A 136776-nucleotide genomic window follows, 5' to 3' on the forward strand; every position below is an offset into this window, starting at 1 on the left:
AGGTCACAGCAGACTCAGTGCCTCAGTTTAGTGTCCAGCGTCCCCTGCTGCCTCTGCTTGTGAGATCACAGCAGACTCAGTGCCTCAATAGTTAGTGTCCAGCGCCCCCTGCTGGCTGTGCTTGTGAGGTCACAGCAGCCTCAGTGCCTCATACCCCAGCATCAGGCTCATGGCTGCTGGCTGTGCTTGTGACGTCACAGCAGCCTCAGTGCCTGCTCTGCCAGTGCCATGCTCATGGCTGCTGGCTGTGCTTCTGAGATCACAGCAGACTCAGTGGCTCCTAGGTTAGTGTCCATCGCCCCCTACTGGCTGTGCTTGTGAGGTCACAGCAGACTCAGTGCCTCATAGTTTAGTGTCCAGCGACCCCTGCTGGCTCTGCTTGTGAGGTCACAGCAGCCTCAGTGCCTCTCAGGCCAGTATCAGGCTCATGGCTGCTGGCTGTGCTTGTGAGGTCACAGCAGCCTGAATGCCTCCAAGACCAGTATCAGGCTCATGGCTGCTGGCTGTGATTGTGAGGTCACAGCAGCCTCAGTGCCTCCTAGGTTAGTGTCCATCACCCCCTACTGGCTGTGCTTGTGAGGTCACAGCAGACTCAGTGCCTCATACTTTAGTGTCCAGCTCCCCCTGCTGGCTCTGCTTGTGAGGTCACAGCAGACTCAGTGCCTCTCAGGCCAGTATCAGGGTCATGGCTGCTGGCTGTGCTTGTGACGTCACAGCAGCCTCAGTGCCTCCTCTGCCAGTGGCAGTCTCATGGCTGCTGGCTGTGCTTGTGAGGTCACAGCAGCCTCAGTGCCTCCTCTGCCAGTGCCATGCTCATGGCTGCTGGCTGTGCTTGTGAGGTCACAGCAGCCTGAATGCCTCCTAGGCCTGTGGCAGGCTCATGGCTGCTGGCTATGATTGTGAGCTCACAGAAGCCTCAGTGCCTCATAATTTAGGCTCCAGCGTCCCCTGCTGGCTGTGCTTGTGAGGTCACACCAGCCTCAGTGCCTCCTCTGCCAGTGGCAGGCTCATGGCTGCTGGCTGTGCTTGTGAGGTCACAGCAGCCTCAGTGCCTCATAGTTCAGTGTCCAGCGTCCCCTGCTGGCTCTGCTTGTGAGGTCACCGCAGACTCAGTGCCTCAAAAGTTAGTGTGCAGCGCCCCCTGCTGGCTGTGCTTGTGAACTCACAGCAGCCTGAATGCCTCCTATACCAGTGGCAGGCTCATGGCTGCTGGCTGGGATTGTGAGGTCACAGCAGACTCAGTGCCTCCTAGGTTAGTGTCCAGCGTCCCCTGCTGGCTCTGCTTGTGAGGTCACAGCAGACTCAGTGCCTCCCAGGCCAATATCAGGCTCCTGGCTGCTGGCTGTGCTTGTGACGTCACAGCAGCCTGAGTGCCTCCTAGGCCCGTGGCAGGCTCATGGCTGCTGGCTGTGCTTGTGAGGTCACAGCAGCCTCAGTGCCTCCTCTGCCAGTGGCAGTCTCATGGCTGCTGGCTGTGCTTGTGAGGTCACAGAAGCCTCAGTGCCTCTGAGGCCAGTGGCAGTCTCATGGCTGCTGGCTGTGCTTGTGAGGTCACAGCAGACTCAGTGCCTCCTAGGTTAGTGTCCATCGCCCCCTAGTGGCTGTGCTTGTGAGGTCACAGCAGACTCCGTGCCTGCTAGGTTATCTCCAGTGCCCCCTGCTGGCTGTGTTGTGAGGTCACAGCAGCCTCAGTGTCTCTGTGGATAGTGCCATGCTCATGGCTGCTGGCTGTGCTTTTGAGGTCACAGCAGCCTGATTGCCTCTTAGGCCAGTGGCAGGCTCATGGCTGCTGGTTGTGCTTGTGACGTCACAGCAGCCTCAGTGCCTCTGAGGCCAGTGGCAGTCTCATGGCTGCTGGCTGTGCTTGTGAGGTCACAGAAGCCTCAGTGCCTCCTCTGCCAGTGGCAGGCTCATGGCTGCTGGCTGTGATTGTGAGGTCACAGCAGCCTCAGTGCCTCCTAGGTTAGTGTCCATCACCCCCTACTGGCTGTGCTTGTGAGGTCACAGCAGACTCAGTGCCTCATACTTTAGTGTCCAGCTCCCCCTGCTGGCTCTGCTTGTGAGGTCACAGCAGACTCAGCGCCTTCCAGGCCAGTATCAGGCTCATGGCTGCTGGCTGTGCTTGTGACGTCACAGCAGACTCAGTGCCTCTGAGGCCAGTGGCAGTCTCATGGCTGCTGGCTGTGCTTGTGAGGTCACAGCAGCCTCAGTGGCTCCTCTGTGAGTGGCAGTCTCATGGCTGCTGGCTGTGCTTGTGAGGTCACAGCAGACTCAGTGGCTCAATAGTTAGTGTCCATCGCCCCCTGCTGGCTGTGCTTGTGAGGTCACAGCAGCCTCAGTGCCTCCTACGTTAGTGTCCATCGCCCCCTACTGGCTGTGCTTGTGAGGTCACAGCAGACTCAGTGCCTCATGGTTTAGTGTCCAGCGCCCCCTGCTGGCTCTGCTTGTGCGGTCACAGCAGACTCAGTGCCCCATAGTTTAGTGTCCAGCGCCCCCTGCTGGCTCTGCTTGTGAGGTCACAGCAGACTCAGTGCCTCTCAAGCCAGTATCATGCTCATGGCTGCTGGCTGTGCTTGTGAGGTCACAGCAGCCTGAATGCCTCCTAGGTTAGTATCAGGGTCATGGCTGCTGGCTGTGCTTGTGAGGTCACAGCAGACTCAGTGCCTCCTAGGTTAGTGTCCATCGCCCCCTACTGGATGTGCTTGTGAGGTCACAGCAGACTCAGTGCCTCAGTTTAGTGTCCAGCGTCCCCTGCTGCCTCTGCTTGTGAGATCACAGCAGACTCAGTGCCTCAATAGTTAGTGTCCAGCGCCCCCTGCTGGCTGTGCTTGTGAGGTCACAGCAGCCTCAGTGCCTCATAGGTTAGTGTCCAGCTCCCCCTGCTGGCTCTGCTTGTGAGGTCACAGCAGACTCATCGCCTTCCAGGCCAGTATCAGGCTCATGGCTGCTGGCTGTGCTTGTGACGTCACAGCAGACTCAGTGCCTCCTCTGCCAGTGCCATGCTCATGGCTGCTGGCTGTGCTTGTGACGTCACAGCAGACTCAGTGCCTCTGAGGCCAGTGGCAGTCTCATGGCTGCTGGCTGTGCTTGTGAGGTCACAGCAGCGTCAGTGGCTCCTCTGCCAGTGGCAGTCTCATGGCTGCTGGCTGTGCTTGTGAGGTCACAGCAGACTCAGTGGCTCAATAGTTAGTGTCCAGCGCCCCCTGCTGGCTGTGCTTGTGAGGTCACAGCAGACTCAGTGCCTCATGGTTTAGTGTCCAGCGCCCCCTGCTGGCTCTGCTTGTGCGGTCACAGCAGACTCAGTGCCCCATAGTTTAGTGTCCAGCGCCCCCTGCTGGCTCTGCTTGTGAGGTCACAGCAGACTCAGCGCCTTCCAGGCCAGTATCAGGCTCATGGCTGCTGGCTGTGCTTGTGACGTCACAGCAGCCTCAGTGCCTCTGAGGCCAGTGGCAGTCTCATGGCTGCTGGCTGTGCTTGTGAGGTCACAGCAGCCTCAGTGCCTCTCAGGCCAATATCAGGCTCATGGCTGCTGGCTGTGCTTCTGAGGTCACAGCAGCCTGAATGCCTCCTAGGCCTGTGGCAGGCTCATGGCTGCTGGCTATGATTGTGAGCTCACAGAAGCCTCAGTGCCTCATAATTTAGGCTCCAGCGTCCCCTGCTGGCTCTGCTTGTGAGGTCACAGCAGCCTCAGTGCCTCAAAAGTTAGTGTGCAGCGCCCCCTGCTGGCTGTGCTTGTGAGGTCACACCAGCCTCAGTGCCTCCTCTGCCAGTGGCAGGCTCATGGCTGCTGGCTGTGCTTGTGAGGTCACAGCAGCCTCAGTGCCTCATAGTTCAGTGTCCAGCGTCCCCTGCTGGCTCTGCTTGTGAGGTCACCGCAGACTCAGTGCCTCAAAAGTTAGTGTGCAGCGCCCCCTGCTGGCTGTGCTTGTGAACTCACAGGAGCCTGAATGCCTCCTAGACCAGTGGCAGGCTCATGGCTGCTGGCTTGGATTGTGAGGTCACAGCAGACTCAGTGCCTCCTAGGTTAGTGTCCAGCGTCCCCTGCTGGCTCTGCTTGTGAGGTCACAGCAGACTCAGTGCCTCCCAGGCCAATATCAGGCTCCTGGCTGCTGGCTGTGCTTGTGACGTCACAGCAGCCTGAGTGCCTCCTAGGCCCGTGGCAGGCTCATGGCTGCTGGCTGTGCTTGTGACGTCACAGCAGCCTCAGTGCCTCTGAGGCCAGTGTCAGGCTCATGGCTGCTGGCTGTGCTTGTGAGGTCACAGAAGCCTCAGTGCCTCCTCTGCCAGTGGCAGGCTCATGGCTGCTGGTTGTGCTTCTGAGGTCACAGCAGCCTCAGTGCCTCCTCTGCCAGTGGCAGTCTCATGGCTGCTGGCTCTGCTTGTGAGGTCACAGCAGACTCAGTGGCTCCTAGGTTAGTGTCCATCGCCCCCTGCTGGCTGTGCTTGTGAGATCACAGCAGACTCAGTGCCTCAATAGTTAGTGTCCAGCGCCCCCTGCTGGCTCTGCTTGTGAGGTCACAGCAGACTCAGTGCCTCATAGTTTAGTGTTCAGCGCCCCCTGCTGGCTCTGCTTGTGAGGTCACAGCAGACTCAGTGCCTCAGTTTAGTGTCCAGCGCCCCCTGCTGGCTCTGCTTGTGAGGTCACAGCAGCCTCAGTGCCTCATACCCCAGCATTAGGCTCATGGCTGCTGGCTGTGCTTGTGAGGTCACAGCAGCCTGAATGCCTCCTAGACCAGTGTCAGGGTCATGGCTGCTGGCTGTGCTTGTGAGGTCACAGCAGCCTGAATGCCTCCTATGCCAGTGGCAGGCTCATGGCTGCTGGCTGTGATTGTGAGGTCACAGCAGCCTCAGTGCCTCCTCTGCCAGTGGCAGTCTCATGGCTGCTGGCTGTGCTTGTGAGGTCACAGAAGCCTCAGTGCCTCCTCTGCCAGTGGCAGTCTCATGGCTGCTGGCTGTGCTTGTGAGGTCACAGCAGACTCAGTGCCTCCTAGGTTAGTGTCCATCGCCCCCTAGTGGCTGTGCTTGTGAGGTCACAGCAGACTCCGTGCCTGCTAGGTTATCTCCAGTGCCCCCTGCTGGCTGTGTTGTGAGGTCACAGCAGCCTCAGTGTCTCTGTGGATAGTGCCATGCTCATGGCTGCTGGCTGTGCTTTTGAGGTCACAGCAGACTCAGTGCCTCTCAGGCCAGTATCAGGCTCATGGCTGCTGGCTGTGCTTGTGACGTCACAGCAGCCTGATTGCCTCCTAGGCCAGTGGCAGGCTCATGGCTGCTGGTTGTGCTTGTGACGTGGCAGCAGCCTCAGTGCCTCTGAGGCCAGTGGCAGTCTCATGGCTGCTGGCTGTGCTTGTGAGGTCACAGAAGCCTCAGTGCCTCCTCTGCCAGTGGCAGGCTCATGGCTGCTGGCTGTGATTGTGAGGTCACAGCAGCCTCAGTGCCTCCTAGGTTAGTGTCCATCACCCCCTACTGGCTGTGCTTGTGAGGTCACAGCAGACTCAGTGCCTCATACTTTAGTGTCCAGCTCCCCCTGCTGGCTCTGCTTGTGAGGTCACAGCAGACTCAGCGCCTTCCAGGCCAGTATCAGGCTCATGGCTGCTGGCTGTGCTTGTGACGTCACAGCAGCCTCAGTGCCTCTGAGGCCAGTGGCAGTCTCATGGCTGCTGGCTGTGCTTGTGAGGTCACAGCAGCGTCAGTGGCTCCTCTGCCAGTGGCAGTCTCATGGCTGCTGGCTGTGCTTGTGAGGTCACAGCAGACTCAGTGGCTCAATAGTTAGTGTCCATCGCCCCCTGCTGGCTGTGCTTGTGAGGTCACAGCAGATTCAGTGCCTCAATAGTTAGTGTCCAGCGCCCCCTGCTGGCTGTGCTTGTGAGGTCACAGCAGACTCAGTGCCTCATGGTTTAGTGTCCAGCGCCCCCTGCTGGCTCTGCTTGTGCGGTCACAGCAGACTCAGTGCCCCATAGTTTAGTGTCCAGCGCCCCCTGCTGGCTCTGCTTGTGCGGTCACAGCAGACTCAGTGCCCCATAGTTTAGTGTCCAGCGTCCCCTGCTGCCTCTGCCTGTGAGGTCACAGCAGACTCAGCGCCTTCCAGGCCAGTATCAGGCTCATGGCTGCTGGCTGTGCTTGTGACGTCACAGCAGCCTCAGTGCCTCTCAGGCCAATATCAGGCTCATGGCTGCTGGCTGTGCTTCTGAGGTCACAGCAGCCTGAATGCCTCCTAGGCCTGTGGCAGGCTCATGGCTGCTGGCTATGATTGTGAGCTCACAGAAGCCTCAGTGCCTCATAAGTTAGGCTCCAGCGTCCCCTGCTGGCTCTGCTTGTGAGGTCACAGCAGCCTCAGTGCCTCAAAAGTTAGTGTGCAGCGCCCCCTGCTGGCTGTGCTTGTGAGGTCACACCAGCCTCAGTGCCTCCTCTGCCAGTGGCAGGCTCATGGCTGCTGGCTGTGCTTGTGAGGTCACAGCAGCCTCAGTGCCTCATAGTTCAGTGTCCAGCGTCCCCTGCTGGCTCTGCTTGTGAGGTCACCGCAGACTCAGTGCCTCAAAAGTTAGTGTGCAGCGCCCCCTGCTGGCTGTGCTTGTGAACTCACAGGAGCCTGAATGCCTCCTAGACCAGTGGCAGGCTCATGGCTGCTGGCTTGGATTGTGAGGTCACAGCAGACTCAGTGCCTCCTAGGTTAGTGTCCAGCGTCCCCTGCTGGCTCTGCTTGTGAGGTCACAGCAGACTCAGTGCCTCCCAGGCCAATATCAGGCTCCTGGCTGCTGGCTGTGCTTGTGACGTCACAGCAGCCTGAGTGCCTCCTAGGCCCGTGGCAGGCTCATGGCTGCTGGCTGTGCTTGTGACGTCACAGCAGCCTCAGTGCCTCTGAGGCCAGTGTCAGGCTCCTGGCTGCTGGCTGTGCTTGTGAGGTCACAGAAGCCTCAGTGCCTCCTCTGCCAGTGGCAGGCTCATGGCTGCTGGCTGTGCTTGTGAGGTCACAGCAGCCTCAGTGCCTCCTCTGCCAGTGGCAGTCTCATGGCTGCTGGCTCTGCTTGTGAGGTCACAGCAGACTCAGTGGCTCCTAGGTTAGTGTCCATCGCCCCCTGCTGGCTGTGCTTGTGAGATCACAGCAGACTCAGTGCCTCAATAGTTAGTGTCCAGCGCCCCCTGCTGGCTGTGCTTGTGACGTCACAGCAGACTCAGTGCCTCATAGTTTAGTGTTCAGCGCCCCCTGCTGGCTCTGCTTGTGAGGTCACAGCAGCCTCAGTGCCTCATACCCCAGCATTAGGCTCATGGCTGCTGGCTGTGCTTGTGAGGTCACAGCAGCCTGAATGCCTCCTAGACCAGTGTCAGGGTCATGGCTGCTGGCTGTGCTTCTGAGGTCACAGCAGCCTGAATGCCTCCTATGCCAGTGGCAGGCTCATGGCTGCTGGCTGTGCTTGTGAGGTCACAGCAGCCTCAGTGCCTCATAGTTTAGTGTCCAGCGTTTCCTGGTGTCTGTGCTTGTGAGGTCACAGCAGCCTCAGTGATTCCCAGGCCAAAATCAGGCTCCTGGCTGCTGGCTATGCTTGTGACGTCACAGCAGACTCAGTGCCTCTGAGGCCAGTGGCAGGCTCATGGCTGCTGGCTGTGCTTGTGAGGTCACAGCAGACTCAGTGCCTCAGTTTAGTGTCCAGCGTCCCCTGCTGCCTCTGCTTGTGAGGTCACAGCAGACTCAGTGCCTCAATAGCTAGTGTCCAGCGCCCCCTGCTGGCTGTGCTTGTGAGGTCACAGCAGCCTCAGTGCCTCATACCCCAGCATCAGGCTCATGGCTGCTGGCTGTGCTTGTGACGTCACAGCAGCCTCAGTGCCTCCTCTGCCAGTGCCATGCTCATGGCTGCTGGCTGTGCTTCTGAGATCACAGCAGCCTGAATGCCTCCTAGGCCAGTGGCAGGCTTATGGCTGCTGGCTGTGCTTGTGAGGTCACAGAAGCCTCAGTGCCTCCTCTGCCAGTGGCAGTCTCATGGCTGCTGGCTGTGCTTGTGAGGTCACAGCAGCCTCAGTGCCTCTCAAGCCAGTATCATGCTCATGGCTGCTGGCTGTGCTTGTGAGGTCACAGCAGCCTGAATGCCTGCTAGGTTAGTATCAGGGTCATAGCTGCTGGCTGTGCTTGTGAGGTCACAGCAGCCTCAGTGGCTCCTAGGTTAGTGTCCATCGCCCCCTACTGGCTGTGCTTGTGAGGTCACAGCAGACTCAGTGCCTCAGTTTAGTGTCCAGCGCCCCCTGCTGGCTCTGCTTGTGAGGTCACAGCAGCCTCAGTGCCTCATACCCCAGCATCAGGCTCATGGCTGCTGGCTGTGCTTGTGACGTCACAGCAGCCTCAGTGCCTCCTCTGCCAGTGCCATGCTCATGGCTGCTGGCTGTGCTTCTGAGATCACAGCAGCCTGAATGCCTCCTAGGCCAGTGGCAGGCTTATGGCTGCTGGCTGTGATTGTGAGGTCACAGAAGCCTCAGTGCCTCCTCTGCCAGTGGCAGTCTCATGGCTGCTGGCTGTGCTTGTGAGGTCACAGCAGCCTCAGTGCCTCTCAAGCCAGTATCATGCTCATGGCTGCTGGCTGTGCTTGTGAGGTCACAGCAGCCTGAATGCCTCCAAGACCAGTATCAGGGTCATGGCTGCTGGCTGTGCTTGTGAGGTCACAGCAGACTCAGTGGCTCCTAGGTTAGTGTCCATCGCCCCCTGCTGGCTCTGCTTGTGAGGTCACAGCAGACTCAGTGCCTCATAGTTTAGTGTCCAGCGTCCCCTGCTGCCTCTGCTTGTGAGGTCACAGCAGACTCAGTGCCTCAATAGTTAGTGTCCAGCGCCCCCTGCTGGCTGTGCTTGTGAGGTCACAGCAGCCTCAGTGCCTCATACCCCAGCATCAGGCTCATGGCTGCTGGCTGTGCTTGTGACGTCACAGCAGCCTCAGTGCCTCCTAGGCCAGTGGCAGGCTCATGGCTGCTGGCTGTGCTTCTGAGATCACAGTAGCCTGATTGCCTCCAAGGCCAGTGGCAGGCTCATGGCTGCTGGTTGTGCTTGTGACGTCACAGCAGCCTCAGTGCCTCAAAAGTTAGGCTCCAGCGTCCCCTGCTGGCTCTGCTTGTGAGGTCACAGCAGACTCAGTGCCTCAAAAGTTAGTGTGCAGCGCCCCCTGCTGGCTGTGTTGTGAGGTCACACCAGCCTCAGTGCCTCCTCTGCCAGTGGCAGGCTCATGGCTGCTGGCTGTGCTTGTGAGGTCACAGCAGCCTCAGTGCCTCATAGTTCAGTGTCCAGCGTCCCCTGCTGGCTCTGCTTGTGAGGTCACAGCAGACTCAGTGCCTCAAAAGTTAGTGTGCAGCGCCCCCTGCTGGCTGTGCTTGTGAACTCACAGCAGCCTGAATGCCTCCTATACCAGTGGCAGGCTCATGGCTGCTGGCTGGGATTGTGAGGTCACAGCAGACTCAGTGCCTCCTAGGTTAGTGTCCAGCGTCCCCTGCTGGCTCTGCTTGTGAGGTCACAGCAGACTCAGTGCCTCCCAGGCCAATATCAGGCTCCTGGCTGCTGGCTGTGCTTGTGACGTCACAGCAGCCTGAGTGCCTCCTAGGCCCGTGGCAGGCTCATGGCTGCTGGCTGTGCTTGTGAGGTCACAGCAGCCTCAGTGCCTCACAGGCCAGCATCAGGCTCATGGCTGCTGGCTGTGCTTGTGAGGTCACAGAAGCCTCAGTGCCTCCTCTGCCAGTGGCAGTCTCATGGCTGCTGGCTGTGCTTGTGAGGTCACAGCAGACTCAGTGCCTCCTAGGTTAGTGTCCATCGCCCCCTAGTGGCTGTGCTTGTGAGGTCACAGCAGACTCCGTGCCTGCTAGGTTATCTCCAGTGCCCCCTGCTGGCTGTGTTGTGAGGTCACAGCAGCCTCAGTGTCTCTGTGGATAGTGCCATGCTCATGGCTGCTGGCTGTGCTTTTGAGGTCACAGCAGACTCAGTGCCTCTCAGGCCAGTATCAGGCTCATGGCTGCTGGCTGTGCTTGTGACGTCACAGCAGCCTGATTGCCTCCTAGGCCAGTGGCAGGCTCATGGCTGCTGGCTGTGCTTGTGAGGTCACAGCAGACTCAGTGGCTCAATAGTTAGTGTCCATCGCCCCCTGCTGGCTGTGCTTGTGAGGTCACAGAAGCCTCAGTGCCTCCTCTGCCAGTGGCAGGCTCATGGCTGCTGGCTGTGATTGTGAGGTCACAGCAGCCTCAGTGCCTCCTAGGTTAGTGTCCATCACCCCCTACTGGCTGTGCTTGTGAGGTCACAGCAGACTCAGTGCCTCATACTTTAGTGTCCAGCTCCCCCTGCTGGCTCTGCTTGTGAGGTCACAGCAGACTCAGCGCCTTCCAGGCCAGTATCAGGCTCATGGCTGCTGGCTGTGCTTGTGACGTCACAGCAGCCTCAGTGCCTCTGAGGCCAGTGGCAGTCTCATGGCTGCTGGCTGTGCTTGTGAGGTCACAGCAGCGTCAGTGGCTCCTCTGCCAGTGGCAGTCTCATGGCTGCTGGCTGTGCTTGTGAGGTCACAGCAGACTCAGTGGCTCAATAGTTAGTGTCCATCGCCCCCTGCTGGCTGTGCTTGTGAGGTCACAGCAGACTCAGTGCCTCAATAGTTAGTGTCCAGCGCCCCCTGCTGGCTGTGCTTGTGAGGTCACAGCAGACTCAGTGCCTCATGGTTTAGTGTCCAGCGCCCCCTGCTGGCTCTGCTTGTGCGGTCACAGCAGACTCAGTGCCCCATAGTTTAGTGTCCAGCGTCCCCTGCTGCCTCTGCTTGTGAGGTCACAGCAGACTCAGCGCCTTCCAGGCCAGTATCAGGCTCATGGCTGCTGGCTGTGCTTGTGACGTCACAGCAGCCTCAGTGCCTCTGAGGCCAGTGGCAGTCTCATGGCTGCTGGCTGTGCTTGTGAGGTCACAGCAGCCTCAGTGCCTCCTCTGCCAGTGGCAGGCTCATGGATGCTGGCTGTGCTTGTGAGGTCACAGCAGACTCAGTGGCTCAATAGTTAGTGTCCATCGCCCCCTGCTGGCTGTGCTTGTGAGATCACAGCAGACTCAGTGCCTCAATAGTTAGTGTCCAGCGCCCCTTGCTGGCTCTGCTTGTGAGGTCACAGCAGACTCAGTGCCTCATAGTTTAGTGTCCAGCGCCCCCTGCTGGCTCTGCTTGTGAGGTCACAGCAGACTCAGTGCCCCATAGTTTAGTGTCCAGCGCCCCCTGCTGGCTCTGCTTGTGAGGTCACAGCAGACTCAGCGCCTTCCAGGCCAGTATCAGGCTCATGGCTGCTGGCTGTGCTTGTGACGTCACAGCAGCCTCAGTGCCTCTGAGGCCAGTGGCAGTCTCATGGCTGCTGGCTGTGCTTGTGAGGTCACAGCAGCCTCAGTGCCTCCTCTCCCAGTGGCAGTCTCACGGCTGCTGGCTGTGCTTGTGAGGTCACAGCAGCCTCAGTGCCTCAATAGTTAGTGTCCACCATCCCCTGCTGGCTGTGCTTGTGAGGTCACAGCAGACTCAGTGCCTCATAGTTTAGTGTCCAGCGGCCCCTGCTGCCTCTGCTTGTGAGGTCACAGCAGACTCAGTGCCTCATAGTTTAGTGTCCAGCGCCCCCTGCTGCCTCTGCTTGTGAGATCACAGCAGACTCAGTGCCTCAATAGTTAGTGTCCAGCCCCCCCTACTGGCTGTGCTTGTGAGGTCACAGCAGCCTCAGTGCCTCATACCCCAGCATCAGGCTCCTGGCTGCTGGCTATGCTTGTGACGTCACAGCAGCCTCAGTGCCTCCTCTGCCAGTGCCATGCTCATGGTTGCTGGCTGTGCTTCTGAGGTCACAGCAGCCTGAATGCCTCCTAGGCCAGTGGCCGGCTTATGGCTGCTGGCTGTGCTTGTGAGGTCACAGAAGCCTCAGTGCCTCCTCTGCCAGTGGCAGTCTCATGGCTGCTGGCTGTGCTTGTGATGTCACAGCAGCCTCAGGGCCTCTCAAGCCAGTATCATGCTCATGGCTGCTGGCTGTGCTTGTGAGGTCACAGCAGCCTGAATGACTCCAAGACCAGTATCAGGGTCATGGCTGCTGGCTGTGCTTGTGAGGTCACAGCAGACTCAGTGCCTGCTAGGTTATCTCCAGTGCCCCCTGCTGGCTGTGTTGTGAGGTCACAGCAGCCTCAGTGGCTCCTCTGCCAGTGTCAGGCTCATGGCTGCTGGCTGTGCTTGTGAGGTCACAGCAGACTCAGTGTCTCTGTGGATAGTGCCATGCTCATGGCTGCTGGCTGTGCTTTTGAGGTCACAGCAGACTCAGTGCCTCTCAGGCCAGTATCAGGCTCATGGCTGCTGGCTGTGCTTGTGACGTCACAGCAGCCTGAGTGCCTCCTAGGCCAGTGGCAGGCTCATGGCTGCTGGTTGTGCTTGTGACGTCACAGCAGCCTCAGTGCCTCTGAGGCCAGTGGCAGTCTCATGGCTGCTGGCTGTGCTTGTGAGGTCACAGAAGCCTGAATGCCTCCTCTGCCAGTGGCAGGCTCATGGCTGCTGGCTGTGATTGTGAGGTCACAGCAGCCTCAGTGCCTCCTAGGTTAGTGTCCATCACCCCCTACTGGCTGTGCTTGTGAGGTCACAGCAGACTCAGTGCCTCATACTTTAGTGTCCAGCTCCCCCTGCTGGCTCTGCTTGTGAGGTCACAGCAGACTCAGCGCCTTCCAGGCCAGTATCAGGCTCATGGCTGCTGGCTGTGCTTGTGACGTCACAGCAGCGTCAGTGCCTCCTCTGCCAGTGCCATGCTCATGGCTGCTGGCTGTGCTTGTGAGGTCACAGCAGCCTCAGTGCCTCTCAGGCCATTATCAGGCTCATGGCTGCTGGCTGTGCTTGTGAGGTCACAGCAGCCTGAATGCCTCCTAGGCCAGTGTCAGGCTCATGGCTACTGGCTGTGCTTCTGAGGTCACAGAAGCCTGAATGCCTCCTATTCCAGTGGCAGGTTCATGGCTGCTGGCTATGCTTGTGACGTCACAGCAGCCTCAGTGCCTCTGAGTTCAGTGGCAGTCTCATGGCTGCTGGCTGTGCTTGTGAGGTCACAGCAGCCTCAGTGCCTCCTAGGTTAGTGTCCATCGCCCCCTACTGGCTGTGTTAGTGAGGTCACAGCAGACTCAGTGCCTCATACCCCAGCATCAGGCTCATGGCTGCTGGCTGTGCTTGTGACGTCACAGCAGCCTCAGTGCCTCCTCTGCCAGTGCCATGCTCATGGCTGCTGGCTGTGCTTCTGAGATCACAGCAGCCTGAATGCCTCCTCTGCCAGTGGCAGGCTTATGGCTGCTGGCTGTGCTTGTGAGGTCACAGCAGCCTCAGTGCCTCTCAAGCCAGTTTCATGCTCATGGCTGCTGGCTGTGCTTGTGAGGTCACAGCAGCCTGAATGCCTCCAAGACCAGTATCAGGGTGATGGCTGCTGGCTGTGCTTGTGAGGTCACAGCAGACTCAGTGGCTCCTAGGTTAGTGTCCATCGCCCCCTACTGGCTGTGCTTGTGAGGTCACAGCAGACTCAGTGCCTCATAGTTTAGTGTCCAGCGTCCCCTGCTGCCTCTGCTTGTGAGATCACAGCAGACTCAGTGCCTCAATAGTTAGTGTCCAGCGCCCCCTGCTGGCTGTGCTTGTGAGGTCACAGCAGCCTCAGTGCCTCATACCCCAGCATCAGGCTCATGGCTGCTGGCTGTGCTTGTGACGTCACAGCAGACTCAGTGCCTCTGAGGCCAGTGGCAGTCTCATGGCTGCTGGCTGTGCTTGTGAGGTCACAGCAGCGTCAGTGGCTCCTCTGCCAGTGGCAGTCTCATGGCTGCTGGCTGTGCTTGTGAGGTCACAGCAGACTCAGTGGCTCAATAGTTAGTGTCCATCGCCCCCTGCTGGCTGTGCTTGTGAGGTCACAGCAGACTCAGTGCCTCAATAGTTAGTGTCCAGCGCCCCCTGCTGGCTGTGCTTGTGAGGTCACAGCAGACTCAGTGCCTCATGGTTTAGTGTCCAGCGCCCCCTGCTGGCTCTGCTTGTGCGGTCACAGCAGACTCAGTGCCCCATAGTTTAGTGTCCAGCGTCCCCTGCTGCCTCTGCTTGTGAGGTCACAGCAGACTCAGCGCCTTCCAGGCCAGTATCAGGCTCATGGCTGCTGGCTGTGCTTGTGACGTCACAGCAGCCTCAGTGCCTCTGAGGCCAGTGGCAGTCTCATGGCTGCTGGCTGTGCTTGTGAGGTCACAGCAGCCTCAGTGCCTCCTCTGCCAGTGGCAGGCTCATGGCTGCTGGCTGTGCTTGTGAGGTCACAGCAGACTCAGTGGCTCAATAGTTAGTGTCCATCGCCCCCTGCTGGCTGTGCTTGTGAGATCACAGCAGACTCAGTGCCTCAATAGTTAGTGTCCAGCGCCCCCTGCTGGCTCTGCTTGTGAGGTCACAGCAGACTCAGTGCCTCATAGTTTAGTGTCCAGCGCCCCCTGCTGGCTCTGCTTGTGAGGTCACAGCAGACTCAGTGCCCCATAGTTTAGTGTCCAGCACCCCCTGCTGGCTCTGCTTGTGAGGTCACAGCAGCCTGAATGCCTCCTAGACCAGTGTCAGGGTCATGGCTGCTGGCTGTGCTTCTGAGGTCACAGCAGCCTGAATGCCTCCTATGCCAGTGGCAGGCTCATGGCTGCTGGCTGTGATTGTGAGGTCACAGCAGCCTGAATGCCTCCTATGCCAGTGGCAGGCTCATGGCTGCTGGCTGTGATTGTGAGGTCACAGCAGGCTCATTGCCTCATAGTTTAGTGTCCAGCGCCCCCTGGTGTCTGTGCTTGTGAGGTCACAGCAGCCTCAGTGATTCCCAGGCCAAAATCAGGCTCCTGGCTGCTGGCTATGCTTGTGACGTCACAGCAGACTCAGTGCCTCTGAGGCCAGTGGCAGTCTCATGGCTGCTGGCTGTGCTTCTGAGATCACAGCAGCCTGAATGCCTCCTAGGCCAGTGGCAGGCTTATGGCTGCTGGCTGTGCTTGTGAGGTCACAGAAGCCTCAGTGCCTCTGAGGCCAGTGGCAGTCTCATGGCTGCTGGCTGTGCTTGTGAGGTCACAGCAGACTCAGTGCCTCTCAAGCCAGTATCATGCTCATGGCTGCTGGCTGTGCTTGTGAGGTCACAGCAGCCTCAGTGCCTCCTAGGTTAGTATCAGGGTCATGGCTGCTGGCTGTGAATGTGAGGTCACAGCAGACTCAGTGCCTGCTAGGTTATCACCAGTGCCCCCTGCTGGCTGTGTTGTGAGGTCACAGCAGGCTCAGTGGCTCCTCTGCCAGTGGCAGGCTCATGGCTGCTGGCTGTGCTTGTGAGGTCACAGAAGCCTGAATGCCTCCTCTGCCAGTGGCAGGCTCATGGCTGCTGGCTGTGCTTGTGACGTCACAGCAGCCTCAGTGCCTCTGAGGCCAATGGCAGTCTCATGGCTGCTGGCTGTGCTTGTGAGGTCACAGAAGCCTCAGTGCCTCCTCTGCCAGTGGCAGGCTCATGGCTGCTGGCTGTGATTGTGATGTCACAGCAGCCTCAGTGCCTCCTAGGTTAGTGTCCATCACCCCCTACTGGCTGTGCTTGTGAGGTCACAGCAGACTCAGTGCCTCATACTTTAGTGTCCAGCTCCCCCTGCTGGCTCTGCTTGTGAGGTCACAGCAGACTCAGCGCCTTCCAGGCCAGTATCAGGCTCATGGCTGCTGGCTGTGCTTGTGACGTCACAGCAGCCTCAGTGCCTCTGAGGCCAGTGGCAGTCTCATGGCTGCTGGCTGTGCTTGTGAGGTCACAGCAGCCTCAGTGCCTCCTCTGCCAGTGCCATGCTCATGGCTGCTGGCTGTGCTTGTGAGGTCACAGCAGCCTCAGTGCCTCAATAGTTAGTGTCCAGCATCCCCTGCTGGCTGTGCTTGTGAGGTCACAGCAGACTCAGTGCCTCATAGTTTAGTGTCCAGCGGCCCCTGCTGCCTCTGCTTGTGAGGTCACAGCAGACTCAGTGCCTCAATAGTTAGTGTCCAGCGCCCCCTACTGGCTGTGCTTGTGAGGTCACAGCAGCCTCAGTGCCTCATACCCCAGCATCAGGCTCCTGGCTGCTGGCTATGCTTGTGACGTCACAGCAGCCTCAGTGCCTCCTCTGCCAGTGCCATGCTCATGGTTGCTGGCTGTGCTTGTGAGGTCACAGAAGCCTCAGTGCCTCCTCTGCCAGTGGCAGTCTCATGGCTGCTGGCTGTGCTTGTGAGGTCACAGCAGCCTCAGTGCCTCTCAAGCCAGTATCATGCTCATGGCTGCTGGCTGTGCTTGTGAGGTCACAGCAGCCTGAGTGCCTCCTAGGTTAGTATCAGGGTCATGGCTGCTGGCTGTGAATGTGAGGTCACAGCAGACTCAGTGCCTGCTAGGTTATCACCAGTGCCCCCTGCTGGCTGTGTTGTGAGGTCACAGCAGCCTCAGTGGCTCCTCTGCCAGTGTCAGGCTCATGGCTGCTGGCTGTGCTTGTGACGTCACAGAAGCCTGAATGCCTCCTCCGCCAGTGGCAGGCTCATGGCTGCTGGCTGTGCTTGTGACGTCACAGCAGCCTCAGTGCCTCTGAGGCCAATGGCAGTCTCATGGCTGCTGGCTGTGCTTGTGAGGTCACAGAAGCCTCAGTGCCTCCTCTGCCAGTGGCAGGCTCATGGCTGCTGGCTGTGATTGTGATGTCACAGCAGCCTCAGTGCCTCCTAGGTTAGTGTCCATCACCCCCTACTGGCTGTGCTTGTGAGGTCACAGCAGACTCAGTGCCTCATACTTTAGTGTCCAGCTCCCCCTGCTGGCTCTGCTTGTGAGGTCACAGCAGACTCAGCGCCTTCCAGGCCAGTATCAGGCTCATGGCTGCTGGCTGTGCTTGTGACGTCACAGCAGCCTCAGTGCCTCTGAGGCCAGTGGCAGTCTCATGGCTGCTGGCTGTGCTTGTGAGGTCACAGCAGCCTCAGTGCCTCCTCTGCCAGTGGCAGTCTCATGGCTGCTGGCTGTGCTTGTGAGGTCACAGCAGCCTCAGTGCCTCAATAGTTAGTGTCCAGCATCCCCTGCTGGCTGTGCTTGTGAGGTCACAGCAGACTCAGTGCCTCATAGTTTAGTGTCCAGCGGCCCCTGCTGCCTCTGCTTGTGAGGTCACAGCAGACTCAGTGCCTCATAGTTTAGTGTCCAGCGCCCCCTGCTGCCTCTGCTTGTGAGATCACAGCAGACTCAGTGCCTCAATAGTTAGTGTCCAGCGCCCCCTACTGGCTGTGCTTGTGAGGTCACAGCAGCCTCAGTGCCTCATACCCCAGCATCAGGCTCCTGGCTGCTGGCTATGCTTGTGACGTCACAGCAGCCTCAGTGCCTCCTCTGCCAGTGCCATGCTCATGGTTGCTGGCTGTGCTTCTGAGGTCACAGCAGCCTGAATGCCTCCTAGGCCAGTGGCCGGCTTATGGCTGCTGGCTGTGCTTGTGAGGTCACAGAAGCCTCAGTGCCTCCTCTGCCAGTGGCAGTCTCATGGCTGCTGGCTGTGCTTGTGATGTCACAGCAGCCTCAGGGCCTCTCAAGCCAGTATCATGCTCATGGCTGCAGCTGTGCTTGTGAGGTCACAGCAGCCTGAATGCCTCCAAGACCAGTATCAGGGTCATGGCTGCTGGCTGTGCTTGTGAGGTCACAGCAGACTCAGTGCCTGCTAGGTTATCTCCAGTGCCCCCTGCTGGCTGTGTTGTGAGGTCACAGCAGCCTCAGTGGCTCCTCTGCCAGTGTCAGGCTCATGGCTGCTGGCTGTGCTTGTGAGGTCACAGCAGACTCAGTGTCTCTGTGGATAGTGCCATGCTCATGGCTGCTGGCTGTGCTTTTGAGGTCACAGCAGACTCAGTGCCTCTCAGGCCAGTATCAGGCTCATGGCTGCTGGCTGTGCTTGTGACGTCACAGCAGCCTGAGTGCCTCCTAGGCCAGTGGCAGGCTCATGGCTGCTGGTTGGGCTTGTGACGTCACAGCAGCCTCAGTGCCTCTGAGGCCAGTGGCAGTCTCATGGCTGCTGGCTGTGCTTGTGAGGTCACAGAAGCCTGAATGCCTCCTCTGCCAGTGGCAGGCTCATGGCTGCTGGCTGTGCTTGTGAGGTCACAGCAGCCTCAGTGCCTCCTAGGTTAGTGTCCATCACCCCCTACTGGCTGTGCTTGTGAGGTCACAGCAGACTCAGTGCCTCATACTTTAGTGTCCAGCTCCCCCTGCTGGCTCTGCTTGTGAGGTCACAGCAGACTCAGCGCCTTCCAGGCCAGTATCAGGCTCATGGCTGCTGGCTGTGCTTGTGACGTCACAGCAGCGTCAGTGCCTCCTCTGCCAGTGCCATGCTCATGGCTGCTGGCTGTGCTTGTGAGGTCACAGCAGCCTCAGTGCCTCTCAGGCCATTATCAGGCTCATGGCTGCTGGCTGTGCTTGTGAGGTCACAGCAGCCTGAATGCCTCCTAGACCAGTGTCAGGCTCATGGCTACTGGCTGTGCTTCTGAGGTCACAGAAGCCTGAATGCCTCCTATGCCAGTGGCAGGCCCATGGCTGCTGGCTATGCTTGTGACATCACAGCAGCCTCAGTGCCTCCTAGGTTAGTGTCCATCGCCCCCTACTGGCTGTGTTTGTGAGGTCACAGCAGACTCAGTGCCTCAGTTTAGTGTCCAGCGTCCCCTGCTGCCTCTGCTTGTGAGATCACAGCAGACTCAGTGCCTCAATAGTTAGTGTCCAGCGCCCCCTGCTGGCGGTGGTTGTGAGGTCACAGCAGCCTCAGTGCCTCATACCCCAGCATCAGGCTCATGGCTGCTGGCTGTGCTTGTGACGTCACAGCAGCCTCAGTGCCTCCTCTGCCAGTGCCATGCTCATGGCTGCTGGCTGTGCTTCTGAGGTCACAGCAGCCTGAATGCCTCCTAGGCCAGTGGCAGGCTTATGGCTGCTGGCTGTGCTTGTGAGGTCACAGCAGCCTCAGTGCCTCTCAAGCCAGTATCATGCTCATGGCTGCTGGCTGTGCTTGTGAGGTCACAGCAGCCTGAATGCCTCCAAGATCAGTATCAGGGTCATGGCTGCTGGCTGTGCTTGTGAGGTCACAGCAGACTCAGTGGCTCCTAGGTTAGTGTCCATCGCCCCCTACTGGCTGTGCTTGTGAGGTCACAGCAGACTCAGTGCCTCATAGTTTAGTGTCCAGCGTCCCCTGCTGCCTCTGCTTGTGAGATCACAGCAGACTCAGTGCCTCAATAGTTAGTGTCCAGCGCCCCCTGCTGGCTGTGCTTGTGAGGTCACAGCAGCCTCAGTGCCTCATACCCCAGCATCAGGCTCATGGCTGCTGGCTGTGCTTGTGAGGTCACAGCAGCCTCAGTGCATGCTCTGCCAGTGCCATGCTCATGGCTGCTGGCTGTGCTTCTGAGATCACAGCAGCCTGAATGCCTCCTAGGCCAGTGGCAGGCTTATGGCTGCTGGCTGTGCTTGTGAGGTCACAGAAGCCTCAGTGCCTCCTCTGCCAGTGGCAGTCTCATGGCTGCTGGCTGTGCTTGTGAGGTCACAGCAGCCTCAGTGCCTCTCAAGCCAGTATCATGCTCATGGCTGCAGGCTGTGCTTGTGAGGTCACAGCAGGCTGAATGCCTCCAAGACCAGTATCAGGGTCATGGCTGCTGGCTGTGCTTGTGAGGTCACAGCAGACTCAGTGCCTGCTAGGTTATCTCCAGTGCCCCCTGCTGGCTGTGTTGTGAGATCACAGCAGCCTCAGTGGCTCCTCTGCCAGTGTCAGGCTCATGGCTGCTGGCTGTGCTTGTGAGGTCACAGCAGACTCAGTGTCTCTGTGGATAGTGCCATGCTCATGGCTGCTGGCTGTGCTTTTGAGGTCACAGCAGACTCAGTGCCTCTCAGGCCAGTATCAGGCTCATGGCTGCTGGCTGTGCTTGTGACGTCACAGCAGCCTGATTGCCTCCTAGGCCAGTGGCAGGCTCATGGCTGCTGGTTGTGCTTGTGACGTCACAGCAGCCTCAGTGCCTCTGAGGCCAGTGGCAGTCTCATGGCTGCTGGCTGTGCTTGTGAGGTCACAGAAGCCTCAGTGCCTCCTCTGCCAGTGGCAGGCTCATGGCTGCTGGCTGTGATTGTGAGGTCACAGCAGCCTCAGTGCCTCCTAGGTTAGTGTCCATCACCCCCTAGTGGCTGTGCTTGTGAGGTCACAGCAGACTCAGTGCCTCATAGGTTAGTGTCCAGCTCCCCCTGCTGGCTCTGCTTCTGAGGTCACAGCAGACTCAGCGCCTTCCAGGCCAGTATCAGGCTCATGGCTGCTGGCTGTGCTTGTGACGTCACAGCAGCCTCAGTGCCTCTGAGGCCAGTGGCAGTCTCATGGCTGCTGGCTGTGCTTGTGAGGTCACAGCAGACTCAGTGCCTCAATAGTTAGTGTCCAGCGCCCCCTGCTGGCTGTGCTTGTGAGGTCACAGCAGACTCAGTGCCTCCTAGGTTAGTGTCCAGCGCCCCCTGCTGGCTCTGCTTGTGAGGTCACAGCAGACTCAGTGCCTCATAGTTTAGTGTCCAGCGTCCCCTGCTGGCTCTGCTTGTGAGGTCACAGCAGCCTCAGTGCCTCACAGGCCAGCATCAGGCTCATGGCTGCTGGCTGTGCTTGTGACGTCACAGCAGCCTGAACGCCTCCTAGGCCAGTGTCAGGCTCATGGCTGCTGGCTGTGATTGTGAGGTCACAGCAGCCTCAGTGCCTCATAGTTTAGTGTCCAGCGTCCCCTTGTGTCTGTGCTTGTGAGGTCACAGCAGCCTCAGTGATTCCCAGGCCAAAATCAGGCTCCTGGCTGCTGGCTATGCTTGTGACGTCACAGCAGACTCAGTGCCTCCTCTGCCAGTGGCAGTCTCATGGCTGCTGGCTGTGCTTGTGAGGTCACAGCAGCCTCAGTGCCTCTCAAGCCAGTATCATGCTCATGGCTGCTGGCTGTGCTTGTGAGGTCACAGCAGCCTGAATGCCTCCAAGACCAGTATCAGGGTCATGGCTGCTGGGTGTGCTTGTGAGGTCACAGCAGACTCAGTGGCTCCTAGGTAAGTGTCCATCGCCCCCTACTGGCTGTGCTTGTGAGGTCACAGCAGACTCAGTGCCTCAGTTTAGTGTCCATCGTCCCCTGCTGCCTCTGCTTGTGAGATCACAGCAGACTCAGTGCCTCAATAGTTAGTGTCCAGCGCCCCCTGCTGGCGGTGCTTGTGAGGTCACAGCAGCCTCAGTGCCTCATACCCCAGCATCAGGCTCATGGCTGCTGGCTGTGCTTGTGAGGTCACAGAAGCCTCAGTGCCTCTCAAGCCAGTATCATGCTCATGGCTGCTGGCTGTGCTTGTGAGATCACAGCTGCCTGAATGTCTCCAAGACCAGTATCAGGGTCATGGCTGCTGGCTGTGTTGTGAGGTCACAGCAGCCTCAGTGGCTCCTCTGCCAGTGTCAGGCTCATGGCTGCTGGCTGTGCTTGTGAGGCCACAGAAGCCTCAATGCCTCCTCTGCCAGTGGCAGGCTCATGGCTGCTAGCTGTGATTGTGAGGTCACAGCAGCCTCAGTGCCTCCTAGGTTAGTGTCCATCACCCCCTACTGGCTGTGCTTGTGAGGTCACAGCAGACTCAGTGCCTCATACTTTAGTGTCCAGCTCCCCCTGCTGGCTCTGCTTGTGAGGTCACAGCAGACTCAGCGCCTTCCAGGCCAGTATCAGGCTCATGGCTGCTGGCTGTGCTTGTGACGTCACAGCAGACTCAGTGCCTCCTCTGCCAGTGCCATGCTCATGGCTGCTGGCTGTGGTTGTGAGGTCACAGCAGCCTCAGTGCCTCTCAGGCCAATATCAGGCTCATGGCTGCTGGCTGTGCTTGTGAGGTCACAGCAGCCTGAATGCCTCCAAGACCAGTATCAGGGTCATGGCTGCTGGCTGTGCTTGTGAGGTCACAGCAGACTCAGTGCCTGCTAGGTTATCTCCAGTGCCCCCTGCTGGCTGTGTTGTGAGATCACAGCAGCCTCAGTGGCTCCTCTGCCAGTGTCAGGCTCATGGCTGCTGGCTGTGCTTGTGAGGTCACAGCAGACTCAGTGTCTCTGTGGATAGTGCCATGCTCATGGCTGCTGGCTGTGCTTTTGAGGTCACAGCAGACTCAGTGCCTCTCAGGCCAGTATCAGGCTCATGGCTGCTGGCTGTGCTTGTGACGTCACAGCAGCCTGATTGCCTCCTAGGCCAGTGGCAGGCTCATGGCTGCTGGTTGTGCTTGTGACGTCACAGCAGCCTCAGTGCCTCTGAGGCCAGTGGCAGTCTCATGGCTGCTGCCTGTGCTTGTGAGGTCACAGAAGCCTCAGTGCCTCCTCTGCCAGTGGCAGTCTCATGGCTGCTGGCTGTGCTTGTGAGGTCACAGCAGACTCAGTGCCTCAATAGTTAGTGTCCAGCGCCCCCTGCTGGCTGTGCTTGTGAGGTCACAGCAGACTCAGTGCCTCATAGTTTAGTGTCCAGCGCCCCCTGCTGGCTCTGCTTGTGAGGTCACAGCAGCCGCAGTGCCTCACAGGCCAGCATCAGGCTCATGGCTGCTGGCTGTGCTTGTGACGTCACAGCAGCCTGAACGCCTCCTAGGCCAGTCTCAGGCTCATGGCTGCTGGCTGTGATTGTGAGGTCACAGCAGCCTCAGTGCCTCATAGTTTAGTGTCCAGCGTCCCCTGGTGTCTCTTCTTGTGAGGTCACAGCAGCCTCAGTGATTCCCAGGCCAAAATCAGGCTCCTGGCTGCTGGCTATGCTTGTGACGTCACAGCAGACTCAATGCCTCTGAGGCCAGTGGCAGTCTCATGGCTGCTGGCTGTGCTTGTGAGGTCACAGCAGACTCAGTGCCTCAATAGTTAGTGTCCAGCGCCCCCTGCTGGCTCTGCTTGTGAGGTCACAGCAGCCTCAGTGCCTCATACCCCAGCATCAGGCTCATGGCTGCTGGCTGTGCTTGTGACGTCAGAGCAGCCTCAGTGCCTCCTCTGCCAGTGCCATGCTCATGGCTGCTGGCTGTGCTTCTGAGATCACAGCAGCCTGAATGCCTCCTAGGCCAGTGGCAGGCTTATGGCTGCTGGCTGTGCTTGTGAGGTCACAGAAGCCTCAGTGCCTCTCAAACCAGTATCATGCTCATGGCTGCTGGCTGTGCTTGTGAGGTCACAGCAGCCTGAATGTCTCCAAGACCAGTATCAGGGTCATGGCTGCTGGGTGTGCTTGTGAGGTCACAGCAGACTCAGTGCCTGCTAGGTTATCTCCAGTGCCCCCTGCTGGCTGTGTTGTGAGGTCACAGCAGCCTCAGTGGCTCCTCTGCCAGTGTCAGGCTCATGGCTGCTGGCTGTGCTTGTGAGGCCACAGAAGCCTGAATGCCTCCTCTGCCAGTGGCAGGCTCATGGCTGCTGGCTGTGATTGTGAGGTCACAGCAGCCTCAGTGCCTCCTAGGTTAGTGTCCATCACCCCCTACTGGCTGTGCTTGTGAGGTCACAGCAGACTCAGTGCCTCATAGTTTAGTGTCCATCTCCCCCTGCTGGCTCTGCTTGTGAGGTCACAGCAGACTCAGCGCCTTCCAGGCCAGTATCAGGCTCATGGCTGCTGGCTGTGCTTGTGACGTCACAGCAGACTCAGTGCCTCCTCTGCCAGTGGCAGGCTCATGGCTGCTGGCTGGGATTGTGAGGTCACAGCAGCCTCAGTGCCTCCTCTGCCAGTGGCAGGCTCATGGCTGCTGGCTGGGATTGTGAGGTCACAGCAGCCTCAGTGCCTCCTAGATTAGTGTCCATCACCCCCTACTGGCTGTGCTTGTGAGGTCACAGCAGCCTGAATGCCTCCTAGACCAGTGGCAGGCTCATGGCTGCTGGCTTGGATTGTGAGGTCACAGCAGACTCAGTGCCTCCTAGGTTAGTGTCCAGCGTCCCCTGCTGGCTATGCTTGTGAGGTCACAGCAGACTCAGTGCCTTCCAGGCCAGTATCAGGCTCATGGCTGCTGGCTGTGCTTGTGACGTCACAGCAGCCTGATTGCCTCCTAGGCCAGTGGCAGTCTCATGGCTGCTGGCTGTGCTTGTGAGGTCACAGCAGCCTCAGTGCCTCCTAGGTTAGTGTCCATCACCCACTACTGGCTGTGCTTGTGAGGTCACAGCAGACTCAGTGCCTCAATAGTTAGTGTCCATCGCCCCCTGCTGGCTGTGCTTGTGAGGTCACAGCAGACTCAGTGCCTCCTAGGTTAGTGTCCATCACCCACTACTGGCTGTGCTTGTGAGGTCACAGCAGACTCAGTGCCTCAATAGTTAGTGTCCAGCGCCCCCTGCTGGCTCTGCTTGTGAGGTCACAGCAGCCTCAGTGCCTCACAGTCCAGCATCAGGCTCATGGCTGCTGGCTGTGCTTGTGACGTCACAGAAGCCTCAGTGCCTCTGAGGTCAGTGGCAGTCTCATGGCTGCTGGCTGTGCTTGTGAGGTCACAGCAGCCTCAGTGCCTCTCAGGCCAGTATCAGGCTCATGGCTGCTGGCTGTGCTTGTGAGCTCACAGCAGCCTGAATGCCTCCAAGACCAGTATCAGGGTCATGGCTGCTGGCTGTGCTTGTGAGGTCACAGAAGCCTCAGTGCCTCCTAGGCCAGTGGCAGGCTCATGGCTGCTGGCTGTGCTTCTGAGGTCACAGCAGACTCAGTGCCTCATAACTTAGTGTCCAGCGTCCCCTGCTGCCTCTGCTTGTGAGGTCACAGCAGACTAAGTGCCTCATAGGTTAGTGTCCAGCGCCCCCTGCTGGCTGTGCTTGTGAGGCCACAGCAGCCTAAGTGCCTCCCAGGCCAATATCAGGCTCCTGGCTGCTGGCTGTGCTTCTGAGGTCACAGTAGCCTCAGTGCCTCCTCTGGCAGTGGCAGGCTCATGGCTGCTGGCTGTGATTGTGAGGTCACAGCAGCCTCAGTGCCTCAGAGTTTAGTGTCCAGCGTCCCCTGCTGGCTGTGCTTGTGAGGTCACAGCAGACTCAGTGCCTCATAAGTTAGTGTCCATCACCCCCTGCTGGCTCTGCTTGTCAGCTCACACCAGCCTCAGTGCCTCACAGGCCAGCATCAGGCTCCTGGCTGCTGGCTGTGCTTGTGAGGTCACAGCAGCCTCAGTGCCTCATAGGCCAGTTCCGGGCTCATGGCTGCTGGCTGTGCTTCTGAGGTCACAGAAGCCTTAATGCCTCCTCTGCCAGTGTCAGGCTCATGGCTGCTGGCTGTGCTTGTGAGGTCACAGCAGACTCAGTGCCTCATAGGCCAATATCAGGCTCCTGGCTGCTGGCTGTGCTTGTGAGGTCACAGCAGCCTCAGTGCCTCAGAAGATAGTGTCCAGCGCACTCTGCTGGCTGTGCTTGTGAGGTCACAGCAGGCTCAGTGCCTCCCAGGCCAATATCAGGCTCCTGGCTGTTGGCTGTGCTTGTGACCTCACAGCAGCCTCAGTGACTCCTAGGCCCGTGGCAGTCTCATGGCTGCTGGCTGTGCTTGTGAGGTCACAGCAGCCTCAGTGCCTCTGAGGCCAGTGGCAGTCTCATGGCTGCTGGCTGTGCTTGTGAGGTCACAGAAGCCTCAGTGCCTCCTCTGCCAGTGGCAGTCTCATGGCTGCTGGCTGTGCTTGTGAGGTCACAGCAGACTCAGTGCCTCAAAGGTTAGTGTCCAGCGCCCCCTGCTGGCTGTGCATGTGAGGTCACAGAAGCCTCAGTGCCTCCCAGGCCAATATCAGGCTCCTGGCTGCTGGCTGTGCTTGTGAGGTCACAGCAGCCTCAGTGCCTCACAGGACAGTATCAGGCTCATGGCTGCTGGCTGTGCTTGTGAGGTCACAGTAGACTCAGTGCCTTCTAGGCCAGTGGCAGGCTCATGGCTGCTGGCTGTGCTTGTGAGGTCACAGCAGCCTCAGTGCCTCATAGGTAAGTGTCCATCGTCCCCTGCTGGCTGTGCTTCTGATGTCACAGCAGACTCAGTGCGTCCCAGGCCAGTATCAGGCTCATGGTTGCTGGCTGTGCTTGTGACGTCACAGCAGCCTGAGTGCCTCCTCTGCCAGTGGCAGTATCATGGCTGCTGGCTGTGCTTGTGAGGTCACAGCAGACTCAGTGCCTCATAGTTTAGTGTCCAGCGTCCCCTGCTGGCTGTGCTTGTGAGCTAACAGAAGCCTGAATGCCTGCTAGGCCAGTGGCAGACTCATGGCTCTGCTTGTGAGGTCACAGCGGCCTCAGTGCCTTCCAGGCCAGTATCAAGCTCCTGGCTGCTGGCTGTGCTTGTGACGTCACAGCAGCCTCAGTGCCTCCTCTGCCAGTGCCAGGCTCATGCCTGCTGGCTGTGCTTCTGAGGTCACAGCAGCCTCAGTATCTCCGGGGATAGTGCCATGCTCATGGCTGCTGGCTGTGCTTGTGAGGTCACAGCAACCCCAGTTCCTCCTAGGCCAGTATCAGGCTCATGGCTGCTGGCTGTGCTTGTGAGCTCACAGCAGCCTGAATGCCTCTGAGGCCAGTGGCAGGCTCATGGCTGCTGGCTCTGCTTGTGACGTCACAGCAGACTCAGTGCCTCATAGTTTAGTGTCCAGCATCCCCTGCTGGCTCTGCTTGTGAGGTCACAGCAGAATCATTGCCTCAAAAGTTAGTGTACAGCGCCCCCTGCTGGCTCTGCTTGTGAGGTCACACCAGCCTCAGTGCCTCCTAGACCAGTGGCAGGCTCATGGCTGCTGGCTGGGATTGTGAGGTCACAGCAGCCTGAATGCCTCATAGTTTAGTGTCCAGCTTCCCCTGCTGGCTCTGCTTGTGAGGTCACAGCAGACTCAGTGCCTCATAGGTTAGTGTCCAGCGCCCCCTGCTGGCTCTGCTTGTGAGGTCACACCAGCCTCAGTGCCTCCTCTGCCAGTGGCAGGCTCATGGCTGCTGGCTGGGATTGTGAGGTCACAGCAGCCTCAGTGCCTCATAGTTTAGTGTCCAGCGTCCCCTGCTAGCTCTGCTTGTGAGGTCACAGCAGACTCAGTGCCTCAAAAGTTTGTGTACAGCGCCCCCTGCTGGCTGTGCTTGTGATGTCACAGCAGCCTCAGTGCCTCCTCTGCCAGTGGCAGGCTCATGGCTGCTGGCTGGGATTGTGAGGTCACAGCAGCCTCAGTGCCTCATAGTTTAGTGTCCAGCATCCCCTGCTGGCTCTGCTTGTGAGGTCACAGCAGACTCAGTGCCTCCTAGGTTAGTGTCCATCGCCCCCTACTGGCTGTGCTTGTGAGGTCACAGCAGCCTCAGTGCCTCCCAGGCCAATATCAGGCTCCTGGCTGCTGGCTGTGCTTGTGAGGTCACAGCAGCCTGAATGCCTCCTAGGCCCGTGGCAGGCTCATGGCTGCTGGCTGTGCTTGTGAGGTCACAGCAGCCTCAGTGCCTCCTAGGTTAGTGTCCATCGCCCCCTACTGGCTGTGCTTGTGAGGTCACAGCAGACTCAGTGCCTGCTAGGTTTTCTCCAGTGCCCCCTGCTGGCTTTGTTGTGAGGTCACAGCAGCCTCAGTGCCTCCTCTGCCACTGTCAGGTTCAGGGCTGCTGGCTGTGCTTCTGAGGTCACAGCAGCCTCAGTGTCTCTGTGGATAGTGCCATGCTCATTGCTGCTGGCTGTGCTTTTGAGGTCACAGCAGACTCAGTGCCTCTCAGGCCAGTATCAGGCTCATGGCTGCTGGCTGTGATTGTGACGTCACAGCAGCCTGAATGCCTCCTAGGCCAGTGGCAGTGTCATGGCTGCTGGCTGTGCTTGTGACGTCACAGCAGCCTCAGTGCCTCATAGTTTAGTGTCTAGCGTCCCCTGCTGGCTGTGCTTGTGAGGTCACAGCAGACTCAGTGCCTCACAGGCAAGTATCAGGCTCATGGCTGCTGGCTGTGCTTGTGACGTCACAGCAGCCTGAGTGCCTCCTAGGCCAGTGGCAGGCTCATGGCTGCTGGCTGTGCTTGTGACGTCACAGCAGCCTCAGTGCCTACTAGGCCAGTATCAGGTTCATGGCTGCTGGCTGTGCTTGTGAGGTCACAGAAGCCTCAGTGCCTCCTCTGCCAGTGGCAGGCTCATGGCTGCTGGCTGTGATTGTGAGGTCACAGCAGCCTCAGTGGCTCCTACGTTAGTGTCCATCACCCCCTACTGGCTGTGCTTGTGAGGTCACAGCAGACTCAGTGCCTCATAGTTTAGTGTTCAGCGTCCCCTGCTGGCTGTGCTTGTGACATCACAGCAGACTCAGTGCCTCAATAGTTAGTGTCCAGCTCCCCCTGCTGGCTCTGCTTGTGAGGTCACAGCAGACTCAGTGCCTTCCAGGCCAGTATCAGGCTCCTGGCTGCTGGCTGTGCTTGTGACGTCACAGCAGCCTCAGTGCCTCCTCTGTCAGTGCCATGCTCATGGCTGCTGGCTGTGCTTGTGACGTCACAGCAGCCTCAGTGCCTCCCAGGCCAATATCAGGCTCCTGGTTGCTGGCTGTGCTTGTGAGGTCACAGCAGCCTGAATGCCTCCTAGGCCCGTGGCAGGCTCATGGCTGCTGGCTGTGCTTGTGAGGTCACAGCAGCCTCAGTGCCTCCTAGGTTAGTGTCCATCGCTCCCTACTGGCTGTGCTTGTGAGGTCACAGCAGACTCAGTGCCTGCTAGGTTATCTCCAGTGCCCCCTGCTGGCTTTGTTGTGAGGTCACAGCAGCCTCAGTGCCTCCTCTGCCACTGTCAGGTTCAGGGCTGCTGGCTGTGCTTCTGAGGTCACAGCAGCCTCAGTGTCTCTGTGGATAGTGCCATGCTCATGGCTGCTGGCTGTGCTTTTGAGGTCACAGCAGACTCAGTGCCTCTCAGGCCAGTATCAGGCTCATGGCTGCTGGCTGTGATTGTGACGTCACAGCAGCCTGAATGCCTCCTAGGCCAGTGGCAGTGTCATGGCTGCTGGCTGTGCTTGTGACGTCACAGCAGCCTCAGTGCCTCATAGTTTAGTGTCTAGCGTCCCCTGCTGGCTGTGCTTGTGAGGTCACAGCAGACTCAGTGCCTCACAGGCAAGTATCAGGCTCATGGCTGCTGGCTGTGCTTGTGACGTCACAGCAGCCTGAGTGCCTCCTAGGCCAGTGGCAGGCTCATGGCTGCTGGCTGTGCTTGTGACGTCACAGCAGCCTCAGTGCCTACTAGGCCAGTATCAGGTTCATGGCTGCTGGCTGTGCTTGTGAGGTCACAGAAGCCTCAGTGCCTCCTCTGCCAGTGGCAGGCTCATGGCTGCTGGCTGTGATTGTGAGGTCACAGCAGCCTCAGTGGCTCCTACGTTAGTGTCCATCACCCCCTACTGGCTGTGCTTGTGAGGTCACAGCAGACTCAGTGCCTCATAGTTTAGTGTTCAGCGTCCCCTGCTGGCTGTGCTTGTGACATCACAGCAGACTCAGTGCCTCAATAGTCAGTGTCCAGCTCCCCCTGCTGGCTCTGCTTGTGAGGTCACAGCAGACTCAGTGCCTTCCAGGCCAGTATCAGGCTCCTGGCTGCTGGCTGTGCTTGTGACGTCACAGCAGCCTCAGTGCCTCCTCTGTCAGTGCCATGCTCATGGCTGCTGGCTGTGCTTGTGACGTCACAGCAGCCTGAGTGCCTCCTAGGCCAGTGGCAGTCTCATGGCTGCTGGTTGTGCTTGTGAGGTCACAGAAGCCTCAGTGCCTCTGAGGCCAGTGGCAGGCTCATGGCTGCTGGCTGTGATTGTGAGGTCACAGCAGCCTCAGTGCCTCCTAGGTTAGTGTCCATCACCCCCTACTGGCTGTGCTTGTGAGGTCACAGCAGACTCAGTGCCTCATAGTTAGTGTCCAGCTCCCCCTGCTGGCTCTGCTTGTGAGGTCACAGCAGACTCAGGGCCTTCCAGGCCAGTATCAGGCTCATGGCTGCTGGCTGTGCTTGTGAGGTCACAGCAGCCTCAGTGCCTCTCAGGCCAATATCATGCTCATGGCTGCTGGCTGTGCTTGTGAGGTCACAGCAGCTTGAATGCCTCCTAGACCAGTGTCAGGGTCATGGCTGCTGGCTGTGCTTGTGACGTCACAGCAGCCTGAATGCCTCCTATGTCAGTGGCAGGCTCCTGGCTGCTGGCTATGCTTGTGACGTCACAGCAGACTCAGTGCCTCTGAGGTCAGTGGCAGTCTCATGGCTGCTGGCTGTGCTTGTGAGGTCACAGCAGCCTCAGTGCCTCCTAGGTTAATGTCCATCACCCCCTACTGGCTGTGCTTGTGAGGTCACAGCAGACTCAGTGCCTCATAGTTTAGTGTCCAGCGCCCCCTGCTGGCTCTGCTTGTGAGGTCACAGCAGCCTCAGTGCCTCACAGGCCAGCATCAGGCTCATGGCTGCTGGCTGTGCTTATGACGTCACAGCAGCCTCAGTGCCTCCTCTGCCAGTGCCATGCTCATGGCTGCTGGCTGTGCTTCTGAGGTCACAGCAGCCTGAATGCCTCCTAGGCCAGTGGCAGGCTCATGGCTGCTGGCTGTGCTTGTGACGTCATAGCAGCCTCAGTGCCTCTGAGGCCAGTGGCAGTCTCATGGCTGCTGGCTGTGCTTGTGAGGTCACAGAAGCCTCAGTGCCTCCTCTGCCAGTGGCAGGCTCATGGCTGCTGGCTGTGATTGTGATGTCACAGCAGCCTCAGTGCCTCCTAGGTTAATGTCCATCACCCCCTACTGGCTGTGCTTGTGAGGTCACAGCAGACTCAGTGCCTCAATAGTTAGTGTCCAGCGCCCCCTGCTGGCTGTGCTTGTGAGGTCACAGCAGCCTCAGTGCCTCGTCTGCCAGTGCCATGCTCATGGCTGCTGGCTGTGCTTCTGAGGTCACAGCAGCCTGAATGCCTCCTATGCCAGTGGCAGGCTCATGGCTGCTGGCTGTGCTTGTGAGGTCACAGCAGCCTCAATGCCTCCTCTGCCAGTGGCAGTCTCATGGCTGCTGGCTGTGCTTGTGAGGTCACAGCAGACTCAGTGCCTCATAGGTTAGTGTCCAGCATCCCCTGCTGGCTGTGCTTGTGAGGCCACAGCAGCCTAAGTGCCTCCCAGGCCAATATCAGGCTCCTGGCTGCTGGCTGTGCTTCTGAGGTCACAGCAGCCTCAGTGCCTCCTAGGCCCGTGGCAGGCTCATGGCTGCTGGCTGTGATTGTGAGGTCACAGCAGACTCAGTGCCTCATAGTTTAGTGTCCAGCGTCCCCTGCTGGCTGTGCTTGTGAGGTCACAGCAGACTCAGTGCCTCATAAGTTAGTGTCCAGCTCCCCCTGCTGGCTCTGCTTGTGAGCTCACACCAGCCTCAGTGCCTCACAGGCCAGCATCAGGCTCCTGGCTGCTGGCTGTGCTTGTGAGGTCACAGCAGCCTCAGTGCCTCGTAGGCCAGTTCCAGGCTCATGGTGCTGGCTGTGCTTCTGAGGTCACAGAAGCCTTAATGCCTCCTCTGCCAGTGGCAGGCTCATGGCTGCTGGCTCTGCTTGTGAGCTCACAGCAGCCTCAGTGCCTCCCAGGCCAATATCAGGCTCCTGGCTGTTGGCTGTGCTTGGAACGTCACAGCAGCCTCAGTGACTCCTAGGCCCGTGGCAGTCTCATGGCTGCTGCCTGTGCTTGTGAGGTCACAGCAGCCTCAGTGCCTCCTAGGTTAATGTCCATCACCCCCTACTGGCTGTGCTTGTGAGGTCACAGCAGACTCAGTGCCTCATAGTTTAGTGTCCAGCGCCCCCTGCTGGCTCTGCTTGTGAGGTCACAGCAGCCTCAGTGCCTCACAGGCCAGCATCAGGCTCATGGCTGCTGGCTGTGCTTGTGAGGTCACAGCAGCCTGAATGCCTCCTAGACCAGTGTCAGGGTCATGGCTGCTGGCTGTGCTTGTGAGGTCACAGCAGCCTGAATGCCTCCTAGGCCAGTGGCAGGCTCATGGCTGCTGGCTGTGCTTGTGACGTCACAGCAGCCTCAGTGCCTCTGAGGCCAGTGCCATGCTCATGGCTGCTGGCTGTGCTTGTGAGGTCACAGAAGCCTCAGTGCCTCCTCTGCCAGTGGCAGGCTCATGGCTGCTGGCTGGGATTGTGAGGTCACAGAAGCCTCAGTGGCTCCTAGGTTAGTGTCCATCGCCCCCTACTGGCTGTGCTTGTGAGGTCACAGCAGACTCAGTGCCTCATAGTTTAGTGTCCAGCGCCCCCTGCTGGCTCTGCTTGTGAACTCACAACAGCCTGAATGCCTCCTAGACCAGTGTCAGGGTCATGGCTGCTGGCTGTGCTTGTGAGGTCACACAAGCCTGAATGCCTCCTAGACCAGTGGCAGGCTCATGGCTGCTGGATGGGACTGTGAGGTCACAGCAGACTCAGGGCCGCATAGTTTAGTGTCCAGCGTCCCCTGCTGGCTCTGCTTGTGAGGTCACAGCAGACTCAGTGCCTCATAGGTTAGAGTCCATCGCCCCCTACTGGCTGTGCTTGTGAGTTCACAGCAGCCTCAGTGCCTCATACCCCAGCATCAGGCTCATGGCTGCTGGCTGTGCTTGTGACGTCACAGAAGCCTCAGTGGCTCTGAGGCCAGTGGCAGTCTCATGGCTGCTGGCTGTGCTTGTGAGGTCACAGAAGCCTCAGTGCCTCCTCTGCCAGTGGCAGGCTCATGGCTGCTGGCTGTGCCTGTGAGGTCACAGCAGACTCAGTGCCTCCTAAGTTAGTGTCCATCACCCGCTACTGGCTGTGCTTGTGAGGTCACAGCAGACTCAGTGCCTCATAGTTAGTGTCCAGCTCCCCCTGCAGGCTCTGCTTGTGAGGTCACAGCAGACTCAGCGCCTTCCAGGCCAGTATCAGGCTCCTGGCTGCTGGCTGTGCTTGTGACGTCACAGCAGCCTCAGTGCCTCCTCTGCCAGTGCCATGCTCATGGCTGCTGGCTGTGCTTGTGAGGTCACAGCAGCCTCAGTGCCTCTCAGGCCAATATCAGGCTCATGGCTGCTGGCTGTGCTTGTGAGGTCACAGAAGCCTGAATGCCTCCTAGACCAGTGTCAGGGTCATGGCTGCTGGCTGTGCTTGTGAGGTCACAGCAGACTCAATGGCTCCTAGGTTAGTGTCCATCGCCCCCTACTGGCTGTGCTTGTGAGGTCACAGCAGACTCAGTGCCTCATAGTTTAGTGTCCAGCGTCCCCTGCTGCCTCTGCTTGTGAGATCACAGCAGACTCAGTGCCTCATAGTTCAGTGTCCAGCACCCCCTGCTGGCTCTGCTTGTGAGGTCACAGCAGACTCAGTGCCTCTCAGGCCAGTATCAGGCTCATGGCTGCTGGCTGTGCTTCTGAGGTCACAGCAGCCTGAATGCCTCCTAGACCAGTGTCAGGGTCATGGCTGCTGGCTGTGCTTCCGAGGTCACAGCAGCCTCAGTGCCTCTGAGGCCAGTGGCAGTCTCATGGCTGCTGGCTGTGCTTGTGACGTCACAGCAGCCTCAGTGCCTCCTCTGCCAGTGGCAGGCTCATGGCTGCTGGCTGTGATTGTGAGGTCACAGCAGACTCAATGGCTCCTAGGTTAGTGTCCATCGCCCCCTACTGGCTGTGCTTGTGAGGTCACAGCAGACTCAGTGCCTCATAGTTTAGTGTCCAGCGTCCCCTGCTGGCTCTGCTTGTGAGATCACAGCAGACTCAGTGCCTCAATAGTTAGTGTCCAGCGCCCCCTGCTGGCTCTGCTTGTGAGGTCACAGTAGACTCAGTGCCTCTCAGGCCAGTATCAGGCTCATGGCTGCTGGCTGTGCTTGTGAGGTCACAGCAGCCTGAATGCCTCCTAGACCAGTGTCAGGCTCATGGCTGCTGGCTGTGCTTGTGAGGTCACAGCAGCCTGAATGCCTCCTAGACCAGTGTCAGGGTCATGGCTGCTGGCTGTGCTTGTGAGGTCACAGAAGCCTCAGTGCCTCCTAGACCAGTGTCAGGGTCATGGCTGCTGGCTGTGCTTGTGAGGTCACAGCAGACTCAGGGCCGCATAGTTTAGTATCCAGTGTCCCCTGCTGGCTCTGCTTGTGAGGTCACAGCAGACTCAGTGCCTCATAGGTTAGTGTCCATCGTCCCCTACTGGCTGTGCTTGTGAGTTCACAGCAGCCTCAGTGCCTCCCAGGCCAATATCAGGCTCATGGCTGCTGGCTGTGTTGTGACGTCACAGCAGCCTGAGTGCCTCCTAGGCCCGTGGCAGGCTCATGGCTGCTGGCTGTGCTTGTGACATCACAGCAGCCTCAGTGCCTCTGAGGCCAGTGGCAGTCTCATGGCTGCTGGCTGTGCTTGTGAGGTCACAGCAGCCTCAGTGCCTCCTCTGCCAGTGGCAGGCTCATGGCTGCTGGCTGGGATTGTGAGGTCACAGCAGACTCAGTGCCTCCTAGGTTAGTGTCCATCGCCCCCTACTGGCTGTGCTTGTGAGGTCACAGCAGACTCAGTGCCTGCTAGGTTATCTCCAGTGCCCCCTGCTGGCTGTGTTGTGAGGTCACAGCAGCCTCAGTGGCTCCTCTGCCAGTGTCAGGCTCATGGCTGCTGGCTGTGCTTGTGAGGTCACAGCAGCCTCAGTGGCTCCTCTGCCAGTGGCAGGCTCATGGCTGCTGGTTGTGCTTGTGAGGTCACAGCAGACTCAGTGGCTCCTAGGTTAGTGTCCATCGCCCCCTACTGGCTGTGCTTGTGAGGTCACAGCAGACTCAGTGCCTCATAGTTTAGTGTCCAGCGTCCCCTGCTGGCTCTGCTTGTGAGGTCACAGCAGACTCAGTGCCTCTCAGGCCAGTATCAGGCTCATGGCTGCTGGCTGTGCTTGTGAGGTCACAGCAGCCTGAATGCCTCCTAGACCAGTGTCAGGGTCATGGCTACTGGCTGTGCTTCTGAGGTCACAGCAGCCTGAATGCCTCCTATGTCAGTGGCAGTCTCATGGCTGCTGGCTGTGATTGTGAGGTCACAGCAGCCTCAGTGCCTCATAGTTTAGTGTCCAGCGTCCCCTGGTGTCTCTGCTTGTGAGGTCACAGCAGCCTCAGTACTTCCCAGGTCAAAATCAGGCTCCTGGCTGCTGGCTATGCTTGTGACGTCCCAGCAGCCTCAGTGCCTCTGAGGCCAGTGGCAGTCTCATGGCTGCTGGCTGTGCTTGTGAGGTCACAGCAGCCTCAGTGCCTCCTAGTTTAGTGTCCATCGCCCCCTACTGGCTGTGCTTGTGAGGTCACAGCAGCCTCAGTGCCTCATAGTTTAGTGTCCAGCGTCCCCTGCTGCCTCTGCTTGTGAGATCACAGCAGACTCAGTGCCTCAATAGTTAGTGTCCAGCGCCCCCTGCTGGCTCTGCTTGTGAGGTCACAGCAGCCTCAGTGCCTCATACCCCAGCATCAGGCTCATGGCTGCTGGCTGTGCTTGTGACGTCACAGCAGCCTCAGTGCCTCCTTTGCCAGTGCCATGCTCATGGCTGCTGGCTGTGCTTGTGATGTCACAGCAGCCTCAGTGCCTCCTAGGTTAATGTCCATCACCCCCTACTGGCTGTGCTTGTGAGGTCACAGCAGACTCAGTGCCTCCTAGGTTAGTGTCCATCACCCACTACTGGCTGTGCTTGTGAGGTCACAGCAGACTCAGTGCCTCAATAGTTAGTGTCCAGCGCCCCCTGCTGGCTGTGCTTGTGAGGTCACAGCAGCCTCAGTGCCTCGTCTGCCAGTGCCATGCTCATGGCTGCTGGCTGTGCTTCTGAGGTCACAGCAGCCTGAATGCCTCCTATGCCAGTGGGAGGCTCATGGCTGCTGGCTGTGCTTGTGAGGTCACAGCAGCCTCAATGTCTCCTCTGCCAGTGGCAGGCTCATGGCTGCTGGCTGTGCTTGTGAGGTCACAGCAGCCTGAGTGCCTCTCAGGCCAGTATCAGGCTCATGGCTGCTGGCTGTGCTTGTGAGCTCACAGCAGCCTGCATGCCTCCAAGACCAGCATCAGGGTCATGGCTGCTGCCTGTGCTTGTGACGTCACAGCAGCCTCAGTGCCTCCTAGGCCAGTGGCAGGCTCATGGCTGCTGGCTGTGCTTCTGAGGTCACAGCAGACTCAGTGCCTCATAACTTAGTGTCCAGCGTCCCCTGCTGGCTCTGCTTGTGAGGTCACAGCAGACTCAGTGCCTCATAGGTTAGTGTCCAGCGTCCCCTGCTGGCTGTGTTTGTGAGGCCACAGCAGCCTAAGTGCCTCCCAGGCCAATATCAGGCTCCTGGCTGCTGGCTGTGCTTCTGAGGTCACAGCAGCCTCAGTGCCTCCTAGGCCCGTGGCAGGCTCATGGCTGCTGGCTGTGATTGTGAGGTCACAGCAGACTCAGTGCCTCATAGTTTAGTGTCCAGCGCCCCCTGCTGGCTGTGCTTGTGAGGTCACAGCAGACTCAGTGCCTCATAAGTTGGTGTCCAGCGGCCCCTGCTGGCTCTGCTTGTGAGCTCACACCAGCCTCAGTGCCTCACAGGCCAGCATCAGGCTCCTGGCTGCTGGCTGTGCTTGTGATGTCACAGCAGCCTCAGTGCCTCTGAGGCCAGTGGCAGTCTCATGGCTGCTGGCTGTGCTTGTGAGGTCACAGAAGCCTCAGTGCCTCCTCTGCCAGTGGCAGGCTCATGGCTGCTGGCTCTGCTTGTGAGCTCACAGCAGCCTCAGTGCCTCCCAGGACAATATCAGGCTCCTGGCTGTTGGCTGTGCTTGGAACGTCACAGCAGCCTCAGTGACTCCTAGGCCCGTGGCAGTCTCATGGCTGCTGGCTGTGCTTGTGAGGTCACAGCAGCCTCAGTGCCTCTGAGGCCAGTGGCAGTCTCATGGCTGCTGGCTGTGCTTGTGAGCTCACAGAAGCCTCAGTGCCTCCTCTGCCAGTGCCATGCTCATGGCTGCTGGCTGTGCTTGTGAGGTCACAGCAGCCTCAGTGCCTCTCAGGCCAATATCAGGCTCATGGCTGCTGGCTGTGCTTGTGAGGTCACAGCAGCCTGAATGCCTCCTAGACCAGTGTCAGGGTCATGGCTGCTGGCTGTGATTGTGAGGTCACAGCAGCCTGAATGCCTCCTATGCCAGTAGCAGGCTCCTGGCTGCTGGCTATGCTTGTGACGTCACAGCAGCCTCAGTGCCTCTGAGGTCAGTGGCAGTCTCATGGCTGCTGGCTGTGCTTGTGAGGTCACAGCAGACTCAGTGCCTCCTAGGTTAATGTCCATCACCCCCTACTGGCTGTGCTTGTGAGGTCACAGCAGACTCAGTGCCTCATAGGTTAGTGTCCAGCTCCCCCTGCTGGCTCTGCTTGTGAGGTCACAGCAGCCTCAGTGCCTCACAGGCCAGCATCAGGCTCATGGCTGCTGGCTGTGCTTGTGAGGTCACAGCAGCCTGAATGCCTCCTAGACCAGTGTCAGGGTCATGGCTGCTGGCTGTGCTTCTGAGGTCACAGCAGCCTGAATGTCTCCTAGGCCAGTGGCAGGCTCATGGCTGCTGGCTGTGCTTGTGACGTCACAGCAGCCTCAGTGCCTCTGAGGCCAGTGGCAGTCTCATGGCTGCTGGCTGTGCTTGTGAGGTCACACCAGCCTCAGTGCCTCCTCTGCCAGTGGCAGGCTCATGGCTGCTGGCTGGGATTGTGAGGTCACAGAAGCCTCAGTGGCTCCTAGGTTAGTGTCCATCGCCCCCTACTGGCTGTGCTTGTGAGGTCACAGCAGACTCAGTGCCTCATAGTTTAGTGTCCAGCGTCCCCTGCTGGCTGTGCTTGTGAGATCACAGCAGACTCAGTGCCTCAATAGTTAGTGTCCAGCGCCCCCTGCTGGCTCTGCTTGTGATGTCACAGCAGACTCAGTGCCTCTCAGGCCAGTGTCAGGCTCATGGCTGCTGGCTGTGCTTGTGAGGTCACAGCAGCCTGAATGCCTCCTAGACCAGTGTCAGGGTCATGGCTGCTGGCTGTGCTTGTGAGGTCACAGCAGCCTGAATGCCTCCTAGGCCTGTGGCAGGCTCCTGGCTGCTGGCTATGCTTGTGACGTCACAGCAGCCTCAGTGCCTCTGAGGCCAGTGGCAGGCTCATGGCTGCTGGCTGTGCTTGTGAGGTCACAGCAGCCTCAGTGCCTCCTAGGTTAATGTCCATCACCCCCTACTGGCTGTGCTTGTGAGGTCACAGCAGACTCAGTGCCTCATAGTTTAGTGTCCAGCGTCCCCTGCTGGCTCTGCTTGTGAGGTCACAGCAGCCTCAGTGCCTCACAGGCCAGCATCAGGCTCATGGCTGCTGGCTGTGCTTGTGACGTCACAGCAGCCTCAGTGCCTCCTCTGCCAGTGCCATGCTCATGGCTGCTGGCTGTGCTTGTGAGGTCACAGCAGCCTCAGTGCCTCTCAGGCCAGTGGCAGTCTCATGGCTGCTGGCTGTACTTGTGAGGTCACCGAAGCCTCAGTGCCTCCTCTGCCAGTGGCAGGCTCATGGCTGCTGGTTGTGCTTGTGAGGTCACAGCAGACTCAGTGGCTCCTAGGTTAGTGTCCATCGCCCCCTACTGGCTGTGCTTGTGAGGTCACAGCAGACTCAGTGCCTCATAGGTTAGTGTCCAGCGTCCCCTGCTGGCTCTGCTTGTGAGGTCACAGCAGACTCAGTGCCTCTCAGGCCAGTATCAGGCTCATGGCTGCTGGCTGTGCTTGTGAGGTCACAGCAGCCTGAATGCCTCCTAGACCAGTGTCAGGGTCATGGCTGCTGGCTGTGCTTCTGAGGTCACAGCAGCCTGAATGCCTCCTATGCCAGTGGCAGGCTCATGGCTGCTGGCTGTGATTGTGAGGTCACAGCAGCCTCAGTGCCTCATAGTTTAGTGTCCAGCGTCCCCTGCTGCCTCTGCTTGTGAGATCACAGCAGACTCAGTGCCTCAATAGTTAGTGTCTAGCGCCCCCTGCTGGCTGTGCTTGTGAGGTCACAGCAGCCTCAGTGCCTCATACCCCAGCATCAGGCTCATGGCTGCTGGCTGTGCTTGTGACGTCACAGCAGCCTCAGTGCCTCCTTTGCCAGTGCCATGCTCATGGCTGCTGGCTGTGCTTCTGAGGTCACAGCAGACTCAGTGCCTCCAAGACCAGTATCAGGCTCATGGCTGCTGGCTGTGCTTGTGAGGTCACAGCAGCCTCAGTGCCTCTGAGGCCAGTGGCAGTCTCATGGCTGCTGGCTGTGCTTGTGAGGTCACAGAAGCCTCAGTGCCTCCTCTGCCAGTGGCAGGCTCATGGCTGCTGGCTGTGATTGTGAGGTCACAGCAGACTCAGTGCCTCATAGTTTAGTGTCCAGCGTCCCCTGCTGGCTGTGCTTGTGAGATCACAGCAGACTCAGTGCCTCAATAGTTAATGTCCAGCACCCCCTGCTGGCTCTGCTTGTGAGGTCACAGCAGACTCAGTGCCACATATTTTAGTGTCCAGCGCCCCCTGCTGGCTGTGCTTGTGACGTCACAGCAGACTCAGTGCCTCTCAGGCCAGTGTCAGGGTCATGGCTGCTGGCTGTGCTTCTGAGGTCACAGCAGCCTGAATGCCTCCTAGGCCAGTGGCAGGCTCATGGCTGCTGGCTGTGCTTGTGACATCACAGCAGCCTCAGTGCCTCTGAGGCCAGTGGCAGTCTCATGGCTGCTGGCTATGCTTGTGACGTCACAGAAGCCTCAGTGCCTCTGAGGCCAGTGGCAGGCTCATGGCTGCTGGCTGTGATTTGTGAGGTCACAGCAGACTCAGTGGCTCCTAGGTTAGTGTCCATCGCCCCCTACTGGCTGTGATTGTGAGGTCACAGCAGACTCAGTGCCTCATAGTTTAGTGTCCAGCGTCCCCTGCTGCCTCTGCTTGTGAGATCACAGCAGACTCAGTGCCTCAATATATAGTGTCCAGCACCCCCTGCTGGCTCTGCTTGTGAGGTCACAGCAGACTCAGTGCCTCATAGTTTAGTGTCCAGCGCCCCCTGCTGGCTCTGCTTGTGAGGTCACAGCAGCCTCAGTGCCTCTCAGGCCAGTGTCAGGCTCATGGCTGCTGGCTGTGCTTCTGAGGTCACAGCAGCCTGAATGCCTCCTAGACCAGTGTCAGGGTCATGGCTGCTGGCTGTGCTTCTGAGGTCACAGCAGCCTCAGTGCCTCTGAGGCCAGTGGCAGTCTCATGGCTGCTGGCTGTGCTTGTGAGGTCACAGAAGCCTCAGTGCCTCCTCTGCCAGTGGCAGGCTCATGGCTGCTGGCTGTGATTGTGAGGTCACAGCAGACTCAAAGGCTCCTAGGTTAGTGTCCATCGCCCCCTACTGGCTGTGCTTGTGAGGTCACAGCAGACTCAGTGCCTCATAGTTTAGTGTCCAGCGTCCCCTGCTGGCTCTGCTTGTGAGATCACAGCAGACTCAGTGCCTCAATAGTTAGTGTCCAGCGCCCCCTGCTGGCTCTGCTTGTGAGGTCACAGTAGACTCAGTGCCTCTCAGGCCAGTATCAGGCTCATGGCTGCTGGCTGTGCTTGTGAGGTCACAGCAGCCTGAATGCCTCCTATGCCAGTGGCAGTCTCATGGCTGCTGGCTGTGCTTGTGAGGTCACAGAAGCCTCAGTGCCTCAAAAGTTAGGGTCCAGCGTCCCCTGCTGGCTCAGCTTGTGAGGTCACAGCAGACTCAGTGCCTCAAAAGTTAGTGTGCAGCGCCCCCTGCTGGCTCTGCTTATGAACTCACAGCAGCCTGAATGCCTCCTAGACCAGTGTCAGGCTCATGGCTGCTGGCTGCGCTTGTGAGGTCACAGAAGCCTCAGTTCCTCCTAGACCAGTGGCAGGCTCATGGCTGCTGGCTGGGATTGTGAGGTCACAGCAGACTCAGGGCCGCATAGTTTAGTGTCCAGTGTCCCCTGCTGGCTCTGCTTGTGAGGTCACAGCAGACTCAGTGCCTCATAGGTTAGTGTCCATCGTCCCCTACTGGCTGTGCTTGTGAGTTCACAGCAGCCTCAGTGCCTCCCAGGCCAATATCAGGCTCATGGCTGCTGGCTGTGCTTGTGACATCACAGCAGCCTCAGTGCCTCTGAGGCCAGTGGCAGTCTCATGGCTGCTGGCTGTGCTTGTGGAGTCACAGAAGCCTCAGTGCCTCTGAAGCCAGTGGCAGTCTCATGGCTGCTGGCTGTGCTTGTGATGTCACAGCAGCCTCAGTGCCTCATAGTTTAGTGTCCATCGCCCCCTACTGGCTGTGCTTGTGAGGTCACAGCAGACTCAGTGCCTGCTAGGTTATCTCCAGTGCCCCCTGCTGGCTGTGTTGTGAGGTCACAGCAGCCTCAGTGCCTCCTAGGCCAGTTTCAGGCTCATGGCTGCTGGCTGTGCTTGTGAGGTCACAGCAGCCTCAGTGTCCCTGTGGATAGTGCCATGCTCATGGCTGCTGGCTGTGCTTTTGAGGTCACAGCAGACTCAGTGCCTCTCAGGCCAGTATCATGCTCATGGCTGCTGGCTGTGCTTGTGACGTCACAGCAGCCTGAATGCCTCCTAGGCCAGTGGCAGGCTCATGGCTGCTGGTTGTGCTTTTGAGGTCACAGAAGGCTCAGTGCCTCTGAGGCCAGTGGCAGTCTCATGACTGCTGACTGTGCTTGTGAGGTCACAGAAGCCTCAGTGCCTCCTCTGCCAGTGGCAGGCTCATGGCTGCTGGCTGTGCTTGTGAGGTCACAGCAGCCTCAGTGCCTCTCAGGCCAATATCAGGCTCATGGCTGCTGGCTGTGCTTGTGAGGTCACAGCAGCCTGAATGCCTCCTAGACCAGTGTCAGGGTCATGGCTGCTGGCTGTGCTTCTGAGGTCACAGCAGCCTGAATGCCTCCTATGCCAGTAGCAGGCTCCTGGCTGCTGGCTATGCTTGTGAAGTCACAGCAGCCTCAGTGCCTCTGAGGTCAGTGGCAGTCTCATGGCTGCTGGCTGTGCTTGTGAGGTCACAGCAGCCTCAGTGCCTCCTTGGTTAATGTCCATCACCCCCTACTGGCTGTGCTTGTGAGGTCACAGCAGACTCAGTGCCTCATAGTTTAGTGTCCAGCGTCCCCTGGTGTCTCTGCTTGTGAGGTCACAGCAGCCTCAGTGCCTCACAGGCCAGCATCAGGCTCACGGCTGCTGGCTGTGCTTGTGACGTCACAGCAGCCTCAGCGCCTCCTCTGCCAGTGCCATGCTCATGGCTGCTGGCTGTGCTTCTGAGGTCACAGCAGCCTGAATGCCTCCTAGGCCAGTGGCAGGCTCATGGCTGCTGGCTGTGCTTGTGACGTCACAGCAGCCTCAGTGCCTCTGAGGCCAGTGGCAGTCTCATGGCTGCTGGCTGTGCTTGTGAGGTCACAGAAGCCTCAGTGCCTCCTCTGCCAGTGGCAGGCTCATGGCTGCTGGCTGTGATTGTGAGGTCACAGCAGACTCAGTGGCTCCTAGGTTAGTGTCCATCGCCCCCTACTGGCTGTGCTTGTGAGGTCACAGCAGACTCAGTGCCTCATAGTTAGTGTCCAGCGCCCCCTGCTGGCTCTGCTTGTGAGGTCACAGCAACCTCAGTGCCTCTCAAGCCAGTATCAGGCTCATGGCTGCTGGCTGTGCTTGTGAGGTCACAGCAGCCTGAATGCCTCCTAGACCAGTGTCAGGGTCATGGCTGCTGGCTGTGCTTCTGAGGTCACAGCAGCCTGAATGCCTCCTATGCCAGTGGCAGGCTCATGGCTGCTGGCTGTGATTGTGAGGTCACAGCAGCCTCAGTGCCTCATAGTTTAGTGTCCAGCGTCCCCTGGTGTCTCTGCTTGTGAGGTCACAGCAGCCTCAGTAATTCCCAGGTCAAAATCAGGCTCCTGGCTGCTGGCTATGCTTGTGACGTCACAGCAGACTCAGTGCCTCTGAGGCCAGTGGCAGGCTCATGGCTGCTGGCTGTGCTTGTGAGGTCACAGCAGCCTCAGTGCCTCCTAGGTTAGTGTCCATCGCCCCCTACTGGCTGTGCTTGTGAGGTCACAGCAGACTCAGTGCCTCATAGTTTAGTGTCCAGCGTCCCCTGCTGCCTCTGCTTGTGAGATCACAGCAGACTCAGTGCCTCATACCCCAGCATCAGGCTCATGGCTGCTGGCTGTGCTTGTGAGGTCACAGCAGCCTCAGTGCCTCCTCTGCCAGTGCCATGCTCATGGCTGCTGGCTGTGCTTCTGAGGTCACAGCAGCCTGAATGCCTCCTAGGCCAGTGGCAGGCTCATGGCTGCTGGCTGTGCTTGTGAGGTCACAGAAGCCTCAGTGCCTCCTCTGCCAGCGGCAGTCTCATGGCTGCTGGCTGTGCTTGTGAGGTCACAGCAGCCTCAGTGCCTCCTAGGCCTGTGGCAGGCTCATGGCTGCTGGCTATGATTGTGAGCTCACAGAAGCCTCAGTGCCTCCTCTGCCAGTGGCAGGCTCATGGATGCTGGCTAGGATTGTGAGGTCACAGCAGCCTCAGTGCCTCAAAAGTTAGTGTGCAGCGCCCCCTGCTGGCTCTGCTTGTGAACTCACAGCAGCCTGAATGCCTCCTAGACCACTGTTAGGGTCATGGCTGCTGGCTGTGTTTGTGAGGTCACAGCAGCCTGAATGCCTCCTATGCCAGTGGCAGGCTCATGGCTGCTGGCTGTGTTTGTGAGGTCACAGCAGACTCAGTGCCTCATTCTTTAGTGTCCATCATCCCCTGCTGGCTCTGCTTGTGAGGTCACAGCAGACTCAGTGCCTCATAGGTCAGTGTCCATCGCCCCCTACTGGCTGTGCTTGTGAGTTCACAGCAGCCTCAGTGCCTCCCAGGCCAATATCAGGCTCCTGGCTGCTGGCTGTGCTTGTGACGTCACAGCAGCCTGAGTCCCTCCTAGGTCAGTGGCAGGCTCATGGCTGCTGGCTGTGCTTGTGAGGTCACAGAAGCCTCAGTGGCTCTGAGGCCAGTGGCAGTCTCATGGCTGCTGGCTGTGCCTGTGAGGTCACAGCAGACTCAGTGCCTCCTAAGTTAGTGTCCATCACCCCCTACTGGCTGTGCTTGTGAGGTCACAGCAGACTCAGTGCCTCAATATTTAGTGTCCAGCTCCCCCTGCTGGCTCTGCTTGTGAGGTCACAGCAGACTCAGCGCCTTCCAGGCCAGTATCAGGGTCATGGCTGCTGGCTGTGCTTGTGACGTCACAGCAGCCTCAGTGCCTCCTCTGCCAGTGCCATGCTCATGGCTGCTGGCTGTGCTTGAGAGGTCACACCAGCCTGAATGCCTCCTAGGCCAGTGGCAGGCTCATGGCTGCTGGCTGTGCTTGTGACGTCATAGCAGCCTCAGTGCCTCTGAGGCCAGTGGCAGTCTCATGGCTGCTGGCTGTGCTTGTGAGGTCACAGCAGCCTGAATGCCTCCTCTGCCAGTGGCAGGCTCATGGCTGCTGGCTGGGATTGTGAGGTCACAGCAGACTCAGTGCCTCATAGTTTAGTGTCCAGCGTCCCCTGCTGGCTGTGCTTGTGAGATCACAGCAGACTCAGTGCCTCAATAGTTAGTGTCCAGCACCCCCTGCTGGCTCTGCTTGTGAGGTCACAGCAGACTCAGTGCCTCATAGTTTAGTGTCCAGCGCCCCCTGCTGGCTCTGCTTCTGAGGTCAGAGCAGACTCAGTGCCTCTCAGGCCAGTATCAGGCTCATGGCTGCTGGCTGTGCTTGTGAGGTCACAGCAGCCTGAATGCCTCCTAGACCAGTGTCAGGGTCATGGCTGCTGGCTGTGCTTGTGAGGTCACAGCAGCCTGAATGCCTCCTCTGCCAGTGTCAGGGTCATGGCTGCTGGCTGTGCTTCTGAGGTCACAGCAGCCTGAATGCCTCCTCTGCCAGTGGCAGGCTCATGGCTGCTGGCTGTGATTGTGAGGTCACAGCAGCCTCAGTGGCTCCTAGGTTAGTGTCCATCGCCCCCTACTGGCTGTGCTTGTGAGGTCACAGCAGCCTCAGTGCCTCATAGTTCAGTGTGCAGCGTCCCCTGCTGGCTCAGCTTGTGAGGTCACAGCAGACTCAGTGCCTCAAAAGTTAGTGTGCAGCGCCCCCTGCTGGCTCTGCTTGTGAACTCACAACAGCCTGAATGCCTCCTAGACCAGTGTCAGGGTCATGGCTGCTGGCTGTGCTTGTGAGGTCACACAAGCCTGAATGCCTCCTAGACCAGTGGCAGGCTCATGGCTGCTGGATGGGATTGTGAGGTCACAGCAGACTCAGGGCCGCATAGTTTAGTGTCCAGCGTCCCCTGCTGGCTCTGCTTGTGAGGTCACAGCAGACTCAGTGCCTCATAGGTTAGTGTCCATCGCCCCCTACTGGCTGTGCTTGTGAGTTCACAGCAGCCTCAGTGCCTCCCAGGCCAATATCAGGCTCCTGGCTGCTGGCTGTGCTTGTGACGTCACAGCAGCCTGAGTGCCTCCTAGGTCAGTGGCAGGCTCATGGCTGCTGGCTATGCTTGTGAGGTCACAGAAGCCTCAGTGGCTCTGAGGCCAGTGGCAGTCTCATGGCTGCTGGCTGTGCTTGTGAGGTCACAGAAGTCTCAGTGCCTCCTCTGCCAGTGGCAGGCTCATGGCTGCTGGCTGTGCCTGTGAGGTCACAGCAGACTCAGTGCCTCCTAAGTTAGTGTCCATCACCCGCTACTGGCTGTGCTTGTGAGGTCACAGCAGACTCAGTGCCTCATAGTTAGTGTCCAGCTCCCCCTGCTGGCTCTGCTTGTGAGGTCACAGCAGACTCAGCGCCTTCCAGGCCAGTATCAGGCTCCTGGCTGCTGGCTGTGCTTGTGACGTCACAGCAGCCTCAGTGCCTCCTCTGCCAGTGCCATGCTCATGGCTGCTGGCTGTGCTTGTGAGGTCACAGCAGCCTCAGTGCCTCTCAGGCCAATATCAGGCTCATGGCTGCTGGCTGTGCTTGTGAGGTCACAGAAGCCTGAATGCCTCCTAGACCAGTGTCAGGGTCATGGCTGCTGGCTGTGCTTGTGAGGTCACAGCAGACTCAGTGGCTCCTAGGTTAGTGTCCATCGCCCCCTACTGGCTGTGCTTGTGAGGTCACAGCAGATTCAGTGCCTCATAGTTTAGTGTCCAGCGTCCCCTGCTGCCTCTGCTTGTGAGATCACAGCAGACTCAGTGCCTCAATAGTTAGTGTCCAGTGCCCCCTGCTGGCTCTGCTTGTGAGGTCACAGTAGACTCAGTGCCTCTCAGGCCAGTATCAGGCTCATGGCTGCTGGCTGTGCTTGTGAGGTCACAGCAGCCTGAATGCCTCCTAGACCAGTGTCAGGGTCATGGCTGCTGGCTGTGCTTGTGAGGTCACAGCAGCCTGAATGCCTCCTATGCCAGTGGCCGGCTCATGGCTGCTGGCTCTGCTTGTGAGGTCACAGCAGACTCAGTGCCTCAAAAGTTAGTGTGCAGCGCCCCCTGCTGGCTGTGCTTGTGAGGTCACACCAGCCTCAGTGCCTCCTCTGCCAGTGGCAGGCTCATGGCTGCTGGCTGTGCTTGTGAGGTCACAGCAGCCTCAGTGCCTCATAGTTCAGTGTGCAGCGTCCCCTGCTGGCTCAGCTTGTGAGGTCACAGCAGACTCAGTGCCTCAAAAGTTAGTGTGCAGCGCCCCCTGCTGGCTCTGCTTGTGAACTCACAACAGCCTGAATGCCTCCTAGACCAGTGTCAGGGTCATGGCTGCTGGCTGTGCTTGTGAGGTCACACAAGCCTGAATGCCTCCTAGACCAGTGGCAGGCTCATGGCTGCTGGCTGGGATTGTGAGGTCACAGCAGACTCAGGGCCGCATAGTTTAGTGTCCAGCGTCCCCTGCTGGCTCTGCTTGTGAGGTCACAGCAGACTCAGTGCCTCATAGGTTAGTGTCCATCGCCCCCTACTGGCTGTGCTTGTGAGTTCACAGCAGCCTCAGTGCCTCCCAGGCCAATATCAGGCTCCTGGCTGCTGACTGTGCTTGTGACGTCACAGCAGCCTGAGTGCCTCCTAGGTCAGTGGCAGGCTCATGGCTGCTGGCTGTGCTTGTGAGGTCACAGAAGTCTCAGTGGCTCTGAGGCCAGTGGCAGTCTCATGGCTGCTGGCTGTGCTTGTGAGGTCACAGCAGCCTCAGTGCCTCCTCTGCCCGTGGCAGGCTCATGGCTGCTGGCTGTGCCTGTGAGGTCACAGCAGACTCAGTGCCTCCTAAGTTAGTGTCCATCACCCGCTACTGGCTGTGCTTGTGAGGTCACAGCAGACTCAGTGCCTCATAGTTAGTGTCCAGCTCCCCCTGCTGGCTCTGCTTGTGAGGTCACAGCAGACTCAGCGCCTTCCAGGCCAGTATCAGGCTCCTGGCTGCTGGCTGTGCTTGTGACGTCACAGCAGCCTCAGTGCCTCCTCTGCCAGTGCCATGCTCATGGCTGCTGGCTGTGCTTGTGAGGTCACAGCAGCCTCAGTGCCTCTCAGGCCAGTATCAGGCTCATGGCTGCTGGCTGTGCTTGTGAGGTCACAGAAGCCTGAATGCCTCCTAGACCAGTGTCAGGGTCATGGCTGCTGGCTGTGCTTGTGAGGTCACAGCAGACTCAGTGGCTCCTAGGTTAGTGTCCATCGCCCCCTACTGGCTGTGCTTGTGAGGTCACAGCAGACTCAGTGCCTCATAGTTTAGTGTCCAGCGTCCCCTGCTGCCTCTGCTTGTGAGATCACAGCAGACTCAGTGCCTCAATAGTTAGTGTCCAGCACCCCCTGCTGGCTCTGCTTGTGAGGTCACAGCAGACTCAGTGCCTCATAGTTTAGTGTCCAGCGCCCCCTGCTGGCTCTGCTTGTGAGGTCACAGCAGCCTCAGTGCCTCTCAGGCCAGTATCAGGCTCATGGCTGCTGGCTGTGCTTGTGAGGTCACAGCAGCCTGAATGCCTCCTAGACCAGTGTCAGGGTCATGGCTGCTGGCTGTGCTTCTGAGGTCACAGCAGCCTCAGTGCCTCTGAGGCCAGTGGCAGTCTCATGGCTGCTGGCTGTGCTTGTGAGGTCACAGAAGCCTCAGTGCCTCCTCTGCCAGTGGCAGGCTCATGGCTGCTGGCTGTGCCTGTGAGGTCACAGCAGACTCAGTGCCTCCTAAGTTAGTGTCCATCACCCGCTACTGGCTGTGCTTGTGAGGTCACAGCAGACTCAGTGCCTCATAGTTAGTGTCCAGCGCCCCCTGCTGGCTCTGCTTGTGAGGTCACAGCAGACTCAGCGCCTTCCAGGCCAGTATCAGGCTCCTGGCTGCTGGCTGTGCTTGTGACGTCACAGCAGCCTCAGTGCCTCCTCTGCCAGTGCCATGCTCATGGCTGCTGGCTGTGCTTGTGAGGTCACAGCAGCCTCAGTGCCTCTCAGGCCAATATCAGGCTCATGGCTGCTGGCTGTGCTTGTGAGGTCACAGAAGCCTGATTGCCTCCTCTGCCAGTGTCAGGCTCATGGCTGCTGGCTGTGCTTGTCATGTCACAGCAGCCTGAATGCCTCCTATGCCAGTGGCAGGCTCCTGGCTGCTGGCTATGCTTGTGACGTCACAGCAGCCTCAGTGCCTCTGAGGTCAGTGGCAGTCTCATGGCTGCTGGCTGTGCTTGAGAGGTCACAGCAGCCTCAGTGCCTCCTAGGTTAATGTCCATCACCCCCTACTGGCTGTGCTTGTGAGGTCACAGCAGACTCAGTGCCTCATAGTTTAGTGTACAGCGCCCCCTGCTGGCTCTGCTTGTGAGGTCACAGCAGACTCAGTGCCTCACCGGCCAGCATCAGGCTCATGGCTGCTGGCTGTGCTTGTGAGGTCACAGCAGACTCAGTGCCTCCTCTGCCAGTGCCATGCTCATGGCTGCTGGCTGTGCTTCTGAGGTCACAGCAGCCTGAATGCCTCCTAGGCCAGTGGCAGGCTCATGGCTGCTGGCTGTGATTGTGAGGTCACAGCAGACTAAGTGCCTCATAGTTTAGTGTCCAGCGTCCTCTGGTGTCTCTGCTTGTGAGGTCACAGCAGCCTCAGTAATTCCCAGGCCAAAATCAGGCTCCTGGCTGCTGGCTATGCTTGTGACGTCACAGCAGCCTCAGTGCCTCCTAGGTTAGTGTCCATCGCCCCCTACTGGCTGTGCTTGTGAGGTCACAGCAGACTCAGTGCCTCATAGTTTAGTGTCCAGCGTCCCCTGCTAGCTGTGCTTGTGAGATCACAGCAGACTCAGTGCCTCAATAGTTAGTGTCCAGCGCCCCCTGCTGGCTCTGCTTGTGAGGTCACAGCAGCCTCAGTGCCTCATACCCCAGCATCAGGCTCATGGCTGCTGGCTGTGCTTGTGACGTCACAGCAGCCTCAGTGCCTCTCAGGCCAGTATCATGCTCATGGCTGCTGGCTGTGCTTGTGAGGTCACAGCAGCCTGAATGCCTCCAAGACCAGTATCAGGGTCATGGCTGCTGGCTCTGCTTGTGAGGCCACAGCAGCCTCAGTGCCTCAAAATTTAGGGTCCAGCGTCCCCTGCTGGCTCTGCTTGTGAGGTCACAGCAGACTCAGTGCCTCAAAAGTTAGTGTACAGCGCCCCCTGCTGGCTGTGCTTGTGAGGTCACAGCAACCTCAGTGCCTCTCAGGCCAGTATCAGGCTCATGGCTGCTGGCTGTGCTTGTGAGGTCACAGCAGCCTGAATGCCTCCTAGACCAGTGTCAGGGTCATGGCTGCTGGCTGTGCTTCTGAGGTCACAGCAGCCTGAATGCCTCCTATGCCAGTGGCAGGCTCATGGCTGCTGGCTGTGCTTGTGAGGTCACAGAAGCCTCAGTGCCTCAAAAGTTAGGGTCCAGCGTCCCCTGCTGGCTCTGCTTGTGAGGTCACAGCAGACTCAGTGCCTCAAAAGTTAGTGTGCAGCTCCCCCTGCTGGCTGTGCTTGTGAGGTCACAGCAGACTCAGTGCCTCCTCTGCCATTGGCAGGCTCATGGCTGCTGGCTAGGATTGTGAGGTCACAGCAGCCTCAGTGCCTCATAGTTCAGTGTCCAGCGTCCCCTGCTGGCTCAGCTTGTGAGGTCACAGCAGCCTCAGTGCCTCAAAAGTTAGTGTGCAGCGCCCCCTGCTGGCTCTGCTTGTGAACTCACAGCAGCCTGAATGCCTCCTAGACCAGTGTCAGGGTCATGGCTGCTGGCTGTGCTTGTGAGGTCACACAACCCTGAATGCCTCCTAGACCAGTGGCAGGCTCATGGCTGCTGGCTGTGATTGTGAAGTCACAGCAGACTCAGTGCCGCATAGTTTAGTGTCCAGCGTCCCCTGCTGGCTCTGCTTGTGAGGTCACAGCAGACTCAGTGCCTCATAGGTTAGTGTCCATCGCCCCCTACAGGCTGTGCTTGTGAGGTCACAGCAGCCTCAGTGCCTGCTAGGTTATCTCCAGTGCCCCCTGCTGGCTGTGTTGTGAGGTCACAGCAGACTCAGTGGCTCCTAGGCCAGGTTCAGGCTCATGGCTGCTGGCTGTGCTTGTGAGGTCACAGCAGCCTCAGTGTCTCTGTGGATAGTGCCATGCTCATGGCTGCTGGCTGTGCTTGTGAGGTCACAGCAGACTCAGTGCCTCTCAGGCCAGTATCAGGCTCATGGCTGCTGGCTGTGCTTGTGACGTCACAGCAGCCTGAATGCCTCCTAGGCCAGTGGCAGGCTCATGGCTGCCGGTTGTGCTTCTGAGGTCACAGCAGCCTCAGTGCCTCTGAGGCCAGTGGCAGTCTCATGGCTGCTGGCTGTGCTTGTGAGGTCACAGAAGCCTCAGTGCCTCCTCTGCCAGTGGCAGGCTCATGGCTGCTGGCTGTGCTTGTGAGGTCACAGCAGACTCAGTGGCTCCTAGGTTAGTGTCCATCGCCCCCTACTGGCTGTGCTTGTGAGGTCACAGCAGACTCAGTGCCTCATAGTTTAGTGTCCAGCGTCCCCTGCTGCCTCTGCTTGTGAGGTCACAGCAGACTCAGTGCCTCTCAGGCCAGTATCAGGCTCATGGCTGCTGGCTGTGCTTGTGAGGTCACAGCAGCCTGAATGCCTCCTAGACCAGTGTCAGGGTCATGGCTGCTGGCTGTGCTTCTGAGGTCACAGCAGCCTGAATGCCTCCTATGCCAGTGGCAGGCTCATGGCTGCTGGCTAGGATTGTGAGGTCACAGAAGCCTCAGTGCCTCATAGTTCAGTGTCCAGCGTCCCCTGGTGGCTCAGCTTGTGAGGTCACAGCAGCCTCAGTGCCTCAAAAGTTAGTGTGCAGCGCCCCCTGCTGGCTGTGCTTGTCAACTCACAGCAGCCTGAATGCCTCCTAGACCAGTCTCAGGGTAATGGCTGCTGGCTGTGCTTGTGAGGTCACACAAGCCTGAATGCCTCCTAGACCAGTGGCAGGCTCATGGCTGCTGGCTGGGATTGTGAGGTCACAGCAGCCTCAGTGTCTCATAGGTTAGTGTCCATCGCCCCCTACTGGCTGTGCTTGTGAGTTCACAGCAGCCTCAGTGCCTCCCAGGCCAATATCAGGCTCATGGCTGCTGGCTGTGCTTGTGAGGTCACAGCAGCCTCAGTGCCTCCTAGACCAGTGTCAGGCTCATGGCTGCTGGCTGTGCTTGTGACGTCACAGCAGCCTCAGTGCCTCTGAGGCCAGTGGCAGTCTCATGGCTGCTGGCTGTGCTTGTGATGTCACAGCAGACTCAGTGCCTCCTTGGTTAGTGTCCATCGCCCCCTACTGGCTGTGCTTGTGAGGTCACAGCAGACTCAGTGCCTGCTAGGTTATCTCCAGTGCCCCCTGCTGGCTGTGCTTGTGAGGTCACAGCAGCCTCAGTGCCTCCTAGGCCAGTTTCAGGCTCATGGCTGCTGGCTGTGCTTGTGAGGTCACAGCAGCCTCAGTTTCTCCTCTGCCAGTGCCATGCTCATGGCTGCTGGCTGTGCTTTTGAGGTCACAGCAGACTCAGTGCCTCTCAGGCCAGTATCAGGCTCATGGCTGCTGGCTGTGCTTGTGACGTCACAGCAGCCTCAGTACCTCTTAGGCCAGTGGCAGGCTCATGGCTGCTGGCTGTGCTTGTGAGGTCACAGAAGCCTCAGTGCATCCTCTGCCAGTGGCAGGCTCATGGCTGCTGGCTGTGCTTGTGAGGTCACAGAAGCCTCAGTGCCTCCTCTGCCAGTGCCATGCTCATGGCTGCTAGCTGTGCTTGTGAGGTCACAGCAGCCTCAGTGCCTCCCAGGCCAATATCAGGCTCATGGCTGCTGGCTGTGCTTGTGAGGTCACAGCAGCCTCAGTGCCTCCTAGACCAGTGTCAGGCTCATGGCTGCTGGCTGTGCTTCTGAGATCACAGCAGCCTGAATGCCTCCTATGCCAGTAGCAGGCTCCTGGCTGCTGGCTATGCTTGTGACGTCACAGCAGACTCACTGCCTCTGAGGTCAGTGGCAGTCTCATGGCTGCTGGCTGTGCTTGTGAGGTCACAGCAGCCTCAGTGCCTCCTAGGTTAATGTCCATCACCCCCTACTGGCTGTGCTTGTGAGGTCACAGCAGACTCAGTGCCTCATAGGTTAGTGTCCAGCGCCCCCTGCTGGCTCTGCTTGTGAGGTCACAGCAGCCTCAGTGCCTCACAGGCCAGCATCAGGCTCATGTCTGCTGGCTGTGCTTGTGAGGTCACAGCAGCCTGAATGCCTCCTAGGCCAGTGGCAGGCTCATGGCTGCTGGCTGTGCTTGTGACGTCACAGCAGCCTCAGTGCCTCTGAGGCCAGTGGCAGTCTCATGGCTGCTGGCTGTGCTTGTGAGGTCACAGAAGCCTCAGTGCCTCCTCTGCCAGTGGCAGGCTCATGGCTGCTGGCTGTGATTGTGAGGTCACAGCAGACTCAGTGGCTCCTAGGTTAGTGTCCATCGCCCCCTACTGGCTGTGCTTGTGAGGTCACAGCAGACTCAGTGCCTCATAGTTTAGTGTCCAGCGTCCCCAGCTGGCTGTGCTTGTGAGATCACAGCAGACTCAGTGCCTCAATAGTTAGTGTCCAGCGCCACCTGCTGGCTCTGCTTGTGAGGTCACAGCAGACTCAGTGCCTCTCAGGCCAGTATCAGGCTCCTGGCTGCTGGCTGTGCTTGTGAGGTCACAGCAGCCTGAATGCCTCCTAGACCAGTGTCAGGGTCATGGCTGCTGGCTGTGCTTCTGAGGTCACAGCAGCCTGAATGCCTCCTATGCCAGTGGCAGGCTCATGGCTGCTGGCTATGCTTGTGACGTCACAGCAACCTCAGTGCCTCTGAGGTCAGTGGCAGTCTCATGGCTGCTGGCTGTGCTTGTCAGGTCACAGCAGCCTCAGTGCCTCCTAGGTTAATGTCCATCATCCTCTACTGGCTGTGCTTGTGAGGTCACAGCAGACTCAGTGCCTCATAGTTTAGTGTCCAGCGCCCCCTGCTGGCTCTGCTTGTGAGGTCACAGCAGCCTCAGTGCCTCACAGGCCAGCATCAGGCTCATGGCTGCTGGCTGTGCTTGTGAGGTCACAGCAGCCTCAGTGCCTCCTCTGCCAGTGCCATGCTCATGGCTGCTGGCTGTGCTTGTGAGGTCACAGCAGCCTCAGTGCCTCCTCTGCCAGTGGCAGTCTCATGGCTGCTGGCTGTGCTTGTGAGGTCACAGCAGCCTCAGTGCCTCTCAGGCCAGTATCATGCTAATGGCTGCTGGCTGTGCTTGTGAGGTCACAGCAGCCTCAGTGCCCCCAAGACCAGTATCAGGGTCATGGCTGCTGGCTGTGCTTGTGAGGTCACAGCAGCCTGAATGCCTCCTAGGCCTGTGGCAGGCTCCTGGCTGCTGGCTATGATTGTGAGCTCACAGAAGCCTCAGTGCCTCAAAACATAGGGTCCAGCGTCCCCTGCTGGCTCTGCTTGTGAGGTCACAGCAGCCTCAGTGCCTCAAAAGTTAGTGTGCAGCGCCCCCTGCTGGCTCTGCTTGTGAACTCACAGCAGCCTGAATGCCTCCTAGACCAGTGTCAGGGTCATGGCTGCTGGCTGTGCTTGTGAGGTCACACAAGCCTGAATGCCTCCTAGACCAGTGGCAGGCTCATGGCTGCTGGCTGGGATTGTGAGGTCACAGCAGACTCAGTGCCGCATAGTTTAGTGTACAGCGTCCCCTGCTGGCTCTGCTTGTGAGGTCACAGCAGACTCAGTGCCTCATAGGTTAGTGTCCATCGCCCCCTACTGGCTGTGCTTGTGAGGTCACAGCAGCCTCAGTGCCTGCTAGGTTATCTCCAGTGCCCCCTGCTGGCTGTGTTGTGAGGTCACAGCAGACTCAGTGGCTCCTAGGCCAGTTTCAGGCTCATGGCTGCTGGCTGTGCTTGTGAGGTCACAGCAGCCTCAGTGTCTCTGTGGATAGTGCCATGCTCATGGCTGCTGGCTGTGCTTTTGAGGTCACAGCAGACTCAGTGCCTCTCAGGCCAGTATCAGGCTCATGGCTGCTGGCTGTGCTTGTGACGTCACAGCAGCCTGAGTGCCTCCTAGGCCAGTGGTAGGCTCATGGCTGCTGGCTGTGCTTGTGAGGTCACAGCAGCCTCAGTGCCTCTGAGGCCAGTGGCAGTCTCATGGCTGCTGGCTGTGCTTGTGAGGTCACAGAAGCCTCAGTGCCTCCTCTGCCAGTGGCAGGCTCATGGCTGCTGGCTGTGCTTGTGACGTCACAGCAGCCTCAGTGCCTCCTCTGCCAGTGCCATGCTCATGGCTGCTGGCTGTGCTTGTGAGGTCACAGCAGCCTGAATGCCTCCTAGGCCAGTGGCAGTCTCATGGCTGCTGGCTGTGCTTGTGAGGTCACAGAAGCCTCAGTGCTGCCTCTACCAGTGGCAGGCTCATGGCTGCTGGCTGTGATTGTGAGGTCACAGCAGACTCAGTGGCTCCTAGGTTAGTGTCCATCGCCCCCTACTGGCTGTGCTTGTGAGGTCACAGCAGACTCAGTGCCTCATAGTTTAGTGTCCAGCGTCCCTTGCTGCCTCTGCTTGTGAGATCACAGCAGACTCAGTGCCTCAATAGTTAGTGTCCAGCACCCCCTGCTGGCTCTGCGTGGGAGGTCACAGCAGCCTGAATGCCTCCTAGACCAGTGTCAGGGTCATGGCTGCTGGCTGTGCTTCTGAGGTCACAGCAGCCTGAATGCCTCCTATGCCAGTGGCAGGCTCATGGCTGCTGACTGTGATTGTGAGGTCACAGCAGCCTCAGTGCCTCATAGTTTAGTGTTCAGCGTCCCCTGGTGTCTCTGCTTGTGAGGTCACAGCAGCCTCAGTAATTCCCAGGTCAAAATCAGGCTCCTGGGTGCTGGCTATGCTTGTGACGTCACAGCAGCCTCAGTGCCTCTGAGGCCAGTGGCAGTCTCATGGCTGCTGGCTGTGCTTGTGAGGTCACAGCAGACTCAGTGCCTCCTAGGTTAGTGTCCATCGCCCCCTACTGGCTGTGCTTGTGAGGTCACAGCAGACTCAGTGCCTCATAGTTTAGTGTCCAGCGTCCCCTGCTGCCTCTGCTTGTGAGATCACAGCAGACTCAGTGCCTCAATAGTTAGTGTCCAGCGCCCCCTGCTGGCTGTGCTTGTGAGGTCACAGCAGCCTCAGTGCCTCATACCCCAGCATCAGGCTCATGGCTGCTGGCTGTGCTTGTGACGTCACAGCAGCCTCAGTGGCTCCTCTGCCAGTGCCATGCTCATGGCTGCTGGCTGTGCTTCTGAGGTCACAGCAGCCTGAATGCCTCCTAGGCCAGTGGCAGGCTTATGGCTGCTGGCTGTGCTTGTGAGGTCACAGCAGCCTCAGTGCCTCTCAGGCCAGTATCATGCTCATGGCTGCTGGCTGTGCTTGTGATGTCACAGCAGCCTGAATGCCTCCAAGACCAGTATCAGGGTCATGGCTGCTGGCTGTGCTTGTGAGGTCACAGAAGCCTCAGTGCCTCAAAATTTAGGGTCCAGCATCCCCTGCTGGCTCTGCTTGTGAGGTCACAGCAGACTCAGTGCCTCAAAAGTTAGTGTGCAGCGCCCCCTGCTGGCTGTGCTTGTGAGCTCACACCAGCCTCAGTGCCTCCTCTGCCAGTAGCAGGCGCATGACTGCTGGCTGGGATTGTGAGGTCACGGCAGCCTCAGTGCCTCATAGTTCAGTGTCCAGCGTCCCCTGCTGGCTCTGCTTGTGAGGTCACAGCAGCCTCAGTGCCTCAAAAGTTAGTGTGCAGCGCCCCCTGCTGGCTCTGCTTGTGAACTCACAGCAGCCTGAATGCCTCCTAGACCAGTGTCAGGGTCATGGCTGCTGGCTGTGCTTGTGAGGTCACAGCAGACTCAGTGCCTCTGTGGATAGTGCCATGCTCATGGCTGCTGGCTCTGCTTTTGAGGTCACAGCAGACTCAGTGCCTCTCAAGCCAGTATCAGACTCATGGCTGCTGGCTGTGCTTGTGACGTCACAGCAGCCTGATTGCCTCCTAGGCCAGTGGCAGGCTCATGGCTGCCGGTTGTGCTTGTGAGGTCACAGCAGCCTCAGTGCCTCTGAGGCCAGTGGCAGTCTCATGGCTGCTGGCTGTGCTTGTGAGGTCACAGAAGCCTCAGTGCCTCCTCTGCCAGTGGCAGGCTCATGGCTGCTGGCTGTGCTTGTGAGGTCACAGCAGCCTCAGTGCCTCCTAGGTTAGTGTCCATCACCCCCTACTGGCTGTGCTTGTGAGGTCACAGCAGACTCAGTGCCTCATACTTTAGTGTCCAGCTCCCCCTGCTGGCTCTGCTTGTGAGGTCACAGCAGACTCAGCGCCTTCCAGGCCAGTATCAGGCTCCTGGCTGCTGGCTGTGCTTGTGAGGTCACAGCAGCCTCAGTGCCTCCTCTGCCAGTGCCATGCTCATGGCTGCTGGCTGTGCTTGTGAGGTCACAGCAGCCTCAGTGCCTCTCAGGCCAATATCAGGCTCATGGCTGCTGGCTGTGCTTGTGAGGTCACAGCAGCCTGAATGCCTCCTAGACCAGTGTCAGGGTCATGGCTGCTGGCTCTGCTTGTGACGTCAGAGCAGCCTGATTGCCTCCTATGCCAGTGGCAGGCTCCTGGCTGCTGGCTCTGCTTGTGAGGTCACAGCAGCCTCACTGCCTCTGAGGTCAGTGGCAGTCTCATGGCTGCTGGCTGTGCTTGTGAGGTCACAGCAGCCTCAGTGCCTCCTAGGTTAATGTCCATTACCCCCTACTGGCTGTGCTTGTGAGGTCACAGCAGACTCAGTGCCTCATAGTTTAGTGTCCAGCGCCCCCTGCTGGCTCTGCTTGTGAGGTCACAGCAGCCTCAGTGCCTCATACCCCAGCATCAGGCTCATGGCTGCTGGCTGTGCTTGTGACGTCACAGCAGGCTCAGTGCCTCCTCTGCCAGTGCCATGCTCATGGCTGCTGGCTGTGCTTCTGAGGTCACAGCAGCCTGAATGCCTCCTAGGCCAGTGGCAGGCTCATGGCTGCTGGCTGTGCTTGTGACGTCATAGCAGCCTCAGTGCCTCTGAGGCCAGTGGCAGTCTCATGGCTGCTGGCTGTGCTTGTGAGGTCACAGCAGCCTCAGTGCCTCCTCTGCCAGTGGCAGGCTCATGGCTGTTGGCTGTGCTTGTGACGTCACAGCAGACTCAGTGGCTCCTAGGTTAATGTCCATCGCCCCCTACTGGCTGTGCTTGTGAGGTCACAGCAGACTCAGTGCCTCATAGTTTAGTGTCCAGCGTCCCCTGCTGGCTGTGCTTGTGAGATCACAGCAGACTCAGTGCCTCAATAGTTAGTGTCCAGCACCCCCTGCTGGCTCTGCTTGTGAGGTCACAGCAGACTCAGTGCCTCATAGTTTAGTGTCCAGCGCCCCCTGCTGGCTCTGCTTGTGAGGTCACAGCAGCCTCAGTGCCTCTCAGGCCAGTATCAGGCTCATGGCTGCTGGCTGTGCTTCTGAGGTCACAGCAGCCTGAATGCCTCCTAGACCAGTGGCAGGCTCATGGCTGCTGGCTGTGCTTGTGAGGTCACAGCAGCCTGAATGCCTCCTAGGCCAGTGGCAGGCTCATGGCTGCTGGCTGTGCTTGTGACGTCACAGCAGCCTCAGTGCCTCTGAGGCCAGTGGCAGTCTCATGGCTGCTGGCTGTGCTTGTGAGCTCACAGAAGCCTCAGTGCCTCCTCTGCCAGTGGCAGGCTCATGGCTGCTGGCTGTGATTGTGAGGTCACAGCAGACTCAGTGGCTCCTAGGTTAGTGTCCATCGCCCCCTACTGGCTGTGCTTGTGAGGTCACAGCAGACTCAGTGCCTCATAGTTTAGTGTCCAGCGTCCCCTGCTGGCTGTGATTGTGAGATCACAGCAGACTCAGTGCCTCAATAGTTAGTGTCCAGCGCCCCCTGCTGGCTGTGCTTGAGAGGTCACAGCAGACTCAGTGCCTCTCAGGCCAGTATCAGGCTCATGGCTGCTGGCTGTGCTTGTGAGGTCACAGCAGCCTCAATGCCTCCTAGACCAGTGTCAGGCTCATGGCTGCTGGCTGTGCTTCTGAGGTCACAGAAGCCTCAGTGCCTCAAAAGTAGGGTCCAGCGTCCCCTGCTGGCTCTGCTTGTGATGTCACAGCAGACTCAGAGCCTCAAATGTTAGTGTGCAGCGCCCCCTGCTGGCTGTGCTTGTGAGGTCACAGCAGACTCAGTGCCTCAAAAGTTAGTGTACAGCGACCCCTGCTGGCTCTGCTTGTGAACTCACAGCAGCCTGAATGCCTCCTAGACCAGTGTCAGGGTCATGGCTGCTGGCTGTGCTTGTGAGGTCACACAAGCCTGAATGCCTCCTAGACCAGTGGCAGGCTCATGGCTGCTGGCTGGGATTGTGAGGTCACAGCAGACTCAGTGCCGCATAGTTTAGTGTCCAGTGTCCCCTGCTGGCTCTGCTTGTGAGGTCACAGCAGACTCAGTGCCTCATAGGTTAGTATCCATCGCCCCCTACTGGCTGTGCTTGTGAGTTCACAGCAGCCTCAGTGCCTCCCAGGCCAATACCAGGCTCCTGGCTGCTGGCTGTGCTTGTGACGTCACAGCAGCCTGAGTGCCTCCTAGGCCCGTGGCAGTCTCATGGCTGCTGGCTGTGCTTGTGACGTCACAGCAGCCTCAGTGCCTCCTCTGCCAGTGGCAGTCTCATGGCTGCTGGCTGTGCTTGTGAGGTCACAGCAGCCTCAGTGCCTCCTCTGCCAGTGCCATGCTCATGGCTGCTGGCTGTGCTTCTGAGGTCACAGCAGCCTGATTGCCTCCTAGGCCAGTGGCAGGCTCATGGCTGCTGGCTGTGCTTGTGACGTCACAGCAACCTGAGTGCCTCTGAGGCCAGTGGCAGTCTCATGGCTGCTGGCTGTGCTTGTGAGGTCACAGAAGCCTCAGTGCCTCCTCTGCCAGTGGCAGGCTCATGGCTGCTGGTTGTGCTTGTGAGGTCACAGCAGACTCAGTGGCTCCTAGGTTAGTGTCCATCGCCCCCTACTGGCTGTGCTTGTGAGGTCACAGCAGACTCAGTGCCTCATAGTTTAGTGTCCAGCGTCCCCTGCTGCCTCTGCTTGTGAGATCACAGCAGACTCAGTGCCTCTCAGGCCAGTATCAGGCTCATGGCTGCTGGCTGTGCTTGTGAGGTCACAGCAGCCTGAATGCCTCCTAGACCAGTGTCAGGCTCATGGCTGCTGGCTGTGCTTCTGAGGTCACAGCAGCCTGAATGCCTCCTAGGCCAGTGGCAGGCTCATGGCTGCTGGCTGTGCTTGTGACGTCACAGCAGCCTCAGTGCCTCTGAGGCCAGTGGCAGTCTCATGGCTGCTGGCTGTGCTTGTGAGGTCACAGAAGCCTCAGTGCCTCCTCTGCCAGTGGCAGGCTCATGGCTGCTGGCTGTGATTGTGAGGTCACAGCAGACTCAGTGGCTCCTAGGTTAGTGTCCATCGCCCCCTACTGGCTGTGCTTGTGAGGTCACAGCAGACTCAGTGCCTCATAGTTTAGTGTCCAGCGTCCCCTGCTGGCTGTGATTGTGAGATCACAGCAGACTCAGTGCCTCAATAGTTAGTGTCCAGCGCCCCCTGCTGGCACTGCTTGTGAGGTCACAGCAGCCTCAGTGCCTCATACCCCAGCATCAGGCTCATGGCTGCTGGCTGTGCTTCTGAGGTCACAGCAGCCTGAATGCCTCCTATGCCAGTGGCAGGCTCCTGGCTGCTGGCTATGCTTGTGACGTCACAGCAGCCTCAGTGCCTCTGAGGTCAGTGGCAGTCTCATGGCTGCTGGCTGTGCTTGTGAGGTCACAGCAGCCTCAGTGCCTCCTAGGTTAATGTCCATCACCCCCTACTGGCTGTGCTTGTGAGGTCACAGCAGACTCAGTGCCTCATAGGTTAGTGTCCAGCGCCCCCTGCTGGCTCTGCTTGTGAGGTCACAGCAGCCTCAGTGCCTCACAGGCCAGCATCAGGCTCATGGCTGCTGGCTGTGTTTGTGAGGTCACAGCAGCCTCAGCGCCTCCTCTGCCAGTGCCATGCTCATGGCTGCTGACTGTGCTTCTGAGGTCACAGCAGCCTGAATGCCTCCTACGTCAGTGGCAGGCTCATGGCTGCTGGCTGTGCTTGTGACGTCACAGCAGCCTCAGTGCCTCTGAGGCCAGTGGCAGTCTCATGGCTGCTGGCTGTGCTTGTGAGGTCACAGCAGCCTCAGTGCCTCAAAAGTTAGTGTGCAGCGCCCCCTGCTGGCTCTGCTTGTGAACTCACAGCAGCCTGAATGCCTCCTAGACCAGTGTCAGGGTCATGGCTGCTGGCTGTGCTTGTGAGGTCACAGCAGACTCAGTGTCTCTGTGGATAGTGCCATGCTCAGGGCTGCTGGCTCTGCTTTTGAGGTCACAGCAGACTCAGTGCCTCTCAAGCCAGTATCAGACTCATGGCTGCTGGCTGTGCTTGTGACGTCACAGCAGCCTGATTGCCTCCTAGGCCAGTGGCAGGCTCATGGCTGCCGGTTGTGCTTGTGAGGTCACAGCAGCCTCAGTGCCTCTGAGGCCAGTGGCAGTCTCATGGCTGCTGGCTGTGCTTGTGAGGTCACAGAAGCCTCAGTGCCTCCTCTGCCAGTGGCAGGCTCATGGCTGCTGGCTGTGCTTGTGAGGTCACAGCAGCCTCAGTGCCTCCTAGGTTAGTGTCCATCACCCCCTACTGGCTGTGCTTGTGAGGTCACAGCAGACTCAGTGCCTCATAGTTTAATGTCCAGCTCCCCCTGCTGGCTCTGCTTGTGAGGTCACAGCAGCCTCAGTGCCTCTGAGGCCAGTGCCATGCTCATGGCTGCTGGCTGTGCTTGTGAGGTCACAGCAGCCTCAGTGCCTCTCAGGCCAATATCAGGCTCATGGCTGCTGGCTGTGCTTGTGAGGTCACAGCAGCCTGAATGCCTCCTAGACCAGTGTCAGGGTCATGGCTGCTGGCTCTGCTTGTGACGTCACAGCAGCCTGAATGCCTCCTATGCCAGTGGCAGGCTCCTGGCTGCTGGCTCTGCTTGTGAGGTCACAGCAGCCTCACTGCCTCTGAGGTCAGTGGCAGTCTCATGGCTGCTGGCTGTGCTTGTGAGGTCACAGCAGCCTCAGTGCCTCCTAGGTTAATGTCCATCACCCCCTACTGGCTGTGCTTGTGAGGTCACAGCAGACTCAGTGCCTCAATAGTTAGTGTCCAGCGCCCCCTGCTGGCTCTGCTTGTGAGGTCACAGCAGCCTCAGTGCCTCATACCCCAGCATCAGGCTCATGGCTGCTGGCTGTGCTTGTGACGTCACAGCAGACTCAGTGCCTCCTCTGCCAGTGCCATGCTCATGGCTGCTGGCTGTGCTTGTGAGGTCACAGCAGCCTGAATGCCTCCTAGGCCAGTGGCAGGCTCATGGCTGCTGGCTGTGCTTTTGACGTCATAGCAGCCTCAGTGCCTCTGAGGCCAGTGGCAGTCTCATGGCTGCTGGCTGTGCTTGTGAGGTCACAGCAGACTCAGTGGCTCCTAGGTTAGTGTCCATCGCCCCCTACTGGCTGTGCTTGTGAGGTCACAGCAGACTCAGTGCCTCATAGTTTAGTGTCCAGCGTCCCCTGCTGCCTCTGCTTGTGAGATCACAGCAGACTCAGTGCCTCAATAGTTAGTGTCCAGCGCCCCCTGCTGGCTCTGCTTGAGAGGTCACAGCAGACTCAGTGCCTCTCAGGCCAGTATCAGGCTCATGGCTGCTGGCTGTGCTTGTGAGGTCACAGCAGCCTCAATGCCTCCTAGACCAGTGTCAGGCTCATGGCTGCTGGCTGTGCTTCTGAGGTCACAGAAGCCTCAGTGCCTCAAAAGTAGGGTCCAGCGTCCCCTGCTGGCTCTGCTTGTGATGTCACAGCAGACTCAGTGCCTCAAATGTTAGTGTGCAGCGCCCCCTGCTGGCTGTGCTTGTGAGGTCACAGCAGACTCAGTGCCTCAAAAGTTAGTGTACAGCGACCCCTGCTGGCTCTGCTTGTGAACTCACAGCAGCCTGAATGCCTCCTAGACCAGTGTCAGGGTCATGGCTGCTGGCTGTGCTTGTGAGGTCACACAAGCCTGAATGCCTCCTAGACCAGTGGCAGGCTCATGGCTGCTGGCTGGGATTGTGAGGTCACAGCAGACTCAGTGCCGCATAGTTTAGTGTCCAGTGTCCCCTGCTGGCTCTGCTTGTGAGGTCACAGCAGACTCAGTGCCTCATAGGTTAGTATCCATCGCCCCCTACTGGCTGTGCTTGTGAGTTCACAGCAGCCTCAGTGCCTCCCAGGCCAATATCAGGCTCCTGGCTGCTGGCTGTGCTTGTGACGTCACAGCAGCCTGAGTGCCTCCTAGGCCCGTGGCAGTCTCATGGCTGCTGGCTGTGCTTGTGACGTCACAGCAGCCTCAGTGCCTCCTCTGCCAGTGGCAGTCTCATGGCTGCTGGCTGTGCTTGTGAGGTCACAGCAGCCTCAGTGCCTCCTCTGCCAGTGCCATGCTCATGGCTGCTGGCTGTGCTTCTGAGGTCACAGCAGCCTGATTGCCTCCTAGGCCAGTGGCAGGCTCATGGCTGCTGGCTGTGCTTGTGACGTCACAGCAACCTGAGTGCCTCTGAGGCCAGTGGCAGTCTCATGGCTGCTGGCTGTGCTTGTGAGGTCACAGAAGCCTCAGTGCCTCCTCTGCCAGTGGCAGGCTCATGGCTGCTGGTTGTGCTTGTGAGGTCACAGCAGACTCAGTGGCTCCTAGGTTAGTGTCCATCGCCCCCTACTGGCTGTGCTTGTGAGGTCACAGCAGACTCAGTGCCTCATAGTTTAGTGTCCAGCGTCCCCTGCTGCCTCTGCTTGTGAGATCACAGCAGACTCAGTGCCTCTCAGGCCAGTATCAGGCTCATGGCTGCTGGCTGTGCTTGTGAGGTCACAGCAGCCTGAATGCCTCCTAGACCAGTGTCAGGCTCATGGCTGCTGGCTGTGCTTCTGAGGTCACAGCAGCCTGAATGCCTCCTAGGCCAGTGGCAGGCTCATGGCTGCTGGCTGTGCTTGTGACGTCACAGCAGCCTCAGTGCCTCTGAGGCCAGTGGCAGTCTCATGGCTGCTGGCTGTGCTTGTGAGGTCACAGAAGCCTCAGTGCCTCCTCTGCCAGTGGCAGGCTCATGGCTGCTGGCTGTGATTGTGAGGTCACAGCAGACTCAGTGGCTCCTAGGTTAGTGTCCATCGCCCCCTACTGGCTGTGCTTGTGAGGTCACAGCAGACTCAGTGCCTCATAGTTTAGTGTCCAGCGTCCCCTGCTGGCTGTGATTGTGAGATCACAGCAGACTCAGTGCCTCAATAGTTAGTGTCCAGCGCCCCCTGCTGGCACTGCTTGTGAGGTCACAGCAGACTCAGTGCCTCTCAGGCCAGTGTCAGGGTCATGGCTGCTGGCTGTGCTTCTGAGGTCACAGCAGCCTGAATGCCTCCTATGCCAGTGGCAGGCTCCTGGCTGCTGGCTATGCTTGTGACGTCACAGCAGCCTCAGTGCCTCTGAGGTCAGTGGCAGTCTCATGGCTGCTGGCTGTGCTTGTGAGGTCACAGCAGCCTCAGTGCCTCCTAGGTTAATGTCCATCACCCCCTACTGGCTGTGCTTGTGAGGTCACAGCAGACTCAGTGCCTCATAGGTTAGTGTCCAGCGCCCCCTGCTGGCTCTGCTTGTGAGGTCACAGCAGCCTCAGTGCCTCACAGGCCAGCATCAGGCTCATGGCTGCTGGCTGTGTTTGTGAGGTCACAGCAGCCTCAGCGCCTCCTCTGCCAGTGCCATGCTCATGGCTGCTGACTGTGCTTCTGAGGTCACAGCAGCCTGAATGCCTCCTACGTCAGTGGCAGGCTCATGGCTGCTGGCTGTGCTTGTGACGTCACAGCAGCCTCAGTGCCTCTGAGGCCAGTGGCAGTCTCATGGCTGCTGGCTGTGCTTGTGAGGTCACAGCAGCCTCAGTGCCTCAAAAGTTAGTGTGCAGCGCCCCCTAGTGGCTGGCTCTGCTTGTGAACTCACAGCAGCCTGAATGCCTCCTAGACCAGTGTCAGGGTCATGGCTGCTGGCTGTGCTTGTGAGGTCACAGCAGACTCAGTGTCTCTGTGGATAGTGCCATGCTCATGGCTGCTGGCTCTGCTTTTGAGGTCACAGCAGACTCAGTGCCTCTCAAGCCAGTATCAGACTCATGGCTGCTGGCTGTGCTTGTGACGTCACAGCAGCCTGATTGCCTCCTAGGCCAGTGGCAGGCTCATGGCTGCCGGTTGTGCTTGTGAGGTCACAGCAGCCTCAGTGCCTCTGAGGCCAGTGGCAGTCTCATGGCTGCTGGCTGTGCTTGTGAGGTCACAGAAGCCTCAGTGCCTCCTCTGCCAGTGGCAGGCTCATGGCTGCTGGCTGTGCTTGTGAGGTCACAGCAGCCTCAGTGCCTCCTAGGTTAGTGTCCATCACCCCCTACTGGCTGTGCTTGTGAGGTCACAGCAGACTCAGTGCCTCATAGTTTAATGTCCAGCTCCCCCTGCTGGCTCTGCTTGTGAGGTCACAGCAGCCTCAGTGCCTCTGAGGCCAGTGCCATGCTCATGGCTGCTGGCTGTGCTTGTGAGGTCACAGCAGCCTCAGTGCCTCTCAGGCCAATATCAGGCTCATGGCTGCTGGCTGTGCTTGTGAGGTCACAGCAGCCTGAATGCCTCCTAGACCAGTGTCAGGGTCATGGCTGCTGGCTCTGCTTGTGACGTCACAGCAGCCTGAATGCCTCCTATGCCAGTGGCAGGCTCCTGGCTGCTGGCTCTGCTTGTGAGGTCACAGCAGCCTCACTGCCTCTGAGGTCAGTGGCAGTCTCATGGCTGCTGGCTGTGCTTGTGAGGTCACAGCAGCCTCAGTGCCTCCTAGGTTAATGTCCATCACCCCCTACTGGCTGTGCTTGTGAGGTCACAGCAGACTCAGTGCCTCAATAGTTAGTGTCCAGCGCCCCCTGCTGGCTCTGCTTGTGAGGTCACAGCAGCCTCAGTGCCTCATACCCCAGCATCAGGCTCATGGCTGCTGGCTGTGCTTGTGACGTCACAGCAGACTCAGTGCCTCCTCTGCCAGTGCCATGCTCATGGCTGCTGGCTGTGCTTGTGAGGTCACAGCAGCCTGAATGCCTCCTAGGCCAGTGGCAGGCTCATGGCTGCTGGCTGTGCTTTTGACGTCATAGCAGCCTCAGTGCCTCTGAGGCCAGTGGCAGTCTCATGGCTGCTGGCTGTGCTTGTGAGGTCACAGCAGCCTCAGTGCCTCCTCTGCCAGTGGCAGGCTCATGGCTGTTGGCTGTGCTTGTGACGTCACAGCAGACTCAGTGGCTCCTAGGTTAATGTCCATCGCACCCTACTGGCTGTGCTTGTGAGGTCACAGCAGACTCAGTGCCTCAATAGTTAGTGTCCAGCACCCCCTGCTGGCTCTGCTTGTGAGGTCACAGCAGACTCAGTGCCTCATAGTTTAGTGTCCAGCGCCCCCTGCTGGCTGTGCTTGTGAGATCACAGCAGACTCAGTGCCTCAATAGTTAGTGTCCAGCACCCCCTGCTGGCTCTGCTTGTCAGGTCACAGCAGACTCAGTGCCTCATAGTTTAGTGTCCAGCGCCCCCTGCTGGCTCTGCTTGTGAGGTCACAGCAGCCTCAGTGCCTCTCAGGCCAGTATCAGGCTCATGGCTGCTGGCTGTGCCTCTGAGGTCACAGCAGCCTGAATGCCTCCTAGACCAGTGTCAGGCTCATGGCTGCTGGCTGTGCTTCTGAGGTCACAGCAGCCTGAATACCTCCTAGGCCAGTGGCAGGCTCATGGCTGCTGGCTGTGCTTGTGACGTCACAGCAGCCTCAGTGCCTCTGAGGCCAGTGGCAGTCTCATGGCTGCTGGCTGTGCTTGTGAGGTCACAGAAGCCTCAGTGCCTCCTCTGCCAGTGGCAGGCTCATGGCTGCTGGCTGTGATTGTGAGGTCACAGCAGACTCAGTGGCTCCTAGGTTAGTGTCCATCGCCCCCTACTGGCTGTGCTTGTGAGGTCACAGCAGACTCAGTGCCTCATAGTTTAGTGTCCAGCGTCCCCTGCTGCCTCTGCTTGTGAGATCACAGCAGACTCAGTGCCTCAATAGTTAGTGTCCAGCGCCCCCTGCTGGCTCTGCTTGAGAGGTCACAGCAGACTCAGTGCCTCTCAGGCCAGTATCAGGCTCATGGCTGCTGGCTGTGCTTGTGAGGTCACAGCAGCCTGAATGCCTCCTAGACCAGTGTCAGGGTCATGGCTGCTGGCTGTGCTTCTGAGGTCACAGAAGCCTCAGTGCCTCAAAAGTAGGGTCCAGCGTCCCCTGCTGGCTCTGCTTGTGAGGTCACAGCAGACTCAGTGCCTCAAATGTTAGTGTGCAGCGCCCCCTGCTGGCTGTGCTTGTGAGGTCACACCGGCCTCAGTGCCTCCTCTGCCAGTGGCAGGCTCATGGCTGCTGGCTAGGATTGTGAGGTCACAGCAGCCTCAGTGCCTCATAGTTCAGTGTGCAGCGTCCCCTGCTGGCTCAGCTTGTGAGGTCACAGCAGACTCAGTGCCTCAAAAGTTAGTGTACATCGACCCCTGCTGGCTCTGCTTGTGAACTCACAGCAGCCTGAATGCCTCCTAGACCAGTGTCAGGGTCATGGCTGCTGGCTGTGCTTGTGAGGTCACACAAGCCTGAATGCCTCCTAGACCAGTGGCAGGCTCATGGCTGCTGGCTGGGATTGTGAGGTCACAGCAAACTCAGTGCCGCATAGTTTAGTGTCCAGTGTCCCCTGCTGGCTCTGCTTGTGAGGTCACAGCAGACTCAGTGCCTCATAGGTTAGTATCCATCGCCCCCTACTGGCTGTGCTTGTGAGTTCACAGCAGCCTCAGTGCCTCCCAGGCCAATATCAGGCTCCTGGCTGCTGGCTGTGCTTGTGACGTCACAGCAGCCTGAGTGCCTCCTAGGCCCGTGGCAGTCTCATGGCTGCTGGCTGTGCTTGTGACGTCACAGCAGCCTCAGTGCCTCCTCTGCCAGTGGCAGTCTCATGGCTGCTGGCTGTGCTTGTGAGGTCACAGCAGCCTCAGTGCCTCCTCTGCCAGTGCCATGCTCATGGCTGCTGGCTGTGCTTCTGAGGTCACAGCAGCCTGATTGCCTCCTAGGCCAGTGGCAGGCTCATGGCTGCTGGCTGTGCTTGTGACGTCACAGCAACCTGAGTGCCTCTGAGGCCAGTGGCAGTCTCATGGCTGCTGGCTGTGCTTGTGAGGTCACAGAAGCCTCAGTGCCTCCTCTGCCAGTGGCAGGCTCATGGCTGCTGGTTGTGCTTGTGAGGTCACAGCAGACTCAGTGGCTCCTAGGTTAGTGTCCATCGCCCCCTACTGGCTGTGCTTGTGAGATCACAGCAGACTCAGTGCCTCAATAGTTAGTGTCCAGCGCCCCCTGCTGGCTCTGCTTGAGAGGTCACAGCAGACTCAGTGCCTCTCAGGCCAGTATCAGGCTCATGGCTGCTGGCTGTGCTTGTGAGGTCACAGCAGCCTGAATGCCTCCTAGACCAGTGTCAGGGTCATGGCTGCTGGCTGTGCTTCTGAGGTCACAGAAGCCTCAGTGCCTCAAAAGTAGGGTCCAGCGTCCCCTGCTGGCTCTGCTTGTGATGTCACAGCAGACTCAGTGCCTCAAATGTTAGTGTGCAGCGCCCCCTGCTGGCTGTGCTTGTGAGGTCACACCGGCCTCAGTGCCTCCTCTGCCAGTGGCAGGCTCATGGCTGCTGGCTAGGATTGTGAGGTCACAGCAGCCTCAGTGCCTCATAGTTCAGTGTGCAGCGTCCCCTGCTGGCTCAGCTTGTGAGGTCACAGCAGACTCAGTGCCGCAAAAGTTAGTGTACAGCGACCCCTGCTGGCTGTGCTTGTGAGGTCACAGCAGCCTGAATGCCTCCTAGACCAGTGTCAGGGTCATGGCTCCTGGCTGTGCTTGTGAGGTCACACAAGCCTGAATGCCTCCTCTGCCAGTGGCAGGCTCATGGCTGCTGGCTGGGATTGTGAGGTCACAGCAGACTCAGTGCCGCATAGTTTAGTGTCCAGTGTCCCCTGCTGGCTCTGCTTGTGAGGTCACAGCAGACTCAGTGCCTCATAGGTTAGTATCCATCGCCCCCTACTGGCTGTGCTTGTGAGTTCACAGCAGCCTCAGTGCCTCCCAGGCCAATATCAGGCTCCTGGCTGCTGGCTGTGCTTGTGACGTCACAGCAGCCTGAGTGCCTCCTAGGCCCGTGGCAGTCTCATGGCTGCTGGCTGTGCTTGTGACGTCACAGCAGCCTCAGTGCCTCCTCTGCCAGTGGCAGTCTCATGGCTGCTGGCTGTGCTTGTGAGGTCACAGCAGCCTCAGTGCCTCCTCTGCCAGTGCCATGCTCATGGCTGCTGGCTGTGCTTGTGAGGTCACAGCAGCCTGATTGCCTCCTAGGCCAGTGGCAGGCTCATGGCTGCTGGCTGTGCTTGTGACGTCACAGCAACCTGAGTGCCTCTGAGGCCAGTGGCAGTCTCATGGCTGCTGGCTGTGCTTGTGAGGTCACAGAAGCCTCAGTGCCTCCTCTGCCAGTGGCAGGCTCATGGCTGCTGGTTGTGCTTGTGAGGTCACAGCAGACTCAGTGGCTCCTAGGTTAGTGTCCATCGCCCCCTACTGGCTGTGCTTGTGAGGTCACAGCAGACTCAGTGCCTCATAGTTTAGTGTCCAGCGTCCCCTGCTGCCTCTGCTTGTGAGATCACAGCAGACTCAGTGCCTCTCAGGCCAGTATCAGGCTCATGGCTGCTGGCTGTGCTTGTGAGGTCACAGCAGCCTGAATGCCTCCTAGACCAGTGTCAGGCTCATGGCTGCTGGCTGTGCTTCTGAGGTCACAGCAGCCTGAATGCCTCCTAGGCCAGTGGCAGGCTCATGGCTGCTGGCTGTGCTTGTGACGTCACAGCAGCCTCAGTGCCTCTGAGGCCAGTGGCAGGCTCATGGCTGCTGGCTGTGATTGTGAGGTCACAGCAGACTCAGTGGCTCCTAGGTTAGTGTCCATCGCCCCCTACTGGCTGTGCTTGTGAGGTCACAGCAGACTCAGTGCCTCATAGTTTAGTGTCCAGCGTCCCCTGCTGGCTGTGATTGTGAGATCACAGCAGACTCAGTGCCTCAATAGTTAGTGTCCAGCGCCCCCTGCTGGCACTGCTTGTGAGGTCACAGCAGACTCAGTGCCTCTCAGGCCAGTGTCAGGGTCATGGCTGCTGGCTGTGCTTCTGAGGTCACAGCAGCCTGAATGCCTCCTATGCCAGTGGCAGGCTCCTCGCTGCTGGCTATGCTTGTGACGTCACAGCAGCCTCAGTGCCTCTGAGGCCAGTGGCAGTCTCATGGCTGCTGGCTGTGCTTGTGAGGTCACAGCAGCCTCAGTGCCTCCTAGGTTAATGTCCATCACCCCCTACTGGCTGTGCTTGTGAGGTCACAGCAGACTCAGTGCCTCATAGTTTAGTGTCCAGCGCCCCCTGCTGGCTCTGCTTGTGAGGTCACAGCAGCCTCAGTGCCTCACAGGCCAGCATCAGGCTCATGGCTGCTGGCTGTGTTTGTGAGGTCACAGCAGCCTCAGCGCCTCCTCTGCCAGTGCCATGCTCATGGCTGCTGACTGTGCTTCTGAGGTCACAGCAGCCTGAATGCCTCCTACGTCAGTGGCAGGCTCATGGCTGCTGGCTGTGCTTGTGACGTCACAGCAGCCTCAGTGCCTCTGAGGCCAGTGGCAGTCTCATGGCTGCTGGCTGTGCTTGTGAGGTCACAGCAGCCTCAGTGCCTCAAAAGTTAGTGTGCAGCGCCCCCTGGTGTCTCTGCTTGTGAACTCACAGCAGCCTGAATGCCTCCTAGACCAGTGTCAGGGTCATGGCTGCTGGCTGTGCTTGTGAGGTCACAGCAGACTCAGTGTCTCTGTGGATAGTGCCATGCTCATGGCTGCTGGCTCTGCTTTTGAGGTCACAGCAGACTCAGTGCCTCTCAAGCCAGTATCAGACTCATGGCTGCTGGCTGTGCTTGTGACGTCACAGCAGCCTGATTGCCTCCTAGGCCAGTGGCAGGCTCATGGCTGCCGGTTGTGCTTGTGAGGTCACAGCAGCCTCAGTGCCTCTGAGGCCAGTGGCAGTCTCATGGCTGCTGGCTGTGCTTGTGAGGTCACAGAAGCCTCAGTGCCTCCTCTGCCAGTGGCAGGCTCATGGCTGCTGGCTGTGATTGTGAGGTCACAGCAGCCTCAGTGCCTCCTAGGTTAGTGTCCATCACCCCCTACTGGCTGTGCTTGTGAGGTCACAGCAGACTCAGTGCCTCATAGTTTAATGTCCAGCTCCCCCTGCTGGCTCTGCTTGTGAGGTCACAGCAGCCTCAGTGCCTCCTCTGCCAGTGCCATGCTCATGGCTGCTGGCTGTGCTTGTGAGGTCACAGCAGCCTCAGTGCCTCTCAGGCCAATATCAGGCTCATGGCTGCTGGCTGTGCTTGTGAGGTCACAGCAGCCTGAATGCCTCCTAGACCAGTGTCAGGGTCATGGCTGCTGGCTCTGCTTGTGACGTCACAGCAGCCTGAATGCCTCCTATGCCAGTGGCAGGCTCCTGGCTGCTGGCTCTGCTTGTGAGGTCACAGCAGCCTCACTGCCTCTGAGGTCAGTGGCAGTCTCATGGCTGCTGGCTGTGCTTGTGAGGTCACAGCAGCCTCAGTGCCTCCTAGGTTAATGTCCATCACCCCCTACTGGCTGTGCTTGTGAGGTCACAGCAGACTCAGTGCCTCATAGTTTAGTGTCCAGCGCCCCCTGCTGGCTCTGCTTGTGAGGTCACAGCAGCCTCAGTGCCTCATACCCCTGCATCAGGCTCATGGCTGCTGGCTGTGCTTGTGACGTCACAGCAGACTCAGTGCCTCCTCTGCCAGTGCCATGCTCATGGCTGCTGGCTGTGCTTGTGAGGTCACAGCAGCCTGAATGCCTCCTAGGCCAGTGGCAGGCTCATGGCTGCTGGCTGTGCTTGTGACGTCATAGCAGCCTCAGTGCCTCTGAGGCCAGTGGCAGTCCCATGGCTGCTGGCTGTGCTTGTGAGGTCACAGCAGCCTCAGTGCCTCCTCTGCCAGTGGCAGGCTCATGGCTGTTGGCTGTGCTTGTGACGTCACAGCAGACTCAGTGGCTCCTAGGTTAATGTCCATCGCCCCCTACTGGCTGTGCTTGTGAGGTCACAGCAGACTCAGTGCCTCATAGTTTAGTGTCCAGCGTCCCCTGCTGGCTATGCTTGTGAGATCACTGCAGACTCAGTGCCTCAATAGTTAGTGTCCAGCACCCCCTGCTGGCTCTGCTTGTGAGGTCACAGCAGACTCAGTGCCTCATAGTTTTGTGTCCAGCGCCCCCTGCTGGCTCTGCTTGTGAGGTCACAGCAGCCTCAGTGCCTCTGAGGTCAGTGGCAGTCTCATGGCTGCTGGCTGTGCTTGTGAGGTCACAGCAGCCTCAGTGCCTCCTAGGTTAATGTCCATCACCCCCTACTGGCTGTGCTTGTGAGGTCACAGCAGACTCAGTGCCTCATAGGTTAGTGTCCAGCGCCCCCTGCTGGCTCTGCTTGTGAGGTCACAGCAGCCTCAGTGCCTCACAGGCCAGCATCAGGCTCATGGCTGCTGGCTGTGTTTGTGAGGTCACAGCAGCCTCAGCGCCTCCTCTGCCAGTGCCATGCTCATGGCTGCTGACTGTGCTTCTGAGGTCACAGCAGCCTGAATGCCTCCTACGTCAGTGGCAGGCTCATGGCTGCTGGCTGTGCTTGTGACATCACAGCAGCCTCAGTGCCTCTGAGGCCAGTGGCAGTCTCATGGCTGCTGGCTGTGCTTGTGAGCTCACAGCAGCCTCAGTGCCTCCTAGGTTAATGTCCATCACCCCCTACTGGGTGTGCTTGTGAGGTCACAGCAGACTCAGTGCCTCATAGGTTAGTGTCCAGCGCCCCCTGCTGGCTCTGCTTGTGAGGTCACAGCAGACTCAGTGCCTCTCAGGCCAGTATCAGGCTCATGGCTGCTGGCTGTGCTTCTGAGGTCACAGCAGCCTGAATGCCTCCTAGACCAGTGTCAGGGTCATGGCTGCTGCCTGTGCTTCTGAGGTCACAGCAGCCTGAATGCCTCCTATGCCAGTAGCAGGCTCATGGCTGCTGGCTGTGCTTGTGACGTCACAGCAGCCTCAGTGCCTCTGAGGCCAGTGGCAGGCTCATGGCTGCTGGCTGTGCTTGTGAGGTCACAGAAGCCTCAGTGCCTCCTCTGCCAGTGGCAGGCTCATGGCTGCTGGCTGTGATTGTGAGGTCACAGCAGACTCAGTGGCTCCTAGGTTAGTGTCCATCGCCCCCTACTGGCTGTGCTTGTGAGGTCACAGCAGACTCAGTGCCTCATAGTTTAGTGTCCAGCGTCCCCTGCTGGCTCTGCTTGTGAGGTCACAGCAGACTCAGTGCCTCAATAGTTAGTGTCCAGCGCCCCCTGCTGGCTCTGCTTGTGAGGTCACAGCAGACTCAGTGCCTCTCAGGCCAGTATCAGGCTCATGGCTGCTGGCTGTGCTTGTGAGGTCACAGCAGCCTGAATGCCTCCTAGACCAGTGTCAGGGTCATGGCTGCTGGCTGTGCTTCTCAGGTCACAGCAGCCTGAATGCCTCCTAGGCTAGTGGCAGGCTCATGGCTGCTGGCTGTGCTTGTGACGTCACAGCAGCCTCAGTGCCTCTGAGGCCAGTGCCATGCTCATGGCTGCTGGCTGTGCTTGTGAGGTCACAGCAGACTCAGTGCCTCTGAGGCCAGTGGCAGGCTCATGGCTGCTGGCTGTGATTGTGAGGTCACAGAAGACTCACTGGCTCCTAGGTTAGTGTCCATCGCCCCCTGCTGGCTGTGCTTGTGAGGTCACAGCAGACTCAGTGCCTCTCAGGCCAGTATCAGGCTCATGGCTGCTGGCTGTGCTTGTGAGGTCACAGCAGCCTGAAAGCCTCCTAGACCAGTATCAGGCTCATGGCTGCTGGCTGTGCTTGTGAGGTCACAGAAGCCTCAGTGCCTCCTCTGCCAGTGGCAGGCTCATGGCTGCTGGCTGTGATTGTGAGGTCACACCAGACTCAGTGTCTCTGTGGATAGTGCCATGCTCATGGCTGCTGGCTGTGCTTGTGACGTCACAGCAGACTCAGTGCCTCAGTAGTTAGTGTCCAGCGCCCCCTGCTGGCTCTGCTTGTGAGGTCACAGCAGACTCGGTGCCTCTCAGGCCAGTATCAGGCTCATGGCTGCTGGCTGTGCTTGTGAGGTCACAGCAGCCTGAATGCCTCCTAGACCAGTGTCAGGGTCATGGCTGCTGGCTGTGCTTCTGAGGTCACAGCAGCCTGAATGCCTCCTATGCCAGTGGCAGGCTCCTCGCTGCTGGCTATGCTTGTGACGTCACAGCAGCCTCAGTGCCTCTGAGGTCAGTGGCAGTCTCATGGCTGCTGGCTGTGCTTGTGAGGTCACAGCAGCCTCAGTGCCTCCTAGGTTAATGTCCATCACCCCCTACTGGCTGTGCTTGTGAGGTCACAGCAGCCTGAATGCCTCATAGTTTAGTGTCCAGCGCCCCCTGCTGGCTCTGCTTGTGAGGTCACAGCAGACTCAGTGCCTCACAGGCCAGCATCAGGCTCATGGCTGCTGGCTGTGCTTGTGAGGTCACAGAAGCCTCAGTGCCTCCTCTGCCAGTGGCAGGCTCATGGCTGCTGGCTGTGATTGTGAGGTCACACCAGACTCAGTGTCTCTGTGGATAGTGCCATGCTCATGGCTGCTGGCTGTGCTTGTGACGTCACAGCAGACTCAGTGCCTCAGTAGTTAGTGTCCAGCGCCCCCTGCTGGCTCTGCTTGTGAGGTCACAGCAGACTCGGTGCCTCTCAGGCCAGTATCAGGCTCATGGCTGCTGGCTGTGCTTGTGAGGTCACAGCAGCCTGAATGCCTCCTAGACCAGTGTCAGGGTCATGGCTGCTGGCTGTGCTTCTGAGGTCACAGCAGCCTGAATGCCTCCTATGCCAGTGGCAGGCTCCTCGCTGCTGGCTATGCTTGTGACGTCACAGCAGCCTCAGTGCCTCTGAGGTCAGTGGCAGTCTCATGGCTGCTGGCTGTGCTTGTGAGCTCACAGCAGCCTCAGTGCCTCCTAGGTTAATGTCCATCACCCCCTACTGGCTGTGCTTGTGAGGTCACAGCAGACTCAGTGCCTCATAGGTTAGTGTCCAGCGCCCCCTGCTGGCTCTGCTTGTGAGGTCACAGCAGACTCAGTGCCTCTCAGGCCAGTATCAGGCTCATGGCTGCTGGCTGTGCTTCTGAGGTCACAGCAGCCTGAATGCCTCCTAGACCAGTGTCAGGGTCATGGCTGCTGGCTGTGCTTCTGAGGTCACAGCAGCCTGAATGCCTCCTATGCCAGTAGCAGGCTCATGGCTGCTGGCTGTGCTTGTGACGTCACAGCAGCCTCAGTGCCTCTGAGGCCAGTGGCAGGCTCATGGCTGCTGGCTGTGCTTGTGAGGTCACAGAAGCCTCAGTGCCTCCTCTGCCAGTGGCAGGCTCATGGCTGCTGGCTGTGATTGTGAGGTCACAGCAGACTCAGTGGCTCCTAGGTTAGTGTCCATCGCCCCCTACTGGCTGTGCTTGTGAGGTCACAGCAGACTCAGTGGCTCCTAGGTTAGTGTCCAGCGTCCCCTGCTGGCTCTGCTTGTGAGGTCACAGCAGACTCAGTGCCTCAATAGTTAGTGTCCAGCGCCCCCTGCTGGCTCTGCTTGTGAGGTCACAGCAGACTCAGTGCCTCTCAGGCCAGTATCAGGCTCATGGCTGCTGGCTGTGCTTGTGAGGTCACAGCAGCCTGAATGCCTCCTAGACCAGTGTCAGGGTCATGGCTGCTGGCTGTGCTTCTGAGGTCACAGCAGCCTGAATGCCTCCTAGGCCAGTGGCAGGCTCATGGCTGCTGGCTGTGCTTGTGACGTCACAGCAGCCTCAGTGCCTCTGAGGCCAGTGCCATGCTCATGGCTGCTGGCTGTGCTTGTGAGGTCACAGCAGACTCAGTGCCTCTGAGGCCAGTGGCAGGCTCATGGCTGCTGGCTGTGATTGTGAGGTCACAGCAGACTCACTGGCTCCTAGGTTAGTGTCCATCGCCCCCTGCTGGCTGTGCTTGTGAGGTCACAGCAGACTCAGTGCCTCTCAGGCCAGTATCAGGCTCATGGCTGCTGGCTGTGCTTGTGAGGTCACAGCAGCCTGAAAGCCTCCTAGACCAGTATCAGGCTCATGGCTGCTGGCTGTGCTTGTGAGGTCACAGAAGCCTCAGTGCCTCCTCTGCCAGTGGCAGGCTCATGGCTGCTGGCTGTGATTGTGAGGTCACACCAGACTCAGTGTCTCTGTGGATAGTGCCATGCTCATGGCTGCTGGCTGTGCTTGTGACGTCACAGCAGACTCAGTGCCTCAGTATTTAGTGTCCAGCGCCCCCTGCTGGCTCTGCTTGTGAGGTCACAGCAGACTCGGTGCCTCTCAGGCCAGTATCAGGCTCATGGCTGCTGGCTGTGCTTGTGAGGTCACAGCAGCCTGAATGCCTCCTAGACCAGTGTCAGGGTCATGGCTGCTGGCTGTGCTTCTGAGGTCACAGCAGCCTGAATGCCTCCTATGCCAGTGGCAGGCTCCTCGCTGCTGGCTATGCTTGTGACGTCACAGCAGCCTCAGTGCCTCTGAGGTCAGTGGCAGTCTCATGGCTGCTGGCTGTGCTTGTGAGCTCACAGCAGCCTCAGTGCCTCCTAGGTTAATGTCCATCACCCCCTACTGGCTGTGCTTGTGAGGTCACAGCAGACTCAGTGCCTCATAGTTTAGTGTCCAGCGCCCCCTGCTGGCTCTGCTTGTGAGGTCACAGCAGACTCAGTGCCTCACAGGCCAGCATCAGGCTCATGGCTGCTGGCTGTGCTTGTGAGGTCACAGCAGCCTGAATGCCTCCGAGACCAGTGTCAGGGTCATGGCTGCTGGCTGTGGTTCTGAGGTCACAGCAGCCTGAATGCCTCCTATGCCAGTGGCAGGCTCATGGCTGCTGGCTGTGCTTGTGAGGTCACAGCAGCCTCAGTGCCTCATAGTTTAGTGTCCAGCGTCCCTGCTGCCTCTGCTTGTGAGATCACAGCAGACTCAGTGCCTCTCAGGCCAGTATCAGGCTCATGGCTGCTGGCTGTGCTTGTGAGGTCACAGCAGCCTGAATGCCTCCTAGACCAGTGTCAGGCTCATGGCTGCTGGCTGTGCTTCTGAGGTCACAGCAGCCTGAATGCCTCCTAGGCCAGTGGCAGGCTCATGGCTGCTGGCTGTGCTTGTGACGTCACAGCAGCCTCAGTGCCTCTGAGGCCAGTGGCAGTCTCATGGCTGCTGGCTGTGCTTGTGAGGTCACAGAAGCCTCAGTGCCTCCTCTGCCAGTGGCAGGCTCATGGCTGCTGGCTGTGATTGTGAGGTCACAGCAGACTCAGTGGCTCCTAGGTTAGTGTCCATCGCCCCCTACTGGCTGTGCTTGTGAGGTCACAGCAGACTCAGTGCCTCATAGTTTAGTGTCCAGCGTCCCCTGCTGGCTGTGATTGTGAGATCACAGCAGACTCAGTGCCTCAATAGTTAGTGTCCAGCGCCCCCTGCTGGCACTGCTTGTGAGGTCACAGCAGACTCAGTGCCTCTCAGGCCAGTGTCAGGGTCATGGCTGCTGGCTGTGCTTCTGAGGTCACAGCAGCCTGAATGCCTCCTATGCCAGTGGCAGGCTCCTGGCTGCTGGCTATGCTTGTGACGTCACAGCAGCCTCAGTGCCTCTGAGGCCAGTGGCAGTCTCATGGCTGCTGGCTGTGCTTGTGAGGTCACAGCAGCCTCAGTGCCTCCTAGGTTAATGTCCATCACCCCCTACTGGCTGTGCTTGTGAGGTCACAGCAGACTCAGTGCCTCATAGGTTAGTGTCCAGCGCCCCCTGCTGGCTCTGCTTGTGAGGTCACAGCAGCCTCAGTGCCTCACAGGCCAGCATCAGGCTCATGGCTGCTGGCTGTGTTTGTGAGGTCACAGCAGCCTCAGCGCCTCCTCTGCCAGTGCCATGCTCATGGCTGCTGACTGTGCTTCTGAGGTCACAGCAGCCTGAATGCCTCCTACGTCAGTGGCAGGCTCATGGCTGCTGGCTGTGCTTGTGACGTCACAGCAGCCTCAGTGCCTCTGAGGCCAGTGGCAGTCTCATGGCTGCTGGCTGTGCTTGTGAGGTCACAGCAGCCTCAGTGCCTCAAAAGTTAGTGTGCAGCGCCCCCTGCTGGCTCTGCTTGTGAACTCACAGCAGCCTGAATGCCTCCTAGACCAGTGTCAGGGTCATGGCTGCTGGCTGTGCTTGTGAGGTCACAGCAGACTCAGTGTCTCTGTGGATAGTGCCATGCTCATGGCTGCTGGCTCTGCTTTTGAGGTCACAGCAGACTCAGTGCCTCTCAAGCCAGTATCAGACTCATGGCTGCTGGCTGTGCTTGTGACGTCACAGCAGCCTGATTGCCTCCTAGGCCAGTGGCAGGCTCATGGCTGCCGGTTGTGCTTGTGAGGTCACAGCAGCCTCAGTGCCTCTGAGGCCAGTGGCAGTCTCATGGCTGCTGGCTGTGCTTGTGAGGTCACAGAAGCCTCAGTGCCTCCTCTGCCAGTGGCAGGCTCATGGCTGCTGGCTGTGATTGTGAGGTCACAGCAGCCTCAGTGCCTCCTAGGTTAGTGTCCATCACCCCCTACTGGCTGTGCTTGTGAGGTCACAGCAGACTGAGTGCCTCATAGTTTAATGTCCAGCTCCCCCTGCTGGCTCTGCTTGTGAGGTCACAGCAGCCTCAGTGCCTCCTCTGCCAGTGCCATGCTCATGGCTGCTGGCTGTGCTTGTGAGGTCACAGCAGCCTCAGTGCCTCTCAGGCCAATATCAGGCTCATGGCTGCTGGCTGTGCTTGTGAGGTCACAGCAGCCTGAATGCCTCCTAGACCAGTGTCAGGGTCATGGCTGCTGGCTCTGCTTGTGACGTCACAGCAGCCTGAATGCCTCCTATGCCAGTGGCAGGCTCCTGGCTGCTGGCTCTGCTTGTGAGGTCACAGCAGCCTCACTGCCTCTGAGGTCAGTGGCAGTCTCATGGCTGCTGGCTGTGCTTGTGAGGTCACAGCAGCCTCAGTGCCTCCTAGGTTAATGTCCATCACCCCCTACTGGCTGTGCTTGTGAGGTCACAGCAGACTCAGTGCCTCATAGTTTAGTGTCCAGCGCCCCCTGCTGGCTCTGCTTGTGAGGTCACAGCAGCCTCAGTGCCTCATACCCCTGCATCAGGCTCATGGCTGCTGGCTGTGCTTGTGACGTCACAGCAGACTCAGTGCCTCCTCTGCCAGTGCCATGCTCATGGCTGCTGGCTGTGCTTGTGAGGTCACAGCAGCCTGAATGCCTCCTAGGCCAGTGGCAGGCTCATGGCTGCTGGCTGTGCTTGTGACGTCATAGCAGCCTCAGTGCCTCTGAGGCCAGTGGCAGTCCCATGGCTGCTGGCTGTGCTTGTGAGGTCACAGCAGCCTCAGTGCCTCCTCTGCCAGTGGCAGGCTCATGGCTGTTGGCTGTGCTTGTGACGTCACAGCAGACTCAGTGGCTCCTAGGTTAATGTCCATCGCCCCCTACTGGCTGTGCTTGTGAGGTCACAGCAGACTCAGTGCCTCATAGTTTAGTGTCCAGCGTCCCCTGCTGGCTATGCTTGTGAGATCACTGCAGACTCAGTGCCTCAATAGTTAGTGTCCAGCACCCCCTGCTGGCTCTGCTTGTGAGGTCACAGCAGACTCAGTGCCTCATAGTTTTGTGTCCAGCGCCCCCTGCTGGCTCTGCTTGTGAGGTCACAGCAGCCTCAGTGCCTCTGAGGTCAGTGGCAGTCTCATGGCTGCTGGCTGTGCTTGTGAGGTCACAGCAGCCTCAGTGCCTCCTAGGTTAATGTCCATCACCCCCTACTGGCTGTGCTTGTGAGGTCACAGCAGACTCAGTGCCTCATAGGTTAGTGTCCAGCGCCCCCTGCTGGCTCTGCTTGTGAGGTCACAGCAGCCTCAGTGCCTCACAGGCCAGCATCAGGCTCATGGCTGCTGGCTGTGTTTGTGAGGTCACAGCAGCCTCAGCGCCTCCTCTGCCAGTGCCATGCTCATGGCTGCTGACTGTGCTTCTGAGGTCACAGCAGCCTGAATGCCTCCTACGTCAGTGGCAGGCTCATGGCTGCTGGCTGTGCTTGTGACATCACAGCAGCCTCAGTGCCTCTGAGGCCAGTGGCAGTCTCATGGCTGCTGGCTGTGCTTGTGAGCTCACAGCAGCCTCAGTGCCTCCTAGGTTAATGTCCATCACCCCCTACTGGCTGTGCTTGTGAGGTCACAGCAGACTCGGTGCCTCATAGGTTAGTGTCCAGCGCCCCCTGCTGGCTCTGCTTGTGAGGTCACAGCAGACTCAGTGCCTCTCAGGCCAGTATCAGGCTCATGGCTGCTGGCTGTGCTTCTGAGGTCACAGCAGCCTGAATGCCTCCTAGACCAGTGTCAGGGTCATGGCTGCTGGCTGTGCTTCTGAGGTCACAGCAGCCTGAATGCCTCCTATGCCAGTAGCAGGCTCATGGCTGCTGGCTGTGCTTGTGACGTCACAGCAGCCTCAGTGCCTCTGAGGCCAGTGGCAGGCTCATGGCTGCTGGCTGTGCTTGTGAGGTCACAGAAGCCTCAGTGCCTCCTCTGCCAGTGGCAGGCTCATGGCTGCTGGCTGTGATTGTGAGGTCACAGCAGACTCAGTGGCTCCTAGGTTAGTGTCCATCGCCCCCTACTGGCTGTGCTTGTGAGGTCACAGCAGACTCAGTGCCTCATAGTTTAGTGTCCAGCGTCCCCTGCTGGCTCTGCTTGTGAGGTCACAGCAGACTCAGTGCCTCAATAGTTAGTGTCCAGCGCCCCCTGCTGGCTCTGCTTGTGAGGTCACAGCAGACTCAGTGCCTCTCAGGCCAGTATCAGGCTCATGGCTGCTGGCTGTGCTTGTGAGGTCACAGCAGCCTGAATGCCTCCTAGACCAGTGTCAGGGTCATGGCTGCTGGCTGTGCTTCTCAGGTCACAGCAGCCTGAATGCCTCCTAGGCTAGTGGCAGGCTCATGGCTGCTGGCTGTGCTTGTGACGTCACAGCAGCCTCAGTGCCTCTGAGGCCAGTGCCATGCTCATGGCTGCTGGCTGTGCTTGTGAGGTCACAGCAGCCTCAGTGCCTCTGAGGCCAGTGGCAGGCTCATGGCTGCTGGCTGTGATTGTGAGGTCACAGCAGACTCACTGGCTCCTAGGTTAGTGTCCATCGCCCCCTGCTGGCTGTGCTTGTGAGGTCACAGCAGACTCAGTGCCTCTCAGGCCAGTATCAGGCTCATGGCTGCTGGCTGTGCTTGTGAGGTCACAGCAGCCTGAAAGCCTCCTAGACCAGTATCAGGCTCATGGCTGCTGGCTGTGCTTGTGAGGTCACAGAAGCCTCAGTGCCTCCTCTGCCAGTGGCAGGCTCATGGCTGCTGGCTGTGATTGTGAGGTCACACCAGACTCAGTGTCTCTGTGGATAGTGCCATGCTCATGGCTGCTGGCTGTGCTTGTGACGTCACAGCAGACTCAGTGCCTCAGTAGTTAGTGTCCAGCGCCCCCTGCTGGCTCTGCTTGTGAGGTCACAGCAGACTCGGTGCCTCTCAGGCCAGTGGCAGTCTCATGGCTGCTGGCTGTGCTTGTGAGGTCACAGCAGCCTGAATGCCTCCTAGACCAGTGTCAGGGTCATGGCTGCTGGCTGTGCTTCTGAGGTCACAGCAGCCTGAATGCCTCCTATGCCAGTGGCAGGCTCCTCGCTGCTGGCTATGCTTGTGACGTCACAGCAGCCTCAGTGCCTCTGAGGTCAGTGGCAGTCTCATGGCTGCTGGCTGTGCTTGTGAGGTCACAGCAGCCTCAGTGCCTCCTAGGTTAATGTCCATCACCCCCTACTGGCTGTGCTTGTGAGGTCACAGCAGACTCAGTGCCTCATAGTTTAGTGTCCAGCGCCCCCTGCTGGCTCTGCTTGTGAGGTCACAGCAGACTCAGTGCCTCACAGGCCAGCATCAGGCTCATGGCTGCTGGCTGTGCTTGTGAGGTCACAGCAGCCTGAATGCCTCCGAGACCAGTGTCAGGGTCATGGCTGCTGGCTGTGGTTCTGAGGTCACAGCAGCCTGAATGCCTCCTATGCCAGTGGCAGGCTCATGGCTGCTGGCTGTGCTTGTGAGGTCACAGCAGCCTCAGTGCCTCATAGTTTAGTGTCCAGCGTCCCCTGGTGTCTCTCCTTGTGAGGTCACAGCAGCCTCAGTAATTCCCAGGCCAAAATCAGGCTCCTGGCTGCTGGCTATGCTTGTGACGTCACAGCAGCCTCAGTGCCTCTGAGGCCAGTGGCAGTCTCATGGCTGCTGGCTGTGCTTGTGAGGTCACAGCAGCCTCAGTGCCTCCTAAGTTAGTGTCCATCGCCCCCTACTGGCTGTGCTTGTGAGGTCACAGCAGCCTCAGTGCCTCATAGTTTAGTGTCCAGCATCCCCTGCTGCCTCTGCTTGTGAGATCACAGCAGACTCAGTGCCTCAATAGTTAGTGTCCAGCGCCCCCTGCTGGCTCTACTTGTGAGGTCACAGCAGCCTCAGTGCCTCATACCCCTGCATCAGGCTCATGGCTGCTGGCTGTGCTTGTGACGTCACAGCAGCCTCAGTGCCTCCTCTGCCAGTGCCATGCTCATGGCTGCTGGCTGTGCTTCCGAGGTCACAGCAGCCTGAATGCCTCCTAGGCCAGTGGCAGGCTTATGGCTGCTGGCTGTGCTTGTGAGGTCACAGAAGCCTCAGTGCCTCCTCTGCCAGTGGCAGTCTCATGGCTGCTGGCTGTGCTTGTGAGGTCACAGAAGCCTCAGTGCCTCCTCTGCCAGTGGCAGGCTCATGGCTGCTGGCTGTGATTGTGAGGTCACAGCAGACTCAGTGGCTCCTAGGTTAGTGTCCAGCGTCCCCTGCTGGCTGTGCTTGTGAGATCACAGCAGACTCAGTGCCTCAATAGTTAGTGTCCAGCGCCCCCTGCTGGCTCTGCTTGTGAGGTCACAGCAGCCTCAGTGCCTCTCAGGCCAGTATCAGGCTCATGGCTGCTGGCTGTGCTTGTGAGGTCACAGCAGCCTGAATGCCTCCTAGACCAGTGTCAGGGTCATGGCTGCTGGCTGTGCTTCTGAGGTGACAGCAGCCTGAATGCCTCCTAGGCCAGTGGCAGGCTCATGGCTGCTGGCTGTGCTTGTGACGTCACAGCAGCCTCAGTGCCTCTGAGGCCAGTGCCATGCTCATGGCTGCTGGCTGTGCTTGTAAGGTCACAGAAGCCTCAGTGCCTCTGAGGCCAGTGGCAGGCTCATGGCTGCTGGCTGTGCTTGTGAGGTCACAGAAGCCTCAGTGCCTCTGAGGCCAGTGGCAGGCTCATGGCTGCTGGCTGTGATTGTGAGGTCACACCAGACTCAGTGTCTCTGTGGATAGTGCCATGCTCATGGCTGCTGGCTGTGCTTGTGACGTCACAGCAGACTCAGTGCCTCAATAGTTAGTGTCCAGCGCCCCCTGCTGGCTCTGCTTGTGAGGTCACAGCAGACTCAGTGCCTCTCAGGCCAGTATCAGGCTCATGGCTGCTGGCTGTGCTTGTGAGGTCACAGCAGCCTGAATGCCTCCTAGACCAGTGTCAGGGTCATGGCTGCTGGCTGTGCTTCTGAGGTCACAGCAGCCTGAATGCCTCCTAGGCCAGTGGCAGGCTCCTGGCTGCTGGCTATGCTTGTGACGTCACAGCAGCCTCAGTGCCTCTGAGGTCAGTGGCAGTCTCATGGCTGCTGGCTGTGCTTGTGAGGTCACAGCAGCCTCAGTGCCTCCTAGGTTAATGTCCATCACCCCCTACTGGCTGTGATTGTGAGGTCACAGCAGACTCAGTGCCTCATAGGTTAGTGTCCAGCGCCCCCTGCTGGCTGTGCTTGTGAGGTCACAGCAGAGTCAGTGCCTCACAGGCCAGCATCAGGCTCATGGCTGCTGGCTGTGCTTGTGAGGTCACAGCAGCCTGAATGCCTCCGAGACAATGTCAGGGTCATGGCTGCTGGCTGTGGTTCTGAGGTCACAGCAGCCTGAATGCCTCCTCTGCCAGTGGCAGTCTCATGGCTGCTGGCTGTGCTTGAGAGGTCACAGCAGCCTCAGTGCCTCATAGTTTAGTGTCCAGCGTCCCCTGGTGTCTCTGCTTGTGAGGTCACAGCAGCCTCAGTGATTCCCAGGCCAAAATCAGGCTCCTGGCTGCTGGCTATGCTTGTGACGTCACAGCAGCCTCAGTGCCTCTGAGGCCAGTGGCAGTTTCATGGCTGCTGGCTGTGCTTGTGAGGTCACAGCAGCCTCAGTGCCTCCTAAGTTAGTGTCCATCGCCCCCTACTGGCTGTGCTTGTGAGGTCACAGCAGACTCAGTGCCTCATAGTTTAGTGTCCAGCATCCCCTGCTGCCTCTGCTTGTGAGATCACAGCAGACTCAGTGCCTCAATAGTTAGTGTCCAGCGCCCCCTGCTGGCTCTGCTTGTGAGGTCACAGCAGCCTCAGTGCCTCCTCTGCCAGTACCATGCTCATGGCTGCTGGCTGTGCTTCTGAGATCACAGCAGCCTGAATGCCTCCTAGGCCAGTGGCAGGCTTATGGCTGCTGGCTGTGCTTGTGAGGTCACAGAAGCCTCAGTGCCTCCTCTGCCAGTGGCAGTCTCATGGCTGCTGGCTGTGCTTGTGAGGTCACAGCAGCCTGAATGCCTCCAAGACCAGTATCAGGGTCATGGCTGCTGGCTGTGCTTGTGAGGTCACAGCAGACTCAGTGCCCGCTAGGTTATCTCCAGGGCCCCCTGCTGGCTGTGTTGTGAGGTCACAGCAGCCTCAGTGGCTCCTATGCCAGTGTCAGGCTCATGGCTGCTGGCTGTGCTTGTGAGGTCACAGCAGACTCAGTGTCTCTGTGGATAGTGCCATGCTCATGGCTGCTGGCTGTGCTTTTGAGGTCACAGCAGACTCAGTGCCTCTCAGGCCAGTATCAGGCTCATGGCTGCTGGCTGTGCTTCTGAGATCACAGCAGCCTGATTGCCTCCTAGGCCAGTGGCAGGCTCATGGCTGCTGGTTGTGCTTGTAACGTCACAGGAGCCTCAGTGCCTCTGAGGCCAGTGGCAGTCTCATGGTTGCTGGCTGTGCTTCTGAGGTCACAGAAGCCTCAGTGCCTCTGAGGCCAGTGGCAGGCTCATGGCTGCTGGCTGTGATTGTGAGGTCACAGCAGCCTCAGTGCCTCATACTTTAGTGTCCAGCTCCCCCTGCTGGCTCTGCTTGTGAGGTCACAGCAGACTCAGCGCCTTCCAGGCCAGTATCAGGCTCATGGCTGCTGGCTGTGCTTGTGACGTCACAGCAGCCTCAGTGCCTCCTCTGCCAGTGCCATGCTCATGGCTGCTGGCTGTGCTTGTGAGGTCACAGCAGCCTCAGTGCCTCTGAGGCCAGTGGCAGGCTCATGGCTGCTGGCTGTGCTTGTGAGGTCACAGCAGCCTGAATGCCTCCTAGACCAGTGTCAGGGTCATGGCTGCTGGCTGTGCTTCTGAGGTCACAGCAGCCTGAATGCCTCCTATGCCAGTGGCAGGCTCCTGGCTGCTGGCTGTGCTTGTGAGGTCACAGAAGCCTCAGTGCCTCTGAGGCCAGTGGCAGGCTCATGGCTGCTGGCTGTGATTGTGAGGTCACAGCAGCCTCAGTGCCTCCTAGGTTAGTATCCATCACCCCCTACTGGCTGTGCTTGTGAGGTCACAGCAGACTCAGTGCCTCATACTTTAGAGTCCAGCTCCCCCTGCTGGCTGTGCTTGTGAGGTCACAGCAGACTCAGTGCCTCACAGGCCAGCATCAGGCTCATGGCTGCTGGCTGTGCTTTTGAGGTCACAGCAGCCTGAATGCCTCCTAGACCAGTGTCAGGGTCATGGCTGCTGGCTGTGGTTCTGAGGTCACAGCAGCCTGAATGCCTCCTATGCCAGTGGCAGGCTCATGGCTGCTGGCTGTGATTGTGAGGTCACAGCAGCCTCAGTGCCTCATAGTTTAGTGTCCAGCGTCCCCTGGTGTCTCTGCTTGTGAGGTCACAGCAGCCTCAGTGATTCCCAGGCCAAAATCAGGCTCCTGGCTGCTGGCTATCCTTGTGACGTCACAGCAGCCTCAGTGCCTCTGAGGCCAGTGGCAGTCTCATGGCTGCTGGCTGTGCTTGTGAGGTCACAGCAGCCTCAGTGCCTCCTAGGTTAGTGTCCATCGCCCCCTACTGGCTGTGCTTGTGAGGTCACAGCAGACTCAGTGCCTCAATAGTTAGTGTCCAGCGCCCCCTGCTGCCTCTGCTTGTGAGGTCACAGCAGCCTCAGTGCCTCACAGGCCAGCATCAGGCTCCTGGCTGCTGGCTGTGCTTGTGACGTCACAGCAGCCTCAGTGCCTCCTCTGCCAGTGCCATGCTCATGGCTGCTGGCTGTGCTTCTGAGATCACAGCAGCCTGAATGCCTCCTAGGCCAGTGGCAGGCTTATGGCTGCTGGCTGTGCTTGTGAGGTCACAGCAGCCTGAATGCCTCCAAGACCAGTATCAGGGTCATGGCTGCTGGCTGTGCTTGTGAGGTCACAGCAGACTCAGTGTCTCTGTGGATAGTGCCATGCTCATGGCTGCTGGCTGTGCTTTTGAGGTCAGAGCAGACTCAGTGCCTCTCAGGCCAGTATCAGGCTCATGGCTGCTGGCTGTGCTTGTGACGTCACAGCAGCCTGATTGCCTCCTAGGCCAGTGGCAGGCTCATGGCTGCTGGCTGTGCTTGTGACGTCACAGCAGCCTCAGTGCCTCTGAGGCCAGTGGCAGTCTCATGGCTGCTGGCTGTGCTTGTGAGGTCACAGAAGCCTCAGTGCCTCCTCTGCCAGTGGCAGGCTCATGGTTGCTGGCTGTGATTGTGAGGTCACAGCAGCCTCAGTGCCTCCTAGGTTAGTGTCCATCACCCCCTACTGGCTGTGCTTGTGAGGTCACAGCAGCCTCAGTGCCTCATACCTTAGTGTCCAGCTCCCCCTGCTGGCTCTGCTTGTGAGGTCACAGCAGACTCAGTGCCTTCCAGGCCAGTATCAGGCTCATGGCTGCTGGCTGTGCTTGTGACATCACAGCAGCCTCAGTGCCTCTGAGTCCAGTGCCATGCTCATGGCTGCTGGCTGTGCTTGTGAGGTCACAGAAGCCTCAGTGCCTCCTCTGCCAGTGGCAGGCTCATGGCTGCTGGCTGTGATTGTGAGGTCACAGCAGACTCACTGGCTCCTAGGTTAGTGTCCATCGCCCCCTGTTGGCTGTGCTTGTGAGGTCACAGCAGACTCAGTGCCTCTCAGGCCAGTATCAGGCTCATGGCTGCTGGCTGTGCTTGTGAGGTCACAGCAGCCTGAATGCCTCCTAGACCAGTGTCAGGGTCATGGCTGCTGGCTGTGCTTCTGAGGTCACAGCAGCCTGAATGCCTCCTATGCCAGTGGCAGGCTCCTGGCTGCTGGCTATGCTTGTGACGTCACAGCAGCCTCAGTGCCTCTGAGGTCAGTGGCAGTCTCATGGCTGCTGGCTGTGCTTGTGAGCTCACAGCAGCCTCAGTGCCTCCTAGGTTAATGTCCATCACCCCCTACTGGCTGTGCTTGTGAGGTCACAGCAGACTCAGTGCCTCATAGTTTAGTGTCCAGCGCCCCCTGCTGGCTCTGCTTGTGAGGTCACAGCAGACTCAGTGCCTCAAAGGCCAGCATCAGGCTCATGGCTGCTGGCTGTGCTTGTGAGGTCACAGCAGCCTCAATGCCTCCTAGACCAGTGTCAGGGTCATGGCTGCTGGCTGTGCTTCTGAGGTCACAGCAGCCTGAATGCCTCCTATGCCAGTGGCAGGCTCATGGCTGCTGGCTGTGATTGTGAGGTCACAGCAGCCTCAGTGCCTCATAGTTTAGTGTCCAGCGTCCCCTGGTGTCTCTGCTTGTGAGGTCACAGCAGCCTCAGTGATTCCCAGGCCAAAATCAGGCTCCTGGCTGCTGGCTATGCTTGTGACGTCACAGCAGCCTGAATGCCTCCTATGCCAGTGGCAGTCTCATGGCTGCTGGCTGTGCTTGTGAGGTCACAGCAGCCTCAGTGCCTCCTAGGTTAGTGTCCATCGCCCCCTACTGGCTGTGCTTGTGAGGTCACAGCAGACTCAGTGCCTCATAGTTTAGTGTCCAGCATCCCCTGCTGCCTCTGCCTGTGAGATCACAGCAGACTCAGTGCCTCAATAGTTAGTGTCCAGCGCCCCCTGCTGGCTGTGCTTGTGAGGTCACAGCAGCCTCAGTGCCTCATACCCCAGCATCAGGCTCATGGCTGATGGCTGTGCTTGTGAGGTCACAGCAGCCTCAGTGCCTCCTCTGCCAGTGCCATGCTCATGGCTGCTGGCTGTGCTTCTGAGATCACAGCAGCCTGAATGCCTCCTAGGCCAGTGGCAGGCTTATGGCTGCTGGCTGTGCTTGTGAGGTCACACAAGCCTCAGTGCCTCCTCTGCCAGTGGCAGTCTCATGGCTGCTGGCTGTGCTTGTGAGGTCACAGCAGCTTCAGTGCCTCTCAAGCCAGTATCAGGCTCATGGCTGCTGGCTGTGTTTGTGAGGTCACAGCAGCCTGAATGCCTCCAAGACCAGTATCAGGGTCATGGCTGATGGCTGTGCTTGTGAGGTCACAGCAGACTCAGTGCCTCACAGGCCAGCATCAGGCGCATGGCTGCTGGCTGTGCTTGTGAGGTCACAGCAGCCTGAATGCCTCCTAGACCAGTGTCAGGGTCATGGCTGCTGGCTGTGCTTCTGAGGTCACAGCAGCCTGAATGCCTCCTATGCCAGTGGCAGGCTCACGGCTGCTGGCTGGGATTGTGAGGTCGCAGCAGCCTCAGTGCCTCATAGTTTAGTGTCCAGCGTCCCCTGGTGTCTCTGCTTGTGACGTCACAGCAGCCTCAGTGATTCCCAGGCCAAAATCAGGCTCCTGGCTGCTGGCTATGCTTGTGAGGTCACAGCAGCCTCAGTGCCTCCTAGGTTAGTGTCCATCGCCCCCTACTGGCTGTGCTTGTGAGATCACAGCAGACTCAGTGCCTCATACCCCAGCATCAGGCTCCTGGCTGCTGGCTGTGCTTGTGACGTCACAGCAGCCTCAGTGCCTCCTCTGCCAGTGCCATGCTCATGGCTGCTGGCTGTGCTTCTGAGATCACAGCAGCCTGAATGCCTCCTAGGCCAGTGGCAGGCTTATGGCTGCTGGCTGTGCTTGTGAGGTCACAGAAGCCTGAGTGCCTCCTCTGCCAGTGGCAGTCTCATGGCTGCTGGCTGTGCTTGTGAGGTCATAGCAGCCTCAGTGCCTCCTCTGCCAGTGCCATGCTCATGGCTGCTGGCTGTGCTTGTGAGGTCACAGCAGACTCAGTGCCTCACAGGCCAGGATCAGGCTCATGGCTGCTGGCTGTGCTTGTGAGGTCACAGCAGCCTCAGTGCCTCTCAGGCCAATATCAGGCTCATGGCTGCTGGCTGTGCTTGTGAGGTCACAGCAGCCTGAATGCCTCCTAGACCAGTGTCAGGGTCATGGCTGCTGGCTGTGTTGTGAGGTCACAGCAGCCTAAATGCCTCCGAACCAGTGTCAGGGTCATGGCTGCTGGCTGTGCTTCTGAGGTCACAGCAGCCTGAATGCCTCCTAGGCCAGTGGCAGGCTCATGGCTGCTGGCTGTGATTGTGAGGTCACAGCAGCCTCAGTGCCTCTCAGGCCAATATCAGGCTCATGGTTGCTGGCTGTGTTTCTGAGGTCACAGCAGCCTGAATGCCTCCTAGACCAGTGTCAGGGTCATGGCTGCTGGCTGTGCTTGTGACGTCACAGCAGCCTGAATGCCTCCTATGCCAGTGGCAGGCTCCTGGCTGCTGGCTATGCTTGTGACGTCACAGCAGCCTCAGTGCCTCTGAGGTCAGTGGCAGTCTCATGGCTGCTGGCTGTGCTTGTGAGGTCACAGCAGCCTCAGTGCCTCCTAGGTTAATGTCCATCACCCCCTACTGGCTGTGCTTGTGAGGTCACAGCAGACTCAGTGCCTCATAGTTTAGTGTCCAGCGCCCCCTGCTGGCTCTGCTTGTGAGGTCACAGCAGCCTCAGTGCCTCACAGGCCAGCATCAGGCTCATGGCTGCTGGCTGTGCTTGTGACGTCACAGCAGCCTCAGTGCCTCCTCTGCCAGTGCCATGCTCATGGCTGCTGGCTGTGCTTCTGAGGTCACAGCAGCCTGAATGCCTCCTATGCCAGTGGCAGGCTCATGGCTGCTGGCTGTGCTTGTGACGTCATAGCAGCCTCAGTGCCTCCTCTGCCAGTGGCAGTCTCATGGCTGCTGGCTGTGCTTGTGAGGTCACAGAAGCCTCAGTGCCTCCTCTGCCAGTGGCAGGCTCATGGCTGCTGGCTGTGCTTGTGAGGTCACAGCAGACTCAGTGCCTCCTAGGTTAGTGTCCATCGCCCCCTACTGGCTGTGCTTGTGAGGTCACAGCAGACTCAGTGCCTCATAGTTTAGTGTCCAGCGTCCCCTGCTGCCTCTGCTTGTGAGGTCACAGCAGACTCAGTGCCTCAATATATAGTGTCCAGCACCCCCTGCTGGCTCTGCTTGTGAGGTCACAGCAGACTCAGTGCCTCATAGTTTAGTGTCCAGCGCCCCCTGCTGGCTCTGCTTGTGAGGTCACAGCAGCCTCAGTGCCTCTCAGGCCAGTATCAGGCTGATGGCTGCTGGCTGTGCTTCTGAGTTCACAGCAGCCTGAATGCCTCCTAGACCAGTGTCAGGGTCATGGCTGCTGGCTGTGCTTCTGAGGTCACAGCAGCCTCAGTGCCTCTGAGGCCAGTGGCAGTCTCATGGCTGCTGGCTGTGCTTGTGAGGTCACAGAAGCCTCAGTGCCTCCTCTGCCAGTGGCAGGCTCCTGGCTGCTGGCTGTGATTGTGAGGTCACAGCAGACTCAGTGGCTCCTAGGTTAGTGTCCATCGCCCCCTACTGGCTGTGCTTGTGAGGTCACAGCAGACTCAGTGCCTCTGAGGCCAGCCTCAGGCTCATGGCTGCTGGCTGTGCTTGTGAGGTCACAGCAGCCTGAATGCCTCCTAGACCAGTATCAGGGTCATGGCTGCTGGCTGTGCTTGTGAGGTCACAGCAGCCTCAGTGCCTGCTAGGTTATCTCCAGCGCCCCCTGCTGGCTGTGATTGTGAGGTCACAGCAGACTCACTGGCTCCTCTGCCAGTGTCAGGCTCATGGCTGCTGGCTGTGCTTGTGAGGTCACAGCAGACTCAGTGTCTCTGTGGATAGTGCCATGCTCATGGCTGCTGGCTGTGCTTTTGAGGTCAGAGCAGACTCAGTGCCTCTCAGGCCAGTATCAGGCTCATGGCTGCTGGCTGTGCTTGTGACGTCACAGCAGCCTGATTGCCTCCTAGGCCAGCATCAGGCTCATGGCTGCTGGCTGTGCTTGTGAGGTCACAGCAGCCTCACTGCCTCCTAGACCAGTGTCAGGGTCATGGCTGCTGGCTGTGCTTCTGAGGTCACAGCAGCTTCAGTGCCTCTCAAGCCAGTATCATGCTCATGGCTGCTGGCTGTGTTTGTGAGGTCACAGCAGCCTGAATGCCTCCAATACCAGTATCAGGGTCATGGCTGATGGCTGTGCTTGTGAGGTCACAGCAGACTCAGTGCCTCACAGGCCAGCATCAGGCGCATGGCTGCTGGCTGTGCTTGTGAGGTCACAGCAGCCTGAATGCCTCCTAGACCAGTGTCAGGGTCATGGCTGCTGGCTGTACTTCTGAGGTCACAGCAGCCTGAATGCCTCCTATGCCAGTGGCAGGCTCATGGCTGCTGGCTGGGATTGTGAGGTCGCAGCAGCCTCAGTGCCTCATAGTTTAGTGTCCAGCGTCCCCTGGTGTCTCTGCTTGTGAGGTCACAGCAGCCTCAGTGATTCGCAGGCCAAAATCAGGCTCCTGGCTGCTGGCTATGCTTGTGACGTCACAGCAGCCTCAGTGCCTCCTAGGTTAGTGTCCATCGCCCCCTACTGGCTGTGCTTGTGAGATCACAGCAGACTCAGTGCCTCAATAGTTAGTGTCCAGCGCCCCCTGCTGGCTCTGCTTGTGAGGTCACAGCAGCCTCAGTGCCTCATACCCCAGCATCAGACTCCTGGCTGCTGGCTGTGCTTGTGACGTCACAGCAGCCTCAGTGCCTCCTCTGCCAGTGCCATGCTCATGGCTGCTGGCTGTGCTTCTGAGATCACAGCAGCCTGAATGCCTCCTAGGCCAGTGGCAGGCTTATGGCTGCTGGCTGTGCTTGTGAGGTCACAGAAGCCTGAGTGCCTCCTCTGCCAGTGCCATGCTCATGGCTGCTGGCTGTGCTTGTGAGGTCACAGCAGACTCAGTGCTTCACAGGCCAGGATCAGGCTCATGGCTGCTGGCTGTGCTTGTGAGGTCACAGCAGCCTCAGTGCCTCTCAGGCCAATATCAGGCTCATGGCTGCTGGCTGTGCTTGTGAGGTCACAGCAGCCTGAATGCCTCCTAGACCAGTGTCAGGGTCATGGCTGCTGGCTGTGTTGTGAGGTCAGAGCAGCCTGAATGCCTCCGAGACCAGTGTCAGGGTCATGGCTGCTGGCTGTGCTTCTGAGGTCACAGCAGCCTGAATGCCTCCTATGCCAGTGGCAGGCTCATGGCTGCTGGCTGTGATTGTGAGGTCACAGCAGCCTCAGTGCCTCTCAGTCCAATATCAGGCTCATGGCTGCTGGCTGTGTTTCTGAGGTCACAGCAGCCTGAATGCCTCCTAGACCAGTGTCAGGGTCATGGCTGCTGGCTGTGCTTGTGACGTCACAGCAGCCTGAATGCCTCCTATGCCAGTGGCAGGCTCCTGGCTGCTGGCTATGCTTGTGACGTCACAGCAGCCTGAATGCCTCTGAGGTCAGTGGCAGTCTCATGGCTGCTGGCTGTGCTTGTGAGCTCACAGCAGCCTCAGTGCCTCCTAGGTTAATGTCCATCACCCCCTACTGGCTGTGCTTGTGAGGTCACAGCAGACTCAGTGCCTCATAGTTTAGTGTCCAGCGCCCCCTGCTGGCTCTGCTTGTGAGGTCACAGCAGCCTCAGTGCCTCACAGGCCAGCATCAGGCTCATGGCTGCTGGCTGTGCTTGTGACGTCACAGCAGCCTCAGTGCCTCCTCTGCCAGTGCCATGCTCATGGCTGCTGGCTGTGCTTCTGAGGTCACAGCAGCCTGAATGCCTCCTAGGCCAGTGGCAGGCTCATGGCTGCTGGCTGTGCTTGTGACGTCATAGCAGCCTCAGTGCCTGTGAGGCCAGTGGCAGTCTCATGGCTGCTGGCTGTGCTTGTGAGGTCACAGAAGCCTCAGTGCCTCCTCTGCCAGTGGCAGGCTCATGGCTGCTGGCTGTGCTTGTGAGGTCACAGCAGACTCAGTGCCTCCTAGGTTAGTGTCCATCGCCCCCTACTGGCTGTGCTTGTGAGGTCACAGCAGACTCAGTGCCTCATAGTTTAGTGTCCAGCGTCCCCTGCTGCCTCTGCTTGTGAGGTCAGAGCAGACTCAGTGCCTCAATATATAGTGTCCAGCACCCCCTGCTGGCTCTGCTTGTGAGGTCACAGCAGACTCAGTGCCTCATAGTTTAGTGTCCAGCGCCCCCTGCTGGCTCTGCTTGTGAGGTCACAGCAGCCTCAGTGCCTCACAGGCCAGCATCAGGCTCATGGCTGCTGGCTGTGCTTGTGACGTCACAGCAGCCTCAGTGCCTCCTCTGCCAGTGCCATGCTCATGGCTGCTGGCTGTGCTTCTGAGGTCACAGCAGCCTCAGTGCCTCCTAGGCCAGTGGCAGGCTCATGGCTGCTGGCTGTGCTTGTGACGTCACAGCAGCCTCAGTGCCTCTGAGGCCAGTGGCAGTCTCATGGCTGCTGGCTGTGCTTGTGAGGTCACAGAAGCCTCAGTGCCTGCTCTGCCAGTGGCAGGCTCATGGCTGCTGGCTGTGATTGTGAGGTCACAGCAGACTCAGTGGCTCCTAGGTTAGTGTCCATCGCCCCCTACTGGCTGTGCTTGTGAGGTCACAGCAGACTCAGTGCCTCATAGTTTAGTGTCCAGCGTCCCCTGCTGCCTCTGCTTGTGAGGTCACAGCAGACTCAGTGCCTCTCAGGCCAGTATCAGGCTCATGGCTGCTGGCTGTGCTTCTGAGATCACAGCAGCCTGAATGCCTCCTATGCCAGTGGCAGGCTCATGGCTGCTGGCTGTGCTTGTGAGGTCACAGAAGCCTCAGTGCCTCAAAAGTTAGGGTCCAGCGTCCCCTGCTGGCTGTGCTTGTGAGGTCACACCAGCCTCAGTGCCTCCTCTGCCAGTGGCAGGCTCATGGCTGCTGGCTAGGATTGTGAGGTCACAGCAGCCTCAGTGCCTCATAGTTCAGTGTCCAGCGTCCCCTGGTGGCTCAGCTTGTGAGGTCACAGCAGACTCAGTGCCTCAAAAGTTAGTGTGCAGCGCCCCCTGCTGGCTGTACTTGTGAACTCACAGCAGCCTGAATGCCTCCTAGACCAGTGTCAGGGTCATGGCTGCTGGCTGTGCTTGTGAGGTCACACAAGCCTGAATGCCTCCTAGACCAGTGGCAGGCTCATGGCTGCTGGCTGGGATTGTGAGGTCACAGCAGACTCAGTGCCGCATAGTTTAGTGTCCAGCGTCCCCTGCTGCCTCTGCTTGTGAGGTCACAGCAGACTCAGTGTCTCATAGGTTAGTGTCCATCGCCCCCTACTGGCTGTGCTTGTGAGTTCACAGCAGCCTCAGTGCCTCCCAGGCCAATATCAGGTTCATGGCTGCTGGCTGTGCTTGTGACGTCACAGCAGCCTCAGTGCCTCCTAGGCCCGTGGCAGGCTCATGGCTGCTGGCTGTGCTTGTGATGTCACAGCAGCCTCAGTGCCTCTGAGGCCAGTGGCAGTCTCATGGATGCTGGCTGTGCTTGTGATGTCACAGCAGACTCAGTGCCTCCTAGGTTAGTGTCCATCGCCCCCTACTGGCTGTGCTTGTGAGGTCACAGCAGACTCAGTGCCTGCTAGGTTATCTCCAGTGCCCCCTGCTGGCTGTGTTGTGAGGTCACAGCAGCCTCAGTGCCTCCTAGGCCAGTTTCAGGCTCATGGCTGCTGGCTGTGCTTGTGAGGTCACAGCAGCCTCAGTTTCTCCTCTGCCAGTGCCATGCTCATGGCTGCTGGCTGTGCTTTTGAGGTCACAGCAGACTCAGTGCCTCTCAGGCCAGTATCAGTCTCATGGCTGCTGGCTGTGCTTGTGACGTCACAGCAGCCTCAGTGCCTCTTAGGCCAGTGGCAGGCTCATGGCTGCTGGCTGTGCTTGTGAGGTCACAGAAGCCTGAATGCCTCCTCTGCCAGTGGCAGGCTCATGGCTGCTGGCTGTGCTTGTGAACTCACAGAAGCCTCAGTGCCTCCTCTGCCAGTGCCATGCTCATGGCTGCTGGCTATGCTTGTGAGGTCACAGCAGCCTCAGTGCCTCACAGGCCAATGTCACGCTCATGGCTGCTGGCTGTGCTTGTGAGGTCACAGCAGCCTGAGTGCCTCCTAGACCAGTGTCAGGCTCATGGCTGCTGGCTGTGCTTCTGAGATCACAGCAGCCTGAATGCCTCCTATACCAGTAGCAGGCTCCTGGCTGCTGGCTATGCTTGTGACGTCACAGCAGCCTCAGTGCCTCTGAGGTCAGTGGCAGTCTCATGGCTGCTGGCTGTGCTTGTGAGGTCACAGCAGCCTCAGTGCCTCCTAGGTTAATGTCCATCACCCCCTACTGGCTGTGCTTGTGAGGTCACAGCAGACTCAGTGCCTCATAGTTTAGTGTCCAGCGCCCCCTGCTGGCTCTGCTTGTGAGGTCACAGCAGCCTCAGTGCCTCACAGGCCAGCATCAGGCTCATGGCTGCTGGCTGTGCTTGTGACGTCACAGCAGCCTCAGTGCCTCCCCTGCCAGTGCCATGCTCAAGGCTGCTGGCTGTGCTTGTGAGGTCACAGCAGCCTGAATGCCTCCTAGGCCAGTGGCAGGCTCATGGCTGCTGGCTGTGCTTGTGACGTCACAGCAGCCTCAGTGCCTCTGAGGCCAGTGGCAGTCTCATGGCTGCTGGCTGTGCTTGTGAGGTCACAGAAGCCTCAGTGCCTCCTCTGCCAGTGGCAGGCTCATGGCTGCTGGCTGTGATTGTGAGGTCACAGCAGACTCAGTGGCTCCTAGGTTAGTGTCCATCGCCCCCTACTGGCTGTGCTTGTGAGGTCACAGCAGACTCAGTGCCTCATAGTTTAGTGTCCAGCGTCCCCTGCTGCCTCTGCTTGTGAGATCACAGCAGACTCAGTGCCTCAATAGTTAGTGTCCAGCGCCCCCTGCTGGCTCTGCTTGTGAGGTCACAGCAGACTCAGTGCCTCTCAGGCCAGTATCAGGCTCATGGCTGCTGGCTGTGCTTGTGAGGTCACAGCAGCCTGAATGCCTCCTAGACCAGTGTCAGGGTCATGGCTGCTGGCTGTGCTTCTGAGGTCACAGCAGCCTGAATGCCTCCTATGCCAGTGGCAGGCTCATGGCTGCTGGCTATGCTTGTGACGTCACAGCAGCCTCAGTGCCTCTGAGGTCAGTGGCAGTCTCATGGCTGCTGGCTGTGCTTGTGACGTCACAGCAGCCTCAGTGCCTCCTAGGTTAATGTCCATCATCCCGTACTGGCTGTGCTTGTGAGGTCACAGCAGACTCAGTGCCTCATAGTTTAGTGTCCAGCGTCCCCTGCTGCCTCTGCTTGTGAGGTCACAGCAGCCTCAGTGCCTCACAGGCCAGCATCAGGCTCATGGCTGCTGGCTGTGCTTGTGAGGTCACAGCAGCCTCAGTGCCTCCTCTGCCAGTGCCATGCTCATGGCTGCTGGCTGTGCTTGTGAGGTCACAGCAGCCTCAGTGCCTCCTCTGCCAGTGGCAGTCTCATGGCTGCTGGCTGTGCTTGTGAGGTCACAGCAGCCTCAATGCCTCTCAGGCCAGTATCATGCTCATGGCTGCTGGCTGTGCTTGTGAGGTCACAGCAGCCTGAATGCCCCCAAGACCAGTAGCAGGGTCATGGCTGCTGGCTGTGCTTGTGAGGTCACAGCAGCCTGAATGCCTCCTAGGCCTGTGGCAGGCTCCTGGCTGCTGGCTATGATTGTGAGCTCACAGAAGCCTCAGTGCCTCAAACCAAAGGGGCCAGCGTCCCCTGCTGGCTCTGCTTGTGAGGTCACAGCAGCCTCAGTGCCTCAAAAGTTAGTGTGCAGCGCCCCCTGCTGGCTGTGCTTGTGAACTCACAGCAGCCTGAATGCCTCCTAGACCAGTGTCAGGGTCATGGCTGCTGGCTGTGCTTCTGAGGTCACACAAGCCTGAATGCCTCCTAGACCAGTGGCAGGCTCATGGCTGCTGGCTGGGATTGTGAGGTCACAGCAGACTCAGTGCCGCATAGTTTAGTGTCCAGCGTCCCCTGCTGGCTGTGCTTGTGAGGTCACAGCAGACTCAGTGCCTCATAGATTAGTGTCCATCGCCCACTACTGGCTGTGCTTGTGAGGTCACAGCAGACTCAGTGCCTCATAGTTTAGTGTCCAGCGCCCCCTGCTGGCTCTGCTTGTGAGGTCACAGCAGACTCAGTGCCTCAATAGTTAGTGTCCAGCGCCCCCTGCTGGCTCTGCTTGTGAGGTCACAGCAGACTCAGTGCCTCTCAGGCCAGTATCAGGCTCATGGCTGCTGGCTGTGCTTGTGAGGTCACAGCAGCCTGAATGCCTCCTAGACCAGTGTCAGGGTCATGGCTGCTGGCTGTGCTTCTGAGGTCACGGCAGCCTGAATGCCTCCTAGGCCAGTGGCAGGCTCATGGCTGCTGGCTGTGATTGTGAGGTCACAGCAGCCTCAGTGCCTCATAGTTTAGTGTTCAGCGTCCCCTGGTGTCTCTGCTTGTGAGGTCACAGCAGCCTCAGTAATTCCCAGGCCAAAATCAGGCTCCTGGCTGCTGGCTATGCTTGTGACGTCACAGCAGACTCAGTGCCTCTGAGGCCAGTGGCAGTCTCATGGCTGCTGGCTGTGCTTGTGAGGTCACAGCAGACTCAGTGCCTCCTAGGTTAGTGTCCATCGCCCCCTACTGGCTGTGCTTGTGAGGTCACAGCAGACTCAGTGCCTCATAGTTTAGTGTCCAGCGTCCCCTGCTGTTCTGCTTGTGAGATCACAGCAGACTCAGTGCCTCAATAGTTAGTGTCCAGCGCCCCCTGCTGGCTGTGCTTGTGAGGTCACAGCAGCCTCAGTGCCTCATACCCCAGCATCAGGCTCATGGCTGCTGGCTGTGCTTGTGACGTCACAGCAGCCTCAGTGGCTCCTCTGCCAGTGCCATGCTCATGGCTGCTGGCTGTGCTTCTGAGGTCACAGCAGCCTGAATGCCTCCTAGGCCAGTGGCAGGCTTATGGCTGCTGGCTGTGCTTGTGAGGTCACAGCAGCCGCAGTGCCTCTCAGGCCGGTATCATGCTCATGGCTGCTGGCTGTGCTTGTGAGGTCACAGCAGCCTGAATGCCTCCAAGACCAGTATCAGGGTCATGGCTGCTGGCTGTGCTTGTGAGGTAACAGAAGCCTCAGTGCCTCAAAATTTAGGGTCCAGCATCCCCTGCTGGCTGTGCTTGTGAGGTCACAGCAGACTCAGTGCCTCAAAAGTTAGTGTGCAGCGCCCCCTGCTGGCTGTGCTTGTGAGCTCACACCAGCCTCAGTGCCTCCTCTGCCAGTAGCAGGCGCATGACTGCTGGCTGGGATTGTGAGGTCACGGCAGCCTCAGTGCCTCATAGTTCAGTGTCCAGCGTCCCCTGCTGGCTCTGCTTGTGAGGTCACAGCAGCCTCAGTGCCTCAAAAGTTAGCGTGCAGCGCCCCCTGCTGGCTCTGCTTGTGAACTCACAGCAGCCTGAATGCCTCCTAGACCAGTGTCAGGGTCATGGCTGCTGGCTGTGCTTGTGAGGTCACAGCAGACTCAGTGTCTCTGTGGATAGTGCCCTGCTCATGGCTGCTGCCTGTGCTTTTGAGGTCACAGCAGACTCAGTGCCTCTCAGGCCAGTATCAGGCTCATGGCTTCTGGCTGTGCTTGTGACGTCACAGCAGCCTGATTGCCTCCTAGGCCAGTGGCAGGCTCATGGCTGCCGGTTGTGCTTGTGAGGTCACAGCAGCGTCAGTGCCTCTGAGGCCAGTGGCAGTCTCATGGCTGCTGGCTGTGCTTGTGAGGTCACAGAAGCCTCAGTGCCTCCTCTGCCAGTGGCAGGCTCATGGCTGCTGGCTGTGATTGTGAGGTCACAGCAGCCTCAGTGGCTCCTAGGTTAGTGTCCATCACCCCCTACTGGCTGTGCTTGTGAGGTCACAGCAGACTCAGTGCCTCATAGTTTAATGTCCAGCTCCCCCTGCTGGCTCTGCTTGTGAGGTCACAGCAGACTCAGCGCCTTCCAGGCCAGTATCAGGCTCCTGGCTGCTGGCTGTGCTTGTGACGTCACAGCAGCCTCAGTGCCTCCTCTGCCAGTGCCATGCTCATGGCTGCTGGCTGTGCTTGTGAGGTCACAGCAGCCTCAGTGCCTCTCAGGCCAATATCAGGCTCATGGCTGCTGGCTGTGTTTGTGAGGTCATAGCAGCCTGAATGCCTCCTAGACCAGTGTCAGGGTCATGGCTGCTGGCTGTGCTTGTGACGTCACAGCAGCCTGAATGCCTCCTATGCCAGTGGCAGGCTCCTGGCTGCTGGCTCTGCTTGTGAGGTCACAGCAGCCTCACTGCCTCTGAGGTCAGTGGCAGTCTCATGGCTGCTGGCTGTGCTTGTGAGGTCACAGCAGCCTCAGTGCCTCCTAGGTTAATGTCCATCACCCCCTACTGGCTGTGCTTGTGAGGTCACAGCAGACTCAGTGCCTCATAGTTTAGTGTCCAGCGCCCCCTGCTGGCTCTGCTTGTGAGGTCACAGCAGCCTCAGTGCCTCATACCCCAGCATCAGGCTCATGGCTGCTGGCTGTGCTTGTGACGTCACAGCAGACTCAGTGCCTCCTCTGCCAGTGCCATGCTCATGGCTGCTGGCTGTGCTTGTGAGGTCACAGCAGCCTGAATGCCTCCTAGGCCAGTGGCAGGCTCATGGCTGCTGGCTGTGCTTGTGACGTCATAGCAGCCTCAGTGCCTCTGAGGCCAGTGGCAGTCTCATGGCTGCTGGCTGTGCTTGTGAGGTCACAGCAGCCTCAGTGCCTCCTCTGCCAGTGGCAGTCTCATGGCTGTTGGCTGTGCTTGTGACGTCACAGCAGACTCAGTGGCTCCTAGGTTAGTGTCCATCGCCCCCTACTGGCTGTGCTTGTGAGGTCACAGCAGACTCAGTGCCTCATAGTTTAGTGTCCAGCGTCCCCTGCTGCCTCTGCTTGTGAGATCACAGCAGACTCAGTGCCTCAATAGTTCGTGTCCAGCACGCCCTGCTGGCTCTGCTTGTGAGGTCACAGCAGACTCAGTGCCTCATAGTTTAGTGTCCAGCGCCCCCTGCTGGCTCTGCTTGTGAGGTCACAGCAGCCTCAGTGCCTCTCAGGCCAGTATCAGGCTCATGGCTGCTGGCTGTGCTTCTGAGGTCACAGCAGCCTGAATGCCTCCTAGACCAGTGTCAGGGTCATGGCTGCTGGCTGTGCTTCTGAGGTCACAGCAGCCTGAATGCCTCCTAGGCCAGTGGCAGGCTCATGGCTGCTGGCTGTGCTTGTGACGTCACAGCAGCCTCAGTGCCTCTGAGGCCAGTGGCAGTCTCATGGCTGCTGGCTGTGCTTTTGAGGTCACAGCAGACTCAGTGCCTCTCAGGCCAGTATCAGGCTCATGGCTGCTGGCTGTGCTTGTGACGTCACAGCAGCCTGAATGCCTCCTAGGCCAGTGGCAGGCTCATGGGTGCTGGTTGTGCTTGTGACGTCACAGCAGCCTGAATGCCTCTGAGGCCAGTGGCAGTCTCATGGCTGCTGGCTGTGCTTGTGAGGTCACAGCAGACTCAGTGCCTCCTCTGCCAGTGGCAGGCTCATGGCTGCTGGCTGTGATTGTGAGGTCACAGCAGCCTCAGTGCCTCCTAGGTTAGTGTCCATCACCCCCTACTGGCTGTGCTTGTGAGGTCACAGCAGACTCAGTGCCTCATACTTTAGTGTCCAGCTCCCCCTGCTGGCTCTGCTTGTGAGGTCACAGCAGACTCAGCGCCTTCCAGGCCAGTATCAGGCTCATGGCTGCTGGCTGTGCTTGTGAGGTCACAGCAGCCTCAGTGCCTCCTCTGCCAGTGCCATGCTCATGGCTGCTGGCTGTGCTTGTGAGGTCACAGCAGCCTCAGTGCCTCTCAGGCCAATATCAGGCTCATGGCTGCTGGCTGTGCTTGTGAGGTCACAGCAGCCTGAATGTCTCCTAGGCCTGTGGCAGGCTCATGGCTACTGGCTATGATTGTGAGCTCACAGAAGCCTCAGTGCCTCAAAAGTTAGGGTCCAGCGTCCCCTGCTGGCTCTGCTTGTGACGTCACAGCAGCCTCAGTGGCTCCTCTGCCAGTGCCATGATCATGGCTGCTGGCTGTGCTTGTGAGGTCACAGCAGCCTCAGTGCCTCACAGGCCAGTATCAGGCTCATGGCTGCTGGCTGTGCTTCTGAGGTCACAGCAGCCTGAATGCCTCCTAGACCAGTGTCAGGGTCATGGCTGCTGGCTGTGCTTCTGAGGTCACAGCAGCCTGAATGCCTCCTATGCCAGTGGCAGGCTCCTGGCTGCTGGCTATGCTTGTGACGTCACAGCAGCCTCAGTGCCTCTGAGGCCAGTGGCAGTCTCATGGCTGCTGGCTGTGCTTGTGAGGTCACAGCAGCCTCAGTGCCTCCTAGGTTAATGTCCATCACCCCCTACTGGCTGTGTTTGTGAGGTCACAGCAGACTCAGTGCCTCATAGTTTAGTGTCCAGCGCCCCCTGCTGGCTCTGCTTGTGAGGTCACAGCAGACTCAGTGCCTCACAGGCCAGCATCAGGCTCATGGCTGCTGGCTGTGCTTGTGAGGTCACAGCAGCCTGAATGCCTCCGAGACCAGTGTCAGGGTCATGGCTGCTGGCTGTGGTTCTGAGGTCACAGCAGCCTGAATGCCTCCTATGCCAGTGGCAGGCTCATGGCTGCTGGCTGTGCTTGTGAGGTCACAGCAGACTCAGTGCCTCCTAGGTTAGTGTCCATCGCCCCCTACTGGCTGTGCTTGTGAGGTCACAGCAGCCTCAGTGCCTCATAGTTTAGTGTCCAGCGACCCCTGGTGTCTCTGCTTGTGAGGTCACAGCAGCCTCAGTGATTCCCAGGCCAAAATCAGGCTCCTGGCTGCTGGCTATGCTTGTGACGTCACAGCAGCCTGAGTGCCTCCTAGGCCAGTGGCAGTCTCATGGCTGCTGGCTGTGCTTGTGAGGTCACAGCAGCCTCAGTGCCTCATAGTTTAGTGTCCAGCTCCCCCTGCTGGCTCAGCTTGTGAGGTCACAGCAGCCTCAGTGATTCCCAGGCCAAAATCAGGCTCCTGGCTGCTGGCTATGCTTGTGACGTCACAGCAGCCTCAGTGCCTCTGAGGCCAGTGGCAGTCTCATGGCTGCTGGCTGTGCTTGTGAGGTCACAGCAGCCTCAGTGCCTCCTAGGTTAGTGTCCATCGCCCCCTACTGGCTGTGCTTGTTAGGTCACAGCAGACTCAGTGCCTCATACTTTAGTGTCCAGCTCCCCCTGCTGGCTCCGCTTGTGAGGTCACAGCAGACTCAGCGCCTTCCAGGCCAGTATCAGGCTCATGGCTGCTGGCTGTGCTTGTGACGTCACAGCAGCCTCAGTGGCTCCTCTGCCAGTGCCATGCTCATGGCTGCTGGCTCTGCTTGTGAGGTCACAGCAGCCTCAGTGCCTCTCAGGCCAATATCAGGCTCATGGCTGCTGGCTGTGCTTGTGAGGTCACAGCAGCCTGAATGTCTCCTAGGCCTGTGGCAGGCTCATGGCTACTGGCTATGATTGTGAGCTCACAGAAGCCTCAGTGCCTCAAAAGTTAGGGTCCAGCGTCCCCTGCTGGCTCTGCTTGTGACGTCACAGCAGCCTCAGTGGCTCCTCTGCCAGTGCCATGATCATGGCTGCTGGCTGTGCTTGTGAGGTCACAGCAGCCTCAGTGCCTCACAGGCCAGTATCAGGCTCATGGCTGCTGGCTGTGCTTCTGAGGTCACAGCAGCCTGAATGCCTCCTAGACCAGTGTCAGGGTCATGGCTGCTGGCTGTGCTTCTGAGGTCACAGCAGCCTGAATGCCTCCTATGCCAGTGGCAGGCTCCTGGCTGCTGGCTATGCTTCTGACGTCACAGCAGCCTCAGTGCCTCCTCTGCCAGTGGCAGTCTCATGGCTGCTGGCTGTGCTTGTGAGGTCACAGTAGCCTCAGTGACTCCTAGGTTAATGTCCATCACGCCCTACTGGCTGTGTTTGTGAGGTCACAGCAGACTCAGTGCCTCATAGTTTAGTGTCCAGCGCCCCCTGCTGGCTCTGCTTGTGAGGTCACAGCAGACTCAGTGCCTCACAGGCCAGCATCAGGCTCATGGCTGCTGGCTGTGCTTGTGAGGTCACAGCAGCCTGAATGCCTCCGAGACCAGTGTCAGGGTCATGGCTGCTGGCTGTGGTTCTGAGGTCACAGCAGCCTGAATGCCTCCTCTGCCAGTGGCAGGCTCATGGCTGCTGGCTGTGATTGTGAGGTCACAGCAGCCTCAGTGCCTCCTAGGTTAGTGTCCATCACCCCCTACTGGCTGTGCTTGTGAGGTCACAGCAGACTCAGTGCCTCATAGGTTAGTGTCCATCGCCCCCTGCTGGCTCTGCTTGTGAGGTCACAGCAGACTCAGATCCTCAAAAGTTAGTGTGCAGCGCCCCCTGCTGGCTGTGCTTGTGAACTCACAGCAGCCTGAATGCCTCCTAGACCAGTGTCAGGGTCATGGCTGCTGGCTGTGCTTGTGAGGTCACACAAGCCTGAATGCCTCCTATGCCAGTGGCAGGCTCATGGCTGCTGGCTGTGCTTGTGAGGTCACAGCAGACTCAAGTCCGCATAATTTAGTGTCCAGCGTCCCCTGCTGGCTCTGCTTGTGAGGTCACAGCAGACTCAGTGCCTCATAGGTTAGTGTCCATCGCCCCCTACTGGCTGTGCTTGTGAGTTCACAGCAGCCTCAGTGCATCCCAGGCCAATATCAGGCTCCTGGCTGCTGGCTGTGCTTGTGACGTCACAGCAGCCTGAGTGCTTCCTAGGCCGGTGGCAGGCTCATGGCTGCTGGCTGTGCTTGTGACGTCACAGCAGCCTCAGTGCCTCCTCTGCCAGTGGCAGTCTCATGGCTGCTGGCTGTGCTTGTGACGTCACAGCAGCCTCAGTGGCTCCTCTGCCAGTGCCATGCTCATGGCTGCTGGCTGTGCTTGTGAGGTCACAGCAGCCTCAGTGCCTCTCAGGCCAATATCAGGCTCATGGCTGCTGGCTGTGCTTGTGAGGTCACAGCAGCCTGAATGTCTCCTAGGCCTGTGGCAGGCTCATGGCTACTGGCTATGATTGTGAGCTCACAGAAGCCTCAGTGCCTCAAAAGTTAGGGTCCAGCGTCCCCTGCTGGCTCTGCTTGTGACGTCACAGCAGCCTCAGTGGCTCCTCTGCCAGTGCCATGATCATGGCTGCTGGCTGTGCTTGTGAGGTCACAGCAGCCTCAGTGCCTCACAGGCCAGTATCAGGCTCATGGCTGCTGGCTGTGCTTCTGAGGTCACAGCAGCCTGAATGCCTCCTAGACCAGTGTCAGGCTCATGGCTGCTGGCTGTGCTTCTGAGGTCACAGCAGCCTGAATGCCTCCTATGCCAGTGGCAGGCTCCTGGCTGCTGGCTATGCTTGTGACGTCACAGCAGCCTCAGTGCCTCCTCTGCCAGTGGCAGTCTCATGGCTGCTGGCTGTGCTTGTGAGGTCACAGCAGCCTGAGTGCCTCCTAGGTTAATGTCCATCACCCCCTACTGGCTGTGTTTGTGAGGTCACAGCAGACTCAGTGCCTCATAGTTTAGTGTCCAGCGCCCCCTGCTGGCTCTGCTTGTGAGGTCACAGCAGCCTGAATGCCTCACAGGCCAGCATCAGGCTCATGGCTGCTGGCTGTGCTTGTGAGGTCACAGCAGCCTGAATGCCTCCGAGACCAGTGTCAGGGTCATGGCTGCTGGCTGTGGTTCTGAGGTCACAGCAGCCTGAATGCCTCCTATGCCAGTGGCAGGCTCATGGCTGCTGGCTGTGATTGTGAGGTCACAGCAGCCTCAGTGCCTCCTAGGTTAGTGTCCATCACCCCCTACTGGCTGTGCTTGTGAGGTCACAGCAGACTCAGTGCCTCATAGGTTAGTGTCCATCGCCCCCTGCTGGCTCTGCTTGTGAGGTCACAGCAGACTCAGATCCTCAAAAGTTAGTGTGCAGCGCCCCCTGCTGGCTGTGCTTGTGAACTCACAGCAGCCTGAATGCCTCCTAGACCAGTGTCAGGGTCATGGCTGCTGGCTGTGCTTGTGAGGTCACACAAGCCTGAATGCCTCCTATGCCAGTGGCAGGCTCATGGCTGCTGGCTGTGCTTGTGAGGTCACAGCAGACTCAAGGCCGCATAGTTTAGTGTCCAGCGTCCCCTGCTGGCTCTGCTTGTGAGGTCACAGCAGACTCAGTGCCTCATAGGTTAGTGTCCATCGCCCCCTACTGGCTGTGCTTGTGAGTTCACAGCAGCCTCAGTGCCTCCCAGGCCAATATCAGGCTCCTGGCTGCTGGCTGTGCTTGTGACGTCACAGCAGCCTGAGTGCTTCCTAGGCCGGTGGCAGGCGCATGGCTGCTGGCTGTGCTTGTGAGGTCACAGCAGCCTCAGTGCCTCCTCTGCCAGTGGCAGTCTCATGGCTGCTGGCTGTGCTTGTGACGTCACAGAAGCCTCAGTGCCTCTGAGGCCAGTGGCAGTCTCATGGCTGCTGGCTGTGCTTGTGAGGTCACAGCAGACTCAGTGGCTCCTAGGTTAGTGTCCATCGCCCCTTGCTGGCTGTGATTGTGAGATCACAGCAGACTCAGTACCTCAATAGTTAGTGTCCAGCGCCCCCTGCTGGCTCTGCTTGTGAGGTCACAGCAGCCTCAGTGCCTCTCAGGCCAGTGGCAGGCTCCTGGCTGCTGGCTGTGCTTCTGAGATCACAGCAGCCTGATTGCCTCCTAGGCCAGTGGCAGGCTCATGGCTGCTGGTTGTGCTTGTGACGTCACAGCAGCCTCAGTACCTCTGAGGCCAGTGGCAGTCTCATGGCTGCTGGCTGTGCTTGTGAGGTCACAGAAGCCTCAGTGCCTCCTCTGCCAGTGGCAGGCTCATGGCTGCTGGCTGTGATTGTGAGGTCACAGCAGCCTCAGTGCCTCCTAGGTTAGTGTCCATCACCCCCTACTGGCTGTGCTTGTGAGGTCACAGCAGACTCAGGGCCTCATAGTTTAGTGTCCAGCGCCCCCTGCTGGCTCTGCTTGTGAGGTCACAGCAGACTCAGCGTCTTCCAGGCCAGTATCAGGCTCATGGCTGCTGGCTGTGCTTGTGACGTCACAGCAGCCTCAGTGGCTCCTCTGCCAGTGCCATGCTCATGGCTGCTGGCTGTGCTTGTGAGGTCACAGCAGCCTCAGTGCCTCTCAGGCCAATATCAGGCTCATGGCTGCTGGCTGTGCTTGTGAGGTCACAGCAGCCTGAATGCCTCCTAGACCAGTGTCAGGGTCATGGCTGCTGGCTGTGCTTCTGAGGTCACAGCAGCCTGAATGCCTCCTATGCCAGTGGCAGGCTCATGGCTGCTGGCTGTGCTTGTGAGGTCACAGCAGCCTCAGTGCCTCATAGTTTAGTGTCCAGCATCCCCTGGTGTCTCTGCTTGTGAGGTCACAGCAGCCTCAGTAATTCCCAGGCCAAAATCAGGCTCCTGGCTGCTGGCTATCCTTGTGACGTCACAGCAGCCTCAGTGCCTCTGAGGCCAGTGGCAGTCTCATGGCTGCTGGCTGTGCTTGTGAGGTCACAGCAGCCTCAGTGCCTCCTAGGTTAATGTCCATCGCCCCCTACTGGCTGTGCTTGTGAGGTCACAGCAGACTCAGTGCCTCATAGTTTAGTGTCCAGCGCCCCCTGCTGGCTCTGCTTGTGAGGTCACAGCAGCCTCAGTGCCTCACAGGCCAGCATCAGGCTCATGGCTGCTGGCTGTGCTTGTGAGGTCACAGCAGCCTCAGCGCCTCCTCTGCCAGTGCCATGCTCATGGCTGCTGGCTGTGCTTCTGAGGTCACAGCAGCCTGAATGCCTCCTAGGCCAGTGGCAGGCTCATGGCTGCTGGCTGTGCTTGTGACGTCACAGCAGCCTCAGTGCCTCCTAGGCCAGTGGCAGTCTCATGGCTGCTGGCTGTGCTTGTGAGGTCACAGAAGCCTCAGTGCCTCCTCTGCCAGTGGCAGGCTCATGGCTGCTGGTTGTGCTTGTGAGGTCACAGCAGACTCAGTGGCTCCTAGGTTAGTGTCCATCGCCCCCTACTGGCTGTGCTTGTGAGGTCACAGCAGACTCAGTGCCTCATAGTTTAGTGTCCAGCGTCCCCTGCTGCCTCTGCTTGTGAGATCACAGCAGACTCAGTGCCTCTCAGGCCAGTATCAGGCTCATGGCTGCTGGCTGTGCTTGTGAGGTCACAGCAGCCTGAATGCCTCCTAGACCAGTGTCAGGCTCATGGCTGCTGGCTGTGCTTCTGAGGTCACAGCAGCCTGAATGCCTCCTATGCCAATGGCAGGCTCCTGGCTGCTGGCTATGCTTGTGACGTCACAGCAGCCTCAGTGCCTCTGAGGTCAGTGGCAGTCTCATGGCTGCTGGCTGTGCTTGTGAGGTCACAGCAGCCTCAGTGCCTCCTAGGTTAATGTCCATCACCCCCTACTGGCTGTGCTTGTGAGGTCACAGCAGACTCAGTGCCTCATAGTTTAGTGTCCAACGTCCCCTGCTGGCTCTGCTTGTGAGGTCACAGCAGCCTCAGTGCCTCACAGGCCAGCATCAGGCTCATGGCTGCTGGCTGTGCTTGTGAGGTCACAGCAGCCTCAGCGCCTCCTCTGCCAGTGCCATGCTCATGGCTGCTGGCTGTGCTTCTGAGGTCACAGCAGCCTGAATGCCTCCTAGGCCAGTGGCAGGCTCATGGCTGCTGGCTGTGCTTGTGACGTCACAGCAGCCTCAGTGCCTCCTAGGCCAGTGGCAGTCTCATGGCTGCTGGCTGTGCTTGTGAGGTCACAGAAGCCTCAGTGGCTCCTCTGCCAGTGGCAGGCTCATGGCTGCTGGCTGTGATTCTGAGGTCAAACCAGACTCAGTGGCTCCTACGTTAGTGTCCATCGCCCCCTACTGCCTCTGCTTGTGAGATCACAGCAGACTCAGTGCCTCAATAGTTAGTGTCCAGCGCCCCCTGCTGGCTCTGCTTGTGAGGTCACAGCAGCCTCAGTGCCTCTCAGGCCAGTATCAGGCTCATGGCTGCTGGCTGTGCTTGTGAGGTCACAGCAGCCTGAATGCCTCCTAGACCAGTGTCAGGATCATGGCTGCTGGCTGTGCTTCTGAGGTCACAGCAGCCTGAATGCCTCCTATGCCAGTAGCAGGCCCCTGGCTGCTGGCTATGCTTGTGACGTCACAGCAGCCTGAATGCCTCTGAGGTCAGTGGCAGTCTCATGGCTGCTGGCTCTGCTTGTGAGCTCACAGCAGACTCAGTGCCTCCTAGATTAATGTCCATCACCCCCTACTGGCTGTGCTTGTGAGGTCACAGCAGACTCAGTGCCTCATAGGTTAGTGTCCAGCGCCCCCTGCTGGCTCTGCTTGTGAGGTCACAGCAGCCTCAGTGCCTCACAGGCCAGCATCAGGCTCATGGCTGCTGGCTGTGCTTGTGAGGTCACAGCAGCCTCAGTGGCTCCTCTGCCAGTGGCAGGCTCATGGCTGCTGGCTGTGATTGTGAGGTCACAGCAGCCTCAGTGCCTCCTAGGTTAGTGTCCATCACCCCCTACTGGCTGTGCTTGTGAGGTCACAGCAGACTCAGTGCCTCATAGTTTAGTGTCCAGCTCCCCCTGCTGGCTCTGCTTGTGAGGTCACAGCAGACTCAGCGCCTTCCAGGCCAGTATCAGGCTCATGGCTGCTGGCTGTGCTTGTGAGGTCACAGCAGCCTCAGTGCCTCCTCTGCCAGTGCCATGCTCATGGCTGCTGGCTGTGCTTGTGAGGTCACAGCAGCCTCAGTGCCTCTCAGGCCAATATCAGGCTCATGGCTGCTGGCTGTGCTTCTGAGGTCACAGCAGCCTGAATGCCTCCTCTGCCAGTGGCAGGCTCATGGCTGCTGGCTCTGCTTGTGACGTCACAGCAGCCTGAATGCCTCCTATGCCAGTGGCAGGCTCCTGGCTGCTGGCTCTGCTTGTGAGGTCACAGCAGCCTCAGTGCCTCTGAGGTCAGTGGCAGTCTCATGGCTGCTGGCTGTGCTTGTGAGGTCACAGCAGCCTCAGTGCCTCCTAGGTTAATGTCCATCACCCCCTACTGGCTGTGCTTGTGAGGTCACAGCAGACTCAGTGCCTCGTAGTTTAGTGTCCAGCGCCCCCTGCTGGCTCTGCTTGTGAGGTCACAGCAGCCTCAGCGCCTCACAGGCCAGCATCAGGCTCATGGCTGCTGGCTGTGCTTGTGACATCACAGCAGACTCAGTGACTCCTCTGCCAGTGCCATGCTCATGGCTGCTGGCTGTGCTTGTGAGGTCACAGCAGCCTGAATGCCTCCTAGGCCAGTGGCAGGCTCATGGCTGCTGGCTGTGCTTGTGACGTCATAGCAGCCTCAGTGCCTCTGAGGCCAGTGGCAGTCTCATGGCTGCTGGCTGTGCTTGTGAGGTCACAGAAGCCTCAGTGCCTCCTCTGCCAGTGGCAGGCTCATGGCTGCTGGTTGTGCTTGTGAGGTCACAGCAGACTCAGTGGCTCCTAGGTTAGTGTCCATCGCCCCCTACTGGCTGTGCTTGTGAGGTCACAGCAGACTCAGTGCCTCATAGTTTAGTGTCCAGCGTCCCCTGCTGCCTCTGCTTGTGAGATCACAGCAGACTCAGTGCCTCACAGGCCAGCATCAGGCTCATGGCTGCTGGCTGTGCTTGTGAGGTCACAGCAGCCTGAATGCCTCCTAGACCAGTGTCAGGCTCATGGCTGCTGGCTGTGCTTCTGAGGTCACAGCAGCCTGAATGCCTCCTATGCCAGTAGCAGGCTCCTGGCTGCTGGCTATGCTTGTGACGTCACAGCAGCCTCAGTGCCTCTGAGGCCAGTGGCAGTCTCATGGCTGCTGGCTGTGCTTGTGAGGTCACAGCAGCCTCAGTGCCTCCTAGGTTAATGTCCATCACCCCCTACTGGCTGTGCTTGTGAGGTCACAGCAGACTCAATGCCTCATAGGTTAGTGTCCAGCGCCCCCTGCTGGCTCTGCTTGTGAGGTCACAGCAGCCTCAGTGCCTCACAGGCCAGCATCAGGCTCATGGCTGCTGGCTGTGCTTGTGACGTCACAGCAGCCTCAGTGCCTCCTCTGCCAGTGCCATGCTCATGGCTGCTGGCTGTGCTTGTGAGGTCACAGCAGCCTTAATGCCTCCTAGGCCAGTGGCAGGCTCATGGCTGCTGGCTGTGATTGTGACGTCACAGCAGCCTCAGTGCCTCTGAGGCTAGTGGCAGTCTCATGGCTGCTGGCTGTGCTTGTGAGGTCACAGAAGCCTCAGTGCCTCTGAGGCCAGTGGCAGGCTCATGGCTGCTGGCTGTGATTGTGAGGTCACAGCAGACTCAGTGGCTCCTAGGTTAGTGTCCATCGCCCCCTACTGGCTGTGGTTGTGAGGTCACAGCAGACTCAGTGCCTCATAGTTTAGTATCCAGCGTCCCCTGCTGGCTGTGATTGTGAGATCACAGCAGACTCAGTGCCTCAATAGTTAGTGTCCAGCGCCCCCTGCTGGCACTGCTTGTGAGGTCACAGCAGACTCAGTGCCTCCTCTGCCAGTGTCAGGGTCATGGCTGCTGGCTGTGCTTCTGAGGTCACAGCAGCCTAAATGCCTCCTATGCCAATGGCAGGCTCCTGGCTGCTGGCTATGCTTGTGACGTCACAGCAGCCTCAGTGCCTCCTAGGCCAGTGGCAGTCTCATGGCTGCTGGCTGTGCTTGTGAGGTCACAGAAGCCTCAGTGCCTCCTCTGCCAGTGGCAGGCTCATGGCTGCTGGCTGTGATTGTGAGGTCACAGCAGACTCAGTGGCTCCTAGGTTAGTGTCCATCGCCCCCTACTGCCTCTGCTTGTGAGATCACAGCAGACTCAGTGCCTCAATAGTTAGTGTCCAGCGCCCCCTGCTGGCTCTGCTTGTGAGGTCACAGCAGCCTCAGTGCCTCTCAGGCCAGTATCAGGCTCATGGCTGCTGGCTGTGCTTGTGAGGTCACAGCAGCCTGAATGCCTCCTAGACCAGTATCAGGGTCATGGCTGCTGGCTGTGCTTCTGAGGTCACAGCAGCCTGAATGCCTCCTATGCCAGTAGCAGGCTCCTGGCTGCTGGCTATGCTTGTGACGTCACAGCAGACTCAGTGCCTCTGAGGTCAGTGGCAGTCTCATGGCTGCTGGCTGTGCTTGTGAGCTCACAGCAGCCTCAGTGCCTCCTAGGTTAATGTCCATCACCCCCTACTGGCTGTGCTTGTGAGGTCACAGCAGACTCAGTGCCTCATATGTTAGTGTCCAGCGCCCCCTGCTGGCTCTGCTTGTGAGGTCACAGCAGCCTCAGTGCCTCACAGGCCAGCATCAGGCTCATGGCTGCTGGCTGTGCTTGTGACGTCACAGCAGCCTCAGTGCCTCCTCTGCCAGTGCCATGCTCATGGCTGCTGGCTGTGCTTGTGAGGTCACAGAAGCCTCAGTGCCTCTGAGGCCAGTGGCAGGCTCATGGCTGCTGGCTGTGCTTGTGAGCTCACAGCAGACTCAGTGGCTCCTAGGTTAGTGTCCATCGCCCCCTACTGGCTGTGCTTGTGAGGTCACAGCAGACTCAGTGCCTCTCAGGCCAGTATCAGGCTCATGGCTGCTGGCTGTGCTTGTGAGGTCACAGCAGCCTGAATGCCTCCTAGACCAGTGTCAGGGTCATGGCTGCTGGCTGTGCTTCTGAGGTCACAGCAGCCTGAATGCCTCCTAGGCCAGTGGCAGGCTCATGGCTACTGGCTGTGCTTGTGACGTCACAGCAGCCTCAGTCCCTCTGAGGCTAGTGGCAGTCTCATGGCTGCTGGCTGTGCTTGTGAGGTCACAGAAGCCTCAGTGCCTCCTCTGCCAGTGGCAGTCTCATGGCTGCTGGCTGTGCTTGTGAGGTCACAGCAGACTCAGTGCCTCATAGTTTAGTGTCCATCGCCCCCTACTGGCTGTGCTTGTGAGGTCACAGCAGACTCAGTGCCTCATAGTTTAGTGTCCAGCGTCCCCTGCTGACTCTGCTTGTGAGATCACAGCAGACTCAGTGCCTCAATAGTTAGTGTCCAGCGCCCCCTGCTGGCTCTGCTTGTGAGGTCACAGCAGACTCAGTGCCTCTCAGGCCAGTATCAGGCTCATGGCTGCTGGCTGTGCTTGTGAGGTCACAGCAGCCTGAATGCCTCCTAGACCAGTATCAGGCTCATGGCTGCTGGCTGTGCTTGTGAGGTCACAGAAGCCTCAGTGCCTCCTCTGCCAGTGGCAGGCTCATGGCTGCTGGCTGTGATTCTGAGGTCAAACCAGACTCAGTGTCTCTGTGGATAGTGCCATGCTCATGGCTGCTGGCTGTGCTTTTGAGGTCACAGCAGACTCAGTGCCTCAATAGTTAGTGTCCAGCGCCCCCTGCTGGCTGTGTTGTGAGGTCACAGCAGACTCAGTGCCTCTCAGGCCAGTATCAGGCTCATGGCTGCTGGCTGTGCTTGTGAGGTCACAGCAGCCTGAATGCCTCCTAGACCAGTGTCAGGGTCATGGCTGCTGGCTGTGCTTCTGAGGTCACAGCAGCCTGAATGCCTCCTAGGCCAGTGGCAGGCTCCTGGCTGCTGGCTATGCTTGTGACGTCACAGCAGCCTCATTGCCTCTGAGGTCAGTGGCAGTCTCATGGCTGCTGGCTGTGCTTGTGAGGTCACAGCAGCCTCAGTGCCTCCTAGGTTAATGTCCATCACCCCCTACTGGCTGTGCTTGTGAGGTCACAGCAGACTCAGTGCCTCATAGGTTAGTGTCCAGCGCCCCCTGCTGGCTGTGCTTGTGAGGTCACAGCAGACTCAGTGCCTCACAGGCCAGCATCAGGCTCATGGCTGCTGGCTGTGCTTGTGAGGTCACAGCAGCCTCAATGCCTCCGAGACCAGTGTCAGGGTCATGGCTGCTGGCTGTGCTTCTGAGGTCACAGCAGCCTGAATGCCTCCTATGCCAGTAGCAGGCTCCTGGCTGCTGGCTATGCTTGTGACGTCACAGCAGACTCAGTGCCTCCTCTGCCAGTGGCAGTCTCATGGCTGCTGGCTGTGCTTGTGAGCTCACAGCAGCCTCAGTGCCTCCTAGGTTAATGTCCATCACCCCCTACTGGCTGTGCTTGTGAGGTCACAGGAGACTCAGTGCCTCATAGGTTAGTGTCCAGCGCCCCCTGCTGGCTCTGCTTGTGAGGTCACAGCAGCCTCAGTGCCTCACAGGCCAGCATCAGGCTCATGGCTGCTGGCTGTGCTTGTGACGTCACAGCAGCCTCAGTGCCTCCTCTGCCAGTGCCATGCTCATGGCTGCTGGCTGTGCTTGTGAGGTCACAGAAGCCTCAGTGCCTCTGAGGCCAGTGGCAGGCTCATCGCTGCTGGCTGTGCTTGTGAGCTCACAGCAGACTCAGTGGCTCCTAGGTTAGTATCCATCGCCCCCTACTGGCTGTGCTTGTGAGGTCACAGCAGACTCAGTGCCTCAATAGTTAGTGTCCAGCGCCCCCTGCTGGCTCTGCTTGTGAGGTCACAGCAGACTCAGTGCCTCTCAGGCCAGTATCAGGCTCATGGCTGCTGGCTGTGCTTGTGAGGTCACAGCAGCCTGAATGCCTCCTAGACCAGTGTCAGGGTCATGGCTGCTGGCTGTGCTTCTGAGGTCACAGCAGCCTGAATGCCTCCTAGGCCAGTGGCAGGCTCCTGGCTGCTGGCTATGCTTGTGACGTCACAGCAGCCTCATTGCCTCTGAGGTCAGTGGCAGTCTCATGGCTGCTGGCTGTGCTTGTGAGGTCACAGCAGCCTCAGTGCCTCCTAGGTTAATGTCCATCACCCCCTACTGGCTGTGCTTGTGAGGTCACAGCAGACTCAGTGCCTCATAGTTTAGTGTCCAGCGCCCCCTGCTGGCTCTGCTTGTGAGGTCACAGCAGACTCAGTGCCTCACAGGCCAGCATCAGGCTCATGGCTGCTGGCTGTGCTTGTGAGGTCACAGCAGCCTCAATGCCTCCGAGACCAGTGTCAGGGTCATGGCTGCTGGCTGTGCTTGTGAGGTCACAGAAGCCTCAGTGCCTCCTCTGCCAGTGTCGGGGTCATGGCTGCTGGCTGTGCTTGTGAGGTCACAGCAGCCTGAATGCCTCCAAGACCAGTATCAGGCTCATGGCTGCTGGCTGTGCTTGTGAGGTCACAGCAGCCTCAGTGCCTCACAGGCCAGCATCAGGCTCATGGCTGCTGGCTGTGCTTGTGAGGTCACAGCAGCCTCAGTGCCTCCTCTGCCAGTGGCAGGCTCATGGCTGCTGGCTGGGATTGTGAGGTCACAGCAGCCTCAGTGCCTCCTAGGTTAGTGTCCATCACCCCCTACTGGCTGTGCTTGTGAGGTCACAGCAGACTCAGTGCCTCATAGTTTAATGTCCAGCTCCCCCTGCTGGCTCTGCTTGTGAGGTCACAGCAGACTCAGCGCCTTCCAGGCCAGTATCAGGCTCCTGGCTGCTGGCTGTGCTTGTGAGGTCACAGCAGACTCAGTGCCTCCTCTGCCAGTGCCATGCTCATGGCTGCTGGCTGTGCTTGTGAGGTCACAGCAGCCTCAGTGCCTCTCAGGCCAATATCAGGCTCATGGCTGCTGGCTGTGCTTCTGAGGTCACAGCAGCCTGAATGCCTCCTCTGCCAGTGGCAGGCTCATGGCTGCTGGCTCTGCTTGTGACGTCACAGCAGCCTGAATGCCTCCTATGCCAGTGGCAGGCTCCTGGCTGCTGGCTCTGCTTGTGAGGTCACAGCAGCCTCAGTGCCTCTGAGGTCAGTGGCAGTCTCATGGCTGCTGGCTGTGCTTGTGAGGTCACAGCAGCCTCAGTGCCTCCTAGGTTAATGTCCATCACCCCCTACTGGCTGTGCTTGTGAGGTCACAGCAGACTCAGTGCCTCATAGTTTAGTGTCCAGCGCCCCCTGCTGGCTCTGCTTGTGAGGTCACAGCAGCCTCAGTGCCTCACAGGCCAGCATCAGGCTCATGGCTGCTGGCTGTGCTTGTGACATCACAGCAGACTCAGTGACTCCTCTGCCAGTGCCATGCTCATGGCTGCTGGCTGTGCTTGTGAGGTCACAGCAGCCTGAATGCCTCCTAGGCCAGTGGCAGGCTCATGGCTGTTGGCTGTGCTTGTGACGTCATAGCAGCCTCAGTGCCTCTGAGGCCAGTGGCAGTCTCATGGCTGCTGGCTGTGCTTGTGAGGTCACAGAAGCCTCAGTGCCTCCTCTGCCAGTGGCAGGCTCATGGCTGCTGGTTGTGCTTGTGAGGTCACAGCAGACTCAGTGGCTCCTAGGTTAGTGTCCCTCGCCCCCTACTGGCTGTGCTTGTGAGGTCACAGCAGACTCAGTGCCTCATAGTTTAGTGTCCAGCGTCCCCTGCTGCCTCTGCTTGTGAGATCACAGCAGACTCAGTGCCTCTCAGGCCAGTATCAGGCTCATGGCTGCTGGCTGTGCTTGTGAGGTCACAGCAGCCTGAATGCCTCCGAGACCAGTGTCAGGGTCATGGCTGCTGGCTGTGCTTCTGAGATCACAGCAGCCTGAATGCCTCCTAGGCCAGTGCCATGCTCATGGCTGCTGGCTGTGCTTGTGAGGTCACAGAAGCCTCAGTGCCTCCTCTGCCAGTGTCGGGGTCATGGCTGCTGGCTGTGCTTGTGAGGTCACAGCAGCCTGAATGCCTCCAAGACCAGTATCAGGGTCATGGCTGCTGGCTGTGCTTGTGAGGTCACAGCAGACTCAGTGCCCGCTAGGTTATCTCCAGGGCCCCCTGCTGGCTGTGTTGTGAGGTCACAGCAGCCTCAGTGGCTCCTCTGCCAGTGTCAGGCTCATGGCTGCTGGCTGTGCTTGTGAGGTCACAGCAGACTCAGTGTCTCTGTGAATAGTGCCATGCTCATGGCTGCTGGCTGTGCTTTTGAGGTCACAGCAGACTCAGTGCCTCTCAGGCCAGTATCAGGCTCATGGCTGCTTGCTGTGCTTCTGAGATCACAGCAGCCTGATTGCCTCCTAGGCCAGTGGCAGGCTCATGGCTGCTGGTTGTGCTTGTAACGTCACAGCAGCCTCAGTGCCTCTGAGGCCAGTGGCAGTCTCATGGCTGCTGGCTGCGCTTCTGAGGTCACAGAAGCCTCAGTGCCTCTGAGGCCAGTGGCAGGCTCATGGCTGCTGGCTGTGCTTGTGAGGTCACAGCAGACTCAGCGCCTTCCAGGCCAGTATCAGGCTCATGGCTGCTGGCTGTGCTTGTGACGTCACAGCAGCCTCAGTGCCTCCTCTGCCAGTGCCATGCTCATGGCTGCTGGCTGTGCTTGTGAGGTCACAGCAGCCTCAGTGCCTCTCAGGCCAATATCAGGCTCATGGCTGCTGGCTGTGCTTCTGAGGTCACAGCAGCCTGAATGCCTCCTAGACCAGTGTCAGGCTCATGGCTGCTGGCTGTGCTTCTGAGGTCACAGCAGCCTGAATGCCTCCTATGCCAGTGGCAGGCTCCTGGCTGCTGGCTGTGCTTGTGACGTCACAGAAGCCTCAGTGCCTCCTCTGCCAGTGGCAGGCTCATGGCTGCTGGCTGTGCTTGTGAGGTCACAGCAGCCTCAGTGCCTCCTAGGTTAGTGTCCATCACCCCCTACTGGCTGTGCTTGTGAGGTCACAGCAGACTCAGTGCCTCATACTTTAATGTCCAGCTCCCCCTGCTGGCTGTGCTTGTGAGGTCACAGCAGACTCAGTGCCTCACAGGCCAGCATCAGGCTCATGGCTGCTGGCTGTGCTTGTGAGGTCACAGCAGCCTGAATGCCTCCGAGACCAGTGTCAGGGTCATGGCTGCTGGCTGTGCTTGTGAGGTCACAGCAGCCTGAATGCCTTCTATGCCAGTGGCAGGCTCATGGCTGCTGGCTGTGATTGTGAGGTCACAGCAGCCTCAGTGCCTCATAGTTTAGTGTCCAGCGTCCCCTGGTGTCTCTGCTTGTGAGGTCACAGCAGCCTCAGTGATTCCCAGGCCAAAATCAGGCTCCTGGCTGCTGGCTATGCTTGTGACGTCACAGCAGCCTGAATGCCTCTGAGGCCAGTGGCAGTCTCATGGCTGCTGGCTGTGCTTGTGAGGTCACAGCAGCCTCAGTGCCTCCTAGGTTAGTGTCCATCGCCCCCTACTGGCTGTGCTTGTGAGGTCACAGCAGACTCAGTGCCTCATAGTTTAGTGTCCAGCGTCCCCTGCTGCCTCTGCTTGTGAGATCACAGCAGACTCAGTGCCTCAATAGTTAGTGTCCAGCGCCCCCTGCTGGCTGTGCTTGTGAGGTCACAGCAGCCTCAGTGCCTCATACCCCAGCATCAGGCTCATGGCTGCTGGCTGTGCTTGTGACGTCACAGCAGCCTCAGTGCCTCCTCTGCCAGTGCCATGCTCATGGCTGCTGGCTGTGCTTCTGAGATCACAGCAGCCTGAATGCCTCCTTGGCCAGTGGCAGGCTTATGGCTGCTGGCTGTGCTTGTGAGGTCACAGAAGCCTCAGTGCCTCCTCTGCCACTGGCAGTCTCATGGCTGCTGGCTGTGCTTGTGAGGTCACAGCAGCCTGAATGCCTCCAAGACCAGTATCAGGGTCATGGCTGCTGGCTGTGCTTGTGAGGTCACAGCAGCCTCAGTGGCTCCTCTGCCAGTGTCAGGCTCATGGCTGCTGGCTCTGCTTGTGAGGTCACAGCAGACTCAGTGTCTCTGTGGATAGTGCCATGCTCATGGCTGCTGGCTGTGCTTTTGAGGTCACAGCAGACTCAGTGCCTCTCAGGCCAGTATCAGGCTCATGGCTGCTGGCTGTGCTTGTGACGTCACAGCAGCCTGATTGCCTCTGAGGCCAGTGGCAGTCTCATGGCTGCTGGCTGTGCTTGTGAGGTCACAGAAGCCTCAGTGCCTCTGAGGCCAGTGGCAGGCTCATGGCTGCTGGCTGTGCTTGTGAGCTCACAGCAGACTCAGTGCCTCCTAGGTTAATGTCCATCACCCCCTACTGGCTGTGCTTGTGAGGTAACAGCAGACTCAGTGCCTCAGTTTAGTGTCCAGCGTCCCCTGCTGGCTCTGCTTGTGAGGTAACAGCAGCCTCAGTGCCTCACAGGCCAGCATCAGGCTCATGGCTGCTGGCTGTGCTTGTGACGTCACAGCAGCCTCAGTGCCTCCTCTGCCAGTGCCATGCTCATGGCTGCTGGCTGTGCTTGTGAGGTCACAGCAGCCTTAATGCCTCCTAGGCCAGTGGCAGGCTCATGGCTGCTGGCTGTGATTGTGACGTCACAGCAGCCTCAGTGCCTCTGAGGCTAGTGGCAGTCTCATGGCTGCTGGCTGTGCTTGTGAGGTCACAGAAGCCTCAGTGCCTCTGAGGCCAGTGGCAGGCTCATGGCTGCTGGCTGTGATTGTGAGGTCACAGCAGACTCAGTGGCTCCTAGGTTAGTGTCCATCGCCCCCTACTGGCTGTGGTTGTGAGGTCACAGCAGACTCAGTGCCTCATAGTTTAGTGTCCAGCGTCCCCTGCTGGCTGTGATTGTGAGATCACAGCAGACTCAGTGCCTCAATAGTTAGTGTCCAGCGCCCCCTGCTGGCACTGCTTGTGAGGTCACAGCAGACTCAGTGCCTCCTCTGCCAGTGTCAGGGTCATGGCTGCTGGCTGTGCTTCTGAGGTCACAGCAGCCTGAATGCCTCCTATGCCAATGGCAGGCTCATGGCTGCTGGCTATGCTTGTGACGTCACAGCAGCCTCAGTGCCTCTGAGGTCAGTGGCAGTCTCATGGCTGCTGGCTGTGCTTGTGAGGTCACAGCAGCCTCAGTGCCTCCTAGGTTAATGTCCATCACCCCCTACTGGCTGTGCTTGTGAGCTCACAGCAGACTCAGTGCCTCCTAGGTTAATGTCCATCACCCCCTACTGGCTGTGCTTGTGAGGTAACAGCAGACTCAGTGCCTCAGTTTAGTGTCCAGCGTCCCCTGCTGGCTCTGCTTGTGAGGTAACAGCAGCCTCAGTGCCTCACAGGCCAGCATCAGGTCATGGCTGCTGGCTGTGCTTGTGACGTCACAGCAGCCTCAGTGCCTCCTCTGCCAGTGCCATGCTCATGGCTGCTGGCTGTGCTTGTGAGGTCACAGCAGCCTTAATGCCTCCTAGGCCAGTGGCAGGCTCATGGCTGCTGGCTGTGATTGTGACGTCACAGCAGCCTCAGTGCCTCTGAGGCTAGTGGCAGTCTCATGGCTGCTGGCTGTGCTTGTGAGGTCACAGAAGCCTCAGTGCCTCTGAGGCCAGTGGCAGGCTCATGGCTGCTGGCTGTGATTGTGAGGTCACAGCAGACTCAGTGGCTCCTAGGTTAGTGTCCATCGGCCCCTACTGGCTGTGGTTGTGAGGTCACAGCAGACTCAGTGCCTCATAGTTTAGTGTCCAGCGTCCCCTGCTGGCTGTGATTGTGAGATCACAGCAGACTCAGTGCCTCAATAGTTAGTGTCCAGCGCCCCCTGCTGGCACTGCTTGTGAGGTCACAGCAGACTCAGTGCCTCCTCTGCCAGTGTCAGGGTCATGGCTGCTGGCTGTGCTTCTGAGGTCACAGCAGCCTGAATGCCTCCTATGCCAATGGCAGGCTCATGGCTGCTGGCTATGCTTGTGACGTCACAGCAGCCTCAGTGCCTCTGAGGTCAGTGGCAGTCTCATGGCTGCTGGCTGTGCTTGTGAGGTCACAGCAGCCTCAGTGCCTCCTAGGTTAATGTCCATCACCCCCTACTGGCTGTGCTTGTGAGGTCACAGCAGACTCAGTGCCTCATAGTTTAGTGTCCAACGTCCCCTGCTGGCTCTGCTTGTGAGGTCACAGCAGCCTCAGTGCCTCACAGGCCAGCATCAGGCTCATGGCTGCTGGCTGTGCTTGTGAGGTCACAGCAGCCTCAGCGCCTCCTCTGCCAGTGCCATGCTCATGGCTGCTGGCTGTGCTTCTGAGGTCACAGCAGCCTGAATGCCTCCTAGGCCAGTGGCAGGCTCATGGCTGCTGGCTGTGCTTGTGACGTCACAGCAGCCTCAGTGCCTCCTCTGCCAGTGGCAGTCTCATGGCTGCTGGCTGTGCTTGTGAGGTCACAGAAGCCTCAGTGCCTCCTCTGCCAGTGGCAGGCTCATGGCTGCTCGCTGTGATTGTGAGGTCACAGCAGACTCAGTGGCTCCTACGTTACTGTCCATCGCCCCCTACTGCCTCTGCTTGTGAGATCACAGCAGACTCAGTGCCTCAATAGTTAGTGTCCAGCGCCCCCTGCTGGCTCTGCTTGTGAGGTCACAGCAGCCTCAGTGCCTCTCAGGCCAGTATCAGGCTCATGGCTGCTGGCTGTGCTTGTGAGGTCACAGCAGCCTGAATGCCTCCTAGACCAGTGTCAGGGTCATGGCTGCTGGCTGTGCTTCTGAGGTCACAGCAGCCTGAATGCCTCCTATGCCAGTAGCAGGCTCCTGGCTGCTGGCTATGCTTGTGACGTCACAGCAGACTCAGTGCCTCTGAGGTCAGTGGCAGTCTCATGGCTGCTGGCTGTGCTTGTGAGCTCACAGCAGCCTCAGTGCCTCCTAGGTTAATGTCCATCACCCCCTACTGGCTGTGCTTGTGAGGTCACAGCAGACTCAGTGCCTCATAGTTTAGTGTCCAGCGCCCCCTGCTGGCTCTGCTTGTGAGGTCACAGCAGCCTCAGTGCCTCACAGGCCAGCATCAGGCTCATGGCTGCTGGCTGTGCTTGTGAGGTCACAGCAGCCTCAGTGCCTCCTCTGCCAGTGCCATGCTCATGGCTGCTGGCTGTGCTTGTGAGGTCACAGAAGCCTCAGTGCCTCTGAGGCCAGTGGCAGGCTCATGGCTGCTGGCTGTGCTTGTGAGCTCACAGCAGACTCAGTGGCTCCTAGGTTAGTGTCCATCGCCCCCTACTGGCTGTGCTTGTGAGGTCACAGCAGACTCAGTGCCTCAATAGTTAGTGTCCAGCGCCCCCTGCTGGCTCTGCTTGTGAGGTCACAGCAGACTCAGTGCCTCTCAGGCCAGTATCAGGCTCATGGCTGCTGGCTGTGCTTGTGAGGTCACAGCAGCCTGAATGCCTCCTAGACCAGTGTCAGGGTCATGGCTGCTGGCTGTGCTTCTGAGGTCACAGCAGCCTGAATGCCTCCTAGGCCAGTGGCAGGCTCATGGCTACTGGCTGTGCTTGTGACGTCACAGCAGCCTCAGTGCCTCTGAGGCCAGTGGCAGTCTCATGGCTGCTGGCTGTGCTTGTGAGGTCACAGAAGCCTCAGTGCCTCCTCTGCCAGTGGCAGTCTCATGGCTGCTGGCTGTGATTGTGAGGTCACAGCAGACTCAGTGGCTCCTAGGTTAGTGTCCATCGCCCCCTACTGGCTGTGCTTGTGAGGTCACAGCAGACTCAGTGCCTCATAGTTTAGTGTCCAGCGTCCCCTGCTGACTCTGCTTGTGAGATCACAGCAGACTCAGTGCCTCAATAGTTAGTGTCCAGCGCCCCCTGCTGGCTCTGCTTGTGACGTCACAGCAGCCTCAGTGCCTCCTCTGCCAGTGCCATGCTCATGGCTGCTGGCTGTGCTTGTGAGGTCACAGCAGCCTTAATGCCTCCTAGGCCAGTGGCAGGCTCATGGCTGCTGGCTGTGATTGTGACGTCACAGCAGCCTCAGTGCCTCTGAGGCTAGTGGCAGTCTCATGGCTGCTGGCTGTGCTTGTGAGGTCACAGAAGCCTCAGTGCCTCTGAGGCCAGTGGCAGGCTCATGGCTGCTGGCTGTGATTGTGAGGTCACAGCAGACTCAGTGGCTCCTAGGTTAGTGTCCATCGGCCCCTACTGGCTGTGGTTGTGAGGTCACAGCAGACTCAGTGCCTCATAGTTTAGTGTCCAGCGTCCCCTGCTGGCTGTGATTGTGAGATCACAGCAGACTCAGTGCCTCAATAGTTAGTGTCCAGCGCCCCCTGCTGGCACTGCTTGTGAGGTCACAGCAGACTCAGTGCCTCCTCTGCCAGTGTCAGGGTCATGGCTGCTGGCTGTGCTTCTGAGGTCACAGCAGCCTGAATGCCTCCTATGCCAATGGCAGGCTCATGGCTGCTGGCTATGCTTGTGACGTCACAGCAGCCTCAGTGCCTCTGAGGTCAGTGGCAGTCTCATGGCTGCTGGCTGTGCTTGTGAGGTCACAGCAGCCTCAGTGCCTCCTAGGTTAATGTCCATCACCCCCTACTGGCTGTGCTTGTGAGGTCACAGCAGACTCAGTGCCTCATAGTTTAGTGTCCAACGTCCCCTGCTGGCTCTGCTTGTGAGGTCACAGCAGCCTCAGTGCCTCACAGGCCAGCATCAGGCTCATGGCTGCTGGCTGTGCTTGTGAGGTCACAGCAGCCTCAGCGCCTCCTCTGCCAGTGCCATGCTCATGGCTGCTGGCTGTGCTTCTGAGGTCACAGCAGCCTGAATGCCTCCTAGGCCAGTGGCAGGCTCATGGCTGCTGGCTGTGCTTGTGACGTCACAGCAGCCTCAGTGCCTCCTCTGCCAGTGGCAGTCTCATGGCTGCTGGCTGTGCTTGTGAGGTCACAGAAGCCTCAGTGCCTCCTCTGCCAGTGGCAGGCTCATGGCTGCTCGCTGTGATTGTGAGGTCACAGCAGACTCAGTGGCTCCTACGTTACTGTCCATCGCCCCCTACTGCCTCTGCTTGTGAGATCACAGCAGACTCAGTGCCTCAATAGTTAGTGTCCAGCGCCCCCTGCTGGCTCTGCTTGTGAGGTCACAGCAGCCTCAGTGCCTCTCAGGCCAGTATCAGGCTCATGGCTGCTGGCTGTGCTTGTGAGGTCACAGCAGCCTGAATGCCTCCTAGACCAGTGTCAGGGTCATGGCTGCTGGCTGTGCTTCTGAGGTCACAGCAGCCTGAATGCCTCCTATGCCAGTAGCAGGCTCCTGGCTGCTGGCTATGCTTGTGACGTCACAGCAGACTCAGTGCCTCTGAGGTCAGTGGCAGTCTCATGGCTGCTGGCTGTGCTTGTGAGCTCACAGCAGCCTCAGTGCCTCCTAGGTTAATGTCCATCACCCCCTACTGGTTGTGCTTGTGAGGTCACAGCAGACTCAGTGCCTCATAGTTTAGTGTCCAGCGCCCCCTGCTGGCTCTGCTTGTGAGGTCACAGCAGCCTCAGTGCCTCACAGGCCAGCATCAGGCTCATGGCTGCTGGCTGTGCTTGTGAGGTCACAGCAGCCTCAGTGCCTCCTCTGCCAGTGCCATGCTCATGGCTGCTGGCTGTGCTTGTGAGGTCACAGAAGCCTCAGTGCCTCTGAGGCCAGTGGCAGGCTCATGGCTGCTGGCTGTGCTTGTGAGCTCACAGCAGACTCAGTGGCTCCTAGGTTAGTGTCCATCGCCCCCTACTGGCTGTGCTTGTGAGGTCACAGCAGACTCAGTGCCTCAATAGTTAGTGTCCAGCGCCCCCTGCTGGCTCTGCTTGTGAGGTCACAGCAGACTCAGTGCCTCTCAGGCCAGTATCAGGCTCATGGCTGCTGGCTGTGCTTGTGAGGTCACAGCAGCCTGAATGCCTCCTAGACCAGTGTCAGGGTCATGGCTGCTGGCTGTGCTTCTGAGGTCACAGCAGCCTGAATGCCTCCTAGGCCAGTGGCAGGCTCATGGCTACTGGCTGTGCTTGTGACGTCACAGCAGCCTCAGTGCCTCTGAGGCCAGTGGCAGTCTCATGGCTGCTGGCTGTGCTTGTGAGGTCACAGAAGCCTCAGTGCCTCCTCTGCCAGTGGCAGTCTCATGGCTGCTGGCTGTGATTGTGAGGTCACAGCAGACTCAGTGGCTCCTAGGTTAGTGTCCATCGCCCCCTACTGGCTGTGCTTGTGAGGTCACAGCAGACTCAGTGCCTCATAGTTTAGTGTCCAGCGTCCCCTGCTGACTCTGCTTGTGAGATCACAGCAGACTCAGTGCCTCAATAGTTAGTGTCCAGCGCCCCCTGCTGGCTCTGCTTGTGAGGTCACAGCAGACTCAGTGCCTCTCAGGCCAGTATCAGGCTCATGGCTGCTGGCTGTGCTTGTGAGGTCACAGCAGCCTGAATGCCTCCTAGACCAGTATCAGGCTCATGGCTGCTGGCTGTGCTTGTGAGGTCACAGAAGCCTCAGTGCCTCCTCTGCCAGTGGCAGGCTCATGGCTGCTGGCTGTGATTCTGAGGTCCAACCAGACGCAGTGTCTCTGTGGATAGTGCCATGCTCATGGCTGCTGGCTGTGCTTTTGAGGTCACAGCAGACTCAGTGCCTCAATAGTTAGTGTCCAGCGCCCCCTGCTGGCTGTGTTGTGAGGTCACAGCAGACTCAGTGCCTCTCAGGCCAGTATCAGGCTCATGGCTGCTGGCTGTGCTTGTGAGGTCACAGCAGCCTGAATGCCTCCTAGACCAGTGTCAGGGTCATGGCTGCTGGCTGTGCTTCTGAGGTCACAGCAGCCTGAATGCCTCCTATGCCAGTGGCAGGCTCCTGGCTGCTGGCTATGCTTGTGACGTCACAGCAGCCTCATTGCCTCTGAGGTCAGTGGCAGTCTCATGGCTGCTGGCTGTGCTTGTGAGGTCACAGCAGCCTCAGTGCCTCCTAGGTTAATGTCCATCACCCCCTACTGGCTGTGCTTGTGAGGTCACAGCAGACTCAGTGCCTCATAGGTTAGTGTCCAGCGCCCCCTGCTGGCTCTGCTTGTGAGGTCACAGCAGACTCAGTGCCTCACAGGCCAGCATCAGGCTCATGGCTGCTGGCTGTGCTTGTGAGGTCACAGCAGCCTGAATGCCTCCGAGACCAGTGTCAGGGTCATGGCTGCTGGCTGTGCTTCTGAGGTCACAGCAGCCTGAATGCCTCCTATGCCAGTAGCAGGCTCCTGGCTGCTGGCTATGCTTGTGACGTCACAGCAGACTCAGTGCCTCCTCTGCCAGTGGCAGTCTCATGGCTGCTGGCTGTGCTTGTGAGGTCACAGCAGCCTCAGTGCCTCCTAGGTTAATGTCCATCACCCCCTACTGGCTGTGCTTGTGAGGTCACAGCAGACTCAGTGCCTCATAGGTTAGTGTCCAGCGCCCCCTGCTGGCTCTGCTTGTGAGGTCACAGCAGCCTCAGTGCCTCACAGGCCAGCATCAGGCTCATGGCTGCTGGCTGTGCTTGTGACGTCACAGCAGCCTCAGTGCCTCCTCTGCCAGTGCCATGCTCATGGCTGCTGGCTGTGCTTGTGAGGTCACAGAAGCCTCAGTGCCTCTGAGGCCAGTGGCAGGCTCATGGCTGCTGGCTGTGCTTGTGAGCTCACAGCAGACTCAGTGGCTCCTAGGTTAGTGTCCATCGCCCCCTACTGGCTGTGCTTGTGAGGTCACAGCAGACTCAGTGCCTCAATAGTTAGTGTCCAGCGTCCCCTGCTGGCTCTGCTTGTGAGGTCACAGCAGCCTCAGTGCCTCTCAGGCCAGTATCAGGCTCATGGCTGCTGGCTGTGCTTGTGAGGTCACAGCAGCCTGAATGCCTCCTAGACCAGTGTCAGGGTCATGGCTGCTGGCTGTGCTTCTGAGGTCACAGCAGCCTGAATGCCTCCTAGGCCAGTGGCAGGCTCCTGGCTGCTGGCTATGCTTGTGACGTCACAGCAGCCTCATTGCCTCTGAGGTCAGTGGCAGTCTCATGGCTGCTGGCTGTGCTTGTGAGGTCACAGCAGCCTCAGTGCCTCCTAGGTTAATGTCCATCACCCCCTACTGGCTGTGCTTGTGAGGTCACAGCAGACTCAGTGCCTCATAGTTTAGTGTCCAGCGCCCCCTGCTGGCTCTGCTTGTGAGGTCACAGCAGACTCAGTGCCTCACAGGCCAGCATCAGGCTCATGGCTGCTGGCTGTGCTTGTGAGGTCACAGCAGCCTCAATGCCTCCGAGACCAGTGTCAGGGTCATGGCTGCTGGCTGTGCTTGTGAGGTCACAGTAGCCTCAGTGCCTCCTCTGCCAGTGGCAGGCTCATGGCTGCTGGCTGTGATTCTGAGGTCAAACCAGACTCAGTGTCTCTGTGGATAGTGCCATGCTCATGGCTGCTGGCTGTGCTTGTGAGGTCACAGAAGCCTCAGTGCCTCCTCTGCCAGTGTCGGGGTCATGGCTGCTGGCTGTGCTTGTGAGGTCACAGCAGCCTGAATGCCTCCAAGACCAGTATCAGGGTCATGGCTGCTGGCTGTGCTTGTGAGGTCACAGCAGCCTCAGTGCCTCACAGGCCAGCATCAGGCTCATGGCTGCTGGCTGTGCTTGTGAGGTCACAGCGGCCTCAGTGGCTCCTCTGCCAGTGGCAGGCTCATGGCTGCTGGCTGTGATTGTGAGGTCACAGCAGCCTCAGTGGCTCCTAGGTTAGTGTCCATCACCCCCTACTGGCTGTGCTTGTGAGGTCACAGCAGACTCAGTGCCTCATAGTTTAATGTCCAGCTCCCCCTGCTGGCTCTGCTTGTGAGGTCACAGCAGACTCAGCGCCTTCCAGGCCAGTATCAGGCTCCTGGCTGCTGGCTGTGCTTGTGAGGTCACAGCAGCCTCAGTGCCTCCTCTGCCAGTGCCATGCTCATGGCTGCTGGCTGTGCTTGTGAGGTCACAGCAGCCTCAGTGCCTCTCAGGCCAATATCAGGCTCATGGCTGCTGGCTGTGCTTCTGAGGTCACAGCAGCCTGAATGCCTCCTCTGCCAGTGGCAGGCTCATGGCTGCTGGCTCTGCTTGTGACGTCACAGCAGCCTGAATGCCTCCTATGCCAGTGGCAGGCTCCTGGCTGCTGGCTCTGCTTGTGAGGTCACAGCAGCCTCAGTGCCTCTGAGGTCAGTGGCAGTCTCATGGCTGCTGGCTGTACTTGTGAGGTCACAGCAGCCTCAGTGCCTCCTAGGTTAATGTCCATCACCCCCTACTGGCTGTGCTTGTGAGGTCACAGCAGACTCAGTGCCTCATAGTTTAGTGTCCAGCCCCCCCTGCTGGCTCTGCTTGTGAGGTCACAGCAGCCTCAGTGCCTCACAGGCCAGCATCAGGCTCATGGCTGCTGGCTGTGCTTGTGACATCACAGCAGACTCAGTGACTCCTCTGCTAGTGCCATGCTCATGGCTGCTGGCTGTGCTTGTGAGGTCACAGCAGCCTGAATGCCTCCTAGGCCAGTGGCAGGCTCATGGCTGTTGGCTGTGCTTGTGACGTCATAGCAGCCTCAGTGCCTCTGAGGCCAGTGGCAGTCTCATGGCTGCTGGCTGTGCTTGTGAGGTCACAGAAGCCTCAGTGCCTCCTCTGCCAGTGGCAGGCTCATGGCTGCTGGTTGTGCTTGTGAGGTCACAGCAGACTCAGTGGCTCCTAGGTTAGTGTCCATCGCCCCCTACTGGCTGTGCTTGTGAGGTCACAGCAGACTCAGTGCCTCATAGTTTAGTGTCCAGCGTCCCCTGCTGCCTCTGCTTGTGAGATCACAGCAGACTCAGTGCCTCTCAGGCCAGTATCAGGCTCATGGCTGCTGGCTGTGCTTGTGAGGTCACAGCAGCCTGAATGCCTCCGAGACCAGTGTCAGGGTCATGGCTGCTGGCTGTGCTTCTGAGATCACAGCAGCCTGAATGCCTCCTAGGCCAGTGGCAGGCTCATGGCTGCTGGCTGTGCTTGTGAGGTCACAGCAGACTCAGTGCCCGCTAGGTTATCTCCAGGGCCCCCTGCTGGCTGTGTTGTGAGGTCACAGCAGCCTCAGTGGCTCCTCTGCCACTGTCAGGCTCATGGCTGCTGGCTGTGCTTGTGAGGTCACAGCAGACTCAGTGTCTCTGTGGATAGTGCCATGCTCATGGCTGCTGGCTGTGCTTTTGAGGTCACAGCAGACTCAGTGCCTCTCAGGCCAGTATCAGGCTCATGGCTGCTTGCTGTGCTTCTGAGATCACAGCAGCCTGATTGCCTCCTAGGCCAGTGGCAGGCTCATGGCTGCTGGTTGTGCTTGTAACGTCACAGCAGCCTCAGTGCCTCTGAGGCCAGTGGCAGTCTCATGGCTGCTGGCTGTGCTTCTGAGGTCACAGAAGCCTCAGTGCCTCTGAGGCCAGTGGCAGGCTCATGGCTGCTGGCTGTGATTGTGAGGTCACAGCAGACTCAGTGCCTCATACTTTAGTGTCCAGCTCCCCCTGCTGGCTGTGCTTGTGAGGTCACAGCAGACTCAGCGCCTTCCAGGCCAGTATCAGGCTCATGGCTGCTGGCTGTGCTTGTGACGTCACAGCAGCCTCAGTGCCTCCTCTGCCAGTGCCATGCTCATGGCAGCTGGCTGTGATTGTGAGGTCACAGCAGCCTCAGTGCCTCATACTTTAGTGTCCAGCTCCCCCTGCTGGCTCTGCTTGTGAGGTCACAGCAGACTCAGCGCCTTCCAGGCCAGTATCAGGCTCATGGCTGCTGGCTCTGCTTGTGACGTCACAGCAGCCTCAGTGCCTCCTCTGCCAGTGCCATGCTCATGGCTGCTGGCTGTGCTTGTGAGGTCACAGCAGCCTCAGTGCCTCTCAGGCCAATATCAGGCTCATGGCTGCTGGCTGTGCTTGTGAGGTCACAGCAGCCTGAATGCCTCCTAGACCAGTGTCAGGCTCATGGCTGCTGGCTGTGCTTCTGAGGTCACAGCAGCCTGAATGCCTCCTATGCCAGTGGCAGGCTCCTGGCTGCTGGCTGTGCTTGTGACGTCACAGAAGCCTCAGTGGCTCCTCTGCCAGTGGCAGGCTCATGGCTGCTGGCTGTGATTGTGAGGTCACAGCAGCCTCAGTGCCTCCTAGGTTAGTGTCCATCACCCCCTACTGGCTGTGCTTGTGAGGTCACAGCAGACTCAGTGCCTCATAGTTTAATGTCCAGCTCCCCCTGCTGACTCTGCTTGTGAGGTCACAGCAGACTCAACGCCTTCCAGGTCAGTATCAGGCTCCTGGCTGCTGGCTGTGCTTGTGAGGTCACAGCAGCCTCAGTGCCTCCTCTGCCAGTGCCATGCTCATGGCTGCTGGCTGTGCTTGTGAGGTCACAGCAGCCTCAGTGCCTCTCAGGCCAATATCAGGCTCATGGCTGCTGGCTGTGCTTCTGAGGTCACAGCAGCCTGAATGCCTCCTCTGCCAGTGGCAGGCTCATGGCTGCTGGCTCTGCTTGTGACGTCACAGCAGCCTGAATGCCTCCTATGCCAGTGGCAGGCTCCTGGCTGCTGGCTGTGCTTGTGAGGTCACAGCAGCCTCAGTGCCTCCTAGGTTAATGTCCATCACCCCCTACTGGCTGTGCTTGTGAGGTCACAGCAGACTCAGTGCCTCATAGTTTAGTGTCCAGCGTCCCCTGCTGGCTCTGCTTGTGAGGTCACAGCAGCCTCAGTGCCTCACAGGCCAGCATCAGGCTCATGGCTGCTGGCTGTGCTTGTGACATCACAGCAGACTCAGTGACTCCTCTGCCAGTGCCATGCTCATGGCTGCTGGCTGTGCTTGTGAGGTCACAGCAGCCTGAATGCCTCCTAGGCCAGTGGCAGGCTCATGGCTGTTGGCTGTGCTTGTGACGTCATAGCAGCCTCAGTGCCTCTGAGGCCAGTGGCAGTCTCATGGCTGCTGGCTGTGCTTGTGAGGTCACAGAAGCCTCAGTGCCTCCTCTGCCAGTGGCAGGCTCATGGCTGCTGGTTGTGCTTGTGAGGTCACAGCAGACTCAGTGGCTCCTAGGTTAGTGTCCATCGCCCCCTACTGGCTGTGCTTGTGAGGTCACAGCAGACTCAGTGCCTCATAGTTTAGTGTCCAGCGTCCCCTGCTGCCTCTGCTTGTGAGATCACAGCAGACTCAGTGCCTCTCAGGCCAGTATCAGGCTCATGGCTGCTGGCTGTGCTTGTGAGGTCACAGCAGCCTGAATGCCTCCGAGACCAGTGTCAGGCTCATGGCTGCTGGCTGTGCTTCTGAGATCACAGCAGCCTGAATGCCTCCTATGCCAGTGCCATGCTCATGGCTGCTGGCTGTGCTTGTGAGGTCACAGAAGCCTCAGTGCCTCCTCTGCCAGTGTCGGGGTCATGGCTGCTGGCTGTGCTTGTGAGGTCACAGCAGCCTGAATGCCTCCAAGACCAGTATCAGGGTCATGGCTGCTGGCTGTGCTTGTGAGGTCACAGCAGACTCAGTGCCCGCTAGGTTATCTCCAGGGCCCCCTGCTGGCTGTGTTGTGAGGTCACAGCAGCCTCAGTGGCTCCTCTGCCAGTGTCAGGCTCATGGCTGCTGGCTGTGCTTGTGAGGTCACAGCAGACTCAGTGTCTCTGTGGATAGTGCCATGCTCATGGCTGCTGGCTGTGCTTTTGAGGTCACAGCAGACTCAGTGCCTCTCAGGCCAGTATCAGGCTCATGGCTGCTTGCTGTGCTTCTGAGATCACAGCAGCCTGATTGCCTCCTAGGCCAGTGGCAGGCTCATGGCTGCTGGCTGCGCTTCTGAGGTCACAGAAGCCTCAGTGCCTCATACTTTAGTGTCCAGCTCCCCCTGCTGGCTCTGCTTGTGTGGTCACAGCAGACTCAGCGCCTTCCAGGCCAGTATCAGGCTCATGGCTGCTGGCTGTGCTTGTGACGTCACAGCAGCCTCAGTGCCTCCTCTGCCAGTGCCATGCTCATGGCTGCTGGCTGTGATTGTGAGGTCACAGCAGCCTCAGTGCCTCATACTTTAGTGTCCAGCTCCCCCTGCTGGCTCTGCTTGTGAGGTCACAGCAGACTCAGCGCCTTCCAGGCCAGTATCAGGCTCATGGCTGCTGGCTGTGCTTGTGACGTCACAGCAGCCTCAGTGCCTCCTCTGCCAGTGCCATGCTCATGGCTGCTAGCTGTGCTTGTGAGGTCACAGCAGCCTCAGTGCCTCTCAGGCCAATATCAGGCTCATGGCTGCTGGCTGTGCTTGTGAGGTCACAGCAGCCTGAATGCCTCCTAGACCAGTGTCAGGCTCATGGCTGCTGGCTGTGCTTCTGAGGTCACAGCAGCCTGAATGCCTCCTATGCCAGTGGCAGGCTCCTGGCTGCTGGCTGTGCTTGTGACGTCACAGAAGCCTCAGTGCCTCCTCTGCCAGTGGCAGGCTCATGGCTGCTGGCTGTGATTGTGAGGTCACAGCAGCCTCAGTGCCTCCTAGGTTAGTGTCCATCACCCCCTACTGGCTGTGCTTGTGAGGTCACAGCAGACTCAGTGCCTCACAGGCCAGCATCAGGCTCATGGCTGCTGGCTGTGCTTGTGAGGTCACAGCAGCCTCACTGCCTCCTAGACCAGTGTCAGGGTCATGGCTGCTGGCTGTGCTTGTGAGGTCACAGCAGCCTGAATGCCTTCTATGCCAGTGGCAGGCTCATGGCTGCTGGCTGTGATTGTGAGGTCACAGCAGCCTCAGTGCCTCATAGTTTAGTGTCCAGCGTCCCCTGGTGTCTCTGCTTGTGAGGTCACAGCAGCCTCAGTGATTCCCAGGCCAAAATCAGGCTCCTGGCTGCTGGCTATGCTTGTGACGTCACAGCAGCCTCAGTGCCTCTGAGGCCAGTGGCAGTCTCATGGCTGCTGGCTGTGCTTGTGAGGTCACAGCAGCCTCAGTGCCTCCTAGGTTAGTGTCCATCGCCCCCTACTGGCTGTGCTTGTGACGTCACAGCAGCCTCAGTGCCTCCTCTGCCAGTGCCATGCTCATGGCTGCTGGCTGTGCTTCTGAGATCACAGCAGCCTGAATGCCTCCTAGGCCAGTGGCAGGCTTATGGCTGCTGGCTGTGCTTGTGAGGTCACAGAAGCCTCAGTGCCTCCTCTGCCAGTGGCAGTCTCATGGCTGCTGGCTGTGCTTGTGAGGTCACAGCAGCCTGAATGCCTCCAAGACCAGTATCAGGGTCATGGCTGCTGGCTGTGCTTGTGAGGTCACAGCAGCCTCAGTGGCTCCTCTGCCAGTGTCAGGCTCATGGCTGCTGGCTCTGCTTGTGAGGTCACAGCAGACTCAGTGTCTCTGTGGATAGTGCCATGCTCATGGCTGCTGGCTGTGCTTTTGAGGTCACAGCAGACTCAGCGCCTCTCAGGCCAGTATCAGGCTCATGGCTGCTGGCTGTGCTTGTGACGTCACAGCAGCCTGATTGCCTCCTAGGCCAGTGGCAGGCTCATGGCTGCTGGCTGTGCTTGTGACGTCACAGCAGCCTCAGTGCCTCTGAGGCCAGTGGCAGTCTCATGGCTGCTGGCTGTGCTTGTGAGGTCACAGAAGCCTCAGTGCCTCTGAGGCCAGTGGCAGGCTCATGGCTGCTGGCTGTGCTTGTGAGGTCACAGCAGCCTCAGTGCCTCCTAGGTTAATGTCCATCACCCCCTACTGGCTGTGCTTGTGAGGTCACAGCAGACTCAGTGCCTCAGTTTAGTGTCCAGCGTCCCCTGCTGGCTCTGCTTGTGAGGTCACAGCAGCCTCAGTGCCTCACAGGCCAGCATCAGGCTCATGGCTGCTGGCTGTGCTTGTGAGGTCACAGCAGCCTCAGTGCCTCCTCTGCCAGTGCCATGCTCATGGCTGCTGGCTGTGCTTGTGAGGTCACAGCAGCCTTAATGCCTCCTAGGCCAGTGGCAGGCTCATGGCTGCTGGCTGTGATTGTGACGTCACAGCAGCCTCAGTGCCTCTGAGGCTAGTGGCAGTCTCATGGCTGCTGGCTGTGCTTGTGAGGTCACAGAAGCCTCAGTGCCTCTGAGGCCAGTGGCAGGCTCATGGCTGCTGGCTGTGATTGTGAGGTCACAGCAGACTCAGTGGCTCCTAGGTTAGTGTCCATCGCCCCCTACTGGCTGTGGTTGTGAGGTCACAGCAGACTCAGTGCCTCATAGTTTAGTGTCCAGCGTCCCCTGCTGGCTGTGATTGTGAGATCACAGCAGACTCAGTGCCTCAATAGTTAGTGTCCAGCGCCCCCTGCTGGCACTGCTTGTGAGGTCACAGCAGACTCAGTGCCTCCTCTGCCAGTGTCAGGGTCATGGCTGCTGGCTGTGCTTCTGAGGTCACAGCAGCCTGAATGCCTCCTATGCCAATGGCAGGCTCATGGCTGCTGGCTATGCTTGTGACGTCACAGCAGCCTCAGTGCCTCTGAGGTCAGTGGCAGTCTCATGGCTGCTGGCTGTGCTTGTGAGGTCACAGCAGCCTCAGTGCCTCCTAGGTTAATGTCCATCACCCCCTACTGGCTGTGCTTGTGAGGTCACAGCAGACTCAGTGCCTCATAGTTTAGTGTCCAACGTCCCCTGCTGGCTCTGCTTGTGAGGTCACAGCAGCCTCAGTGCCTCACAGGCCAGCATCAGGCTCATGGCTGCTGGCTGTGCTTGTGAGGTCACAGCAGCCTCAGCGCCTCCTCTGCCAGTGCCATGCTCATGGCTGCTGGCTGTGCTTCTGAGGTCACAGCAGCCTGAATGCCTCCTAGGCCAGTGGCAGGCTCATGGCTGCTGGCTGTGCTTGTGACGTCACAGCAGCCTCAGTGCCTCCTCTGCCAGTGGCAGTCTCATGGCTGCTGGCTGTGCTTGTGAGGTCACAGAAGCCTCAGTGCCTCCTCTGCCAGTGGCAGGCTCATGGCTGCTGGCTGTGATTGTGAGGTCACAGCAGACTCAGTGGCTCCTACGTTAGTGTCCATCGCCCCCTACTGCCTCTGCTTGTGAGATCACAGCAGACTCAGTGCCTCACAGGCCAGCATCAGGCTCATGGCTGCTGGCTGTGCTTGTGACGTCACAGCAGCCTCAGTGCCTCCTCTGCCAGTGCCATGCTCATGGCTGCTGGCTGTGCTTGTGAGGTCACAGAAGCCTCAGTGCCTCTGAGGCCAGTGGCAGGCTCATGGCTGCTGGCTGTGCTTGTGAGCTCACAGCAGACTCAGTGGCTCCTAGGTTAGTGTCCATCGCCCCCTACTGGCTGTGCTTGTGAGGTCACAGCAGACTCAGTGCCTCAATAGTTAGTGTCCAGCGTCCCCTGCTGGCTCTGCTTGTGAGGTCACAGCAGACTCAGTGCCTCTCAGGCCAGTATCAGGCTCATGGCTGCTGGCTGTGCTTGTGAGGTCACAGCAGCCTGAATGCCTCCTAGACCAGTGTCAGGGTCATGGCTGCTGGCTGTGCTTCTGAGGTCACAGCAGCCTGAATGCCTCCTATGCCAGTGGCAGGCTCCTGGCTGCTGGCTATGCTTGTGACGTCACAGCAGCCTCATTGCCTCTGAGGTCAGTGGCAGTCTCATGGCTGCTGGCTGTGCTTGTGAGGTCACAGCAGCCTCAGTGCCTCCTAGGTTAATGTCCATCACCCCCTACTGGCTGTGCTTGTGAGGTCACAGCAGACTCAGTGCCTCATAGTTTAGTGTCCAGCGCCCCCTGCTGGCTCTGCTTGTGAGGTCACAGCAGACTCAGTGCCTCACAGGCCAGCATCAGGCTCATGGCTGCTGGCTGTGCTTGTGAGGTCACAGCAGCCTCAATGCCTCCGAGACCAGTGTCAGGGTCATGGCTGCTGGCTGTGCTTGTGAGGTCACAGAAGCCTCAGTGCCTCCTCTCCCAGTGGCAGGCTCATGGCTGCTGGCTGTGATTCTGAGGTCAAACCAGACTCAGTGTCTCTGTGGATAGTGCCATGCTCATGGCTGCTGGCTGTGCTTGTGAGGTCACAGAAGCCTCAGTGCCTCCTCTGCCAGTGTCGGGGTCATGGCTGCTGGCTGTGCTTGTGAGGTCACAGCAGCCTGAATGCCTCCAAGACCAGTATCAGAGTCATGGCTGCTGGCTGTGCTTGTGAGGTCACAGCAGCCTCAGTGCCTCACAGGCCAGCATCAGGCTCATGGCTGCTGGTTGTGCTTGTGAGGTCACAGCAGCCTCAGTGGCTCCTCTGCCAGTGGCAGGCTCATGGCTGCTGGCTGTGATTGTGAGGTCACAGCAGCCTCAGTGCCTCCTAGGTTAGTGTCCATCACCCCCTACTGGCTGTGCTTGTGAGGTCACAGCAGACTCAGTGCCTCATAGTTTAATGTCCAGCTCCCCCTGCTGGCTCTGCTTGTGAGGTCACAGCAGACTCAGCGCCTTCCAGGCCAGTATCAGGCTCCTGGCTGCTGGCTGTGCTTGTGAGGTCACAGCAGCCTCAGTGCCTCCTCTGCCAGTGCCATGCTCATGGCTGCTGGCTGTGCTTGTGAGGTCACAGCAGCCTCAGTGCCTCTCAGGCCAATATCAGGCTCATGGCTGCTGGCTGTGCTTCTGAGGTCACAGCAGCCTGAATGCCTCCTCTGCCAGTGGCAGGCTCATGGCTGCTGGCTCTGCTTGTGACGTCACAGCAGCCTGAATGCCTCCTATGCCAGTGGCAGGCTCCTGGCTGCTGGCTCTGCTTGTGAGGTCACAGCAGCCTCAGTGCCTCTGAGGTCAGTGGCAGTCTCATGGCTGCTGGCTGTGCTTGTGAGGTCACAGCAGCCTCAGTGCCTCCTAGGTTAATGTCCATCACCCCCTACTGGCTGTGCTTGTGAGGTCACAGCAGACTCAGTGCCTCATAGTTTAGTGTCCAGCGCCCCCTGCTGGCTCTGCTTGGGAGGTCACAGCAGCCTCAGTGCCTCATACCCCAGCATCAGGCTCATGGCTGCTGGCTGTGCTTGTGACATCACAGCAGACTCAGTGACTCTCAGGCCAGTATCAGGCTCATGGCTGCTGGCTGTGCTTGTGAGGTCACAGCAGCCTGAATGGCTCCTAGGCCAGTGGCAGGCTCATGGCTGTTGGCTGTGCTTGTGACGTCATAGCAGCCTCAGTGCCTCTGAGGCCAGTGGCAGTCTCATGGCTGCTGGCTGTGCTTGTGAGGTCACAGAAGCCTCAGTGCCTCCTCTGCCAGTGGCAGGCTCATGGCTGCTGGTTGTGCTTGTGAGGTCACAGCAGACTCAGTGGCTCCTAGGTTAGTGTCCATCGCCCCCTACTGGCTGTGCTTGTGAGGTCACAGCAGACTCAGTGCCTCATAGTTTAGTGTCCAGCGTCCCCTGCTGCCTCTGCTTGTGAGATCACAGCAGACTCAGTGCCTCTCAGGCCAGCATCAGGCTCCTGGCTGCTGGCTGTGCTTGTGAGGTCACAGCAGCCTGAATGCCTCCGAGACCAGTGTCAGGGTCATGGCTGCTGGCTCTGCTTCTGAGATCACAGCAGCCTGAATGCCTCCTAGGCCAGTGCCATGCTCATGGCTGCTGGCTGTGCTTGTGAGGTCACAGAAGCCTCAGTGCCTCCTCTGCCAGTGTCGGGGTCATGGCTGCTGGCTGTGCTTGTGAGGTCACAGCAGCCTGAATGCCTCCAAGACCAGTATCAGGGTCATGGCTGCTGGCTGTGCTTGTGAGGTCACAGCAGACTCAGTGCCCGCTAGGTTATCTCCAGGGCCCCCTGCTGGCTGTGTTGTGAGGTCACAGCAGCCTCAGTGGCTCCTCTGCCAGTGTCAGGCTCATGGCTGCTGGCTGTGCTTGTGAGGTCACAGCAGACTCAGTGTCTCTGTGGATAGTGCCATGCTCATGGCTGCTGGCTGTGCTTTTGAGGTCACAGCAGACTCAGTGCCTCTCAGGCCAGTATCAGGCTCATGGCTGCTTGCTGTGCTTCTGAGATCACAGCAGCCTGATTGCCTCCTAGGCCAGTGGCAGGCTCATGGCTGCTGGTTGTGCTTGTAACGTCACAGCAGCCTCAGTGCCTCTGAGGCCAGTGGCAGTCTCATGGCTGCTGGCTGTGCTTCTGAGGTCACAGAAGCCTCAGTGCCTCTGAGGCCAGTGGCAGGCTCATGGCTGCTGGCTGTGATTGTGAGGTCACAGCAGACTCAGTGCCTCATACTTTAGTGTCCAGCTCCCCCTGCTGGCTGTGCTTGTGAGGTCACAGCAGACTCAGCGCCTTCCAGGCCAGTATCAGGCTCATGGCTGCTGGCTGTGCTTGTGACGTCACAGCAGCCTCAGTGCCTCCTCTGACAGGGCCATGCTCATGGCTGCTGGCTGTGCTTGTGAGGTCACAGCAGCCTCAGTGCCTCTCAGGCCAATATCAGGCTCATGGCTGCTGGCTGTGCTTGTGAGGTCACAGCAGCCTGAATGCCTCCTAGACCAGTGTCAGGCTCATGGCTGCTGGCTGTGCTTCTGAGGTCACAGCAGCCTGAATGCCTCCTATGCCAGTGGCAGGCTCCTGGCTGCTGGCTGTGCTTGTGACGTCACAGAAGCCTCAGTGCCTCCTCTGCCAGTGGCAGGCTCATGGCTGCTGGCTGTGATTGTGAGGTCACAGCAGCCTCAGTGCCTCCTAGGTTAGTGTCCATCACCCCCTACTGGCTGTGCTTGTGAGGTCACAGCAGACTCAGTGCCTCATACTTTAGTGTCCAGCTCCCCCTGCTGGCTGTGCTTGTGAGGTCACAGCAGACTCAGTGCCTCACAGGCCAGCATCAGGCTCATGGCTGCTGGCTGTGCTTGTGAGGTCACAGCAGCCTGAATGCCTCCGAGACCAGTGTCAGGGTCATGGCTGCTGGCTGTGCTTGTGAGGTCACAGCAGCCTGAATGCCTTCTATGCCAGTGGCAGG

Source organism: Dromaius novaehollandiae, unplaced genomic scaffold, assembly GCF_036370855.1.
Source record: "Dromaius novaehollandiae isolate bDroNov1 unplaced genomic scaffold, bDroNov1.hap1 HAP1_SCAFFOLD_32, whole genome shotgun sequence".
Lineage (NCBI taxonomy): Eukaryota > Metazoa > Chordata > Aves > Casuariiformes > Dromaiidae > Dromaius > Dromaius novaehollandiae.